At 40.7% G+C, this 142,634-nt stretch overlaps 4 protein-coding genes and 1 non-coding gene across 14 annotated transcripts; 4 read left to right on the forward strand and 1 right to left on the reverse strand.

Annotated features, from left to right (window-relative positions):
• The first annotated feature begins 839 nt into the window (after positions 1-839).
• Positions 840-4,618, forward strand: LOC131240607 (MDIS1-interacting receptor like kinase 2-like). Its single transcript, XM_058238915.1, has 2 exons — positions 840-3,518; positions 4,000-4,618. The coding sequence occupies exons 1-2, from the start codon at positions 869-871 to the stop codon at positions 4,353-4,355; spliced, it is 3,006 nt and encodes a 1,001-aa protein (XP_058094898.1). The 5' UTR covers positions 840-868; the 3' UTR covers positions 4,356-4,618.
• A 36,688-nt stretch (positions 4,619-41,306) lies between these two features.
• Positions 41,307-117,343, forward strand: LOC131240608 (probable leucine-rich repeat receptor-like protein kinase At1g35710). 9 transcript variants are annotated; one of them, XM_058238920.1, is made up of 3 exons: positions 41,307-44,248; positions 44,789-45,138; positions 116,728-117,343. In XM_058238920.1, exons 1-3 carry the CDS (start codon positions 41,383-41,385, stop codon positions 116,728-116,730), a joined length of 3,219 nt encoding a protein of 1,072 aa, XP_058094903.1. In that variant the 5' UTR covers positions 41,307-41,382; the 3' UTR covers positions 116,731-117,343. The 9 variants fall into 9 exon arrangements, 8 of the variants coding, with proteins under 8 accessions (XP_058094903.1, XP_058094899.1, XP_058094900.1 ...); XM_058238916.1 differs by having other exon boundaries at positions 116,738-117,343; XM_058238917.1 differs by having other exon boundaries at positions 116,741-117,343.
• LOC131240610 (uncharacterized) lies at positions 70,750-73,827 on the reverse strand. Of its 2 annotated transcripts, XM_058238925.1 has the most exons (5): positions 73,740-73,827; positions 72,255-72,338; positions 72,069-72,155; positions 71,362-71,421; positions 70,750-70,841 (listed from the first exon to the last, which is right to left on the reverse strand). In XM_058238925.1, the coding sequence occupies exons 2-5, from the start codon at positions 72,291-72,293 to the stop codon at positions 70,764-70,766; spliced, it is 264 nt and encodes an 87-aa protein (XP_058094908.1). In that variant the 5' UTR covers positions 72,294-72,338; positions 73,740-73,827; the 3' UTR covers positions 70,750-70,763. The 2 variants fall into 2 exon arrangements, with proteins under 2 accessions (XP_058094908.1, XP_058094907.1); XM_058238924.1 differs by lacking the exon at positions 73,740-73,827 and having other exon boundaries at positions 72,255-72,543.
• Positions 117,344-122,121: 4,778 nt separating the features above from the next.
• TRNAF-GAA (transfer RNA phenylalanine (anticodon GAA)) lies at positions 122,122-122,194 on the forward strand. Its single transcript has one exon. It is a non-coding gene; the product is annotated as a tRNA-Phe (tRNA).
• Positions 122,195-129,059: 6,865 nt separating this feature from the next.
• LOC131240611 (large ribosomal subunit protein eL20-like) lies at positions 129,060-138,216 on the forward strand. Its single transcript, XM_058238926.1, has 4 exons — positions 129,060-129,203; positions 129,305-129,420; positions 129,495-129,558; positions 137,673-138,216. The coding sequence occupies exons 1-4, from the start codon at positions 129,189-129,191 to the stop codon at positions 138,012-138,014; spliced, it is 537 nt and encodes a 178-aa protein (XP_058094909.1). The 5' UTR covers positions 129,060-129,188; the 3' UTR covers positions 138,015-138,216.
• The last annotated feature ends 4,418 nt before the right edge of the window (positions 138,217-142,634 follow it).

Raw genomic sequence — 142,634 nt, forward strand, 5'->3', positions numbered from 1 at the left:
TTCCAAGACAACATTGAATATTATTTTGCTGCGCAAATGAAGAGGCTGATTAATTTCTCTCCTGACTTGCTTGTTACAATTCCTGGCTGTTGTCTTAGATTGACTGATTCCTGATATGGCCCACCATCACGAAGCTTAACTCAGGTTAAACAGACTAAAAGGTTAAACCCACCGTTCCTAACTGATATATATGCCAAGGTTCATTGTGTCTACCGATATATGAGCCAACGTTCATTGTATCAACGATTTAAGACAGTAGCTAGCTAGTTTCAGATGGTAAAGCCGAGAATGGTAAAGCCCGGAATTGTGTAATTCATAGGCCTGCACAATCCCGAAAAGCACCTGTTGTAATAAAACACCTGAGCTTCGTAGGTTGTGTCGTGTGACAATTGCTCAGTCCATCAGGTTCAGCCTTTGAAATTAGATCTTGGGGCAAAATGATAGGAAACAATGGGCATGGGACATGGACTGTTTTTTTTTTTTTTTTTTTTGGGCTGGGGGGGGGTTATGATAGACTGTTCAAAAATCAAACCGATCCAAAACTAAGTCAGGAAACAATTTTTTTTCGCGTGATCTACACTGTTTCTGATGTTGTGACCAACCTGACCTTTGTATATTGTTAATTTTTTTATTATTTTTTTTTTATATGTTTTTTTTTTCTGAACATACCGTAAACAATAAAAGGCTCACATGATTGACGGTGTTTTAACCGCTGCCTACAAATGGGGGTATTCCGGTTCAAGAAAAAGCGCTTGACTCCAGTCGACGAGGTAAAACATAAGTTGGCGAGATTCATTCCACTATAAAATGGAAGCATCCTCTCCTAACCCAAACACAAACCCACAGCACTAGCAGCAGAAATACAAACATGGACTCAAAAAAATCCCTTCTCCCTCTCCTCTTCTTACTACTAATAGCTTCCTCCAATGAATCATCATCCCCAGCATCTGAGGCAGCAAAAGCTCTTTTGAAATGGAAAGCCAGTCTCTCTCAAAAAGAGGCTCTCGGTTCATGGTCCTTAATCCCCATTGCCAACGCTTCTGCCACCCAAGAGAGCTCTCCATGCAACTGGACCGGGATCTCATGCGATCATGCACGCAACGTAGTTGAAATAAACCTTTGGAATACAAGCTTGCAAGGTATGCTTGATAATTTTAACTTCTCCTCCTTTCCCAACCTCATCAACCTTAATCTCAGCCAAAACTCACTCCATGGAACCATTCCAACCCCAATCGGTTCTCTTTCAAAACTCGTCTTTCTTGATTTGTCCGCCAATCAACTGTCGGGTGCCTTTCCTCCTTCACTAGCTAATCTTACTCGCATTCTAGAGCTCAACCTTTCTGATAACATGATAACCGGTAAAATATACCCTCATTTCTTCGCCAATTGGACCAGACTCATCTCTCTTCAACTCTATACCAATAAACTCACAGGAGAAGTTCCATCAAGAATTAGCTTGCTGAAAAATCTTCGCAACTTGGACCTCTCCAAAAATCAGATAGTCGGTTCGATACCTCCAGAAATTGGAATGCTTAAAGATCTCCTCACCCTTAGATTGCACAGAAACTATCTCACAGGCGCCATCCCATCATATCTAGGTAATTTGAGCAGCCTAACTACACTCAGACTGAATGATAATAGGCTCACCGGTCCAATTCCTCCTTCCCTTGGAAATTTGAGAAGCCTAACCAAACTCTCCCTACCTAAAAATCAGCTCACTGGTCCAATCCCTCCAACTTTTGGCAATTTGAGCAACCTGACTTCACTCACTGTACGCTCTAATCAGTTATCTGGTTCAGTACCTCCAGAAATCTCAAATCTAACACGTTTGGAAAAACTCACTTTGGTTGGCAACAATTTTTCAGGCCACCTACCTGAAGTATGCCAAGGCAAATCACTTCGACGCTTCGCTGCGAAAGGAAACCATTTCACTGGTCCCATCCCTGAAAGTCTGAGAAACTGCAGCACCTTAATAAGAGTTCGGCTCCAACATAATCAGCTCACTGGAAATATATACCAAGTTTTTGGAGTATATCCTAGTTTAGAGTTCATTGACCTGAGTTACAATAGATTTCATGGCGAGCTGTCGCCTAATTGGGGAGAGTGTCGAAACCTAACACTCCTAAAAATCTCCAACAACAATATTACTGGTACAATTCCGCTGCAAATTGGGCAATTGAGTAGGCTACAAGAGCTCGATCTTTCATCGAACAACTTAGAAGGAAAGGTTCCTAGTACCCTTGGGAGGTTGTGTATGCTTTACAAGTTGAGTTTAAACAATAACCAACTATCCAGTCGGGTACCGGGTGAAATTGGAAAACTGTCTAATTTGGAGGTTCTTGAACTATCGAAGAACAAACTGAGCGGGCCAATACCTCAACAACTGGGGGACTGCTCCAAATTGTCGTATTTGAGCATGAGTGAGAATTATTTGAATGGAAGCATTCCATTTCAGATAGGAAATCTAGTAGGCCTACGGTATACATTAGACCTCAGCCATAACTTCCTTTCGGGAGAGATACCTGGACAACTTGGAAAACTGCACATGTTAGAAAAGCTAAATCTCTCCCACAATTTGCTCTCTGGTTCCGTCCCGTCATCTTTCAAAGAGATGATCAGTTTATATTCCATCAACTTTTCATATAATGAATTGGAGGGCCCTCTTCCCGACAGCAAAGCCTTTCGCCTGGCTCCGTTGGAGGCATTCGTTGAAAACAAAGGTCTATGTGGTGAAGTGAAAGGTATGTTACCATGTAATTCCTCTTCAATAAACCCTGTTGGCGCAAAGAAAGACAAGAAAGCTGTGTTCTTCATCGTTACTCCCACTGTAGCAGCATTATTTCTTCTATTTGTAATTGCCATCATTTGCTTTATTTTTCTCCGGAAAACAAGAAATTTAGAGAAAGGGGACATAGAAGTAAACAATGGAAATCTATTTTCAATATGGAATTTTGATGGAAAGACTGTGTATGAAGACATCATCAGAGCAACCAAGGATTTTGACAACAAATATTGCATTGGGGTGGGTGGGTACGGGACAGTTTATAAAGCAAATCTACAAACTACTCAGGTAGTAGCTATAAAAAAACTTCACCCATTAGATGGGGGTGAAGGAGTGGACCAGAGAAGCTTTAGAAATGAGATACAAGCACTAACAGAAATTCGACATCGCAACATCGTGAAGCTCTATGGGTTTTGTTCGCATGCTCAGTGCTCATTTCTAGTGTACAAGTACATGGAAAGGGGAAGCTTAGCTTGCATCCTCAGCAGTGAGGAAGGAGCCGTGGAATTGGATTGGGTGAAGAGGATGAACATCATTAAAGGCATAGCACATGCTTTATCATACATGCACCATGATCGCACCCCTCCTATAGTTCATCGGGACTTAACGAGCAATAACATTTTGTTGGATTTGGAATTTGAGGCCTGTGTCTCTGACTTCGGCACCGCTAGGCTCATAAAACCAGATTCATCAAACTGGTCCGAACTTGCAGGCACTTGCGGATATGTTGCTCCAGGTACGTCGGATGGTACTGGTATATTGAGCCTAATTTTCTCTGTTTCCATCTTTTTCCCTAATGTTGATTAAATCTTCTTATTATCTCGGATAATGTGTGTGTGTGCGTGAGAGATGATCATACTCAAAATGCTTATGTATCATCATTTGACTACTAGTCTATGGAGAATAATTTTTTAAGTCACATCTTATTTAAAATATTTAAATTCAGTTTCCTCTTTTTTATCTCATTTCATGCAAACATATGTCAACTTCAATTTTAATTTCATGAATGGTAAAAGGACTTCCTCTTAATAAATTTAATGACCTATATTAAATCAAAATTGGAAATTTTGTGAAACAATATAGCTTCATCTGTATTTGTATTATAGTTTCTATGTTTTCCTTAACAATTGTAGGATCATCTACTCAAAATAAACCTTATACATAGATGGGAACATGATCTTGTTTCTCAACCTGTTTTTTTTTTTATTGGGGTGCAGAGCTTGCATACACAATGAGGGTGACTGAGAAATGTGACGTATATAGCTTTGGGGTTATATCACTTGAACTCATAATGGGAAGGCATCCTGGATTTCTCTTCTCATCCTCGGCATCATCAGGTGGGCAAGATACATTGTTGATGGATGTGTTAGATCAACGTCTCCCGCTTCCCGTGCCTCAAGACAGAAAGGATGTGGTTTCTGCTGCGATGTTGGCACTTGCATGCTTGCGTGCCAATCCTCACTCTCGGCCCACCATGCGGCACGTGTCGCAGGAGCTATCTGCAGGCAAGGATCCTCTTCCTGAAGCTTTCCACAAGATTAAATTGTCTCAACTGTCGGATATCCTGGTGTGATTGAGTAATAGGAGGAGATGACAGGGAAGAAAAGGAAAAACCATGGAATATGGAGCAGAGTCATCTACCTAGTGAGCCTTTCATCAATGGTTTTTCTATTTTAAAATAGATAAATACACCTACTCAGGGGAAAGCATCAACCTAACCCACACATAGCACGGAGAAATATCAATTTGTGGATGTTGAAGTGTTTGTATATTTGTGTCCTTAGATGTTCCTCTTGTAGTTGTACGTTGATATTGAAGCATTTGTCTATTCTTTGATGCTTCCTGTTGCTTGTATGTTGATACTTAAGTGCATTATATGACATGGTAGAGCAACAAATGGCAAACACTACAAATTTCGTTCATGTCTCTAAAGGAATTATGAATCCATGAGCCGAGGATCACCATATTCTAGTTTAAGTTATATATACAACCATTGACCTCTTCTTGCTGTTTTTATTCCTGCCCTCCCACAATTCTTGTAGGCAGAAACCATGTGGATCCCTGTGAGAAATCCACTCCGTCCATCAGTTTTGCAAGCTAACATTGGTACGAATAAGCAAATATAGAGGCAGATCCAAAACTAAGGTGGTCCACACTGTATGAAACAATGAGAATAGAAATGCCCACTGGCAAAGCCTGGGCATGATAATTTTGCAATAGGCTAATATTTGTGTTTTCAATTCATCCCAGTGAGAATGACCTTATGAACTGTTTGGATGACATTAAAACATCATGATAGACAACAAGAAGGTTGCCGGGTTCCCCAAGCGTACCATAGTAGTTACAACATGCACAACTGGGTGAGATGTTTGTGTATTCGGCATTGAAAATCCTCCTTTCACTGAAATGTATGCACAATCGGATCCTCTGAGAGCAATGTAGCATTTCTCTTTTAAGTAATATAATTATTTTAATTATGGGGAATGGTACAATGGCGCCGCTACCACCTCAAGCTTACTGTGGCACCGGGCAGATGGGGACCCACATTGTGTATGAATCACATCCAAACTGTCTATCAGATGCGTCACCTCATATTATCTTAAGTTGCCAAAATATAAACTGATCGAATGCTCACGGGGGCCACCACACAGGAACCATGTAAGTTCACCAGAATTTCAAAACAGCCTGATTTATATAGCCTGGCCTTTCATCCGATCACATCAATGGTCTGAATTGACAGGATTATATATATATACATCATTGTGGGTCCTCCATCCAATTCAAGATTAGATGTTCTCTCTAACTTGTTCCCTGTGATGCGGCCCACCTGATTCATTGATCAGAATGATTTTAGGGGCATGCGGGTAACATAATCTGACTCACATTACAGATTCAATTCTATGCATTCGTCACGTGGGCCCGCATCTTCCTTGTGTGGACTCAGACTGCAGGTTGCTTTGAAGAGACCTTCAAAGAAATTGGATGCCCTTACGTACTAAATATTAGAAAATTGATCCTGTCCTATATGATAATAGGTTTACAAATATTTATACAGCCAAGGAAAAAAAATATAAAATGAAAATAATCAATTTATTAAAGAATTACGTTCTAATCCGGAAGGATTTCAAATCGAAAGTCCCTGGCGTAAAAGTCCGATCATAATATATTTTTATTAGGCAGGTCAGGTGACACGGTCAAAGTTTCCCCGGCTACGCTTACACAGGGGCCCACCAGAATTTAGAAACAGCTTAATTTTTAGCATGGCTTTTCATCAACATCACATCAGTGGTCTGAATGGACTGGATTTTATATATACAAAACTGTGGGCCGTCCAAGCAAATCAAGATTGGGAAGCGGATTGACTGGCGTGGTGTGCCACACACCACCCACCACCCTGGTGTGATCCAAAAATTCTGTTTTTTATTGGTAGGCATTCAATCCCCATTGTTATTTTTGTGGTATGGTCCACTTGAGCTTTGGATCTACGTCATTTTTTGACATGTGCCTTAGAATAATCTCGAAAAATGGATGGATGATATAGATATAACACATGCATCATCGTGGGACCAACAGAACTGGGTGAAATCAACACACCACAGAAGTCGGTGGTGTGTGGGACACCACGCAATCCGCTTACTAAAGATTGTACGTTCTCTCCAATTTGTTCCCTGTGGTGTAGCCCACCTGATTCAGTGATCAGACTGATTTTAGGGGTCTATGCATAACATGCTCTAACTCATATTAAGGACAAATTCGATTTTATCCATGCATCACGTGGGCCCCACATCTTCCCATGCCACCTTAGCTTATAGTGGTACCGGTAAAAGTGAAGCGCGCGTGCCCCCTTTAATTATAGTATCATAGCATCATGGTCGACCAAGTTGGATTTCAACCGCAGTTTGCAATATCTTTGAAGAGACCATCACCAAACTAGATGAGTTTCCGTGCCTAATTTTAGAAAATTGATCCTGGCCTGTGATTAGCGGTTTACAAGTAGACATATAATGAGAAAATCTAAGGGGCGAATAATCAAGTGATTCAAGAGTTACCATCTTCTAATCAGGAAGGATTTCGATTCAAAGTGGTCATAATGGCCCCGTCAGATCAAAGATTGGTCCACATTGTCAAAGTTCCCTGGCCAAAAATTCCACGGTAGATATATTATGCGGGCCACGCACTTATGAAGAAATGGGTGGTAAAAATAATGATAACCAACGTCTATGGTCAGACTGTCATGCTTTTCTCATTTGATGTGCGGTCGCATAAGGGGGAAAGAGAGATGAATGTCATAGTGATGCTGAGCGGGTCACGAATAGTTTCATGTCCAAGATGGACTAGAAAAGGTCCGTTCGGAGACGGAGGTGATTTGGACTGTCAGAAGTTAAAACAGATGTATCTCGCAAACCGGAATAAGCTATCGGATGTACCATATAAAATTTTAGGGTAGGACAAGCTACTTTAGCTACCCAACCCCGCTATGCGGGGTTGCACACACCAAATTTGCAAAATACCATCAGATTGGCTGCCGAATTCCTATTTTAATGTCGTTTTTACTATTTCCAGTAAGTTTTAGTTTGATTATAACTCTTCATCCGTTTGGCTTTAGGAGTTGTGCCTAACATGAAATGTGCTTAGAATAATTAGGGGAACAGTATGGTGAAGCCAAATAGGGCATTTACTATTTTTGGCCGCAAATCATGAACATTATCGGAAATCACGATCGTATATAAATAGTAAGTTTACTATTTATAATAAGTCACCATTTTTAGGAGTTTTAGTTGTAGTTTAATTCTGAAACTTCTTCCATGGCCTAATATCCCTATTTAAAGGCACTATAGGAAATTTCTCTTTTACCGACGAAAAAATTCATTGGTAAATGAAGTTTTTTGGTCGGTAACGAGTATTACCAACGAATTTTTTCGTCGGCAAATTCATCGGTAACAAACCATGGGTAAAGGCTTTTAATTGACGAAAAATCGTATTGGCGGCAATGGTAAGACTTTTACCGACAAATTTTTTCATAGGTAAAAAATGTTGACGACACTTTTCTTACCGAATTTGTTCGTAGGTAAAACTGTTGACGAAACTTTTCCCTACAAATCTTTTCATAGGTAAAACCTGTGTAGACAGACTTTTACCTACGAAATTTGACGTAGGTTAAAAATGTAGATGAAACTTATACCTACAAAAGTTTTCGTAGCTAAAAATGTGGTTGAATCTTTTACCTATAAAATGTTTCGTAGGTAAAAAATGTGGATGAAAGTTGTACGAAACTTTTACCTACGAAATTTTTCGTCGGTAAAAGTCTCTCTCTTTTTTTTCTTTTTCTTTTTTTTTCAAATTTCAGGCAAAAATTCCTAATATTCACTTATTACAATATATTTCATTATATTCACATTCACATCAATCCAAACACAAACTACATCCATACATACACAAATAATCTTATCCACATCACATTCATCCACGCACAAATACATATAAGTTTAACATTCGTATATAAAATAAATCATAAATAAAATACAAAAAATCACAAAGATGATGGCGGAGGTGGTGGGGCATCAGACGAAGACGGAGGTGGTGGGGTGTTGAGGGTCAAATATTGCATATTAGACTCCAATTACTACCTGAATTTACAAACATGACACTGCTTAACAGTTTATTTTAATTGTGTTTGTGATGCAAGGTGAATCTAAGAGCGTGAACTGGAAAGGATGCTAAAAGTATGAATTTAACGGTCAGGCATCACCAAGGCATTGGACAGGACTCCATGGGACCAATATCGAGGATTTACACATCGAAAATCAAAGAAATTCCAGCCACTCTGTAACGCCCCGAAAAATCGAGGGTCGTGCATAGACTCGACTCCCGAGTTCCCGAGTGTCACTTATCATGCATTTATGGTTTTTTTTATGATTAATCAAATTTAACTGCGCAATTTGGAATCGCCTGAAGCATGAAGCACAATTGCACCAGTCTATTGAAATGAAGGAAATCTCACAAATATACAGGTCCAAAACTAATAAAGGGTCGCCCAAGGCGTTGCCCAACAGGATAATAAAAGAAGGCTATGTCCAAAAAGAGTAAAGCTGAGCCCGCGGCTCAGCAAATCCAATTTCAGCCCGATCAAGCCATGGAGAGCCGCCCATCAGCTGCAAGTAGGAGAGTCCGTCCTCCTTGTCCAAACTCGCCTCGCCAGGCTCCTCATGCCCTGAGTCACCTGCATCTATGAATGGGTCTGGTTGGTGTTTTAAAACACCGTCCCAGAGTGGGAGTGAGTGATCAACTCAGTGGGTGCTATTAATCTCAGGTTATCATATGCATCAATTTAAATATGGTCTTAATGAAAAGCATATAATCACATAAATCTTATTAATGCGCATGTATGCAGCATGATATGATGCATGCCCTCACAACAACGCTCCCTCGTGCGACAACATCTAACGATCGCCAATGCCAACACTCTCTCACTCGACTGCCGAGTCGCTACCCTACCTAGTGCGATGCGATGCGATCGTGTTAGCCGAGTTATTAGTTAAGTCCATTCATCCAGCAGGTTTGGGAATCTGTCACACCCCACATATCACATGCCCTGAACTAGATGCGAGGCCAAGGCCCCCCAATGCGTGAGGCCGAGACCCCGCGGTCCTTGACCCCGTCGGGTTTTCCCCATCCCCGACTTCAAGCACATGGGGGTGCTGAATATGGGGTCGCTCGCGGTCACTACGGGGAGGCGCGTCACCCCAGCGTAGGCCGACAGCTCGAACACAGTGTCTCATTCCACCATGCCCGGCTCACGAGGCTGTGGACCATTTCTCGGTGGATTATGGATGGGCTACCTCGGTTGCAGGGTGTCACAGGTTCCATACAGATGTGAGCAAACAAGGTTAACAAATCATGGTTGGTCAACGGTAGGCTAGACCACACGAGTCCAGGCGAGTACACGGTGGTACGACATCGGGTGCATGCAACCCATGTAGTCCAACTACTGTCGCCCTCACGCACTCGCCCAAATCCGCGGGTTTAGCCTCAAGGCGGTCCTACCAATGGAGCCACCTTCGCTCTCCTCATGTTTCCTGACTAACCCAAGGGTTCGAGTAGCAATCCCTAGCATGCCGACTACCAATGCGTCATCTAGCATATACAACGTTCATGTTCTCATGCTTCTCAACATACAATTCAGATTCTCATACCAAGTAAGGTCAACAATATCATAATACAAGTGCAAGTGAGGTGTGTGTGTGTGTGGGAGGAAGTTAAGCACTTCCACCATTGCAAGAAATCATATGCACACGATCATCATACATTTTATGAAACAACAATGTAGGGAAAAAGCAACAAGGCATGAACACCTAATTATCCAAATACCCAATCATGTGAAAGGCAATAGCAACACCAATGAGAATCAACATGCATCCCATACGAATTTCAACAATCATGCAATTCCTAGGGTTTCTCTAGTTTCTCCAATCATAACATCCAAACAATCAAAATCATTAAACCCATAATAAAATTGGTGCTAGGCCACCTAAGAACAATAGTCCACACATTGGATTTGATGGAGGCTTGGAAACGACCTAGGAGACATGGATTTCGGGGTAGATCGGCCGGAATCCCTAAAACCAAACCTTGCATGTGAGAAATTTCATGTCAATCCCTTCTCAATGCATGGATTCCAAGAAGAAGAAGTGAAGGATCTTACCTAGACGGCCAACGGATGATTATGGAGGTTGTGGAGGAGAGATTCTCCCTTGAGGAGAAGTAGGAAGTTGAAATGGTTGATTTCCTTGGGCCCCACCTTGATCTAAGGTCCACCTAGCTCTTCTTCACCCACACTTTCTTCTCTCCTTTCACTCTTGCTCTCCCTTTTTCTCTCTTCTCTCTTTCCTTCTCTAGGGTAAAATCGTATGGGGAGAGGGGTGCCCAAAAGAGGCCTTTTTATAATGCCAGGTTTGGTGTAAATGGCCCCAAGGGCTAGGTTCTTACTATACTAGACTTATGGGAGGGTCTTTCTAGGATCTAGGGCCCTATCACCCCTCTGGCCACCAAATTTGGTGTGTAGGTGCCTTATGGCCTGACTAGGGTCCATGCAAAAATTTAGGGCGAACGGATGAACGGATATATGACCTGAGCAAGCGTTTCCAACCTTTAAGTGGTACTGTGGGGGCCATTTTGGTGATTGGAGCATTTCTGATGGCCCTCTGGCCATGAAATTTATAGGATAAGTGGTCCATGGCCCGATGAGGGGCCTTACAAAATTTGGGAACGAACGGATGCGGGGTTTGGTCGTACGGGTCCGATTCGCGATCAACGGTCATCGTGCCACGATCGGGGCCCAGATTTGGTGGGCAGGCGTTGAAAAATACATTAAACCTTCACCGTAAATTTGGAAGAAATCCGACGGCTGGAAGGCCCGGAGTCTCAGTTTCTTTTGTCAGTGCCAGATTTTTATCTGGCATTGGTGGGGCGCATTGGGCAAGCGCCAGATGGTACTTCTGGGTGTCCACTGAGTCCGCAGTCCGCGATGGACCACAAGTCCAGTGAGATCTATGATTTTCTAAATTTTTAGATTTTTCTGACCTTCCTCGGTCGCTGGGCGGCCCACACGAGCTGTTGTTAAATGTAAACAGCCATCGGGCTTGGCGGGCCACACCAGGTCCTATCATGACCAGACTGGTCCACCCCAGTATACACTAACATTGAGTGCTAATGGTCATTAAGTGATTTTATAAGTTAATTAAAAGAAATTTTTAAGGATTTTTTTTTTTTTGAAAATCCAAAACAGTGAAAGTCCAGGATGTTACAATCTACCCCCCTTAAAAACAATTTCGTCCCCGAAATTGCCTAAGGGTAATAAGTAAAGGTATTATCATTTCATTTGCTTAAGTTTTGTTAGTTTCGGGTTTATATACATTTTAGGGTATATATATTAAATACGTTGGCCTAGCTCATTATGATCTACCCCCCTTAAAAGTTTTCGCCTTTGAGGCTTGAAAACGATGTCAAATCCTTTTTTTTTTTTGTGCTAAGTTTTTGATGCTAAAGCTTACCTAAGGGTGGTATATTCTTCTCTTTATGATTGGGCTAATACGGAAAGACAGGTGTGGTAGGCTTTAATCCCATACGTCGATCCTCTGTCTGACCAGGGCAGAAAGATCGTTGTATCCCTTCTTAGTCCTGGTAGATCCTGGTCTTCTGCTCGGTCAAAGCAGTGAGTCCATTGGTATTTGCCCAGGAATGAGAATTGGGTTAAGCCGCGAGTACTTCGCAGATGTGTGGTTCCGCAATTTCGTAGTCCGATCAATCTAATTGTTTAGCCATCATTGAAAAGTTTACATCTCCTATTTATAATGTTGTCCCTTGGGTCTTTGTCTACGAGAGTCCTCGTTTTAATTTATATCCAATTTGGGGTTTAATAAGTCTCTCAACATGCCTACGAGAAATGATCATGCTAAAAAGTTTTTTTTTTTTTTTTTTTTTATATGAATTACCATTTCAATCTTATGGCTAGTGGGTTATGGGCAAATCACTCCTTGGTTTCATAAATTTTAACAGGGAAGGAAGAATCGAAAGTTTTAAGGTATTCTGGTAGTTTAGAGTGCTAATAACGCTAAGATGGACACAATAAGACCATTATTCATACAAGCATTCACAAGACGACAAGAAAATTCTAAAACAATCCATACATTCACATAAATTTCAAAATGCCATAGGTAATTTACATGTTACAACATGGATTTCAAGCATTACTAGATAGGCTAGACGCAACAAAAATACAAGTTAATTAAGCAAAGGTCCTAACCATCCTTCAATACATGCATTAAACCCAACTGCATTAACAAACTACTAGTCGTTAGTAAGGTCGTGGGGCTACTCGTCTGAGTCGGGCGAAAGTGGGGGCGCTTCCTCCCCATAAGGGAAAGAATCGTCGAAATGGTGAAAAAGGAGATGATGGTCGCTAGGAACAACATTTTCCTCGGTTAGGAAGGATTTGGGTGTGAGGAATGTGGGTAAATTGTTGGAGGAATGGTCTTAGGGATGACTTTTAGAATGAGAGTTGAGAAATGGAAATGAGTTTTGGGTGTGAATGGATTTGAGAAGGGTTTGGAAAATGAAATTTGGGAATGAGTTTGAGATGAGGTGGTGTAAGATGAAATGGAAGGTGAGTTGAGGATATGGGGTTTGAGTAGAGATTGGGATTTGAGATGGGTTTTGGAAAATAGGGATGGAATGGTTTTGGGAGTTTGTTTTAGGAATGGGCTTTGAAAGTGATATTGGAATGATGTTTAGGAAAATGAAGTTGAGGATGGTCTTGAGGTAGATTGTGGGAAGTGAACTTTGGAAATGGGGAGAAGAGAGTGAAAGGAGTGTGGTTTTGGTGAATGGGTCTAGAAGGAAATATGGGTGATGAGAGGGATTTGGGAAATGAGTTGAGAGTTTATATGTGGGAATAAACAAAAGAAATGGGTTTTGAAAAAAAAAAAAGAAAAAAGAGAAGAAGATGGTTTGGAGGATTGGATTTTTGGAGTAGAGTTTGGAGGTGGGGAATAGAGAGTGTGAGTTGGATATGGGTTGTAGAATGGGTTTTAGGGAGGGATGCTTGTAAATGGGTTTTGAAAGTGAGAATGTAGTGGTTCTTGGAAATGAGGATGGGAGGAATAAGAATGGGTTCTTGAGACAATGAGTTTGGGAATGAGGAAGAAGAGGTGAAGATGTGAAAGAGGCGATGATGGGTTGTAATGAAGGAGAGATGAGGGATTTGAGATTTTTGGGAAAGGGAGAGGCTTCACTAAATGTGTGGGAGTATTAGAGAGGGAGGAAATGAGAGGAAATAGGGCTATGGAGCCTTTACTTACAAGGAAAGTGGGCCCTACACGAGTACGAGGTGTACATAGAGAGAAGACATCTTATAACGTTTCTTGTACCTTTAACAACTGAATTATTTTTAAAATTTTTATGATGATTTATCATCAAGTTTTAAGTCATCTCACCAAATTTCATATCATTTAGAGTTGTAAATAAATTATTAAAATTCTAGGAAAAATAGTTGCCTGAATTTTAAAATTTTTGGACAGTTGGCAGAACATCTTAATTTTAACCATATTAAAATTTTTATTTTATTTTATTATTATTTTTATATAAAACTATACTCATCAAGCTTCAATATGGCTTTTGAATCACCTAAATCGGAGTTGTAATGAAGGAGATATGAATTTTTAAAGTTGACCCAACATTGCAGAAAATTTCAGCGGGGCAACTCGGGCCGGGCGGGGTCACGCGGGCCGGGCAGGGTGGCGCGCGCGCTGGACGGGGTGCAACGCCCGCTGGGCGGGGTCCCGCCGAGTCTCTGGAGCCCGGGCGGGGTGACAACGCGGGTCGGGCGGGGTGCAACACCCGCTGGGCGGGGTGGCCTTGCGAAGGGCATATCTCACAAACCGGAAAGAGTTATTCGACGTGCCATATATGAATTTGGGGTAGGAGAAGCCGATCTACGCAATGAGCCTAGTGGTTTCACGAGATTCTCCCTGGTTAGCAGTCAAAATCTTATTTTTCTACAGTTTCCTCCATTTTCGGTAAATTTTCATTCACCCTCAAGTCTTCATCCTAGAGTAGGTCAGAATCATCAAATTTATCCCAGTATCCACTCATTTGGTCTAGAACGATGTTTTTGACCGTCAAATCCTTCGATTTCCGACTCGTTCCTACCAATGTACTCGGGAAATTCAAGAATAGGGTGATGTCGGGTAAATATTTAAAGAGATATGTTGGAAAGAGAGATTTCGACTTATACTTATTTGGCTAAGGGCATTTAATTGTGCTAAATGGGGTTGCAATGCTACTCCCAACTCAAGATTTGGGAATGACATGTGGGGAATGGGTGTAGGACGAAATTTAAAGCTTATTTCATAGGCTTTGTAGAATGAATCTTGTGTTGGAAGGTGTGATATGAGATTTTCAAGTGTAATTTGAAAGGAAATCTCGTGATTTACCTTTAATTGCATGTATCCCAAACCTGGTATTGGAAATCATGAGATACAGACAATCTAGGGACAATACCCTACACATGGATGTATTGCTACTCTTACCATTCCATTCACCTTAATCCCACCTAACACAGTTGGCCAAACGGGCCCTGAGGGATTAGGTGGCATAAACTACCTAAATTTCCTAGTTAGTCGATCGGGTCTCGCCATTAAGTTCCCGACTTTTTGTCCAAGAATGGACTGAAGCGTGTCGTAAGGCTCCTAAGTTGAATTCTAATATTGTTATGCTCTCTCTCCTCAGCCTAAGCCCTTCATAAGGTTCTCTGACCTATTTCGTAGCGTCACTACTTATTCTCGCTACCCAACCCTAACACTTTGTGAGTCTTACCTTTCGTCTAAGAGTGTCAGCCCAGGGGCTGGGGTGGTACCTAGCATTCTAAGTCCCCGTTGCGTTTCCTAATACGTATCCTCTCAAGTCAGCGGACGCGTTAGTGAATTCATGACCCATGGCCCAAGGGATTCCAAACTATTGCTCTGATACCATCTGTAACGCCCCGAAAAATCGGGGGTCGTGCATAGACTCGACTCCCGAGTTCCCGAGTGTCACTTATCATGCATTTATGGTTTTTTTTATGATTAATCAAATTTAACTGCGCAATTTGGAATCGCCTGAAGCATGAAGCACAATTGCACCAGTCTATTGAAATGAAGGAAATCTCACAAATATACAGGTCCAAAACTAATAAAGGGTCGCCCAAGGCGTTGCCCAACAGGATAATAAAAGAAGGCTATGTCCAAAAAGAGTAAAGCTGAGCCCGCAGCTCAGCAAATCCAATTTCAGCCCGATCAAGCCATGGAGAGCCGCCCATCAGCTGCAAGTAGGAGAGTCCGTCCTCCTTGTCCAAACTCGCCTCGCCAGGCTCCTCATGCCCTGAGTCACCTGCATCTATGAATGGGTCTGGTTGGTGTTTTAAAACACCGTCCCAGAGTGGGAGTGAGTGATCAACTCAGTGGGTGCTATTAATCTCAGGTTATCATATGCATCAATTTAAATATGGTCTTAATGAAAAGCATATAATCACATAAATCTTATTAATGCGCATGTATGCAGCATGATATGATGCATGCCCTCACAACAACGCTCCCTCGTGCGACAACATCTAACGATCGCCAATGCCAACACTCTCTCAGTACGACCTCGACTGCCGAGTCGCTACCCTACCTAGTGCGATGCGATGCGATCGTGTTAGCCGAGTTATTAGTTAAGTCCATTCATCCAGCAGGTTTGGGAATCTGTCACACCCCACATATCACATGCCCTGAACTAGATGCGAGGCCAAGGCCCCCCAATGCGTGAGGCCGAGACCCCGCGGTCCTTGACCCCGTCGGGTTTTCCCCATCCCCGACTTCAAGCACATGGGGGTGCTGAATATGGGGTCGCTCGCGGTCACTACGGGGAGGCGCGTCACCCCAGCGTAGGCCGACAGCTAGGACACAGTGTCCCATTCCACCATGCCCGGCTCACGAGGCTGTGGACCATTTCTCGGTGGATTATGGATGGGCTACCTCGGTTGCAGGGTGTCACAGGTTCCATACAGATGTGAGCAAACAAGGTTAACAAATCATGGTTGGTCAACGGTAGGCTAGACCACACGAGTCCAGGCGAGTACACGGTGGTACGACATCGGGTGCATGCAACCCATGTAGTCCAACTACTGTCGCCCTCACGCACTCGCCCAAATCCGCGGGTTTAGCCTCAAGGCGGTCCTACCAATGGAGCCACCTTCGCTCTCCTCATGTTTCCTGACTAACCCAAGGGTTCGAGTAGCAATCCCTAGCATGCCGACTACCAATGCGTCATCTAGCATATACAACGTTCATGTTCTCATGCTTCTCAACATACAATTCAGATTCTCATACCAAGTAAGGTCAACAATATCATAATACAAGTGCAAGTGAGGTGTGTGTGTGTGTGGGAGGAAGTTAAGCACTTCCACCATTGCAAGAAATCATATGCACACGATCATCATACATTTTATGAAACAACAATGTAGGGAAAAAGCAACAAGGCATGAACACCTAATTATCCAAATACCCAATCATGTGAAAGGCAATAGCAACACCAATGAGAATCAACATGCATCCCATACGAATTTCAACAATCATGCAATTCCTAGGGTTTCTCTAGTTTCTCCAATCATAACATCCAAACAATCAAAATCATTAAACCCATAATAAAATTGGTGCTAGGCCACCTAAGAACAATAGTCCACACATTGGATTTGATGGAGGCTTGGAAACGACCTAGGAGACATGGATTTCGGGGTAGATCGGCCGGAATCCCTAAAACCAAACCTTGCATGTGAGAAATTTCATGTCAATCCCTTCTCAATGCATGGATTCCAAGAAGAAGAAGTGAAGGATCTTACCTAGACGGCCAACGGATGATTATGGAGGTTGTGGAGGAGAGATTCTCCCTTGAGGAGAAGTAGGAAGTTGAAATGGTTGATTTCCTTGGGCCCCACCTTGATCTAAGGTCCACCTAGCTCTTCTTCACCCACACTTTCTTCTCTCCTTTCACTCTTGCTCTCCCTTTTTCTCTCTTCTCTCTTTCCTTCTCTAGGGTAAAATCGTATGGGGAGAGGGGTGCCCAAAAGAAGCCCCTTTTTATAATGCCAGGTTTGGTGTAAATGGCCCCAAGGGCTAGGTTCTTACTATACTAGACTTATGGGAGGGTCTTTCTAGGATCTAGGGCCCTATCACCCCTCTGGCCACCAAATTTGGTGTGTAGGTGCCTTATGGCCTGACTAGGGTCCATGCAAAAATTTAGGGCGAACGGATGAACGGATATATGACCTGAGCAAGCGTTTCCAACCTTTAAGTGGTACTGTGGGGGCCATTTTGGTGATTGGAGCATTTCTGATGGCCCTCTGGCCATGAAATTTATAGGATAAGTGGTCCATGGCCCGATGAGGGGCCTTACAAAATTTGGGAACGAACGGATGCGGGGTTTGGTCGTACGGGTCCGATTCGCGATCAACGGTCATCGTGCCACGATCGGGGCCCAGATTTGGTGGGCAGGCGTTGAAAAATACATTAAACCTTCACCGTAAATTTGGAAGAAATCCGACGGCTGGAAGGCCCGGAGTCTCAGTTTCTTTTGTCAGTGCCAGATTTTTATCTGGCATTGGTGGGGCGCATTGGGCAAGCGCCAGATGGTACTTTTGGGTGTCCACTGGGTCCGCAGTCCGCGATGGACCACAAGTCCAGTGAGATCTATGATTTTCTAAATTTTTAGATTTTTCTGACCTTCCTCGGTCGCTGGGCGGCCCACACGAGCTGTTGTTAAATGTAAACAGCCATCGGGCTTGGCGGGCCACACCAGGTCCTATCATGACCAGACTGGTCCACCCCAGTATACACTAACATTGAGTGCTAATGGTCATTAAGTGATTTTATAAGTTAATTAAAAGAAATTTTTAAGGATTTTTTTTTTTTTGAAAATCCAAAACAGTGAAAGTCCAGGATGTTACACACTCACCTTAAACAGGCCCGAAAGACATCTAGAATGCAAGATCACAGGGTTCCCACCATCTGATCGGCTCAAAACTTTATACAGGGCCTGAGGACTCTAAAGTAACCGTACACATCGAATTTCAGCTAGTGGATCCCTCTGGAAGTGGCCTAACGGACAGATCAGTTCATAAACTAGTGATTTTGGGCCCATTTGATATCTGGATATGCTTTAAACTTAGGTTCAACCCATTAAATGAGGTGATAAAACGTATGGATGGAGTGGATCTCTCAGAAACATCACCGTAGACTCCACCTGAGTTAGGGTGTGCATGGTGCACAAGTGCACCAGATGTGCACGGCAACTGCATCTCCTTCCAAAATGGTTTGGTCCTATGATTGAGTCAAAAATGGCAACTGCTGTTTTGTTTCTTGCGCAAACAGTGGCGCGGAGGCCAATTGCGGAAGCCGGTGGGCCACCATCATCGCCCACATGATCGATCCACACCGTCCATCAGATAGACCAAACTGATTTAATCAAACCATGTTGACCGTGGGTGACCATGTACACGCACGTGCCTGCTGCAGAGGTCACAAGCAAGCTGCCCTGCACCATCCAGAATGATTACAACATGATTACTTCAATGGGCCGCGTCCACACAAAACCAAAACCATCTATCTTTGGTCTAAATTTCGAGGCAAAGACAATGGACGGAGTGGATTTCCTGGATAGCTCCGATCATGGGCCCCACTAATGCCGAAAGGATCCATTTTCGGATTCCTTATGCATTACGCACGTTCGGAGAAACCCGGACGATCCGGGTTGTTATATAACCATGGCAAGGATCAATCCGTCCATCTGGACTGTCCAAAATATTCCTAAGGTGGGATCGACCAGAGCCAAGATGACTGAACATCTTAGATCTTGCATGTGAAGCGTCCATTGGCCGAAAAGTTGATTTCAACACAAGACGGTTTTGCTGCGAAAGAAGAAGCTGCTACGTAAGCTATACACACGCAATTGAAAGCTTTCCGCCGACCCAACCACCGCCTCTTGTGCGTGAGAGCTCTCCACCGTCTTCCCTGCCTATAAAAAAGAGAGAGAGAACGTGGGATCGGGGTTGGAACATGAGAGAGAGAGAGAGAGAGAGAGAGATAGTAGAGTGTTTTTTTCTTTTCTTTTTCTTTTTATTTTGTTTTTGTTTAAGGGATCCAGCCCATTCATGTTGGGCTGAACCTGTTAGCTAGGGCTAAGAGGTGAAGCTTGTGGCATGATGGGATTGATCCTACGACTTGGATGCATATGATGAACTATATTTGATTCTAGTTAGATGAAAGAATGCTTCAGTTTTTAATGGTTTATTGTGACTTACATTATAGTAGATTTGCGATGGCTTGAGTATTTCATTTTCCTTTCTTATGATTATGAAGCTAGGATGCCCTATTGTTCACCATCGCCCCTTGGACATGGTGGAATGACGGAACTCTTCCTGACATTCATACATCACTCAGATTGGCTGTGAATTGGTTTAATTTTGTTGTTTGCTTTGTCTCATGGGCATGGTTTTGTGATGGAATCCATTCTAATTTGCACCCATCTGATCTCTTGAAAACTAGATTAAATGAAGTTCAGAATTGGTTTTCAGGTTATATCTTCCAACTGGATGAAGATGGGACTCGAAGTCCAATTGAGTTCATGAATCGACCGTAGATCTCCCTGATCTCTACAAGTGGATCCTTTGAATCCCTAGTTTCCTACCTCTGAATTCCTTAAGTTTTAGATTAGTATTTCATTATTATTCCTCAAAATCATTCGATTTAGATTTCATCTTAGTTGAGTTCTACTTCTGGTTGCTTTCAGATTACGTATAGGTTTTAGTCCCTGTAGATTCAACCTCGGTCTTACTGAGTTTATTACTACATCACAACCCTATACTTAGGGAGTGAACATGGGGCATCGGTGGGTAAGCGTGCAGCGAGAGTCTGTAATATCTCCTGCATACGTTACTCATGCTTCACCCGCATCTCCTCGATCCTCCTCTCTTGCTCCTCCTTCTGCCTCTCCTGCTCCTCCCTCTGCCTCTCCAGCTGGTCTTTGATCTTGTCGACGACGACCCATAGCTGCTGAACCCCCCCCCCCCCCCTCTCTCTCTCTGCGATATCAACTCGGCATAGGGCACTCTCGCCAACGACGGATCGGCTGGAGGCAGCTCTAACGGGTGCCATGAGCTTGGCACCATGGCCAAGCCCACGCACATATCTAGAATGGGTGCCAAGCACCTTACTCAAGATCTCTGACTCACTCCGATGAGTACCATCGAGAGTGGGTTGACTGCGTATGGCGTCCATTACCACCTGTAATGAAAACATATGAATTTTCATAACGAATGACATTATTATAATTCAATGCAATTAAATTTTATAATGTAAGGATTTTTACCCAATTCTTGCTGGCTCTAGGATGTACCCAAGATCCCGTCGCCTGCCGACAGTAAATCCCTCTGTAGAGGTCTACTAGTCCGGTGTCCTAGCCAGTGATGGAATCTCGCTGCGCAATCGAAAGAACAATAGAGTTAATATAAATGCATGGAAAGAATATATCAACTTAATAATCACCAGTAATTTTTAACCATCTCGTGACAAAGTTATACAAATGACTTTGAACTAGCTACGTGGTTCACTTCTAACTTTTCCTTGTTCATAGAATTTATTCTGCTCGTCTTCTGAACACATTATTCATAACACATTGCTATTAATTGTGAATTTAATTGTTACCTTAAGATATTGTAAATATGTAAATATTACCTAAAAAGACTCAGAGAAAAATCTCTCGTAGAGTATCCGCCAGTCGTCAATGGTTACGTACGTTAGTACGGACAGTACGGCCTCCTCGTGGCTCTTGCACCGCTTGTACTGCTGGTGTAACTCACCGTGGTACTCCTTAAACTGCTCCTTAACCATGTCGTCAACGACATGGGAAATGTACGGAACAGTCAAATCCAAGATAAATTTACCTAATAGTTTCGTAAATAATAAATTAAGGCAATAAATTTATTAAGAAAATAACTTAACCGTAAATGAACTTTTACAAAACAAAATCTAATTTACTAAAATTTACCGTAAGGCGCTGATGGATGAGCTGCTGCACATCATCTGTCACGTCTACCCAACGGGGGGTGGTGGTGGGGATCAGAGATCGGCATAAGACACCGACCTCCAACGTAAACAACCTAACATTGTCCCCAACAGGTCTAATGCAGTCTTGTGGGAACTCTATCATCACCCTACCCTCATGCATAAGTTGCTCTAAAACTACAGTTGTTTATGCATTCAGTTGCTTTATATTAATATTTAGAAAAGTTTTACTTGCTGTTTCCAGAATGAAACAGAAAAACACATCAATAACCACCATGTTTCTGTAATACAGGGCATATCCACCTGATAGAACGATTTTTTGGATATAAACACCACCTTTATTTGGCATTCCGGAAACGGAAGGCTGTGATGCACCCATCCTCTCCATATTACCAGTGTGTAGCTGAATCTTAATCCAAAACCGATATTAAGGTATGTCAGGAGACAATTGCCCCACCATCGTCCGTAAACACCAACGAGGTGGGTAATAGACTGTATATGGTCACAGTGTATACACCTGACCGTATAAAAGTAGAAGCCGATCACTGTAAAGAAGGTTGGATGAATCCATGGCCGATTTCGAGAGGAGTCATGTGCATACCTGAACAAAATGCTCTGCGCAATAGGTCTGAGAAGCATGGCCACCCGCTTTTGGAAGAGGAAGTTGGCAGCGTGGAACTGTACATGCTGAAGATGTAGTCTGTCTGGGAGAGGTGAAAATCAGAGTTCATATCGGACATGTAGAGTCACGGTGCTGCTATTCGAAGACGAAGGAGTAGACATTCATGTTCTCCGGACGGACTGTTTGAAATAGCTGCAAACCGACTTATTTCGGTCTTCAATACGCCCCAGCACGGAGACGTGCTTGATGCTGAAAAGCTGTCATTGCTGTATAATCCCAACGATGAAATAAAATGGCTCTCAGACGTATTCGTCCACGTGGTATGCATTGCACGTCCGTTCGTATCCAAATGCAGGACATGTCCCATCAACGCTCTTAAAACAATACAATCCGCTCACTCACGTGAATCCAAACACGCCCTAAAAGACTTTGCCTAGGGGTGTACATGGAGTCGAGCCAAGCTGGCTCGGTCACGGGCACACCCAGCTCAATTGCGGTTCGGCTCAGTGACTAAGCCAGCATCTCCAGCTCAGCTCGGCTCGGCTCGGTCAGCAATTGGACCAGTTCAAGCCGAGTTCGAGATGTCCGGAGGCCCACAGGGAACAGTAGGGATGGAGACACTCATGGACCATTTTTTTAACATTATTTCTCACATAAAGTAGGAGAACACTTTTGAGTTATTTATAAACGGTGGAAAGCATCGACAATGATAAAATAAATAAATAATAGCATGACAAGAAAATGCAAAATCTACAACACCAAAGACCAATGTTTTTGGATTCTGAATTGCATTCAAATCCAGAATGAACAAATCAAAACAAAGACAATCCAAGCAAAACATGAAACTTAATAATCTTACCAGGATGTTACTGGGCTCTGTTGGGGCTGCCTCCTTTTGAGTGTTGAAGATCGAAAAGACAATACACCCACCCAAGCTCTGTGGGGCCAGGTGTTGTAGGTGGCCCACTAGGATGTTACATGAGATCCAACCCATCCATAAGGATAATCTCACTGGGACGAATTGAAAACCAAATACCAGCTTGAAAATTTTGAATAGCCCTAAAAATCCTCAATGATAAGCACCCCCACTATCACTGTGAACAATTTCTAAGGCAGCACGGTGTTGTAGGCAGCCAAAGAGAGGAGGGAGAGACCAGAGAGAGAGAGAGAGAGAGAGAGAGAGAGAGAGAGAGAGAGAGAGAGAGAGGGAGGGAGGAAGATGAGTTAGGGTTTAGGGGCGCCGGGTAAGGGAAATGGCCAAATGGGTTAGGGTTCGTGCGGGCAGCCATGTGGGTAAGGGAAAATGAGTAAAGGATAACCGAGTAAGTAGGATTTTTTTTTTAAAGGGTATATATACCCTACACCGAGTCGAGTCGAGTGAAACCAAGTCGAGTTGAGTTCGAGCTGGATTCGATTCGAGTCAAGTCGAGCTGGGGCAAGCTTGAACTCGGCTCAAACTTGTTTTCGAGCTCCAAAAATCAGCTCGATTCGGTTCGAACTCAGCTTTAATTCGAGTTGAGTCGATCGAGCCAACCAAGCTAGCTCGGTTCATGTACACCCCTAACTTCACAACTCTCGCTTTTATTGCTAGCAATCGTCCAACCTCTAAACCTCACCAAAGGCTTAGAAAATTCTCTAAGGGCCTGTTTGTTAACACTTATTTTTTCCACTTAATGGGAAATTTGAAAGCAGTCGATATTTAGTGGTGTTTGTTAATGCGGAACAAGGAAACCACTCCGTCATTTTATGCCGAAAATTTTCTACGACTGGGGTCTAGCTTAATGGTGAATTAAGAATGCACTCCGTAAATTATTTTTTTTTAATGCAAAATTGCACTTTGTGACATAGATTTTCTCCTCTGCGTAATACACAATCCAACTTTTAATTTGTGACACTTCTCTGGGCCCACTATGATTTATGTGTTAGATCCACACTATCCATGAATTTTATATATCATTCAAAAGTATGATATGAAAAAAGATGCACATCCAAAGCTCAAGTTGACCACACCATAAAAAGTAGTGGGATTGGAACAACTACTGTTAAAACTTTTCTGATGTTCACCATGAAGCTTATTTGCCATCAAACCTCTTTATAAGGTCACACAGACCTAGATGAAGGAAAAACACAAAAATCAGTTTACTTATAGCCTTCTGTGATCTCAAAAAGTTTTCAATGATAGACACCCAATTCTTATAGTTTCTTGTAGTGTGGCCCACTTAAGCCTTAGATCTCTCTTGTTTTTTTGTCTCAATTTCTAAAATAGTATGGAAAAATGAATGGACGGTATGAATAAAACATATATATCATAGTAGGCCCCACAAAGCCCTTAACTATCCGTCCTAGCTAGATCTTGGTGGGGGTAGTCGGTAATCTCCAATTAGATTTGGGGTGTGGATTTTGTGCAAAATAGGAAGTTCCTGGGCTGGAAACTTAGGTGGGGCCCACCGTTATGTTTGTGTTAAATCTAACTTGCCCATCTATGTTTTGAGATCATTTTACAACTTGAGACAAAAAATGAGCAGGATACAAGACTCAAGTGGGTTGCAAAAGGAAAAGATGGGTACCATTGAAACCTTCTTAGGGTCGACGATGATGTTTACATGCCATCAATACGGCTCATAACCTCATTACCAATTAGATATACCCAAACCATAATTATTAGCCTGCTTGAAAACTTCTGTAGCCCCATGAATATTTCAATTATGAACATCCAATCTTCATGTTTTCAGCCCATCTGGGTATTGGCTCCGGCTCATTTTTGACCCATAACCTAAAATGATATCACAAAATGGATGGACGGGTAGATTTCACACAAACATCACAATGGGCCACACCTAGATTTCCAGGACTGGACTTCATGGGGAAGGCTTTCCCATGAAATCCGCCTACCATATGGGGACACGATTTGGCCAGTGACACTGCCATTAGCAAGGTGGCTAGTGGTCAGTGCTCTGTGTCCCACCATGATGTATGTGTTTCATCTACACCATTCATCCACTTTTTCTGATTATTTTATAACTAATACAAAAAATGAGGCATATATAAATTTCAGGTGGACCACACTATAGGAAAACAATAGTGATTAAGCGCCATCATAAAAAACCTCTTAGTGCCCACTGTAATGTTTATTTGACATTAAACCTGTTAATTAGGTCATAGATACCTGGATTGAAAGGAAAAACAAATATCAACATGATCCAAAACTTTTGTGGGCCCTAGTAAGTTTTTAATGGTGGGCGTTCAATCAACATTGTTTCCTTATGGTGTGATCCACTTGAGATTTGGATATACCTGATCATCATTTTTTGGATCATGCCATAAAATAACCCGGAAACATGGATGGATAGAGCGGATGAAACGAATACATCATGGTGAAGCCCATAGAACACTGACCAGTAGCCATTGGCTAGTTGCAAGATCACTAGCCCATCGGCCTCCGCCAGGGAGCCAATTTGGTGCGACCCCAGATCCATCGAGGTGGGCGGGTCCCCTGACTGTGGGGCCTACTGTGATGTATGTGACTACATCCACACTCTGTCCATCTGTATTGAAAGCTTATTTTAGGGCATGATCCAAAAAATAAAGCAGCTCCAGATCTCAGATGAACCATGGTATAGTAAACAATGGTGATTGACCTTTTAAAAATTCTTGTGAGCCACAAAAGCTTTGGATCCATATGATATTTGTGTCATCTCTTCATCTAGCTTTTTATGACCTTATTAATGGGTTGGATGACAAATATACATTTCAGTGAAATCCATGAATTTTTTTAACGGTAGTGATTCAATCACAATTATTTCATGTGGGTAAATGTATCAGATTAACATATCTCAAACATTTTTGACATTAGTTAATAAATCAGTTGTTCTAAATTCACTACTAGCCTTCGTACTTCATATTCAAACTTTAGATAACGATAACAAACACGCCCTAAAGGAGAGTTACTTTGATCCTCTGCTCTACCCATAAAACACCGGACGTGGATTTCACGTTAAAGCCTTTTGCAGGAGGTTGATGTGTTGTGATGTTACATGGGCCCACTGTAATGTTCGAGAGAAATCCACTCCGCCCATTCGTTTTTCCGCATCATTTTATGATGATAGACTGAAAATTAGGTGGATCCAAAACTAAAGGCGGCATACGGAGAGGAAACAATGGAGATTTAGTGACCACCGTTGAAATATTTGTATGGACACAAAAGTTTCTGTTTCAGTCTGAGTTTTTGGTGTTTTTACTTCATCCAGTGGTAATGACCTTATAAACATTTGGAGGTGGAGCCAAGAAGGTTTCAACGGTAGGCAACTCTTTACTTAGTTTTCCCTCTCGCATGGCCGCCTCAAGTTTTTGATCCACCTTATTTTTGGTCTAACGCGCTAAAATGATCCGACAAAACAGATGGACGGAGTGGATTTCTCTCAAACATCACAGTGGCCCCACTTAGCATCCCATCGCACGAACTTCCCGCGAAAAGCTTTCGCCGGAAATCGCGTCCTAAAACACTGGGTCCACCATGACGTATATGTCAAATTCAGTCCGTCAATCACATTCAATCATCGATTTTAGGCTCTTAGGCCAGATGTCATCTGATCTATATCTCAGATGGGCCAGACCACATGATACTTTGGGCCAACCATAGGTTTGTGGGTGGGGGCAACGATGGTGTATATCTCTCAGAAAACCCGTTAATTAGGCGTAACTCGCGAAGATAAGGAGAAGATGAGAAATATTCGGATAATAGCAGTTTTGCGGAAAATTTTAGGGAAATTTCCTACCGTACGGCCCATTTATGGCCCACCAGCCATTTTAAGCCCACCTCTTTTTAAGCTTCCAAGAATACTCTCCTGTGTACGGCCGACTTTTCAAGGGACCAAAATACCCCCGTCATTCATTCCTTCCGGAAGCCGATTGGCTGGTGTGCGAAGACGAGCGCTGACGCTCCTCGACATGGCCCACAGATGTCTTTATTACATCCACACCGTTCATCCATATTTCGAGATCATTTCAGAGCATTTTCGGAAAAAAGGATTCATATCCAAAGATTAACTGGACCACACCACAAATAGCAGCGAGCAACTTGATTTTCACTGTTAAAAATTTCGTAGGGCCCACCATAACATATATTTTCCATCCAATCTATTCATAAGGTCACAAAGACATGGATGAAGAGGAAAAACAAATTTCATATTGATCTAAAACTTCTGTGACCCCTAAAAGGGTTTCAATGGTAGAAATTCAATCCTCCACTGCCTTTTACAGTGTGATCCACTTAATGGCTAGGTCTGTCTTATTTTTCGTCTCAAGCCTTAACACAAGTTCGCCAAATAGATGGACGGTTTAGATATAACACATACATCGTAATGGGACCCATAAAAAGCAGTGGGATTACAACAGGAAAAAAAAAATAGCATGACTGGTCCACCGGGTCAACCCGACTCGTTGTCCCACCTGTGTAAATTTTTTTTAAATTATTTTTAGGAGAACTTTTTCTCTCCTACATTTTTCTCTAATACATTTTTATATAAATATGTATATATAAGCATATAAAAAAAAATTCCCTCTTTTTATTCATTTCTTTCTTTATTCATTAATAAACATCTATTAAACCGGAATGAGTTACTTGATATACCACACAGGATTTTGGGTTAGGAGATGATACTTTAGCTAACCAACCTACTTATTTTTCAAGATTTCATCAAGTCAATGGTCGAAAATCCATTTCATTCGCTTCACGGTCAATGTCAATCAGTTCGTGATCAATTTCATTCATTTCATTCACTTCGCGGTCAATTTCAATCAGTTCGCAATGAATTTCATTCATTTTATTTCACAGTCAATTCCATGCATTTCACGCTCAATTCCTTTCACTTTCACGGTCAATTCACTTCACTTCACGGTCAATTCCATGCATTTCATGGTCAATTCCCTTCACTTCACGGTCAATTCCGGTGATTCCCCTTCACTTCACGGTCAATTCCCTTTACTTCATGGTCAATTCCATGCATTTCACAGTCAATTCCCTTCACTTCAGGGTTAATTCCATGCATTTCACGGTAAATTCCGGTGATTCCCCTTCACTTTGCGGTCAATTCTATGCATTTCACGGTCAATTCCCTTCACTTCATGGTCAATTTCATGCATTTCACGGTCAATTCCCTTCACTTCACGGTCATTTCCATTCATTTCACGGTCAATTCTAACGATTCCCCTTCACTTCACAATCAATTCTATACATTTCACGGTCAATTCCCTTTACTTCACCGTTAATTCAATGTATTTCACGGTCAATTCCCTTTACTTCACGGTCAATTCAATGCATTTTACAGTCAATTCCCTTCACGTCACAGTCAATTCAATGCATTTCACGGTCAATTCTCTTTACTTTACGGTCAATTCCATGCATTTCATGGTCAATTCCCTTCACTACACGATCAATTCCATGCATTTCACGGTCAATTCCGGCGATTCCCCTTCACTTCACGACCAATTCTATGCTTTTCATGGTCAATTCCCTTTACTTCACGGTCAATTCAATGCATTTCACAGTCAATTCCCTTCACTTCATGGTCAATTCCATGCATTTCACGGTCAATTCCCTTCACTTCACGGTCATTTCCATTCATTTTGACGGTCAATTCCGGCGATTCCCCTTCACTTCACAGTCAATTCTATGCATTTCACGGTCAATTCCCTTTACTTCACGATCAATTCAATGCATTTCACAGTCAATTCCCTTTACTTCGCGGTCAATTCAGTGCATTTCACGGTTAATTCCTTTCACTTCACAGTCAATTCCATGCATTTCATGGTCAATTCCCTTCACTTCATGGTCAATTCTATGTATTTCACGGTCAATTCTCTTTACTTCACGGTCAATTCCATGCATTTCACAGGAATTGACCGTGAAGTGAAGGGAATTGACTGTGAAATGAATTGAATTGACCGTGAATTGAAAGGGAATCACCAGAATTGACCGTGAAATGAATTGAATTGATCGTGAAGTGAAGGGAATTGACCATGAAGTAAAGCGGAATCGCCAGAATTGACCATGAACTGCATGGAAATGAACGTGAAGTGAAGGGAATTGACCGTGAAGTGCATGGAAATGACCGTGAAGTGAAGGAAATTGACCATGAAGATTGACTGTGAAGTGAAGGGAATTGACCGTGAAATGAATGGAATTGACCGTGAAATGCATGGAATTGACCGTGAAGTGAAGGGAATTGACCGTGAAATGCATTGAATTGACCGTGAAGTAAAGGAATATGACCGTGAAATGCATGGAATTGACCGTGAAGGGGAATCGTCGGAATTGACCGTGAAATGCATGAAAATGACCGTGAAGTGAAGGGAATTGACCATGAAGTGCATAGAATTGACTGTGAAGTGAAGGGAATTGACCATGAAGTGAAGGAAATTGACCGTAAAATGCATTGAATCGACCGTGAAGTAAAGGAAATTGACCGTGAAATGCATGGAATTGACCATGAGGTGAAGGGGAATCGTTGGAATGGACTATGAAGTGAAGCAAATTGACTGTGAAATGCATGTAATTGACCGTGAAGTGAAGCGAATTGACCGTGAAGTGAAGCAAATTAACCGTGAAAGTGAAGGGAATTGACCGTGAAATGCATGGAATTGACCGTGAAATGAACTGATTGAAATTGACTGCGAAGTGAATGAAATGGATTTTCAACCATCGACCTAATGGAATCTTGGAAAATAAGTAGGTTGGTTAGCTAAAGTAGCATCTCCTACCCCAAAATCCTATATGGTACGTCAAGTAACTCATTCTGGTTTAAGAGATATGTTTATTAAATGAACGAAGAAAGAAATGAATAAAAAGAGAGAAAAATTTTATATGCTTATATATACATATTTATATAAATATGTATTAGAGAAAAATGTAAGAGAGAAAAAGTTCTCCTTGTAAAAAAAAAATATATACACAGGTTGGATAGCGAGTCGGGGTCGACCGGAGGGGTCGACCGGGTCCAAACCTAGTCGACCCTGACTCGCTGTCCACCCTCTTGCAATCGGCGGGTTATGGCTACGGTTATAGTTACGGTTATAATCTGTAGCCAAAGGAAGCCCAAGCTTTCACATATCAAAAAGCTGAAAAAGCATGGGCATTTTCAACCTGAGAAATGGGGCCATACAGCTGGGGCTTATTCTTGGGAGCTCAAAATAAGTGGGCTTATTTTTGAGAATGGGCCATAAATGGGTCGTTCAGTAGGAATCCCAAAATTTTATGTTGTTTTCATTAGTTTGGGCTATGTGAGTTGTTAATCAGACTTAGCTTAGGGTCCAAATAAGGATTCCCGCTTGATGGACAGAATGGATTTGACGTATACAACATGTGCACCCTATAATACTTAGGTGCTTCAAGCCTGGAGTAAAATGAGTGGCATAGAAAATTCCGGTCTATCTGAGATTGATGTGAGTCTCGCTTTCATTGTTGTGGTTAGAGCCGAGAACTAGTCTATGACCCAACAAGCACTCTCTCATGAGACTGACATGAGTCTCGCTTTCATTACTGCCGTCTCTACCGGTTAGAGACGAAAACTCGTCTACGACCTAGTGCGGACTGCGCCTGACCTGAAAAATCAGGCTGGTACACATGGGACACTTTTAAAAAATGAGGCTAGTCCGCTCATTATAGGAGGCTGGTCTACATGGGACACTTTTAGAAAATGAGGCCGGTCCACAGGGTCCTATTATCAGACGGGGCCCATTAGGGCCACCCCTATACATTTAGAATTCTGACCCCTAGGACGGCTGTTATCTGAGCCCGGCCAACAGGGCTTTATACTCTGCTTTATTGTTTGAGGCTCGAAATCCGAGCCTTATCGCGTACTGAACTGTTGTCGCATCAAATGCGAATAGAACGATCTGTGCTCCTCGCTTTGAGTTTGATGAATTGTCTACAAACAGCGTCCATTTATCCTCTGCCTTGGTCTCCCTGGCAAGCTGGGGGATAGGGAGGATCGCAAGGCTCTCTGTCCAGCACATGAGTGCACTTGAGCTAAACAACTCGGTCTCACTATTTTGATCGATGAACTACGCTATAAAATCGGCCACCGCCTGGCCTTTGATGGCTGTCTTCGGTCGATATTCGATGTTGAATTCGTCGAGCTCAACTACCCACTTAGTCAATCGTCCAGACACTTTAGGCTTCTGTAGTACCTATTGAAGGGGTTAATCTGTGAGGACAATTATAGAGTGAGCTAAGGCGAGCCTCTCCATATCTAGATATCTCATTTCTGTCAGGACCAACGCCTTGCTAACATAGTAGACAGGGTATTGTTTTCCTCCAGACTCTCTAACGAGTGTTGAGCTGACGGCCGAGGGGGAAATGGCTAAATAGAGGAGCAACAGTTCTCCTTTCTCTGGTTTAGACAACAATGGGGGTGATCCCAAATACTTCTTTAGTTGATGGAAAGCTTGTTTGCAATTAGGATCTATTCTACCTTCTTACTACCGTTCAACTACTGAAAGAATGGGAGGCACTTGACCGTAGCTTTGGAGATGAAGTGGTTGAGCATGGCTACTCTTCTAGTGAGGCATTGGATCTCTTTCATAGTCCCAGGTGAGCTCATGTCCAGGAGAGCTCTTATCTTCTCTAAATTGGCCTCGATTCCTCTCTGGCTGACTTAGAAACTGAGGAACTCGCCTAAACCCACACCAAACACACATTTAGTCGGGTTCAGTCTCATCTGGTACTTGTGAAGGATGGAGAAGGTCTCGGCCAGGTCCGAGGTGTGGTCAGTTGATCTAATGCTTTTCACCAGCATGTCATCGACATAAACTTCTATGGTCTTGCCAATTTGCTAGGCGAACATCTTGTTCACCAGTCATTGATAAGTTGCCCCTGCATTCTTTAACCCGAAGGGCATGACCCAATAACAATAGAGTCCTTTATCTATGACGAATGCTATCTTCTGTTTGTCCGAGGAGTGCATAGCTATCTGATTATAACCGGAGTATGCATCCATAAATGTTAGGAGCTCGTGCCCGGCTGTGTTGTCGACCAGTTGGTCAATCTTCGGGAGGGGGAAGCTATCCTTGAGGCAAGCCTTGTTGAGGTCGGAGTAATTTATGCAGACTCACCACTTTTCATTGGCCTTTTTTAATGAGCACAACATTGGCGATCCAGTCAGGGTAGTGGACCTCTTCTATGAAGCCAGTGTCGAGGAGTTTTGCAACCTCCTCGGCAATCGCCGCATATCTCTCAGGCTCGAAAACCCTTCTCTTTTACTTAACTGGCTTGTGTTTCAGATCCACATTCAGCCTATGGACCATAACTTTAAAAGTGATGCCCGGCATGTCTTGGTGGGACCATACGAAGACATCTTTGTGCTGTCGTAAAAAATTCAACATCTGATTCCGTTGATCGGCATTCAATGATAATCCGAGCTGGCCTATTCTGGTCAGATCAGCGTCATCGAGCGAAATGATCAAGAGGTCCTCCACACGGGGGAACTCTCCGTTGAGGTGTCTTCTCTGAGGTTAAGCATACCGATTGTGAGGGCATGCTTTATGAGCCCTTTTTTACTACTACGGAATAGCACCGTTGAGCTTCTCGCTAGTCGCCTCTAACATAGCCGATTCCCCCGACAGCAGGGAACTTCATCATCAAGTGGTACGTTGATACCACTGCCCTCATAGAGTTGAGCGATGGCCGCCCGAGGATGACGTTATATGCAGATGGAGTGTTTACCATCAGGAAATCCACCAAAAGGGTCACTTGATTCTGCCCCTCTCCTGCTGTGACTGAGAGAGAGATCACTCCTTCTGAAACAATTGTATCACCTGTGAAGCCATACAATGGGGTCCAAATAGGCCGGACGTGCGATCTGTCGATGCCCATCTTGTTGAACGCTTCGGAGTACAAGATGTCGGCTGAACTTCCAGTGTCGACCAATATGTAGTATACCTTCTAATTTGTTATGGTCATCGTTACTACCAGGGCATTGTCTTAGGGATGTTGGATTCCGTGTGTGTCATCTTCCTTGAATGTCAAGCTGCAAGGGCTTATCTGAGGCTCCTTACTTGGCCTATCTGACAAGTAGACATAATGTTTGGGGTTGATACTCTGAGCATGAGCTTTTCCGGCCTGATTGGAATCTCTGCCCCCTGACGGACCCCCGTATATGGTCCGGATCTCGACATTGCCCTTCGTCGTTTGACTTGGCTGCTCCTCTCTTCAAAGCTTATCATCCTTAACATATTCTCGCAGATGCTCTTTGTGAATGAGAGTCTCGATTTTCTCTTTTAGGTCCACACAATCGCTAGTGTTGTGATTGTGGTCACGATGAAAACGACAAAACTTGCATTTATGTAATGCCCTGAAAATCAAGGGTCAAGCAGGTACCCAACTCCCGAGTTCCAACGCATCACTTATGTAACATATTTAATGATGGTTGTATGTTGTCTGTATTAGTGCATAAAACATAAATGAGATTAAGCCAAAACAGCAAAACATAATCCAGGGACAATTATAGTACGCAAGCGGAAGACTGAAACGAATATGTATAACTTTATAAACCAATATAGGTCCCCAAAGTATGTATGCGTTGCCATCAATAATTACAAGTATTGTTTTAAAATATAAATTTCTAAAAAAATGTGATAGTCCACAAGTATGACCCTGAAGCCCTGTCGATCAGAGCGGTCTATATAAACCCGCCCGAATACTGCATATATGAGAAAGCATCCTCATCGTCTACAAAGTCCGTCTCTGCCTCATCAATTGGGTCTCCATCTACAACTAAGACAGAGTCTGGTTGGTGTCTAAAACACCATCCCGTAATGTGGGAGTGAGTGATCAACTCAGTGGAACAACAAAGCAAAGGTTAACATGTTCTCAATTCAGTCAACCAGTAATGATAAAATAATACCATCAAACATCTCTAAGTACTCTGATTAATGCAAGAATGGTATGTATAAATGATGTAAGCACTCGCCTGCACTCCCTTTGCGATCTTCATCTAACGGTCGCGCATGTCAGTCACTTCCTCGTGGTCTCTACTTAACGCCAAACGGCACATGCAGTGCGGTGCATGAGCGTGATTACCAAGTTCTTATTAGTCCTTTTCATACAGCAAGATTGGGAAGCTAAGGTACCTCCCTTATATCAATTTCCAAACAATGATCCATTCTAGGGTCGTCAGTTCTAGCAAATCTCATACGATGTTGCGGTTCTAGGTCGCTGTAAAGGGCTCGTCACCTTATCAGTGTAGGCCTAGTTTATACTCTAATTGTTACGAAAAGACTCATCGCCTCTACGCAGTCTTAGAGTATGCTCGAGGTCACTACGAATGGCTCGTCACCTAGACGTAGGCCGACAACTCGAATACAGTGTCCCATACCACCGTGTTCGGCTCACGAGTCTGGGTTGCTCACTAGTCACTACGGGGAGGCTCATCACCCCAGCATAGGCCGACAACTCAACTACGGTGTCCCATACCACTATGTTCGGCTCATGAGTCTTAGTGGATCGAGGTACCAAAGTTAAAGGAATTTTTCACTGGTGAGTTTGGTACCTTAGATTCAAGCAGTAGCGTCCATACATGGTGAACATACATCGGGTCAATCGGGTTACTTGACGAGCTCGACTAGTACGAGCGCACCTCAAGTTGATCGACATGAAGGGCGTAAGCACTCCGTGTGGCCTAACCACTGCCGACAACCAAAGTACGACTCGGGTTCATCAAACGCGTATTGTGTGGCGAAAACAACCTCAGCCACCTAATCGAGATCTGTTACCGATTACCTGGACTAAGTCATAGTCTCAATCACACTCAGTTGCAATTTATATATCACATATGATATGCATAGCTGCGTTACACAACAGTTTAACCATTTCAAGCATTTAACATTTCATGAAACACATGGTACACATATTATCTTACCTAAGCATTACTTCCATAAATCATATAGTAGGAAGATAGGTTACATAAAGGAAACTATAGTTATAGAGAAGGGGATTGAGAATCCTATCTCAACACCCTCATTTCAAACATTTAAACAAGCATTTCCTCATACAGGCATTTTAGTAAACACTAACACAATACATATCACATACATAGATTAATTTACTTAAAACGTATATTATAGCAAATCCTTTCACATAGAAGTTGCAACACATACAACGATCATGTATTACCAAATATCCATCATAATAGGTACTAATCATAATTTCATATTCATTCAGACATTTAAACAAACACTTAGTCTACACACTTCAACATACATGACGTATGTTGGTTATAACAGGTGTTAGGGCAAACCCTTTCACCACGGAGTTGTCACATATACAACAACCATATATCCACGACGGATAATCATGGCAAGCGCGAATCCAAATTCTATACTCATTCAATCATATCAACAAACACAAGAATACACTATATTCAACATAGTTCACATATATGTGTAAAGTGCGGGAAACATCGTGTCTAAGCATGTGATAGTAATTCAAGTTAGTCATAAATTATTAACTGACATTGAAAGCCTTGAAAACCATAACCCAAACATTTATAGTCCGCACCTTATACCGGTAAACGCGTAACGGATTCGTTTTAGACACTTAACCTTTGTCAACGGCGGATTGGTGACCTACAGTATGAAATAGGTTAGCTATTCCATTACTTACAATGTTTGAAACCCTATAATAGGTTAGGATTAGGTTTTCTTACCTAAGAACGGAATTGAAATCGCCTGTATAGCGATACAGATAGGGTGGCTAAGTGCATGTAGCAACGGGATCGAATCCCAGGATGAAATCTCCAACTCTCACTCTCACTTTCTCTCTTTTTCCTTTCCTTTTCCTTTTCTCTCTTCCTTAGGGTTTAAAAATTCGTATGGAATATTAGAGTGGGGGTTTAAGGCCCTTATATAGGCCCAGGACTGATGAAAATGGCCTCAGGGCCAAGGTATACTTAGGTTATATCCAAAGGGCGTCTATTTCAGCCTAACGGAGCACTTCTTATGGCTCCTTTTCTGTGTACGGTCGGACTTAAGCTCCCTGACATTGGATTTAGGTCAGGCCGAGTTTTCACTCCGATCGGGTTTACAGATCGACCGTGGCAGACCAGTTTCAGTTCAACGGTTACGAGCGCTCGATCAGGGCCACAAGTGCATTGCTATGTATGGGACATTTTCCTTGATCCGAGGGTGTATTTGGGTCAAATTTTGATGGTTTAAATCCTTATATTTGATCCGCCAGCGACACGACTTAGATTACTTAAATTCGAATTTTATTTCTAAAGATATTCACATTTCTCACATACTTTGCTCCGGGCTCAAGTTGTGCATTTCTAGACACAATTAAGACTTGATTTCCAAGGGAGTTGTCAAGTCCAGTAATGCGGTCATAACTGTATGGTTTCGGGGTAATCAAACTTTCGACGTGCGGTCCAAGTCCGATACGGAGTTTCGGTGTGCTCCCGAGAGCAACCGGGTTTAGGGATGGATTCTAGATTTCAGGATAATGTAGCGTCAATGATTCTGCATGGTTTGGGTCTTGCAGATCATATTTAAAGTGATTAGTGTTAATTTCATAAGTACTCTAGTTTAACACTTACTAATATTAACCTAATTTCTAAAGGTATCGGTCCTGGGTGATTTTTGTCTGACGTGGTACTCAGGTCCCTGTACGGATTTTTTCGAGACGTTACAATTTATCTCACTGATCCACGTCTGTCTTCATGCAGCTCAGCCACTTCAGTAGCTTCTTATCTTGAATCTCCATGATGACCTATTTTGGAGACGTGTTGAGAGGGGTGTATGAGCTGAACTTACTTTTAGGCCTTCTACTTGGCCTTTGACTTTGTGAGGAACCTTCATTAGATCTCCTTTTGCTTGGTTAGTGTGGGGTTTCCTCCTTTCGCTTCCTGTCTTTAGATGAATGTTCCGAGCCTTGGACATTTTTCCGCGAGCTAAAAAACTCATTGGCGTTAGTATACTTCTGAGCTCGATTTATGAGATCATTTAGAGTGGTCGGGGGGTTCTTCCCTATTGAGAAGAGGAACCTCCCGTCTTTAATTCCGCTGATCATTGCGGTTAAAGCCATCTTGTCAGAGTAATCGTCGACCTTCAAAGCCTCCTGGTTGAATCGAGAAATGTAGTCCTTTAATGACTATTCGCTTTTCTGTTTGAGGGTGAGTAAATGAGTTGACATCTTTCGACTCTTCTTCCCGACAATAAACTGTGTCAAGAAAGATCTACTGAGCTCAGCGAACGTGATAATTGACTTCGGCTTGAGTTGTCAGTACTAGCTTATCGCAGCCCCTGTGAGGGTTTTAGAGAATGCTCTGCACATCATTACCTCTGAGGCCAACTGGATCTGCATCCAAGAGCAATAAGACTCCATATGTTTTGTCGGGTCCCCGAAACCCGAATATTGAATAATGGGAGGCATCCTGAACCTTGAAGGCATTGCTATGTCCATGATTTCCTTAGTAAACGTGAGCTTGGTCTCCTCCATCATTGCTTCTACTATAGTTGGAGCTTGCGTCTGCTAATCCCGATGCATGCCCTTGATCTGGTTTCGAAGTTCTTCAAGCTGAGCTTCCCATGGGTCTCTGTTCTCATCAATAGTTCACAAGGTGCCTTGACCTCGGGCGTTCTGCCCCTTCTCCTCCTTTCCGACTCATGACGGAGGTCAGTTGGGGCTAACGCCGAGGTCCTGGATACATACGTCGGTGCCTGGGTTACTGCATTTTGTGTGTGAGTTGGGGCCCGAGTTAACATACCCCAGGATGCTCCTACTTGCGAACCCACGGGAATGGGTCGCTCTGCTGCCACTGGAGCGAGCTCCCCTAGATCAGGGGGTAGCTGCTGTCTTGCCATCTGCTGCCTCATTTGGCTGATCTCGTTGACAAATGTCTGCACTTGGCTCTACAGCGCATGGTACTTACCTCCTTGGCTCCGAGTTCGTTGAGACGGTCCTCTTGGAATTGATTCAGTATGGAGTACAGAAGATGAGTGTCGTTGTCCAGTGGGCTCGGGTTCTACCACTACTACTGGGAGCGCTTTCTTCTTTCCCTTAGTCATTTCTGGTAAAATTACAAAGACTTTTTATCTGTTTCCCACAAACAGCGCCAAAATGTTGATGCAAAAATCTAGCTCATCCTCGCCGAGTTCTGAGCACTAGCGCCGAGCCCTGTATGCCTGCACAAGGGAAGGACAAAGGAGACCCTAGCTAGTGCAGGGGACAATCCGACGCCTAAGTCAGGCAAGGAATCTGGGGTTTAAGTAGTGTAGAGGGGTTTCGAGTGATAGATTTTGCTTACCTGTTCTTGTGGTTTGATTCTTATTTATACCTTTCAATTGGAGTGAACGTGTCCATCATTCTCAGCACGATCTTGACCTCTAACCACGAACGATGTGCATGCTGATGTTGGTAGTTATTCTGAAATCGTGTGCCGACAGTTACTCATTGTGCGTTATTGGAGATGATTCCCTAGTATGATTGTAGGTCATGTCTCTATCCGAGCCTACCTTTTGGCTTTAACAATCATGCTCCTGCTACCCAAATTGATAAGTAGGTTTAACGTTGGCACTAAGAGCCGGGGCTGACTCTAAGCTCATTTTGGGCAGGCGGGTTAATGCCGAGCTAAGTATCGGTTCGATGAGCCCTACTACTCGATGAGATCGTTCACTCAACCGTACTACGACTTCTTCAGGTGGAATCGGCTTTAGATTTTACCATAACAGTTCCTATTTACTGTAGATAGTCTGAGTTGTTATTGAGGTTTAGCTTTTAAATGTTTGGTGCCTCATTAATGGAGGGGATTCTACGTATACAACATGCGAGTTCGACGTTGTGCATTAGACTATTCCAACCTAGGAGGATCACGGATTGCGGCCTTCACTGTCGGTATCCAGCTAAGAGCGTGCAGGGTCTCTGAGTGGTCACTGTGATGGATGGGTTTTATCTACACCGTCCATCTATTTTTTCATATCATTTCGGGAAATAGGCCCAAAACTGAGGCAGATCGATCCAAGACACAGTTGGACCACAAGATGGCGATTAATCTCTTATTGTTAAAAACTTCTCGGGGTCCTGTTCCATAAAATACCTCAGGCCAAATGGATATACGGTGTGGATAAAGCCCATACATCATGGTGGACACTCAGACACCCTAACCGCTCCTGCAGCTGGAACGGGCAGAGTAGCGTGCAATCCGCGTTCGTCCGGGAGACCTTCATGACTCTCGCTTTCATTGCCCGCGGTCGTCTAACGTCTAAACCTCGCAAAAGTCTCAGGAAATTCTCTAACCTTGACTCTCAATTCTCTTACACGGCTCAAAAGGAGAGTTGCTTTGATGCTATACTAAACACACGGACGCGGATTTCCCGCGAAAGGCTTTCGCAGGAAGTTTCTGCGCCGGTATAGTAGGCTCACGGTGATGTTTGAGAGAAATCCACTCGGTCTATCCATTTTTTTCATATCATTTTAGGACAGCATACCAAAAATCAGATAGATGTAACACTCAAAGCAGCCACTGTTTCATCGTACAAGAGGAAACAATGGAGATTCAGTGCCCGCTGTTGAAATATGTTGAAGTTTTATATGTTTTCACTTCACGACCTTATAAATGGTTTGAATGGCATATAAACATCATGGTGAAGCATAGTAAGGTTTTAGGCAACTCTGTTCCCAATTTTCCCTCATTTATGGCTGCCTTTAGCTTTTGCGGGAAATCTGCCTCCTAAAACAACTAAAGTATGTGGGCCCACCATGATGTATATGCCAAATTCAATCCGTCAATCACATTCAATCATCAATGTTAGGCTCTTAGGCCAAATGTCATCTGATCCATATCTCAGATGGGCCAGACCACATGATACATTAGGCCAAACATACGTTTGTGTGTGGGGAAGCATGGTGTGTATCTTTCAGATAACCCGTTAATCAGGCGTAACACATGAAGATGAAGAGAAGATAAGAAAATTTTAGATGGTAGAAGTTTTAAGAGAAATTTTACGTCTTTCCCATCAGTGTGGGCTATGTGAGTTGTTAATCAGACTTAGCTTCTGTACGTACGGTCCAAATAAGGATTCTTGCCTGATGGACAGAGTGGATTTGACGTATACAACACGCGAACTCTACATTGCTTGGGTGCTTCAAGCCTGGAGCTTAGACAAATCCGGTCTATGAGACTAACGTGTGTCCCGCTTTTGCAAGAACCTAACAAGCTTCTCATGACACTGACGTGAGTCTCGCTTTCATTGCTACCGGTCAGACACGAAAAGTCATCCGCGACCCAGCAAATACTCTCTAGCATCTGAATTCCCTCGAGTACCCCCTCAAAGGGGTACCAAGCTGTGAGATCCAAGCCTTCTATCAGATAGGCTCCATAGCTTAAATGTGCCTGACCTGAAAATTCAGGCTGGTCCACTTACCACATGGGACACTTTTTAGAAAATGAGGCTGGTCCGCTGACCAGCCGGGACAGTACTATTTATAAAATCAGGCTGGTCCACGTAAGGTCAGGTTTTAATTTTGTTAAAGTGCCGCCCGTGGTTGGGTGATCCAAACCATTGATGTGTTGATCGCTTGATCCCGTGCTAGATGGCGGATTGCCAAAATGAAAATCGTATGTGTAGAATAGTTGGCCTCTTTCAGGTGAATGTGAACATTTTTGGTGCTCTCTACAGCAGTGAGGCCCATCGTATCAACGGTTTAACTCAGTAGCAACTCTTCGTTGGTAGGCCCAGAACGGTATAATTCCTCGTTGGGCCAGCGATCAGGACAAAGGAATTGAAATCCTCTAACACACCTGCTGTACTAAAACACCCGAGCTTCACAGGGCCTCCGGGTTTTGCGTGTGAAATCCACTCTGTCCATCAGGTGCACCCTTGTATTTAGCTTTAAGGGCCAAAAATTATCTGAATCTACAACTCATGTGGGCCACACAAAAGGGAACAATGGGCAGGGGACACGGATCATAGGTTTTACTGTGGGGGTGTGTATTCCAATGCAACACGCTAATAGACTGTTCAAAAATCAAGAAGATCTACATCTCTCAGTCGGGACACACCTCTTGTACTTACAGGTTTTTTACACGTGATCTACACTGTTTCCGTTGTTGCGGCCATCATGATTTTTTGTATAATGATTGGCCTCAAAGAGCTTGGGTGTTTTACCCGCTGCCTACAATTCGGTGTTGCAGGGGATTCTGGTTCAAGACAGCTCGCCAATGTAAACGCGAGGTTCATCCCACTCCAGTCGCCAACGTAAAACGCAAGTTGGCGAGTTTCATTCCACTATAAAATGGAAGCATCCTCTCCTAACCCAAACACAAATCCACAGCACTAGCAACGGAGATCCAAACATGTTCCCAAAGAAATCCCTTCTCTCTTTCCTCTTCTTACTACTAATAGCTTCCTCCAATGAATCATCGTCCCCAGCATCTGAGGAAGCAAAAGCTCTACTCAAATGGAAAGCCAGTCTATCTCAAACAGAGGCTCTCCGTTCATGGTCCTTATTCCCCATTTCCAACGCTTCTGCCGCCCGACAGAGCTCTCCATGCAACTGGACCCGAATCACATGCGATCGCTTACGAAGTGTAGTAGGTATAAACCTGCGGAATACGAGCTTACAAGGTACTCTTGATAATTTGAGCTTCTCTTCATTTCCCAACCTCGTCCACCTCATTCTCAACCAAAACTTACTCCGTGGAACCATTCCAACCCAGATCGGTTCTCTTTCAAAGCTCATCCTCCTTGATTTGTCTGCAAATAAACTGTCAGGTGCCTTGCCTCTTTCACTAGCTAATCTTACTAGCATTCTAGAGCTCCACCTTTCTAATAACATGATAACTGGTGTAATATCCCCTCATTTCTTCACCAATTGGACCAGACTCACCTCCCTTGACATCCATAACAATCAACTCACCGGACAAGTTCCGTCAAGAATTAGCCTGCTGAGAAATCTCAGCTACTTAGACCTCTCCGATAATCTGATAGTTGGCTCGATACCTCCAGAAATAGGAACACTTAAGCATCTCCACACCCTAAGATTGCACAGAAACGATCTCACAGGTGTCATCCCTCCATCTCTGTGTAATATGAGCCAGCTGAAGTTTCTGTACCTCTTTGAAAACAGACTTTCGGGCCCTGTCCCTCAGGAAATAGGAAATTTGAGGAATCTGATATACATGCTCATGGGTGGTAACCTTCTAAACGGTCCAATCCCTCAAGAATTAGGAAAACTAAAGAATTTTGAGCATCTAGACTTGTCCTATAACCTTCTAACTGGTTCCTTACCCTACACTTTAGGAAATCTAACCGAACTTCGCTTCTTATACCTTTGTGGAAATCAGATTTCTGGACAGATCTCTCAAGAAATCAGCAATCTTAAGAATCTGTACCATCTACAAATATGTAGTAATCAGCTTAGTGGTCCAATTCCTCCGTCTATCAGCAATTTGAGTAGCCTAGAATCACTTGTTCTGTTTCATAATCAGTTATCTGGTTCAGTACCTCAAGAGATATCAAATCTAACACGTTTGCAGAGGTTCTTTTTGGGTGGCAACAGCTTCTCTGGCCACCTACCTCAAGTATGCCAAGGCGTATCACTCACACACTTCAATATGGAAAACAACCATTTCACCGGTCCCATCCCTGAAAGCCTGAGAAATTGCAACACCTTAACAAGAGTTCGGCTTGAACATAATCAGCTCACAGGAAATTTATCCCAAGTCTTCGGAGTATATCCTGATTTATGGTACATTGACCTGAGTTATAATAGATTGAATGGTGAGCTCTCTCCAAATTGGGGAGAATGTCGAAATCTACAACTGCTAAAAATCTCCAACAACAATATCACTGGTACAATTCCATGGCAGATTGGGCAGCTAAGTCAGCTGCGGGAACTCGACCTGTCCTCAAACAACCTACAAGGAACGATTCCTAGTAGCCTGGAGAGTTTGTCCATGCTTTACAAGTTGAGTTTACAAAATAACAGACTATCTGGTTGGGTACCGGGTGAAATTGGAAAACTATCCAATTTGGAGATTCTTGACCTATCAAAGAACAAGCTGAGTGGGCTGATACCACAGCAACTGGGGGACTGCTCCAAATTGCGGTATTTGAGCATGAGTGAGAATTATTTGAATGGAAGCATTCCGTTTCAGATTGGTAATCTAAGAGGCCTACAGATAACCTTGGATCTCAGCTGTAACTTACTTTCGGGAGAGATAACCCAACAACTTGGGAAACTGCAAATGTTGGAAAAGCTAAATCTCTCCCACAATTCACTCTCCGGTTCCATCCCATCGTCTTTCAAAGAGATGATTAGTTTAAATTTCTTCGACTTTTCTTACAATGATTTGGAGGGCCCTCTACCTGACGGCAAAGCCTTCCGTCTGGCTCCGTTAGAGGCATTCATTGAAAATAAAGGTCTATGCGGTGAAGTAAAAGGTATGCTACCATGTAATTCCTCTTCCATACACCCTGTTGGTGGCAGGAAAGATCCGAAGTTTGTGATCATTGTCGTTATTCCTATTGTGGCAGCATTATTTCTTCTATTTGTATTTGCCATCATTTGCTCCATTTTTCTTAAGAGAACAAGAAATGCAGGGATTGGGGGTGTAGAAGTGAACAATGGAAATCTATTTGCAATATGCAATTTTGACGGAAAGATTGCATATGAAGACATCATCAGGGCAACAGAGGATTTCAGCGATAAATATTGCATTGGGGTGGGAGGCCACGGGAAAGTTTATAAAGCAGATCTGTTCACAGGTCAGGTAGTAGCTGTAAAAAAACTTCATTCGTCCCAGGGTGGTGAGCAAGTTGATCAAAGAAGCTTTAGAAATGAGATACAAGCACTAACAGAAATTCGACATCGCAATATCGTGAAGTTCTATGGTTTCTGTTCGCATGCTCGGTGCTCATTTCTGGTGTACGAATACATGGAGAGGGGAAGCTTGGCTAGCATCCTCAGCAGCAGTGAAGGAGCTGTAGAATTGGATTGGGTGAAGAGAATCAAGGTTATTAGAGGAATAGCCCATGCATTATCATACATGCACCACGATCGCACCCCTTCTATAGTGCATCGGGACTTATCGAGCAACAACATTTTGTTGGATTTGGAATTTGAGGCCTGTATCTCTGACTTCGGCACTGCTAGACTCCTAAAACCCGATTCGTCCAACTGGTCTGCACTTGCGGGTACTTGCGGATATGTCGCTCCAGGTATGGTAGTTGATAGTAATAGTTGATGTTGCTGAAATTTTCTTATTATGTCAGACAATATTATGGAATGTGGAATGTCTAAAAGAATACTTATAAGTGTTAAAGATCACTGAAAACGTTGTTTTTATTTCAATTGTTACTTGCAATGCTTAATTATCATCATTTTCCTACTTGTCTATGGAGAAAATGTTTTTAAGTCACATTTTATTTAAAATATTTAAATTTCGTTTACTCTTTTATTCTCATTTCATGCAAGGATATGCCAACTTTAAAATTTAATTTCATAAATGGTAAAAGGACTTCCTCTTAATAAATTTAATGACCTATAGTAAATCAAATTTGGAAAATTTTTGAAACAAATTTGCTTCGTCTGTATTTGTATTGTAGTTTCTATGTTTTCCTTAACAATTATAATATCATCTATTCAAAACAAACTTTATGAATAGATATATTCATGAAGAGAAGAAGCTAGAGCATTGCATGCCAATGAATAAAGCGTGTAGAAGGAAACATGATCTTCCTTATTTTCTATTCTTACAGAGCTTGCATACACAATGAGGGTGACTGAGAAATGCGATGTATATAGCTTTGGAGTTGTATCACTTGAAGTCATTATGGGAAGGCATCCTGGGGATCTCTTATCATCCTGGGCATCATCAGGTGGCCAAGATACATTGTTGATGGATGTGTTAGACCAACGCCTCCCGCCTCCCACGCCTAAAGACATGAAGGATGTGATTTGTGCAGCAATGTTGGCACTTGCATGCTTACGTGCCAATCCTCAATCTCGGCCTACCATGCAACACGCTTCGCAGGAGCTATCTACAGGCAGGGCTTCTCTTCCTGAGGCTTTGCATACTGTTACATTGTCTCAACTGTCGGATATCCAGGTATGATTGATTAAATAGAAGGAGATTATAGATTAGAAATGGAAAAAACCAGAATATGGTAGAGTCATCTCTCCACAGTACACAAGAAGGGATATGTATGAATCATAAATTACTCATGTTTTAGAAAGCACACCAATTAGACAATCCTTTCCATCACATTTCTCCATTTTTCTTGGTCAGTTTTTTTTTCCATTAATTACTTTGATAAACTTTTGAACATTAACTCTCTTGTTTTTTTATTCCTAAGAGCCATTGAGATATATTGATTTAAAAATAGATAAAAACAGCTAGACAGGGGAAGGCATCAACCTACCCCTTAAAGGACAGATGTTCGGCCTTTAATGTCTTCATCTCACACCTTTTTTAAGGCATTCTTTTAGTTGGTTAGGAAATAGCATATTTGTATAATTAGAAAAACGATGCATACAAAAGTAGGGACAACTAGATGGACCGACCTAATTGATTTATTACCCTGAAACTCATAAGATGGTGAGTTGATTCTCCTATAGTAATTCCACAAGCACCACTGTATCATATTATCCGCCAACATCTAAATCAGTTCTCGACCACTCAATTTTTGTACATGCAGCAGATAGATAGGAAATCTGAATTGTTCATCTCTTAGGCCCTGTTGTGGATGGGCTATATACCAAAACAAACGCAAGCACAAGGAAGCTTCTGGTTGGATAAATTGTGCCTCATGAATATGATAATTTATTGGATCTTTTCTATGTAATCCTCAGAAATCTTTCAATCAGTAGCTGGAGAACTTACTTTAAGGTGCTATGCAGCCGTGGGTAGGCCTGAGAAATGAATAGATCAGATCTCATACATGTGCACCAAATAAAAGGAGAGTTTTTGATAAATTAATAACTCGTAAGTTCTTGTTTTCACCAGATGTTTTATCTGCGTGAGAAAATCAGCTTGCTTTTTGGCATGGTGTGAAGATTCATTCGCATGTACTAATTATATATAATTACCGTTTGTCTGAGGGGTATGGCCCTAATGATGTCTATGTGAAATCCAAACCATGCATCCTGTGCGCCTCCTCGTGATCACCATACATCAAAAAAAAATACACCCAGACCCAAAACTCATGTGGGGCACCGCAGGGAGCAATGTACCAATCATTCCTAACACATTTATATATTGACAAGGTTTAGCCCACCTTGGTTTTGTAATACTTCCAATTTTGGTTTGTTTCATACCGGTGAAAGCATACCCGGTGTGTGGGTTGGATGACATATATAACAAAGGATACTCACATTCTCTCTGGAAGTTTCTATGGTGTTAATTCATGATTCAAATTGGGTGACTACTTCAGATTGGTCATGAATCAATGAACATCTGACGGAACTTTAAAATGTATATTTTCTGACTGCATGCCTATTGAAACCGATGTAGAGCAGGTCTAAGATGCATCCTTAGCATGACTGGACCAAAAGAAGCTCAAACGATAATGGAAGTAGTCTATCAGAATTGGACCCCGTCCTATGCAGGTCATGACGTAACTGGATATTAAGCATGTTTATTTTGAAGAAATTCATACCAAATATGGAGAAATTGTCGTTCGAAGTTTTGATCGTAAAAGAGCACTTTTGATCTGGGCATCATCACAAAATACATCGATCTTTATGTAGCAGCGCATCCATGATCATTCAAACCATGCAATGGATCGTTGACGACTGTTTCGCAAGGAAATTCATGGCTTGAGGGTTAAAATCAAGACTAGGAATTTTTTATGATTTTTTATAATTTCCATTATCTTTGTATTTCCCTATTTTTAGAGTTTTAGAATATTTGTATTTTTAGAAGCCGCGTGCAATAATGCCAGGAATGTTCCAATAAGATTTTATAAACATTTCTATTTTTGACAAAATTAACCTTTTGGGAGATTTTGTTAGTTTAGGTGGGTCATTCATGTTAGTGATGTAATTGAGCAATCTTATGTTACCATTTAATAAAAATACTCAAATTTTCTCTCCTACTTCTTGTGGAATCAAGAACTCAGCCTTGTGGATTCAAGGTCTTGATTACTTTAGAAAGATTATGATCTTCTTTGTTGCTATTTCACGTTCTTCCCTACATCACTTGGTATCAACGTAAGACTTTTTCTCAACTCCATAGCATCTAATAATGGTTCGAGTAACAACCACATAAATGGTGCTCCATAAAATGATCCTAAGATGATTACGGCATTTGAAGCTTTCCTGTGAAAGAATCTACAACCATACGAAGACTACAAGCAATAATTGACCATTTGATGGAGGCCTTAGGGCAAACTCGTGTTAATAATGAGGAGCATCCTAAGATTGGTGATGGAGCTCATGATTGTTAAGTTTGAGGTGCAATACTGGTGATAAATTGTAGGTGTTGAGGGTCAAATATTGTATATCAGACTTCAGTTATTACCTGGATTTACGAACATGGTACTATTTAATGACCCAATTTAACCGTACGTATTTGTGCTGCAATGTATATTTACGAGCTTGGACTGAAACAGGGTGCTAAAAGCATGGATTTAACACTCAGAATTCACCAAGGGAAGGACCCCAGGGGACTGAGATCGATGGATTTACATGCCAAAAATCTGAGAAAATCGAGAAACTAAAGCTCAAGTGGCCTGAAAGACGTCAAGAATGCAAGATCACTTGGTTTCCACCATCCGTTCGGTTCAAAACTTCATACATGGCTTGAGGACCACAAATTAACCGTACACAAAGAATTTCAGCTCCCGGATCCCTGTGAAAGTGACCCATCTGACAGATCATCTACAAAGACAGTGATATGAGGCCCACCTGATATCTGGATATTCTTCAATTTTGGTCTCAACCACTAAATCTATAAGAGGAAAGGAATGAGCAGAGAGGATTGATCATATACATCAATATGGGACCCACAAGTTCATTGCACGTGTACAGCGTACGTTACTCCCGCATCGCACCAGACTGTCAAGACCTGTCAAATGCCTTGGACCCGTCTCCTTCTCCTTCTCCAGCGCGGACAACCAGTGTACGCACCTGCGCCCGGCGGTTTTGCCTTGTGGGCCACCATTCCACCTCAATGTTCTAATCAGAACCGTCCATTAGAGTCCCAAGGTCTCTATTATGACAACCTAGGTGACAAAATTCCATGAACATTGAAAATAGGTTCTCAAACCATGTAAACGCAGGTTAGACGGTCGAAAGATCCAGTAGGTGGACCACCACGGTTTTGATCTAAAACTGATCAGTACTGACCGGTTTCTCATGAGGAATATAATGGACGGATCTGATTTTATGTAATATTCCCATAGTTTCCCCACTGATCATCACACTTCCGTGTAATCCGAAGCAGAGAGGGGAAATCATAAACAGGGGCTTGCATTGGATTCTTGTGGCCCACAAACATCATCTAAATGAATGATCCGATCCGACCAGTGGGTCCAGGGAATTATTTCAACAAGAACCATGGTGTTCTTGTGTAACCATGCATAAGAACGAGATCGGAAGATGGGAGGAAAAGACGCCACATTGATTGATAATGCGGCCCACCTAAGATTTGGATTCATCCCAGATTTTGTCTCATGGTCTAAACCGATCCTAAAAATCCATTAAACAGCTCTGATCTTCAAAATAACCACTGTAAATGGGCCCCATCAACACCAGCGCCAAACGTGGAACCGGCCCTGTTTCGCAGCCGACAGGTGAGATGATCTTGCAGCCCATCACCTATGGTCGGATGAAAGATCTCATCCGTCTAGATGAAAGCTGAGGCAGATTCGACTGGCTGCAAGAAGACGGTTGGCCAAATGGACGGCCAACCAGCGACAAACACGGGACACGTGCAAAACTCTTGTGGAGTTAAAAACAGGGAACGGTGTTGTTTTTGGATTGGGATTGCGTAAGCTAGGTCGGTGGCCGACCTAGCTGCCTTCTTTTACTTATATAAAAGAAAGAGGGAATGTGAGATCATCATCCGGGATCCAGGGATCGAAGGAACTGGCAGCCGTGAAGGCCGAGAAAGAAAGAGAGATATATTAGAGTTTGTTTTTCTTTTAGTTTAAGATGTTTAGCCTTACCATGTCTATGCTCGGCTAAATCTCTTAGCTAGGGCTAAGAGGTGAAGCTTGTAGTGTAATTGTGGTGGCTTTGCTTTGATTCATGGCTATTGAACTCTTATGGATTCTAGTTTGATTATTAAAGAATATTTTTAGTTTTTAATGGTTGACTGTGACTCAAATTACAATAGATCTGCAATAGCTTCGAGCATGTTCTTTTCATTATGAGATTATGAACTTAGAAGGCCCTTTTGTTTGCCATCGTCTCATGAAACTCTTCCTAACCTTCACAATTCTCTTATGATTAGCTGTGAGATTGGTAAATTGTTGTTGTTTACATAGTCTCCTGGGCATGGTTAGGTGACGGAATCACTTCCAAATTTTCGTCATTCTTATCTATTGATGATTAGATCCATGAGATGTTCAGAGATCTGACAAATCTCTTCCTACCAATTGGATAGGATAGTACTCTAATTCCAGTTGTGTCCTTGAATCATTGCTAGATAGCTTCCCAATTGCCACAAGTGGATCCTTGGCACCCTAGTTTTTCACCTTTAAATTTACAAGTTTAAGATAAATATTTCATCATTATTCCCTCAATTACATTCGATTTAGATTTCATCTTAGTTTAGTTCTAGTTCTATTTAGTTTCAGATTAGTGCAGGTTTCAATCCCTTGGGATTCGACCCCGGTCTTACCGAGTTTATTACTACATCACAACCCTATACTTGGAGAATGAACAGCAAGTAACCACCTGATATTGGTGAATTTAGCAATGAGGAAATTGATGATATAATTCTTCAAGGAGAAGAACGAAAATGCACTAGACAAGAGTGAGATAGAGAATACAATATTAAGGTTGACCTCCTTAACTTTATGACCAACTTCACATCAAGGACTTCATCGATTGGCTTCTTAAAGTTGAACGATTTTTAAACTATATGGAGATTCTCGATGAGAAATAGGTCAAGCTCATGACCTATAAGTTGAGAAGTGGAGCCTTGGCTTGGTGGAAATAACTCAAATTTCCACAGACCAAGTAGATGAAAGCGTCCATTTGTACATGGCAGTAAATGAAACAGTTGATTTAGACATGATTCTTGTCAATCGACTATGACCATGTAATATTGTTCTAGTAATATCAAAATTGTCAGCAAGGTAGCCGATTCATAAGAAACTACATAGAGAAATTACATCGCATGTCCACGACAAAAGATTTAGATAAGACTGAGTCAGAATAAGTCAACAGATTCACCAGTGGATTAAATAAGATGATACAAGATTGGGTCTAAATGTAACCTAACTGGACAATTAATGAGGAAATCAAATTGACTACCCGAGTGAAAAAAAAAATGCAAAACAAAATGATTATTATTGAACATTCACACAATGCAATGCAATGCAATCTCATGGGAAGGATCCTTGGGAGGGGGGGTCCTCATCCTCCTCTAATCGTGAACCCAAACAACATTTTGGGTTTTATAAGAAATAACATTGTATGAAAACTTGCAATCTTCTTGCCCTACCAACCAGACTCATAAGATAAATGGGTCAGGTCTAGGGTCTATACACTGAGCCCCAAACATAAAATATATGGGTCCATTTTTATTTTTTTTAACTTAGACCTAACCAAACCTAAACCAATTTTAATAGATTGTGTGATTGGGTGTAGAGCCACATTTCTGCCCAGAAGGGGTCCAGGCCCCCTGGACCTGACCCATTTGCACCCTCAGTCCTAAGAGCACCGGTGCATTTGGTTTTAGTTTACCATTGTAATATTATAGTTAAAAATGTCAAAAGTATTTAAATTATTTAACAAAATACACTTTGTCGGTCATTGGATATGCTTGGGATTTGTTTTATTTTTGGTCCACATTCGACTGGCCCACTAGATCATGAGAACTGGTCTTTCTTTGGCTAGAGCTTCTAAGGTGGGGCCATTTTACTCCTTAGCCATTATAAATAGATGACGCCAAAGATTCAAAACTTCTGTGAACCCCGAAAGGGTTTCAATGGCAAACGCTAAATCCCCCACTACTTTTTTCAATGTGGTCCACTTGATCGGTAGATCTGTTTTATCTTTTGCCTTACGATAAGCTCAAAAAATAGATGGACAGTTTGGATATAACACATAACTCATGATAGGACCCACAGAACTTATTGATGTCAATACACTAGTTATATAGCTGGTGTGTGGTTAGAGCTGGGCAAACCTGACCAGATCTGACCAAGTCTGACCCGATTCGAGCCAAACCGACGGCCTGGATGGGTCAGGTTCGAGCAGGATCAGGTAGATCCAACTATTAATTCAGTCAAGGTCGGGTCAAAGTTAAATCGGACCACACCGAACCGAAATCCAATCCATTTGGAACTGACGATTCGGACCGAATCTATAATTACTATTTTTCCCTTAACTATATATATATATATATATATATATATATATATTCTCTTTCTTCTTTTTTAACCTTTTACCCTACCCTCCCTCTTTACGCGAACGCCCGCCGCCCCGAACCCTAAATCCTCAAAACCTCTCTACCCTACCCTCCCTCATGGTTTGTTTACATGATTTCCAAGAACACTGTCGTGCAAGAAAAGATCACCCGAGAGGTAAAAGAAGCAACACATGCACAAGATTCATCATCCATTGATCAATTCACCATAAGCATGAGGGAAGAAGCACTCAACAAGGTGCACTATCTCCATGCAACTCTAACTGAGACTCTCAGACTCTATCCTCTAGTTCCAGTGGTAGGTTTCACTATAATCTGCTAAGATACATGCCATAGCCTCTTGGGTCGTGCCAGATCTGGGACATCTGTCAAGCAAGTCCCACCAAGAATATCAATCTGCAGTCTGAAAATCAGCCTGGTTTAATTACCAATTGGTACGACGTGTATGAAAAGGATGATGATGGTTAAAAAAGACTAACCAAATGTTTCACATTGGAAGCAAACATGGCCCACCTAAGACAAGATTAGCCCGATTTTCAGGCCCAGATCAAACAAACACATCTTACATTTGCATGTGGGTAATCACAAGTAGCCATGGCAGAGTTAAATCGTTGCATCTTATCACATATAAAAATGGACCGATCCGAATCTGGCATAATCTGAATCGATTCAGGCCAGTATGGGTTAGGATCGGATCGAGTCAGATGACCCGGACTTGGTCCCAGATCGGACCGAGTTTGTGTCAGGCCATGCAGAACTCGGATCGAGACGAGTTAGACCCAATCCGATTCGACTCAGTCCGATGCCCAACTCTATGTGTGGTACACTAGCCAATCCACTTCCCATGTGGAAGTCTCGAGTTCAGAAGTTGATTGGCTGGTGTACCATACACCAACTATATAACTGGTGTAGGCACGTGTCGTTGGAAGACCAGTGCTGACGTTCCTCGAGCTCAAGTTGTACTAATGGTTCAAAGGGGATCAAAGTTACATGGCCCCACAGTGATGTATTTTTATATCCACACTGTTCATCCATTTTTTAAAATCATTTTAGAGCATTATCCAAAAAATAATCATATCCAAAGATCAACTGGATCACACCACAAATATCAGCGGGGTAATGATTTTCACCATTAAAAAATTTGTAGGGCCCACCGTAATGTTTATTTTCCATCCAATCTGTTCATAAGGTCACAAGGACCTGGATGAAGAGGAAAAACAAATTTCATATTGATCGAAAACTTCTATGACCCCTAAAAAGGTTTCAAGGTAGACGTTCAATCCCTCACTGATTTTTTCAATGTGGTCCACTTAAAAGTTAGATTTGTCTTATTTTTCATCTCAAGCCTTAAGATGAGCTCGACAAATGGATGGACGATTTGGATATAACACATACCTCATGATTAGACCCACAAAACTTGCTGACATCAATACACCCGTTATATAGCCGGTGTGTGGTACACTAGCTAATCCGCTTCCCTCGAGTTCCCACCAAAAAAGAGAGTTATTTTGATACTCCACTAGAGTGTGATAGTTCTTGTGCATGCAACACATGTCATGTATTTAAATTGAAGTTAACATTGAAAATCATAGGATACACCAGACGTAGGTAAGAACGCAGATTGACAATTGTTTGTTGAATTTAGACCGTTCAATATTTTTATTTTTATTTTTATTGTCCATTAAGTATCCATATGGTGTTCTCTCAGGGGTGGGTTTCTGTCTCCCTTCCCCTCTTTCTTCCTCTTTTCCTGAGGCTTTCTTTTGTAGGTGATGATGGCTGACATGGAATACCGCTGCTTTGTTGGAGGGCTCGCATGGACTACCGAGGAGCGCTCTCTCGAAAGGGCTTTTAGCTCATTCAGAGAAGTTATCGATGTAAGACTCCTCTCAGGTGGGCCACACATGATCATTAGTTCAGATCTGACCGTTGGATTATTCAGAATGATCGATTCAGTGGGCCCCATTACAGTTGTGATCATTGTATATAGGTTTGGGGCGGGACGCTTGAACCACTATCCCTATACTCGGTTATTAAGCCAAATATGGAAACCTACGGTGTGGAGACCTTAGAGGGAGAAGTGTGATGGGTAAACGTCTAGCCCCCTTTCCTATATATAGATGTCTTGGTTCCCTCACCAACATAATTGAGAAACCCTAGTCCCATTGAGAGATTCTCCTAAAGGGTGCAAGGTGCAGAAGATTAAGATTCTTGTCGGGCGAGGCATTGAGATGTCTTTTCAATCAGGTACGCCTTAAGACTATTATGTTGAATCTCCTTTATTGATGCATAGACGACTTGTAAATTCTGCAATACAAACGTATCATTTGATATCGAAACTTTTATGCATTGATAGCGGAGTTCTTTTATCTACGAGATTGGATCTCATCATAATTAGAGCACCGTCGTAACCCTTCAAGGGATTGGAATCTGGCAGTGAACTGATGTAATGAATGAGACTGAGAGGGCCATAGCTATTAGATCTTGCAGAGGCCACAGCCCTGTTTCTAGCCCTTACAGCCGTGGGATCGGAGGGTTAAAACCTTATGCTTTCAGCATCCATGGCCATCAGCTTCAGCAACTGCGATCATTGCTATGGATTCCACGGATTCCGGCAGCCCTGTTCATAAGTATGGACAGTCAAGGTGGAGGCCCGATCTCTGATCGTGAGCAGGCCTTAATTCATCAATACAGATTTATAATAATAATAATAATAACCATCGCAACTGCAGAAGACAGTAGCGTTCTGTCGGACGACTACTTGAAGAATCCATAGCTGCATTTCTTCAACAATGCCGGAAGTCCCAGTCATCGCCAACCGCCATTAATGGTGAAACCCAACAATCAGATGCTGGCGGTTTCAGCCAATTGCGGTGACTCCCTCATCGAATTTAGTGGCATCCAAGGTGGTCAGGTCCAGGCAGTGAAAGGGACAGGGGCAACATCTGGAGTTTTGCATCCATTGGTATGTTATGCGAGATGGGTTTTCGGTCGGACATTATAGGGGAGACGAAAAATCGCCGCTCGACCCTTATCTTGCAGGCGCAACCCTACACGTATGCCGATCAACCATGGCGATCACACCCTCCTCTTCTTCTTTGTTATGAGAGGGATTTTCGGCATTTGAATAGGTCTCAGTTGAATAAATCTTTGTAACATTACTGAACGTTACCATAACTACTGTTTGTTTATTTTCTCTTTTTTAGCTCTTTTTTTAAAGCATTTCTTGTATAAAAAGTTGTCTGGAGGGAATGAAAAGGTAAGACATTTGTTATTAACTCTTTACAGAGCTGTTTAGAGCAACGGTTCCCCTCAAAGAGAACCATTATCTCATCTATTCTTTTAATTAATGCAATCATAGGCTGACGAAGGAGAACCAGGCCTATCAATTTAGTATCAAAGCCTGATCAAATGGCTGATTCACGAGCTTCTTAAGCCCCGGAAAACATCAGTGTTCAACAGACACTCTCAGATATCATGCAACGGCTCGCTCTTCTTGATGGTCGCCATGAGGAGATTGCTAGTTCACTTAAAAGGGGGCAGGAAATAACCGTTGGTGGATCTGGTAACACTAATGGATCATCTCGTTCGGGGTCCATAGGGCTCATCCAATCCAGAACAGTGAAGCTTAATTTTCTGACATTCAGCGGAGGTGACCCATCTGGATGGATTTATCAAGCGGAACAATTCTTCGCCTATCATCACACGCCAACAGAGGAACGATTAACCATTGCTTCATTCCATTTACAAGTTGACACCTTGCAATGGTATCAATGGTATGAGAAATCATAAATTTACATCTTGGAGGGAGTTCTTATCAGCTTTAAATGATCGTTTCGGGCCGACCAAATATGAAGATCACTCTGGAGCACTCGCCAAGCTACATCAAACCTCTTCGCTACGGGAATACCAAACTGAATTTGAAAGATTAGCCAATCGGACAGACGGTCTAACTGAGGCTTTTCTCATCAGTTGCTTCATTTGTGGCCTGCGGGATGACATCCATTTGGATGTCCAAATGTTTCATTCTGCTACCTTAACGCAGGCCATTGCCTTGGCCCGACTTCAGGAGGAAAAAGTAGCCACGAGACGACGTTTGGGCCGACCAAATTCTAGTAGGACTCCTTCCGTGACTGCCAACGAAGGAGAGTCTAAGGTATTATTACCACCCATCAAACGGCTTAATCCTACTGAGGCAAAAGTACGTTGAGATTGGGGGCTTTGTTACAATTGTGATGAAAAATTTCACCCCGGGCATCGATGCAAAACCCAAAGGCTTTTTCTGATCGATGGGCCATGGGAACCAATGCTTGAAGATGACATTAAAGATGTGGATGAGGTAGAAATCGACCATGAATCAAGTACTCCACCCAAAATTTCACTTCAAGTGATAGCGGGCTCACCCACTCCTCAAACCATGTATGTTTGTAGCTACTTATACCAGAACCTGGTCACTGTGTTGATTGATTCTGGGAGCACCCACAATTTTGTGGACCCTATTACTCTCAAGAAGGCTGGAATTTCTGCTTCGGCCGGGGATGCATTTGAAGTGATGGTTGCCAATGGTGACCGGTTAATGAGCCAAGATAAGTGTACGAGTCTATCATTACAGTTGCAAGACTTCATTACCTCTACCGATTGCTATATACTTCCTTTAGGTGGGTGCGATGTGGTCCTAAGGGCACATTGGTTACAAACTCTTGGACCAATTTTGTGGGATTTCTCTCACATGTGGATGCGGTTCACTGTTGATAAACAAGAATATACTACCAAGGGTATGATGCAAACTGCACTCCAATTGGTGGATGGATCCACATTCAATAAGAAAGCTAAGAAAGTGGGGTGGGGAATGGTGCTACGTCTTTATAGCATGGAAGGTTTATGTGATCCTACCCTCCCGGCACCCAAGCTAAAGTCTATACTTAATACCTATCAAGATATCTTCAAAGAATCTCAGGGGCTACCACCTCCTAAGTCCCATGACCATCGAATACCGTTGGAAAATGGGGCACGACCTATCAGTGTGAGACCTTACCGCTACCCGCATTATCAAAAAAATGAAATCGAGCGAATGGTACGAGACATATTGGCAACCAGAATAATTTGGCCCAGTTCAAGCCCGTACTCCTCACCAGTACTCTTGGTAGGCAAGGCAGATGGTAGCTGGCAATTATGTATTGATTATCACGCCCTTAATCAAGTGACTATCTAGGATAAATATCTTATACCGGTCATTGATGAGCTGATTGATGAACTTTATGGCTCTTATTATTTTTCTAAGTTGGATTTGAGGTCAGGGTACCATAAAATCCAAGTGGTAGAGGGAGATGTCCCCAAAACAGTGTTCAAAACCCACGAAGGTCATTACGAATTTATGATGATGCCATTCGGCCTCACTAATGTGCCATCGACTTTCCAAAGTCTCATGAACGATGTTTTTCGTCCTTACCTGCGAAAGTTTATACTAGTGTTCTTCGACGATATTCTCATCTATAGTAAGACATGGCAAGAACACTTGGAGCATTTGGCCATTGTATTGGGCCTTCTCCAGTCTCATCAATTATATGTAAAAAAAGGTCCAAATGCAAGTTTGGTCAACGGGGAGCTGAATATTTGGGGCATGTCATATCTAGTGCTGGAGTAGCCGTGGAGCCAGAAAAAATTCAAGCCATGTTAGACTGGCCCAGGCCCAACTCGCTTAAAGCCTTACGAGGCTTCTTGTGCTTGACAGGTTATTACCATAAGTTTATCAGAGATTATGGCAAAATCGCTGGTCCACTCACAACCCTTCTCAAAAAAGATTCCTTTCATTGGAATGAGTAAGCTAGTTAGGCTTTCGTAAACCTCAAGAAGGCCATGACAAATCCTCCTGTGCTGGCTTTACCTGATTTCTCAAAGCCCTTTACAGTGGAGTGTGATGCATCAAGTGGTGGAATTGGTGCAGTCTTAATGCAAGATGGTCGTCCAATTACTTTCATTAGCCAAGCCTTGCAAGGGAAAAGTCTAGCATTGTCCACATATGAAAAGGAAATGTTAGCCTTGGTCCATGCAGTCCAGAAATGGAGGCCATACTTACTTGGTTGACGGTTCATCGTCCGTACTGACCACAAAAGTTTAAAATTTTTCTTAGAGTAGTAGGTTGCCATGTCAGCGCAATAAAAATGGCTTATCAAACTCATGGGTTATGATTACAAGGTAGAGTACAAAAATGGTGTAGAAAATGTTGCAGTCGACGCTTTATCTAGAAGGCATGAAGTGGGGGAGATCCTAGTTTTGTCCACACCTATCTCTGACTGGTTAAATGTAATTAAGGAAGATTACCATAGTGATCCAATAACTCATGACCTCATTGAGCTTTGGAATACAGGCCAGCTAGATACTAAAATATATGATATGCTTGATGAGCTCCTATTTTACAAAGGACGACTATTTATCGGTTCTGCTCAATCAAGAACCAAATTAATGACCGAGCCGCATGTTTCACCCACTGCTAGTCATGTGGGGTTTCACAAGACGTGGCAACGAATCAAGAAACAGTTTTATTGGCCAGGTATGAGAAGAGCAGTAAAAGAGTTCATCATGGAATGCGACGCGTGCCAGCGAAATAAATATGAGAATACCTCCCCAGCAGGTCTCCTCCAACCCTTGCCAATTCCCAAGCGTATTTGGACAGATATTGTTATGGACTTTATTGAGGGCCTTCCTCTTTCACAGGGGCGATCTGTGATCCTTGTGGTAATAGATCATCTATCCAAATACATCCGTTTTATAGCTCTTGGTCATCCTTACACGGCTAAGTCAGTTGCACAAGCTTTTGTGGACAACATACTTAAGCTACATGGGATGCTACAGTCATTAGTTAGTGATCGTGACCTAGTTTTCACCAGTGCATTTTGGTGAGAGTTGTTTCATTTGCAAGGAAGCCGGCTACACATGAGCTCGGCATACCACCCCCAGACCGATGGTCAATCAGAAGTTCTGAACCGATGCTTAGAGGGGTACTTACGTTGTTTCTATAGTCACAAACCCAAGGAATGGATTCGCTGGCTCCCTTGGGCTGAATGGTCATATAATACATCGATCTATTCGGCAACCAAGATGACTCCTTTTGAGGCCGTCTATGGGGTCCCTCCTCCTGCACTCTTGAGCTATGTACTAGGAACTACAAAAGCACAAGCTATGGATACTGAGTTACAGCAAAGGGATGTCATTCTTCAGCTTCTCAAAGATAACCTTATTAAGGCTCAGGATCATATGAAGAAATTTTTCGATACTCATCGAACTGATCGTGAGTTCAAGGAGGGAGACTGAGTTTATCTTAAGCTACAGCCCTATCGTCAAAGTACAGTCTCTCAACGTCGTTCTATGAAGCTATCGTCAAGGTACTATGGCCTTATTAAGTTCTGCAGCGGATTGGTCTAGTTGCTTACAAACTCGACCTACCTGAAGGGTCTAAAGTTCACCTAGTATTTCATGTATTTTAGCTTAAACGAAGAATAGGACCGGTTGTTCCTTTACAAGTGACCCCACCTACCTTGCTGCTTGAAGACTTCTTAACCAAGGAACCAGAATGGGTTTTAAATCGTCGCATGGTGAAAAGGAATAACAAAGCTGTTACTGAACTAATGATCCAATAGAAAAATTGTCCACCTGAAGAAGCGACATGGGAAACCTTAACTTCTGTCAAGGAATGATTCCCCACTTTTAACCTTGAGGACAAGGTTACCTTTAAGGGGGATGGATTGTTATGAGAGGGATTTTCGGCATTTGAATAGGTCTCAGATGAATAAATCTTTGTAATGTTACTGAACGTTACCATAACTACTGTTTGTTTATTTCCTCTTTTTTAGCTCTTCTACTATTTGCTTATTTCCTCTTTTTTAGCTCTTTTTTATTAAAGCATTTCCTATATAAAAAGTTGTCTGGAGGGAATGAAAAGGTAAAACATTTGTTATTAACTCTTTACAGAGCTGTTTGGAGGAACAGTTCCCCTCGAAGAGAACCATTATCTCATCTATTCTTTTAGTTCATGCAGCCATAGGCCAACGAAGGAGAACCAGGCCTATCATTCTTCTTAACAGCAATGACATCAGCGTTGTCTTCCTCTTCCAGCTTCCATTTAAACAGTTATTTTAAACAGTTATTGATGGTGGTTATGAATTTGGCCGCAAGATGCAAGGGGATGTGGACTTTCACTGTTCGAACACTACAAGAAAGAGGGCCTTAGCCGACCGATGGGCCGACCCTTTGCCGGCTGCCCGTTTTAACGGCTGCCGGTAAGGTCCCTATGTATAAAAGAAAAAAAAAACCTAACCTTACTCCCACTCTCACACGACTCTCTCCCTCTCTCTGCCACTCCCTCTGCACTCGCTCTTCCTCTCCCTCCCTCTCTGTGCTGCTCTCTCTCCCTCTCGCGCGCACTCCCTCTCTCTGCTGCTCCCTCTCTCTGCTTCTCCTTCTCCGTCTCCGGCCCTCTTCCTCCCTCTCCTTCTCCCTCTCCCTCTCCCTCTCTCTATCCTTATCTCTCTCTCTCTATCTCTATCTCCTCGGCCCTCTGCTGCAACATCATGTATCTCTCTCCGCTTGATTTACCGCACATCAAGGAGCATTCTACTGCAACATCTGGTACCTCTCTCTCTCTCTCTCTCTCTCTCTCTCTCTCTCTCTATTCATATCAATTTGGGCATTTTTTTGGCACTTTTTAATCCTTCAAGTAACATTATGCAATGATTTGTGTATTGGGAATTTTTGAGTTTCGAATCCCTAATTAGGGATTTGTAGTGTCGATTCCCTAATTGGGGATGTTATGATATTACAAATTAGGGATTTGGGGATTTTAGAATTTTGGGGATCTTGAGGATTTTTGAAATTGGGAATTTTAGGTGGTTTTGATAGCTGATTTGGTAGATTTCATGTTTATTTGTTCATATTTTGTTTATTTATAGGGTTTTGATGGCCGATTTGGAGGATTTGATGGTTATTTATTCATGTTTTCTTGATTTTTAGGTTTTGACTGCCGATTTGGAGGTTTTGGTGTTAAATACAATATTCCCTAGTGGCCCTTTGATGATGGACTAGCCAGTGTATCTAGTCCTCTCTTTTCACCAACAGTAATTTGGTGGCTAGCTTTCCATATACAGAAAAAGATCGGTGAGCTTGTGCATCCTTCTAATTTGCATTTTGTATTTTTGGGAATGCCAATTACTTTGCTAAGAAATGATATAAATACATGAATCTAAAATTTCATGCTTTTTTTTGTAGGGCTGTAGAATGCTTTACCCCTATTCTAGGAAAGCAAAGAGTGAGTACAAAGATCAAGAACTGTAGCTTTTGTCTGTCGAAATTATATAGCCATGTAAGTTTTACTCATGGTATCTGAAGAAATTTCTTTATGTTTTGACTCTACATGCAAATAAATTTGAATTCCATGCATTTGCAAACTATGAATAATTCATAAATTGTGGTAGTGAGGCACTATATTGATCAGATCAAACAATGCTAACCATCTGACTACAGATGCAACTAGTGTTTAAAAGTGAATGATAAAAAAAATTAAAATTAAAAATTAAAATTAAAAATTAAAATTAAAAAAAAAATAGAGAAATAGTAAGTTTTTCTACAATTTGATTTTCATTTATTGAAGCATGGCACAGAGTCTTACAATTTGTTTTATGCTGGTAAGTGGGTTTAATCATGCATCAGTTGCTTTTCATCTCTTCTAGAACACCCATCGTTAGAAACCTTAATAGGAACTGCTATCAATGGTAGAATTCATTTCCTTACAGGATCTTGAGATGGTTGAGTGATGAAGACGAGAAACTGAAAGCAACCAATAAGCAAAATACACATATTTTAACATTTCATTATTGAAGCTGAAAGGAGATTACCTTTCTGGCAGTTGCCATGCAACCTTGGTAATATTTTCTAGAGAAATTCCCTTTTTTTTTCTTCTTATTATGCAGATCTAGTTTGATTTGGGAATGGATTGGGAAAATATATACCATCATAGAAGGAAAAAAAAAGAAAAAAAGACGGGTTCTGTTATGTGCACACTCAATTTAGCATTTCAAACTCTTTCTATTTGATTTGGAACTTGTTGTCAAAGGAGAGATCCATTTTCCTTTTGTCACATTTTGTTGCTTCATTTGGATGTAGAAATTGTTTGGAAGGAAAATGGCATTTGTAAGTATTGGGCATTACAGCTGTTGCTGTTTGATTTGGGTAATGGTTTCTGGAGAAGAAAATAGCACTACATCCGCCACTGATATGTAGTGATTTGGGCATTACAGTTGATTTATTGTTAAATGTTGGCCATTGGTTGAGACTTTTTTAACCATCTGTTTGTAATTATTGAAAGTCTTCTAGTGGCTAGGATCAAACGTTGTGGTTTTCTGAGGTACGGCTAGAAAAATGGTCCACATCTCATGCTTGGCATCACATGTTTGGAGAAGTATTGCTGGACAACTAACTATGATGCAAGTGTCGAAACTGGTTCCTTTCCCAACTCGTTCAATGGAAAAGCTTATTAAGTTTGAAACGAGCCTTGTTTTTTTTTGTAGTGTTTGGTGTGCTTCAGTATAGTCATTTGCATTAGTCTTTAATTTCTGTATGATCTATTTGGTATAGTCATATGCCTTTAATTTATTTTTTTCAATGGACATTGCTCTTGTCATGTGGCATGTTATTAACATATACTCACAGAGATAGGAATTTCCTAAATAATCGGCCATTCAATATACATTGTGATATGTAGTCATATGATTTGCTGACTTCCAATTGTAGGGAAAAAAAAAAAACCTACCTGAATTGACTGAATTAGTTATCTTGTTCATCTTATTATCCACGTTTTTATTATAACCTGATGTTATAGATGTGTGTGTGTATGATTGTAAGTGCCATTGATTTGACAGGGATTTTGGTCTTTCTTTGCAACCATTATTTATTAATGTTTTGACATACTAATACCTATTTGATTTGTGATTAGTGTATTTGTGTTTGGATGTATTATGCTTAATTAAAGCGAAACCAATAGTCACTAGGCCAAAATAGTGAAAAAAGGACGGTCCAAAACCATCTCAAATGACCAAAAAGGACGGTCATGGACCGTCGCATGGGCTGTCAAATTTTGACGTGTCATATTACTTAAAAGACGGTCGAAAACCGTCATTCTTATTGACGAAAAAAGGATGGTCGTGGACCGTCTTTAAAAAGGATGTTCATGGACCGTCTCTTATGAGCCTTCAAAGGACGGCCATCGACCGTCCTTTAAAAGGATGGTCATGGACCGTCCTTAAAAAGGATTGTCATTGACTGTCTCTTATGAGCCTTCAAAGGACGGCCATTAACCATCCTTTAAAGGACGGTCATGGACCGTCCTTAAAAAGGACTGTCATGGACCATCTCTTATGAGCCTTCAAAGGACGGCTATGGACCGTCCTTAACAAGGACTGTCATGGACCGTCTCTTATGAGCCTTCAAAGGACGGCCACAGACCGTCCTTAAAAAGGACTATCATGGACCATCTCTTATGAGCCTTCAAAGCACATTTTCAAATTTGAGAGGATCAATATACACCTGTTACAATATATTTCATCGTATTCTTCCTGATATACATCTGTTATATAATATATTTCATCATATTCACATTCATATCCATTTAAACCCAAACTACGTAAATCCAACATAAACTACATTCATGCAAACATAAACTACATCCATCCAAACACAAACAATCTTATCCACATTACATTCATCCACTCATAAATACATATAAGTTTAATATCATAAATATAAAAAAAATAAAGGAAAAAAATCAGCAACAATTTTCTTTGTCTTTCATCTAAAATATATATATATATATATATATATATATATATATATATATATATATATATATATATATATATATATATATATTAAACCAATAAAACATTATAATTCAGAATCATAAAGAATTGCATAAACTTCTTCCAAAAAAGTAGGCACTTTTTAAAAATAAAACTGATCATTAAAATAAAACTAATGTAAGCAAATAATGCAAAAAAAGTGTTTCAATTCAAGTTAATAGAAACAACAACAAAAATTAAAGCTTTGTAAAAACGGGCATGTGTTAAAAGAGATACATTCATGTTTGTTGCCATGTGATTGGGCTACAATTCAAGTTAATAGAAACAACAACAAAAATTAAAGCTTTGTAAAAAGGGGCATGTGTTAAAGGGATACATTCTTGTTTCTTACCATGTGATTGGGCTACATTATTACAGCAATTGGGTTCGGGTTCGGGATCGGGTTTAGGTTTTAGTTTTCAAGTTTAGGTTTAGGTTTAGGTTAGGGAGTTGAGATTAGGATTAGGTGTAGGTCTAGGTTTAGGGATTTGAGAATACATTTAGGTTTTAGGTTTAGGTTTAGGTTTTAGGTTTTAGGTTTTAGGTTTAGGTTTAGGTTTAGGTTTAGATTTAAGTTTTAAGTTATAGGTTATAAGTTTAGGTTATAGGTTATAGGTTATAGGTTAAGGTTTAGGTTATAGGTTTTGATTTAGGTTTAGGTTATAGGTTTAGGTTAAGGTTTAGGTTTTAGTTATAGGTTATATAGTATATAGGTTATAGCTTTAGGGAATTGAGAATAGGTTAAGGTTTAGGTTTAGGAAATCGGGTCAGAGTTCGAGATCGGGTTTAGGTTTGGGTTTTCAAGTTTAGGTTTAAGTATAGGTTAGGAAGTTGAGATTAGGATTAGGTGTAGGTTTAGGTTTAACGATTTGAGAATACATTTTGATTTTAGGTTTAGGTTTAGGTTTTAGGCTTAGGTTTAGATTATAGGTTTAGGTTATAAGTGCAGGTAATAGGTTTAGGTTTAGGTTAGCTTATAGGTTAAGGTTTAGGGAATTGAAAATAGGTTAAGGTTTAGGTTTAGGAAATCGGGTTCGGGATCGGGTTTAGGTTTGGGTTTTCAAGTTTAGGTTTAGGTTTAGGTTAGGGAGTTGAGATTAGGATTAGGTGAAGGTTTAGGTTTAGGAATTTGAGAATACATTTAGGTTTTAGGTTTAGATTCAGGTTATAGGTTATAGGTTTATGTTTAGGTTTAGGTTAAGATTTAGGTTTAGATTTAGGTTTAGGTTTAGATTTAGGTTTAGATTATAAGCTATAGGTTTAGGGAATTGAAAATAGGTTAATGTTTAGGTTTAGAAAATTGGGTTTAGGTTCGAGATCGAGTTTAGGTTTGGGTTTTCAAGTTTAGGTTTAGGTTTAGGTTAGGGAGTTGAGATTAGGATTAGGTGTAGGTTTAGGTTTAGGGATTTGAGAATACATTTAGGTTTTATGTTTAGGTTTAGGTTATAGGTTTAGGTTTAGGTTAAGGTTAAGGTTTAAGTTTAGGTTTAGGTTTAAGAAATCGGGTTCGGGTTCGGGAGCGGGTTTAGGTTTGGGTTTTCAAGTTTAGGTTTAGGTTTAGGTTAGGGAGTTGAGATTAGGATTAGGTGTACGTTTAGGTTTAGGGATTTGAGAATACATTAGGTTTTAGGTTTAGGTTTAGGTTTAGGTTATAGGTTATAGGTTTAGGTTTAGGTTATAGGTTATAGGTTTAGGTTTAAGTTATAAGCTATAGATTTAGGGAATTAAGAATAGGTTAAGGTTTAGTTTATGAAATCGGGTTCGGGTTCGAGATCGGGTTTAGGTTTGGGTTCTCAAGTTTAGGTTTAGGTTAGGGAGTTGAGATTAGGATTAGGTATAGGTTTAGGTTTAGGGATTTGAGAATACATTTAGGTTTTAGGTTTAAGTTTAGGTTTAGGTTATAAGTTATAGGTTTAGGTTTACGTTTAGGTTAAGGTATAGGTTTAGGTTTCGGTTTAAGTTATAAGCTATAGGTTTAGGGAATTGAGAATAGGTTAAGGTTTAGGTTTAGGAAATCAGGTTCGGGTTCGGGATCGGGTTTAGGTTTGGGTTTTCAAGTTTAGGTTTAGGTTTAGGTTTAGGTTAAGGAGTTGAGATTAGGATTAAGTGTAGGTTTAGGTTTAGGGATTTGAGAATACATTAGGGTTTAGGTTTAGGTTTAAGTTATAGGTTATACGTTTAGGTTTAGGTTTAGGTTTAGGTTATAAGCTTATTGGTTTAAGGAATTGAGAATAGGTTAAGGTTTATGTTTAGGAAATCGGGTTTGGATTCGGGATCGGGTTTAAGTTTGGGTTTTCAAGTTTAGGTTTAAGTTTAGGTTACGGAGTTGAGATTAGGATTAGGTGTAGGTTTAGGTTTAGGGATTTAAGAATACATTAGGTTTTAGGTTTAGATTTAGGTTATAGGTTATAGGTTTAGGCTTAGGTTTAGGTTAGGGTTTAGGTTTAGGTTATAAGCTATAGGTTTAGGGAATTGAGAATAGGTTAAGGTTTAGGTTTAGGAAATCGGGTTGGGGTTCGAGATCGGGTTTAGGTTTGGGTTTTCAAGTTTAGGTTTAGGTTTAGGTTAGGGAGTTGAGATTAGGATTAGGTGAAGGTTTAGGTTTAAGGATTTAAGAATACATTTAGGTTTTAGGTTTAGGTTATCGGTTATAGGTTATAGGTTTAGGTTTAGGTTTAGGGTTAGGTTTAGGTTATAAGCTATAGGTTTAGGGAATTGAGAATAGATTAAGGTTTAGGTTTAGGAAATCGGGTTCGAGTTCGGGTTCGGGATCGGGTCTAGGTTTGGGTTTTCAAGTTTAGGTTTATGTTTAGGTTAGGGAGTTGAGATTAGGATTAGGTGTAGGTTTAAGTTTAGGGATTTGAGAATACATTTAGGTTTTAGGTTTAGGTTTAGGTAATAGTTATAAGTTTAGGTTTAGGTTTAGGTTAAGGTTTAGGTTTAGGTTATAAGCTATAGGTTTAGGGAATTGAGAATATGTTAAGGTTTAGGTTTAGGAAATCGAGTTCAGGTTCGAGAACGGGTTTAGGTTTGGGTTTTCAAGTTTAAGTTTAGGTTTAGGTTAGGGAGTTGAGATTAGGATTAGGTGTAGGTTTAGGTTTAGGGATTTGAGAATACATTAGGTTTTAGGTTTAGGTTTAGGTTATAGGGTCTAGGTTTAGGTTTAGGTTTAGGTTTAGGTTATAAGCTATAGGTTTAGGGAATTGAGAATAGGTTAAGGTTTAGGTTTAGGAAATCGGGTTCACGTTCGAGATCGGGTTTAGATTTGGGTTTTCAAGTTTAGGTTTAAGTTTAGGTTAGGGAGTTGAGATTAGGATTAGGTGTAGGTTTAGGTTTAAGGATTTGATAATACATTTCGATTTTAAGTTTAGGTTTAGGTTTTAGGCTTAGGTTTAGGTTATAGGTTTAGGTTATAAATGCAGGTTATAGATTTAGGTTTAAGTTAGGTTATAGGTTAAGGTTTAGGGAATTGAGAAGAGGCTAAGGTTTAGGTTTAGGAAATCGGGTTTGGGTTCGGAATCGGGTTTAGGTTTAGGTTTTCAAGTTTAGGTTTAGGTTTAGGTTAAGGAATTGAGATTAGGATTAGGTGTAGATTTAGGTTTAGGAATTTTAGAATACATTAGGTTATAGGTTTAGGTTTAGGTTTAGGTCTAGGTCTAGGTTTAGGTTACAAGCTATAGGTTTAGGGAATTGACGATAGGTTAATGTTTAGGTTTAGGAAATCGGGTTCGGATTCGGGATCGGGTTTAGGTATGGGTTTTCAAATTTAAGTTTAGGTTTAGGATAGGGAGTTGAGATTAGGATTACGTATAGGTTTAGGTTTAAGGATTTGAGAATACATTTAGGTTTTAGGTTTAGGTTTAGGTTTAGGTTAAGGTTTAGGTTTAGGCTTAGGTTTAGGTTTAGGTTAAGGTTTAGGTTTAGGCTTAGGTTTAGGTTATAGGCTATAAGTTTAGGGAATTGAGAATAGGTTAAGGTTTAGGTTTAGGAAATCAGGTTCGGGTTCAGGATCAGGTTTAGGTTTGGGTTTTCAAGTTTAGCTTTAAGTTCAAGTTAGGGAGTTGAGATTAGGATTCGGTGTAGGTTTAGGTTTAAGGATTTGAAAATATATTTAGGTTTTAGGTTTAGGTTTAGGTTATAGGTTACAGGTTTAGGTTTAGGTTTAGGCTTAGGTTTAGGTTATAAGCTATAGGTTTAGGGAATTGAGAATAGGTTAAGGTTTAGGTTTAGAAAATCGGGTTCGGGTTCGGGATCGGGTTTAGGTTTGGGTTTTCAAGTTTAGGTTTAGGTTTAGGTTAGGGAGTTGAGATTAGGATTAGGTGTAGGTTTAGGTTTAGGGATTTGAGAATACATTAGGTTTTAGGTTTAGGTTTAGGTTATAGGTTATAAGTTTAGGTTTAGGTTTTGATTAAGATTTAGGTTATAAGCTATAAGTTTAGGGAATTGAGAATACATTAAGGTTTAGGTTTAGGAAATCGGGTTCAGGTTTGAGATCGGGTTTAGGTTTGGGTTTTCATGTTTAGGTTTAGGTTTAGGTTAGGGAGTTGAGATTAGGATTAGGGGTAGGTTTAGGTTTAGGGATTTGAGAATACATTTAGGTTTTAGGTTTAGGCTTAGGTTATAGGTTATAGGTTTAGGTTTCGAAAATCGAGTTCGGGTTTGGGATCGGGTTTAGGTTTGGGTTTTCAAGTTTAGGTTTAGGCTTAGGTTAGGGAGTTAAGATTAGGATTAGGTGTAGGTTTAGGTTTAGGGATTTGAGAATACATTAGGTTTTAGGTTTAGGTTTAGGTTATAGGTTATAGGTTTAGGTTTAGGTTTAGGTTATAAGCTATAGGTTTAGGGAATTGAGAATAGGTTAAGGTTTAAGTTTAGGAAATCGGGTTCGGGTTCGAGATCGGGTTTAGGTTTGGGTTTTCAAGTTTAGGTTTAGGTTTAGGTTATGGAGTTTTGATTAGGATTAGGTGTAGGTTTAGGAAATCAGGTTCGGGTTCGAGATTGGGTTTAGGTTTGGGTTTTCAAGTTTAGGTTTAGGTTTAGGTTTAGGTTAAGGAGTTGAGATTAGGATTAGATGTAGGTTTAGGTTTACGGATTTGAGAATACATTTAGGTTTTAGGTTTAGGTTCAGGTTATAGGTTATAGGTTTAGGTTTAGGTTTAGGTTAAGGTTTAGGTTTAGATTTAGGTTTAGGTTATAAGCTATAGGTTTAGGGAATTGAGAATAGGTTAATGTTTAGGTTTAGGAAATCGGGTTCGGGTTCGAGATCGGATTTAGGTTTGGGTTTTCAAGTTTAGGTTTAGGTTTAGGTTAGGGAGTTGAGATTAGGATTAGGTATAGGTTTAGGTTTAGGGATTTGAGAATACATTTAGGTTTTAGGTTTAGGTTTAGGTTATAGGTTTAGGTTTAGGTTTAGGTTAAGGTTTAAGTTTAGGTTTAGGTTTAGGAAATCGGGTTCGGGTTCGGGAGCGGGTTTAAGTTTGAGTTTTCAAGTTTAGGTTTAGGTTTAGGTTAGGGAGTTGAGATTAGGATTAGGTGTAGATTTAGGTTTAGGGATTTGAGAATACATTTAGGTTTTAGGTTTAGGTTTAGGTTATAGATTACAGGTTTAGGTTTAGGTTTAGATTAAGGTTTAGGTTTAGGCTTAGGTTTAGGTTATAAGCTATAGGTTTAGGGAATTGAGAATAGGTTAAGTTTTAGGTTTAGGAAATCAGGTTCAGGTTCGGGATCGGGTTTAGGTTTGGGTTTTCAAGTTTAGGTTTAGGTTTAGGTTAGGGAGTTGAGATTAGGATTAGGTGTAGGTTTAGGTTTAGGGATTTGAGAATACATTAAGGTTTAAGTTTAGAAAATTAGGTTCGAGTTCAAGATCGGGTTTACATCTGGGTTTTAGGTTTTAGGTTTAGGTTATAGGTTATAAGTGTAGATTTAGGTTTAGATTTTAGGTTTAGGTTTTAGGTTTAGTTTTAGGTTATAGGTTATAGGTTTAGGTTATAGGTTAAAGGTTTTGGGATTGGAGAATAGGTTTAGGTTATAGGTTTAGGTTTAGGTTTAGGTTTAGGTTAAGGTTATATGTTAAGGTTAAGGTTATAGGTTTAGGTTTAGGTTTAGGTTATAAGTTTAGGTTTAGGTTAGGTTATAGGTTAGGTTATAGGTTTTTGGTTAAGGTTTAGGTTATAGTTATAAGTTTTGGGATTTGAGAATAGGTTTAGGTTATAAGTATAGGTTTAGTTTAGGTTATAGGTTAAAGTTTAGGGAATTGAGTTTAGGTTATAGGTTCAGGTTATAGGTTATAGGTTATAAGTTATAGGTTTAGGTTAAGGTTTAGGTTATAGGTTTTGGGATTTGAGAATAGGTTTAGGTTATAAGTATAGGTTTAGGTTAGGTTATAGGTTAAGGTTTACGGAATTAAGTTTAGGTTATAGGTTCAGGTTATAGGTTTAGGTTATGGTTTAGGTTATAAGTTTTGGGATTTAAGAATAGGTTTAGGTTATAAGTATAGGTTTAGGTTAGGTTGTAGGTTAAAGTTTAGGGAATTGAGTTTAGGTTATAGGTTTAGGTTATAGTTTATAGGTTTAGGTTATAGGTTTAGGTTGTAGTTATAGGTTTTGGGATTTGAGAATAGGTTTAGGTTATAGGTTAAGGGTGTGGTCCTTGCAAATACAGATATAAACACGGCCTGCTCCAATTGGTCAGGCCCTTCCAATGTTGTCCATAGGAAATGGACAGCTTCATGATAGTCATAACAGCGGTTCCCATCTTCCAAGGACCCCCGCTCAACATCTAGATAGCTCCGACGCACATCCGGGTCTGCTCCATCAATTTTGAGTAAATACATAAACATGGCCTGTCCAAATAGCCAGGCCACTCCAATGTTGTCCATAGGAAATGGACAGCTTCATCGAGGTCATAACAGCAGTTCCCACCTTCTAGGGACCCCCACTCAACATCCGGATAGCTTCGACGCACATCCGGGTCTGCTCCATCAATTTCGAGCTAATACATTTAAAAATAATATAAATATATCTAAAAGCATCTGGATATCTAGGGAAGGCCTCCCATATTCGTATTGTTGGTTACTCATCCCTTTATCTACAAGCCACAATCAACCAACAATTTCTATCGCTACCTGTACTCTGAAACCAACACAAATATAACTAGGAAACAATATAAGAAATAAGATTATGTATGTAATAAAATTATATGTAATAGGCATAGCCTTTAAACCCTATTTTAGAAAAATGGTTGGGGTAAGGTCTAGAAAAAGAACTGACCTGCACTCTCATCCTGAACTGAAGATAGACCGTCTTTCAATAACCCGGCTTGTATGAAAGTCTGAGAAGTAAAAAAAATAAAATAAAATAAAATGTTGAACTCATTAGCAAACTTGATAAAACAATTGAAGCAAAAAGCGGTCAATAACAATCACGAAGACTTATGATCAGCTGTTTGAAGAATGTTGCATTTCATTCTTAATAAAAGCTATTAGCGTAACATGAGGAATTGCGAACTCAAATTCCCTTCACTAGGAAAGCCACAATTCCTTTTCTAATAGACACTAAGTAAAGAATAACTGACTCAAACAACAATGGAAACATTGATGGCAAGGGGCTAATGGTTTTTGGACATGTATCAAAGTGCAAACAGCCCTATGATCTGAGTAAGCTGAAATTGTACCACATTGCCCCCAGTCCCATGCATTAACCATGTACTTGGTATTCTTTGTGATGAAGATCAATTTAGTTTGAATTGAATAACCAACCAGACCCTTAAACGGACAAAATATTAAGTCCTATGAAAAGGAAATAGGTAATAGCAATACCCTTTTTGTTGTGTTATAGATTTTAACACACACCTGCATGCCGGTTTTGATGCGGACAAAATCATCCATATGCAAGGATGGTTCGTGAGGAACCTGAAGTTCAAGAAAATCATTATTAATGATAAAACAAGGCAGAAATATCAAGCACAGTAAAACATTGTTGGGGCGAGGAAACATGCTCTTTCTTGTTCATTTAGAAAAAGAAAAAGTGCATCCACACCAGTTGTAAACTTGATTAAAACTTGGGAATCAGATTGGCATCCGAAATCCATCATGTATTAAATCCAGGCGCTGATTAAGTTGGCAAGGTGTCATTTGACAATGTCACTTTCAGGCAGTGTGTGAGGTGTATGTCCTATATTCTCAGCACATCTGTCGCATGTGGGCTAGAGTTTGACCACCAAATTATTGCTAGTTTTGCCCACTGAACATGTACGTACAGTCGCTTTTTTTAGGTTAATTGTCCGCTTCAGACCATTAAGCAGATGCTTGGCTAGAACAGTAAGATACCATTGCTTTTCAGGTCCACAAAATCGATGAGTTGATCACCATGCACAGGCACCACATGTAAATTGGACATATTTCGATGTACACTTCACAGAACTCAATGAAGCATGCTACCATGGTAGAATTCCTCAATAATAAATATTAGCAAATGAAAATGTGAAAACCCTTCTTCCTGAACTAAAATTTATAGAAAAAAATAATAATAATAGGGGAAGGTGCAATGACAAACATACCACCGGATGTGAATAAATAGTTGCCAGAGAGCGTGCTTTTGCACGTTCATCACCCACCAGTTTAGGTAGTGAAAGTGAGTTTTTTCCCTGAATCAATATATACGAAAGGGCTAAGGCATTCAAATGAACCTGGTTTCTAGTGACTCCTTAATTTGAGTATAGTGAATGTTATAGAAAATGACAAACCTTCAGTAAAAGTAGCTTCCACAGAATTCCGTTCACCATGTTACCCGCACCAGGCCTAAGTGCTACCTTTGCAAGCCTTACATTCTGGAGTTGAAGAGAAGATACCATCAATTACATGGCCATCATCTTCTTTGGACTGAAAATATATTAATTGTGACCATGAAAGGGCGCATCAAGAAACCACTTTTGGGTCCACATATACCAAACACAGAAAACATGACATGAAAAACAGTTCATAAGTCTAACCCACATGAGTAATGCCAGGCACTAAATAAGCTTCAAGTTGTGAGGACCACTTGTTGGGCTACTGATATGAACACTTACATTGCAACTTGCAAGCCATATCATATGCACTGGATAAGTATTTGTTCTAGGTACACCAAAAAATATGGTGCCAGAAGTATTCATCAAAGAGAATGTTCAAAGGATGCTAATATTGTTACTTTCAAGTACCTACTTTTTTCTCATGTGCAAGGGACACAGTTTCATGGTTGTATTTCCAACCAGCACAGGCTAAAGCCTTTCAATAGAAAATGGAGAGGCACATGCTAGCATATAGAGAGCTGATGGAGCATATGCATACAATTGGGATCAAGGTATTCAAAAACTGTAATGGAATGGTCATAAAGGCCGTTACATAATGGTAACAGTGGGAAGAGTTGTGCATTACAGGGCTGTAATGCCCGTTCTAGGGGAAAAAAAGGCCTGTAACAGTGCGTCCAATGGGAAGGCTATTAACAGAGAGGAGAAGACGCACAATCAATATTGCTTCAAGGGAACGAATCCAATGGGAATTTACATATCCACAATGACCAGATAATGAAGCATTTTATCAAATACAAAATGGACAACGCCACCCCATGTAGTATATAACATGGAAGTTAACCTAAGTTTTAAGGCACCCACCATTAAGCAATAAAAACCATCCATCAGATGGACCTACATCATATATCCATATTCCCTCCACATTGGGACCCAATAGATTGACAAGAAGAGACATTAACTACAGAAGCATCCACATTTAAATTACTAAATCGGTATCCATGACAGAGTCCACTAGATCCTGTTTCTGGTGGAAGTGAAGATCCCAATTCATATCAACAGCGTTTGGATTTTTATGGACGATTACAAGGCTTGTTTGAGCCTGATCTTCAACCTCAGTAGCCTACTTACCACAACAAATCGATGAAGTTTTTCAAATAAAAAAACTCACCAATCCGAAATCAAATTGAAGTTTCTAGAAGGATGAGTGAGAAATCCCCAATTCCAAAATTCCTCAATATCCCTAAAATTCTAAAATCCCCAAATCCCTAATTTATAATATCAGAAAATCCCCGAATCGGGGTCCACATTCAAATCTGTAAGCCCTAAAATCCCCAAATCCCTAAATGGGGGTCCACATCGAATCGGGAATCCACAAATTACTAAATCCCCCAAATTCATAAATCAACATAGAGATTGGGAGAGATTGAAAGAGATAGATACCTCTTTGGATCTTGAGGAGGGCGTGCGCAGGTAGGGAGGGCATCGTTTCGGCTCCCTTCCTTCTTTGGATCAAACACCCAGAGAGAGAGATGGAAATGAAGACGCACGACTCGTCGGCATGCTCGCAAGGTGGGTGACGGCCGCGGGGATGGCGCTACCAGCGCTGCAGCTCCTCGATCGCCTCCCGAAGTCGGTCCTCCGCCTCCCGGATCTGGCGCTCCACTGCGTCGTCGGTGCTATCTTGCACATGGGGTGGTGAGGGGGGGGTTGGAAGTGGAGGGGATGTGGCCCCGGTGGAAAAAGGGGAGGGTTTGGAAAGATCTGGCATATCGGACAGAGAGAGCGGACGATGCTTTCGGCATCTGCAGATGGAGGAAAAAATGGGGCCGGAAAAATGGAGGAAATGAAGGAAAAAGGGCAGGGGCAGGTGTGTGTGTGTGTGTGTGTGTGTGTGTGTGTGTGTGTGTGAGAGAGAGAGAGAGAGAGAGAGAGAGGGCAGAGGGATTGGGCGCCCAATTTTGGGCGAGACCATGGACGGTGCTCCGTAGGCACTACAATGATGTATGTGTTTCATCCATTTCGTTCATCCATTTTTAAAGATCATTTTAGAGCTCTATGCCAAAAATTAGAGGGATATAAATCTCAGGTGGTCCACACCACATGAGAACAATAGTGATCAGATATCCACCGTTAAAATCCTCCTAAGGCCCATTATACTATTTATTTGACATCCAATCTGTTGATTTGGTCATACAGGACCAGATGAAGGGAAAAAACAAAAATCAGCTTGATCCAAAACTTTTATGGCTACCAAAATGTTTTTAATGGTCGACGCTCATTCAACACTGTTTCCTGTAATGTGGTCCACTTGAGATTTGGATATATCACATTTTTGGTCTCATATTGTAAAATTATCTGTAAAAATATATGGACGGCATGGATGAAACACATACATCATGGTGGGGGCCACAGAGCACCGACCACCAGCCATTGGCTGGTGTAGGGGGAGTACCCAATCCGTTCCCAAGCGTACCGAGTCAATCCTGTGGGGCCTACCATGATTTATTCATTTTATACACTCCATCCATCCATTTTAACATATAATTTTATTACATAAGCTCAAAAATGAAGCCTATAAAAATCTGAAGTGGGGCCCACCATAATTTTCTTTTTCAAAATATCAATTTTTTAATCTCACTTTTGTTATATAACTTTTCAAATTTTCTTGTCAAAATGTAAAAACTAGTTTTCTTTTTTAAAAAATATATTTTTTTACAATTTGTCAATTTTTTCACAATTTGTAAAGGTAAAGAGTAACTCACTTAAATGTAGTGGAGAAAGGTTTCCTTAAAACATTCATAATCATATATTGGGCCTGCCTAAATATGATTCACATATCCAACCCACTCATTATGTGTGTCCCACTTGGATGAGGGGTCAGATCAAGTTTCAACCGCATCCAAAACTCATGTGGGCCCCACCAAGTGCTTTTATATTTTTTAGGATGTCTTCACATAGTTTTAAATGGTATGGCCCACTTGAGTTTCGTTTACTGATGATTTTTGAGATATCTCGTAACTTAAAGGGGACACATCAAATCCACGGTGTTGATGTTCGACACACATCATGATGGGGACCACAAAACTTACTAACATCAATTCTTAGGTTCTCACAAGGTCAGTAAGTTGGGTCACAATTTTAACCAGAATATTTGGCCCATTTTACATGTCTGGTCCATTCACTCTATTTTACTAATCAATACTCTCAATTTGACTAGTTACTCGCCTCAATCAGGCTACATATGAGAAAGATATTGGGCATACAAGATTGATCAACAATTTTAGTGAAATTTGATTTAAACATCTGAAGTTATTTACTCTTCAATTTGAACTGATTAGATTGTCCAAAAATGATTAAAGGTTCAATTAGTGGATGTGCCTGATAATTTAGTAATTTTATTTTTCACAAATAAATTTAACATTTTTTTTTCAAAATGTATATTTTTTTTCTCTTTTAACTAAATATCATTTTTATTATAGTAAGTTTACTATTTATAATAAGTCACGGATTCTAAGAGTTTGAGTTGTAGTTTGATTCTGATTTCTTTCTCATTGCTTGGTACCCCTATTTAAAGGGTTGTAACCTCATTTTTATTCATCAATTTATCAATTTCGAATTTATTAGAATTTATTTCTATTTTCTGCTTTCTTTCCTCGTGGATTCGAGAAGTCTCTGTAAGGAGTCCAGAGAAGCTCTATGGATTCGGAGTAGTTATCCTCATCACGTTCATCCCTGCGTCAACAGCCTTTTCACTGGTCCCATTCCTGAAATCCTGAGAAACTGCACCAGCTTAACAAGAGTTCGGCTTGAACATAATCAGCTCACTGGAAATATATCCCAAGTTTTCAGAGTATATCCTGTTTTAGAGTACATTGACCTGATTTACATTAGATTCCATGGTGAGTTATCGCCTAATTAGGGAGAAACCCGAAATCTAACACTGCTAAAAATCTCCGACAACAATATTACTGGTAGAATTCCGCTGGAAATTGAGCAATTAAGTCAGCTACATCAGCTCGACCTTTAATCCAACAACCTTGAAGGAAAGATTCCTAGCAGCCTGGGGAGTTTGTCTATGCTTTACAGCTTGAGTTTTTTTATTTTTCAAAAAGTGGGGACTAGCCCCCTGTATCTTTCTTAATTTGAAACAAGGATGTACAGATTGAACTTTCGGGTGGGCTCCACAATTACATTGGGTTTGGAAGGCAACCAACTGTCTAGTTGGGTACCACCTGAAATTGGAAAACTATCCAATTTGAAGATTCTGGACCTATCAAAGATTCTGGAAAACAATACCTCAATGACTGGGAGACTGCTCCAAACTACAGTACTTGAAAATGAGCGAGAATTATTTGAATGGAAGCATTCCATTTCAGATTGGTAACCGAGGAAACCTACGGGATATATTGGATCTCAGTCATAACTTGCTCACGGGAGATGCATCCCAGCAGGTTAGGAGATTAAACATGTTGGAAAAGCTAAATCTCTCCCACAATTTGCTCTCAGGATCCATCCCGTCATCTTTCAAAGAGATGATCACTTTATCTTCCATCGATATTTCACACAATGATTTGGAGGGCCCTCTCCCTGAGGGCAAAGCCTTTCGACAGGCTCCATTAAAGGCATTGATTTAAAACAGAGGTTTATGCGGTGAAGTAAAAGACATGCTGCCATGTAATTCCTCTTCAATAGACCCTGTTGGCAAAAAGAAAGAGCTCAAAATTGCGTTCTTCATCATTACTCCCATTGTGGCAGCATTATTTCTTCTATTTCTATTTGTTGTTGTCATTTATTTCATTTTTCTCTGGAGAAGGAATGTAGAGAAAGGGGACCTAGAAATGAACAATGGCAATCTATTTGAAAGATATTCTGTAGGCTCGACGGATTAAAAAAACTTCTCTAGTTCTCAGAATCCTCAGGAAATATTCCTTGATTTCTCAATATGGAATTTTGATGGAAAGACCGTGTATGAAGACATCATCGTAGCAACAGAGGATTTCAACAACAAATATTGCGTTGGGGGTAGGAGGGTGCGGGAGAGTTTATAAAGCAAATCTACAAACTGGTCAAGTGGTAGCTGTGAAAAAACTTAACCCGTCAGAAGGGGGTGAGGGAGCGGAACAAAGAAGCTTTAGAAATGAGATACAAGAATCAACAAAAATCCGACATTGCAACATTGTGAAGCTTTATGGGTTCAGTTCGCATGCTTGGTGCACGTTTCTAGTATACGAGTACGTGTAAAGAGGAAGCTTGGCTAGCATCCTCAGCAGCTGTATTGGAGCTGTAGAATTGGATTGGGTGAAGAGGATGATGGTTAACAGAGGAGTAGCATATGCATTATAATATATGCACCACGATTGCACCCCTCCTATAGTTCATCGGGACTTATCGAGCAACAACATTTTATTGAATTTGGAATTTGAGGCTGTCTCCGACTTCAACATTTCTAGACTCCTAAAACCCGATTCATCGAACTGGTCTGCTCTTGCAGGCACTTACGGATATGTCGCTCCAGATATGGTGAATAATTGGTTGTAATAGCCTAATTTTCTTTCTTTCCATCTTTTTCCCTAATGTTGCTTAAATCTTCTTATTATGTCAGACAATATTATGGAATGTGGAATGTCTAAAATCATACTTACAAGTGTTAAAGATCACCGAAAAAGTTGCTTTTATTTCAATTATTACTTAAAATGCTTGATTATCATCATTTTCCTAAGTTCTTGTTTAAACCGAATGCTTTACCTACATGAGAAAACCTTCATGCTTTTTGACAAGGTATGAAGATTCATTCGCATGCACTCTATATACATACACATACAACTAAAATGCACGTTCACACAGAGCCATGCACATTTCTTTTATAATAACCATGCCTGTGTCTAAGGGGTGTGGCCCCCCCGTGATGTGTATGTGAAATCCAAACCATGCATCTTGTGCAGCTTCTCAGGTTCACCATACATCCATAAAACATGTGGACCCAAAATTCAGGTTGGACGCCACAGGGAGCAATGTATCAATCCTAACTAACACATTTATATTCACAAGGTTTAACCCACATTAGTTTTGTAACACTTCCAGTTTTGGTTTGTTTCATCCTGGTGAAAGTGAAACGTACCCGGTGAGTGGGTTGGATGGCATATTCAACAGAGGAGACCCACATTCTATCTGGAAGTTTCTATGTTGTTAATCCATGGTTCAAATTGTCGGACCACATCAGATTGATAATGAATTGATGAACATCCAATGGATCTTTAAAATGTACATTTTCTCACTGCCTGCCTATTGAAAGTCGCACTGCCAAAGTAATGAATTGATAACCCTTTTGCATTGGGTCCCTTTTGATTTGGGTCCTAGGAAGTTCAATCATGGCCTTAGATGCTATGTTACTTGCATTTGTGATGTTTCATGTAAGTATATTGAAGTGTGTATATTAATGTTTCTAGCAGCCAGTTTTCTGCAAGGGGGACTCACGTTAACCAACAGATCAGACAGCAGTTTTAAAAGTGCATTCTGATCAATTCGGAAATGATGCAGTAGAGCTAGTAGAACTGAATTATGGAAGAGAGCCCACTCTTTTGTATACACATGTCAGTAATAAGTATCAATTTGGGCCATTCATCAAGTGCAGCCTATCATGGACAAGTCACCATTAAAATTAAGCTTTCACTTGTTTGTTGATGTTAGTGTGTGTGTATTCCTAGATGTTCATCTTGTAGTGTTTACCATTCAGCAGAGTCCCTTTTGCCGAATTATATAACATCAGAGAGCAACAAATGGCAAGCAATACAAATTCTGTTCTGTTCTCTCGAGGAATTATGAATCCATGAGCCAAGGATAAGGCACAATAATCTGTGTGATCCAAACCACTGATCTATTGTGCCCCACATTGGATGCGTACAATTTCGGAAAAAGGGGGAAGAATAAAGACAAAATGCACCCTTGGTTTGGTTTCCAGTCCAATTGCCTTTTCCTGCTTTTTTTATTCCTGCCTGCACCTAATTTGGACTTGAGTTGCCTGAAGGCAGAAGCTATGTGGAGCCCCTGTGACTGCTCCTTCCATCAGTTTTGCAAGTCCAAATAGGACAGAAAGCAAAAAATGAGACAGATCTAAAACTCAGGTGGTCCACATGACATGGAAAAGTGGGAATGAAACGGCCACCATTGAAACTTTTGGAGGCCACAAAAGTATTGGATAAGGCTAATATTTTGTTTCTATATCATCCCAATAAGAATAACCCTATGATCGGGTTCCATTGAGAGTATATAGTCTGGAACGTGCAATTAAGAAGTACTGATATTTGGGATTGAAAATTCTTTTTTTTTTTTTTAAATTGAAATACATATATACACAATCAGATGAACCACGCGAATTCTCCTTTTACTGAAATACATACACAAGCAAATGAACCATGTTAGATGATAAATAAAGTTCACTCTGAGCCCTAGGAAGGTTTTCACGATGGAAATCATTATTCCCACTGTTTCTTGTGGTGTGGTCCACTTGAGCTTTGGATATGCTTCAATTTCGGGATCAACCCTAAAATGAGCTGGAAAATGGATGGACAGCATGGATAAACCACTTACATGAACAGTATACCCAACACAGATTACTAAGTATGATAAAAGCCTACTGATCAGTTACTCAGCACCCAATCTGATTTCGGTGCAGCCGGCTCTCTACCATAGATATGACCATCCTACATCTTTGGCAACAATATCATGGAAGGCTAATACCTGTTTATTGGGTACATCCTACAGCTTGGCCTATCATATCGTTCTCCACCAATGGGTCATATCGCCCTGTTTCAGGCCCATGCTGGTCCATACAGCCCTGTTGTTCATGGACAATATCATGGAATTGGAATTGAAGATCGACGGTCTGTCTTGTACAGACTCGAAGTTGAACGGTCTGATTGCTCTGATTTGCAGATAACAATCTGATTAACCCAATATTTCACTAACCTCATATCCACGTACTAGGCCCACTGCGATGTTTTCATGACATCTAGTTCTCATTGGGCCAGACCACATGGAACATTGGGCCGACCATAGGTTTGTGGGTGCAGCCACCATGGTGTGCATCTTTCATCAAACCCGTCAATCCGGTGTACTCACAAGTATGAAGAGAAGATCAAAAATAAAAGAAGAAAGATTTTTTTTTTATTTTTTATTTTTTTAACATCATAATACTATTAACGTAGATCGTCTGAGTTGTTATTGAGATTTAGCTTTGGAATGTTTGGTACAAATAAGGATTTTTGGCCTCATCAACGGAGGGCATTTTACATGGAAGCGGATTGGCTGGTGTACCGCACACCAGCTATATACCTGCTGTAGGTACGTGTCGTGCGAAAACCAGCACTGACGCTCCTCGAGCTCCGAGTTGTACGAACGGTTCAATGGAGATCAAAGTTACATGGCTCCAAAGTGATGTATTTATTATATCTACACCGTTCACCTATTTTTAGAGATCATTTTAGAGTATTATCCAACAAATGAATTATATCCAAAGATCATCTAGACCACACCACAAATAGCAGCGGTTATAATGATTTTCACCTTTAAACAATTCGTAGGTCCCACCATAACGTTTATTTTCCATCTAATCTGTTCATAAGGTCACAAAGGCCTGAATGAAGAGGAAAAACAAATTTCATATTGATCCAAAACTTATGTGATCAGGATTTCAATGGTAGAGGTTTAATCCCTAACTGCTTGTTGCAGTGTTGTCCAGTTGATGGTTAGATATGTCTTATTTTTCATCTCAAGCATTAAGACGAGCTTTCAAAATGGATGGACCGTTTGGACATAACGCATATGATCAGACCTGCTGAAGTCAATACAGCATTTATATAGGCGGTGTGAGGTACGCCAGCCAATCCGCTTCCAACTTACATACGCGTGTTTGACGCTGTGCATTAGACAATTCCGGTCTAAGAGGAACGCGGACTGCGGCCTACCCTCGTCCGTACCGAGGTGGGAACGTGCAGGGGATCTGAGTGGTCACCATAATGGATGATTTTTATCCACACCGTCCATCTATTTTTTCATATCATTTTCCAAAATAGACCCAAACCTGAGGCAGATCCAAGACACAGGTGGACCACACAATGGGGATTAAACTCTTACCGTTGAAAACTTCTGGTAAATAAACATCATCGGTGGGCCCTAGGAAAGTTTCAATGGTGAACATCATTATCAGCACTGATTCCGGTGTTGTGGTCCACTTCAGCCTTAGATCTAGCTAGTTTTAGGTCCTATTCTATAAAATACCATGGGCCAAATGGATAGACGGTGTGCATAAAACCCATACGTCATGATGGACACTCAGACCTTCTTACCGTTCAAGCAGCTGGAAGGAGTGGGGTAGCACGCAATCCGCGTTCGTCCAGGAGACCTTCGTGACTCTCGCTTTCATTGCTGGCAGTCGTCCAACGTCTAAAACTCGCCAAAGGCTCAGAAAATTCTAACCTTGACTCTAAATACCCTTTCCCGGCTCAAAAGGAGAGTTGCTTTGATGCTCTACTACTCAAGGCGTAAAACACTGGACACGGATTTCCTGCTGAAGGCTTTCATGGAAAGTTCCTATGGTAGTATGTTACGTGACGCTCACGGTGATATTTGAGGGAAATCCACTCTGCCCATCTGTTTTGTCAGATCATTTTAGGACAAAATACCAAAAATCAGATGGATTTAAAACTCTAAGTGGCCATATATATATACAAGAGGAAATAATGGAGATTCAATGACCACCATTGAAACATTTGTATGGCCACAAAAGTTCCATACCATGTTTTGTATGTTTTCATTTCATGACCTTAAAAACGGTTTGGATGGCATGTGAACATCAGTGTGGAGCCCAAGAAGGCTTCAATGGTCGGCAACACTTTCCCCTGTTTTTCCCTCTCTTATGGCTGCCTAGTGTTTTGGATCCACCTTATTTTGGTCTCACAATGGACAATGTAGATTTCTCTCAACAATTTACGGTGGGCCCCACGTAACATCCTAGCACATGGACTTTTCATGAAAAGGCTTTTGCTGAAAATCAGAATCCTAAAACACCTAAGTATATGGCGCACCATGATGTATATGTAAAATTCAATCCATCAAACCCATTTAATCATTGATGTTAGGCTCTTAATTAGACCAAATGTCATCTGATCCATATCTCAGATGGACCAGAGCACATGGAACAATGGGCCAGACCCCATGATACATTGGGCCAACCATAGGTTTGTAGGTGGGGCAACCATGGTGCGTATCTTTCAGTCAACCCGTTAATCACGCGTAACATATGAAGAAGAAGAGAAGATGGGAAATTTTCGGATCATAAGAGTTTTAAGAGAAATTTTCTGCTGTTACCATTAGTGTGGACTATGTGAGTTGTTAATCAGACTTAGCTTTTGTTTGTACGGTCCAAATAAGGATTCTCCCCTGATGGACAGAGTGGATTTGATGTATACAACATGTGAACTCTACCGTGCTTGGGTGCTTCAAGCCTGGAGTAAAACAAGTGGCGTAGACAATTCCGGTCTATGAGATTGACGTGAGTCTCGTTTTCATTGCTGCTGGTCAGAGACGAGAACTCGTCTACGACCCAACGAGAAGTTTCTATGAGACTGACTGAGTATCGCTTTCATTGATGCCGGTCGGGGATGAAAACTCATCCACGATCCAGCAAGGAATCTGGCCTCTGAATTCTCTCAGGTATCCACTCAAAGGGAAGGTATTCCATTTGGTACCAACCTGTGAGATCCAAGCAGTCTATCAGATAGGATCCACAGTCTAGATGCGCCTGACCTGAAAAATCATACTGGTCAATTTACCACATGGGACAGTTTTTAGAAACTGAGGGTAGGGTAAAGTGACTTAGGGATGGATAGTCTTATTGGGCCCACTGTGATGTTTCATCCATGCTGTTATGGGAAGATCCGAGCCACTTTAATTCCGAGGAGCGACACCACCTTAATCCGGTTGGATACATAAGAGTTAATCTGGAATGGTAAATGCAACTGATAAGAAGGAAGATTCCCGGCTCGATCACAGTTGCGCTCCTGCTCCAACGGAGGTTGTCGGCTCAGATTAATCCAAGACCAAGGTAGTCGGTATGAAGATCATGCCGGGATTTACTTGCGAGACCTTGGGTCGTCCCACTTGCTCGGCCGGAGACGAATCGTTCAATCACTTACATCTGTGTTACTCGTAGCTGAGAAACTCAACTCGTCATCCAATATTCTAGGTCTGGTGACCCATCCAAGCATGTGGAGGTTTATCGCTCATGAATGCAGATCCAGACAGCGACGGATGCAATGATTTGCAAAGGGTTTTCAATCACACTCACGGGATCCGCTCGGAGTTGGTACCGTCAGCTCAAACCCAACTCCATTGGTTCTTTCACAGAGCTTAGCCGATCATTCCTTACCCAATTCATAAGTGGTAAGAATAGTCAGAAACTAAATACTCATCTGTTCACCATCAAGCAAGAGCCCAAGGAGTTATTGAAGGACTACATCGCTCGTTTCAATGAGGAAGCGTTGTAGGTGGAAGACTACGACTACAAGATGGCGCTCTCTGTAGTGTTCAATGGTCTGAAAGAGGGGAAGTTCGCCTTCTCAATTGGAAAGAATCCACTGAAGACGTTAGTTGAGCTCATCACCAGGGCTCAAAAGTACACTAACGCCGAGGAATTCTCCAATGCCTACAAAAATGTCCAAGTAGCCGAGCCGACTGGCAAAGGGGAGAGACCAAGGAACGAGGAAACTCAGACACCCAGCAAAGGGCTAGATGACCGCGCTCCCCGCGATCGCCGTCCGAGCAGAAAACCAGAGGGTAAATTCCGTTCCTACACCCCCCTCAACACGTCCACCGAACAGATTCTACTGGACATCCGAGGGCAGAAGCTTCTGAACTAGCCTGTTTGTATGAAGGCCGACCTAGATCATAGGGACAAACGCAAGTATTGTTGTTTCCACCGAGATCACGGCTACAATACCACCGACTGCGTAAACCTCAAGGATGAGATTGAGACCCTCATCCACAAGGGTCATCTGCGTCGATATACCAAGGAAGAAAGAAAGACTCGAAAAGAAGAGCGAGAGCAGCCGAACAACACTCCTGAAGAGCTAGCCGAAATCCACACCATCTTCGGTGGCTCGTCTAGTGGAGGAGACTCAAACCGGGCTCGAAAAGCCCACTCTCGGAAGTTTGATCCGGAACATTACATCCACATGACCGAGCGCCCTAGCAAGGAACTCCGAGTCAGCCCATGTAGTCTGACCTTCACGGAAGACGATGCACGCAGAATCCAGCATCCACACGACGATGCCCTAGTGGTTATTATGACCATAGCCAACCACAAAGTGTGCCGCATCCTGGTTGACACCAAAAGTTCAGCCGATGTGATCTACTTCGAAGCTTTGAAAGAATGGGGATTCCAAGGTCACGCCTCAGACCTGTGAAGACCCCCCTACACGGCTTTACCGGAGAAAGGGTAATCTCCTAATGAGCTATCTCCCTCCCCGTGACCACGGGAGCAAGACAACATCAAGCCACCCTCATGGTGGACTTCATCGTCGTCAATATGCCATCAGTGCACAACGTCATTCTGAGCAGACTTTTTCTCAATGCAATGAGGGCAATCATCTCCACTTATCATCTAATGATGAAGTTTCCCACCGAGGGCGGAACAGGTTACCTCCGAGGCGATCAGCGCGAAGCTCGGAGATGTTACGCTATAGCAATAAAGAAAGGGTTCGTGAAGCAAGCACTCACTGTCAACGTCCTAGATCCTAAAGGACCTACAGAAGATTCATCTGTGGAAGACCTGGAGAAAGTACTACTCGATGAAACAGACCCAAGCAAGACTGTTCAGCTCGGAACGTCATTAAGTTCCGAACAGCGGTCCAAAATGCTGACTTTCCTACAGTGACATAGGGAACATGGTCACATGGGAACATGCTCGAGATCTCCCCGGATGTCATAGTTCACAGGCTGAATGTGGACCCGAATCACAAACTCGTGAAACAGAATAGGAGACCGTTAGATGCCGAGCGGTACAAAGCCATAACCGACGAAGTCTCCATTCTATTCGACGTTGGCTTCATAAAGGAGGTACACTATCCCGATTGGATCGCAAACGTGGTCCTCTTTAAAAAAGCCAACGGGAAGTGGCGGGTCTGTGTAGATTACTTGGATCTAAATAAGGCATGTCCGAAGGATAACTTTCCATTACCTCAGATTAATCAGCTGGTGGACAGCACCGCAGGGCACGAACTACTCTCCTCCTGGACGCTTACTCCGGGTATAACAAATCGCTATGCATCCCCCAGACAGGCAGAAGACTACCTTCATCACTGACAAGGGACTCTACTATTACCGGGTCATGCTGTTTGGTCTGAAAAATGCTCGGGCCATATATCAAAGGCTAGTGAATCAAATGTTCGCCAAACAAATTGGTCACACTATGGAGGTTTACGTCGACGACATGCTTGTCAAGAGCATCAAGGCATCTGACGACTTAATAGACCTCAGAGGAACCTTCGTCATCTTCCGAGAATACCAAATGAAGCTGAATCCCACGAAGTGCACCTTCGGAGTTAGCTCCGGCAAATTCCTCGAGTTTCAAGTCAGCTAAAGAGGCATTGAAGCAAACCCTGACAAAATCAAAGCACTCCTCGATATGAGTTCACCTCAGCCCGTCAAGCAGATACAATGCCTCATTGGATGAGTAGCAGTACTCAGACGGTTCATATCCAGAGCCACGGATAAATGCCTCCCCTTCTTTCAGCAGTTGAAGGGTCATAAGAAGGCAGAATGGATGTCAAAGTGCAAACAGGCTTTCCAGCAGCTAAAACAATATTTAGGTTCGCCACCCCTACTGTCTAAACCCGAAAAAGGCGAGCCCCTGTTCTTGTATCTAACGGTCTCAGCCTCAGCTGTCTGCTCTGCCTTGGTTAGAGAAGTAGGGGGCAAGCAGCATCCCGTTTATTATGTGAGTAAGGCCATAGTACCCGCCGAAACAAGATATCCGGCTCTGGAGAAGTTAGCATTGTGTTTTATTGTCTCAGCTCGGAGGTTACGTCCGTACTTCCAGGCTCATTCCATTGTCGTCTTGACCGACTCTCCCCTTAAACAGGTCCTCCAGAGGCCCAAAGTATCAGGCCAGCTAACCAAGTGGGCCATCGAACTCGAGGAGTTCGACATCCAGTTCTGACCAAAGACAGCCATTAAGGGTCAAGCTGTAGCCGACTTCATTACAGAATTCACCACCCCGAACGAAGAAGAGATCAGTGCCGAAGTCGAGAGGACTCCTTCGCCTGTTCCTCTAAGTGATCAAAAGGCGGTATCAGAACCAGGGTGGATTCTCTATGTAGACGGGTCATCCAATGTCAAACGTGCCGGAGAAGGAATTGTCCTAGTCGCACCTGATTCCACACCCATCCAGTATGTGATCAAACTCGGTTTCAAGGCCTCTAACAATGAGGTGGAGTACGAGGCTCTGCTAGCTGGACTCAGACTGGCTGTAAGTCTGGGGGTCCAGTCCCTCCAGTAAGATGCGATTCCCAGCTGGTAGTGAATCATATCTCCACCGAATACGAGGCTAAGGAGACTAGAATGATTGCTTACCTAGACGAGGCAAGAAAATTGATTGAAAGATTTTGGAGCTGCACTATCCATCAGATCCCCAGAGCAGAAAATTCATGGATAGACGCCCTAGCAAAGCTAGCCTCGGCCACGGAAGGGAAGATCTTGCGAATCATTCTCGTGGAGTTCATAGAACATCCGAGCATCGACCAAACAGAGAAGAAAATGGTCAATCCAGTAAATGATACTCCGAGTTGGATGGACCCGATTTATAGCTACCTCACATCTGGTAAGATCCCCTCGGATAAGCTGGAAGCTAGGCGCCTAAGAATCAGAGCGGCGCGGTACGTAGTCCTGGACGGGATCCTATATAAGAAAGGGCATTCCCAGCCTTATCTCAGGTGTCTCCGACCTGACGAGGCAAATTACATGATTTGGGAGATTCACGAAGGAATCTGCAGAAACCACTCCGGCGGTCGAGCCCTTGCTCTGAAAATACTCGAACAAGGAAATTTTTAGTCGACCATCAGGGAGGACTCGAAGAACTATGTTCAAAGGTGCGACAAATGCCAACGATATGCGGCTGTGATGAGGCAACCTGCAGAGGAAATGACTCCCATGAGCGGTCCGTGACTGTTTGCTCAGTGGGGGATTGATATCATCGAACCTCTTCCCACAGAGAAATGGCAAGCAAATTTGTCATTGTCACAGTCGACTACTTCACCAAGTGGGCCCAGGCTGAGCCCGTGGCAAAGATCACAGAACAGAAAGTGATCGATTTTGTTTGGAAAAACATCATCTGCGGGTTCAAGATTCCACACACCATCGTATCTGATAATGGTAAGCAATTTGATAACGATAAGTTCCGAGGCATGTGTCAGGGACTAGGTATCACAAACGCATATTCTTCGCCTCGACACCCGCAATCCAATGGACAGGTAGAATCTATTAACAAGGTGTAACACCCTGTACTTTCCAGTACTCGAGTGTTACCATAAAAATCTAAATAAGTTTATACGTGTGTGGGAACACACGTAGCTTTCCTTACACATCAGCACTTGGTGATCCTCAAATCATCCATCTCAACCATCTAGTACAATATTCATTTGTATAACAAGTCATCCATCCGATTGATTTTCAAATTAGTCCATCATAGCTTTAGAGACATCTATTTTAGGATCAAAATCACTTTAATGGACCGATTGAACCGATCACCATCTATTGGTGGACCTAAATCTAAAGATCCACCGCACATCAAGCCTACATGGCTCCATTAGGGTAAAATTTCAATGTAGACCATATGCTTGTGAAATTTACCGATAAGTTTCAATCAGGTAGCCATAAGGGACTTTAAGACCAATAAGGCTTAGAATTAGAAAGGAATTAGTCATTAGAGCAAAGGATACTCACAATTTATGTTGGAATTCGGTAGTGTGGCCACTTGGTGATCGGCCACACTTCAAATCCCCTGCCCAAACTAACCCGGCTAAATGAATGAACGGTTCATATTTGCTGAAATACCTCCATAGGACCCACAATTCACTAATCAAATACGAAATCAGTAAGCATGGCCCACCCAAGCCTGCTATTTGCCTCATTTTCGGTCAGATGACCTAGATGGACCCACAGAGAATCATGGACGGTGTGGATTGCATAGAGCTACATGGTGGACCCCACATTTAAGTGGTGAGTACACTGCCTATGTACTCCTCTGTCCCATCAGAACGGCCAGACCCAGTCAAACCGCCTCTGACCGTGGAATGCCCAAAGAGGTAGGGATTTCCCTCCCTGCCTTCATTTGAAAATCAGCAAGCGGACGGACAGAGTCCGTTTTCGATCAACCATGGCCCACCCTTTGGACGATCTGAACCGTCCATCTGATTTGGACGGTGGGCTTGACCAAACCCCACCAAATCCTACGCCTGAGATCCCCCACGCAGGCACACAATCCGTGGTGCAAACAGGCCATACAAACCCATCGGTTTCCAAAAAACGGAAACTGTCTCGTGCTGTTGCCACGAGGGCGATCCGTGTGAGGGGAAAACGTCTCATCTAAGCCCTCCACTCAATAGAAATCCTAACCGTCCACTCCAAACCACCTTAAGGTTCTCCCATTCGCGGTAACGAGAAACCGGCTGCCGGTTTTGGGTTTTGTCAGGGACGTTTGAACGGTGGATGTAAAGCCAGTGAATCCCAGCCATCCATCCATAGTTCCAGAGGGAAAACCACAGCCGCAACCATTCTTCCTGGTTTTTCCAAAATCAAGTCGGAAACTTCTACCCTCGAACCCAACAAGAAAACTGTTATGAAGCTTCAATCCATCCATCCCTGAAGCTCCATACAGTCCATACGGACTGTCCTGAAGAAATAAAATGAAGAAATAAGCCTCTGTGAGGAAAATGCCATTGACGACCGTTTTTCTTCTTCGTTGCATCTGCCGAGTTCAGGACGGGCTGTGGGTTGAGTCTGCTCGAGTCCAGTCTTCATGAAGGTCTGAGAAGAAAGGGAAGATGGGAGGGAAAGAAAAAAAGAGAAGAAAGAATGGGAAGAAAGAGAAGAGAGAAAGAAAGACAGATAGGACGGAGAGAGGGAGCGAGTTTGAGTGGTGCGACTGCACCAGGCTGGGCCGCCGCTGCTGTCCAGAGAGTTGGGCTGGTTCTGTCCAGCAACGCTGCTGGACGTGTGAGACCTAGTGGGGAGAAAAGAGAGGGGGAAGAAGAAGGAGAAGAGAGAGAGAGATGGGTGACTTGTGTCATGCAACTCAGCTCAGCGAGTTGGGGTGTTGAGTCGGGTCAGGTTTTACTGAGTCCAGCAACTTGCTGGATGACTTATTTTGAAAAAAAGAAAGAAATGGAAGAAGAAGGAAAGGAAGTTGAGGAGAAATGAGAGGAGAAGAAGAAACGAGGGAGATCGAGTCAACTCGGTTTCAAACCGAGTCAACTCACTGAGTTGGGGCTGACCGAATCCCATGCCATTCGGGGACCGTGCTCAGTCAGCGGATCAACTAGGTTGGGGCTCCCAAACCCGAGCATAGTGCTAGGCATCGTCGTTAGGTAACCCTTCCAACTGAGTCCAAATCGACTGAGTCAACTCGATGAGTCAATGCTTTCTTTCTAAACTAGACATGTCTCATTGTATTAGTATAATTGTTACCACTCTTATTTATTGGGATTTTTAATATTAAATATGATTAGATGTTGGTGGAGCATTTATGCTAGGACTAATTATTATACACAAGTTTCAATTATTAAATAATAGTATTTTATTTACCATTCTTAAATATTTGATATTGATAGTGGATTGTGCCAATTAGTATTATCATAATGATTATTAACTAATATTAACTATAATACTAATATTAATAAGTATTCTATAATTATTAAGCTAGCACTAAAATTAACTACACAACATCTAGCCTAGACCTAGACTCTAAGATAAAATTTTAAACCTAAGTAGCTGAAACCCTAGGCCTATACTTAAGACATAAATGGTGAGTTATGGTATGAATCTAATTGTAGGAATTCATAACTCATGGTAGGTCATAGTACATATTATCATGGCTAGATTCATTATTGAAAGTTATAGCTATTATTATTAGAAAATATTACTTGTATTATCTAAGAGATTATTAGTCACTATAAAGATGTTAGATAATGTCAATACATTCAAACGTGAACTTATGAACCACTATTATTCATATCAATGGATTAATACTCCCATTAGGAATATTATTTGACCCAATGCATAATAATAATAATAATAATAGGAATACTAATCTAGAATTCAAGTCCTAGAATCTAAAGCCTATAACTAAACTCTAGCATGAAGCTCTAATTCTATACTAAAACCCTAAAAGTAATCCGAACCCTACGTTATGATCTTGAACCCTAAGTAGTATGTAGAACTTCGATCTAATTGTGCATCCTGATTTATGGTAGGATTTGATTGTAAGGGAACGCACATTCTTTAATAATGCTGGTAGGCGATGCAAAGTATAAGGTGATGATTCTTCCCCTTGAGCTTTCCATCTTCTCATTAGCTTAAGTTATAGTTTTTATTTAAATTCATAATCGATATCTCTCTTTATAATCACATGTGTTAGCTGATGGAAATTGAATTGTTGTATTACATGTTTTATGATTATCCTGTATAATTGTTCATGCTTATAGATTTTCTTTTGTGGATTGCTTATGGAACTTAAACTTGTACATTAGTGGGAAACTCCCACATATGAATGTACACCCATACTTGGGATGTAACTTAACTAGTTGTAATTGTAATGGACCTTCGACTTGGTGGTTATTGAGTGGTGGTTTAAATGGATCACTGATGTGGGCCTACCATCCAGGGTTGTTTTGCCCAATGGTTTTTAAGGATGGTCTTTATTGTATGGTTTTGATATCGGCCTTATATGGCATATTTTGATACTTACCCTATGTGGTTTTGTTTTAGTATTTGCCCTAGATGGGTTCGATATTTTATATAGTGCAACCATGCGTGGTAAGCCCCATTTATTGTAATATGATTGGTCACTAGTCGATAGGGTACCATTAAACATCCTAAGGTGGTAGTGTCATGAGCCAGGGATGGTGGTATGAGACCTATGTGTTGAGGGTCAAATATTGCATATTAGACCCAGTTATTGCCTACATTTATGAACATGATACTATTTAACAAACTATTTTAATTATATTTGTGTTGCAAAGTGACTTTAAGAGCTTGGGCTGAAAAAGGATGCTAAAAGCATGGAATTGACGCTCAGAATACACCAAGGTAAGGGATGAACCCCAGGGGACTAAGATCAACGGATTTACATGCCAGAGATCCGAGAAAACTAAGAAACTGAAGCTCAAGTAGCCTAAAAATCAGCCAGAATGCAAGATCACAGGGTTCTAACCATCTTCTCGGCTCGAAACTTCACACATGGCCTGAAGAACATAAAGTAACCGTACATGTCGAATTTTGGTCGTTGGATCCTTGTAAGAGTATCCCAACGGACAGATCAGCCACTAAAATCATGATTTGGGGCCCACCAGATCTTTGGATATGTCTCAATTTTAGTCTCAACCTCTTAAATGAGGTTCTAAAGAGGATGGACGAAGCAGATTTGTCACAAACATCTCCGTGGGACCTACATGTATAGTGCGTGTGCATGTACTTAAGTGCACCGGACGTACACTAATTCACCTTAAGTCGGTCAGCATGCGCTAACCGACTCATCTTCTCAAATCAAGAATAAGCTTCCAGCAGACACTCCAGCGTCCACCGGTTCCTCTCAGTGGGGCCCACTCCTCTTCCAAATTATCAATCGGGACCGTCTATTGTGTGCATAGGTGGGGTATTTACCTCACCAAGGTGGCCTCTTGAGACCATGTAAGATGTTGCAGAATCCTAACCGTTAAATGCATGATGAATGACGGAGTAGAAGATATTGTGGGCCACACAGAATTCAATCCAAAAACCATCATACCCGAATGGTTTTTCGAGTAGATTTCAATGGACGGCTTGTATTTCTCAAGAAACAGGGAGTGTGGGCCCCACAGGTTACGCACTCATGAATTTCCGCCGCAAGCACAAGAACAGGGGCTGCGGATGGGTTGTAGTGGGCCATCAAGATCGCTTCGAACAGATGATCCGGTCCGTTCATTGGGTTCATGTGATAAAACTGATCAAACCCATGTCAAGCATGTGGACCTGTAAAGACATTCGAGAACGCAGCAGTGAGGAAAAGCCACCACGTCGATTAGTGGTGTGGTCCACCCAGAGCTCGAATCCACTTCAATCTTGGATAGGTAGCCTACATCGACACCAGAAATCCAGTGGACAGATCTGATTCTTCAACAATCATAGAATATGGGCCCCACCAGGTATCAATGCAGGAAGGGTCCTCTTCTTACGCATGGTGTGACTTTCACGCTGCTCGGCCACGTAAACAGAGTCCGAAGCAGTGTATAACTCGACTCCAGCCGACCTCCTTATGCACTGATCGACCCTGGCAGCTATAAAGGGAAGAGAGAAAGAGAAGGGAAGGGATCGGTTTTTGGGCTTCAACGTGGATACCAAAGAGTGAGAGAAGTAGTTTTTCTTTTTCTTTTTGTTTATTTCTTTTCTTTCATGTTTTTCCTTGGAATTAGCCTAATCATGTGGCTAGGCTAAACCTCTTAGCTAGGGCTAAGAGGTGAAGCTTGTAGCGAGATGGGAGACTCCATTTTATGCTGGTAATTTAATTTAAATTTATAAACTGACTTTGATTTTAGTTTGATAATTAAAGGAATGTTTTTAGTTTTTAATGGTCTGTTGTGATTGAAATTACAATAGGTCTGCGATGGCTTTAAGTATTTCTTTTTCCTTATTTTGATTGTGACGTCAGGAAGTCCTGTTGTTCGCCATCGTCTCCTGAGCATGGTTGATGACGGTACCCTTCATAACCTTCATAGCATGTTGATTGGTTGGTAATTAGTTTAATTCTGTTGTTTGCTTTGTCTCCTGGGCATAGTTTGGTAATGGAATCCATTCTAATTCATATACTTTTCATCTCTTTAAAATTATATCAAAGGAAGTTCAGTTTAATTTTCATGATTTTTGAAGCAGGCATAAGATCTCCCTGATCTCTACAAGTGGATCCTCTGAATCCCTAGTTTCTTATCTCTGATTTCTCTTAAGTTTTACATTAATCTTTCACCATTATTCATCAATTTATATTTGATTTAGATTTCATCTTAGGCTAGTTCTATTTCTACCTAGTTTTAGAGTACGTACAGGTTTCAGTCCCTTGGGATTCGACCTTGGTCTCACTGAGTTTATTACTACATCACAACCCTATACTTGGGGAATAAACACTATGCCCGAGTTGTCGGCTATGCTTGGCTATACGCTCCCCGTAGTGACCTTTGAACTTATTTAAATTGGCTAGTTGTAAATGGACTAATAATAACTTGGCTAATCATGCATACATGGCATATTTATGATGACTTGGATCATTATGCCCCGCGATTACGCTGAATGTTGCGCTAATGACTAGTCATTTGATTTATGATGATGACTCGAATCATCATGTCTCGCGATTACGCTGAATGTTGCCCTGATGACCAGTCATATGCCCGTCCGGATGTTTTACCCGGGGCACAAACTGTCTGGATATTTTACCCGGGTCGATGATTGTGTAGGTGACTCGACTGGATGATGTTTCCCAGGTTCGATGATTGCATAGGTGACCCGACTGTATGATATTTCTCAGGTTCGATGATTGCATTCACACATCCATGCATCTAATAAGACTGTATTTACTTTGTTTTGGTTGTCTGGATGTTTTATATTATTTCTTACATAATGCGGCGGTGTATAATCTTGAGGGGAGTTCACACTAAGTTGGCCACTCATCCATCAAATAAATATAACCGTACAGGCAGCACAGGTGGCTTAAGTGATTTTTAGGTTCGGGCTGATGAGGAGTCAAGTTCAAGTGCCAGAATTGCATGACTGTATTTACCTTGAGAAGCTGAGGGGTCTTGCGGATCAAATTTACATGCATTCTACTATTTCTCATGTATTGTATCACGTAATTCTTGTATTTGTTAATTTTGGAGACATTGGTTTGTATAAGTCATTATGGGCACTCACTTGTATATTTTTAATGAAATTTGAAATTTTCCTTTATACTTGCTTGTCCATTCTACGCTCATCTGCTTACTCTAATGAAAGATAAAAGAAAAATATATACTCAACTTTGACCATCTGTTAAGGTTAACACTCGGGTTTTTGGAAAACGAGTCGTGTACTCGGGTCCTGAAAACTCGGAGCGTTACACAAGGTCATCAAGCATCATCTCAAGACAAAATTGGAAAAAGTAAAAGGCAATTGGGCCAAGGAGCTCTCATTCGTCCTCTGGGCCTACAGGACCACATCTCAGTGGTCTACTGGGGAGACCCCATTTTCACTTTCTTACGACTCAGAGGCAATGGTACCTGTTGAAATTAGCCTCCCTACCGCTCGAGTCAGAAATTATCAAAAGAACCAAAACGCTAAGCAGATAGCAGCCAACCTGGATCTACTCGAAAAAACCAGAGATATCTCGTAACTCCGGGTCCCCGCTCGACATCAACAGGTGGCGTGATTTTACAATTCTAAGGTCAAGACCAGGCGGTTCCGTCCAAGGGACTTAGTCCTTCGCTGAGTTTTCTAGAACACCACTGAGTTGGGAGCTGGGGTGCTTGGGCCTAACTGGGAAGGGTCTTACCGTGTGGTCCAATCAATCAAACTTGGCTCCTACCACTTAGAAGATCTCGAGGGCCGTCAGCTCCCCCACCCCTAAAACGCCGAGCACTTAAAAATGCTACCCTTGATGTAATGGCCGTTGAGGGCCCCCAATAAGTGTATGCCTCTAAGCAACTAGCCTTTAAGGCTCTCAATAAAATTCACATCTCTTCATATCTACATGAGCGGATTATCTACTAATGAAGAGTCGCCTCTCATAAGTAGAGGCAGACTTAACGAACTGATCCCTTAAAGAAGGGATTAAAACGTTATCCCACAAAAAGTTTTACAGGGCATCCCCTCTTAGTCAGGGGAAAAGCCAATGGATGACCCAACTCTCCAACAGAAGAGTTAGTTTATCGTCCGATCGACAAATGTATTAAAAGTTGCTCGCCAATCGTGGGAGGAGTCGATCCCTTAGGGGTCCGGACTTAACAATGAGAATACTACAAAATTCAAAGTCCTACGAGACGGCATTGAAATAAGTTGACTCGTCAAGGAGTAAGCTCGGCAATGCCCCGAAATGAACCAACCTGTCAACAAATCAGTTCGACAACCAAAAATCATCATCTAAGAACCAGCTACTGATTAACATATAAAAAAAAATCATCATCCACACGCCCTCTCCAAAGGGTCAAAAAATATCATCCACAAAATCATTCATCAAAAAGACTAAGTTTAGAAAAGCCATGAGAAAAGAAGAATTGAAAGCTAGTCAGTCGGAGCTGGAGAAGGAGGAGCTTGGGAGCCAGGGGCCTGATCCAGGCGAGCATCTTCAGAAGGCTTCTCTCCTGCGTCTTCGGGCAACAGAGGCTCAAGGTTGAGGTCTGGATATAAGTCCTGGATCGCATCAATGCAAGCGTCAAAGCCACTGTTGTAAAACTTAGTAACTTCGGCGGCCCTCTCTTCTGAAGCCTTAAAGGCATACACTGCAATAGCCACCGCCAAGGCCAGGGAGGCCTCATCCTCAGCCCACTGAGCTTCCTTCGCCTGGGAGATGGCTCGGATCTGTTCTTCTGCTGCCTCAACGCTCATCCGCTCTAGCACTACCCCCAATCGGGCGTTCTCCTTGGCAAGCGAGTCTGCGTGGCCCCTGACTCGGGACAGCTCAGCCGCAATGGCACCGCATCGGGCTTTGAGATCACTCACGACCCCCTGTAGCTGGAGGTCTCGAGCCCTCCCATCGTCAAGCTGCCGACGTAGTTCTGCCTGCTTCATCCAGAGGAAGACGGCCTCATCTCGTAGGATCCTCGCCTCGCTCCTAAGGGCTTTCACCTCAGCTCCTTCTTCTCGAACTCCCGCAATCTCTCCTGAGTCAGGAGGAGCCTCAGAACAAACTGAACAAAAATAAAAGAATAAGCGTTCGAAATCGGTAAAAACTGAAGGCAAGGAAAGTCAATAAAAGTACCCGGTAGAAGACGGAAGCAATGTCGTTGACAAAAGACTCATCCGACTTGGTGAGAAGGCTGGCAATCTCCTCCTCCGAGGCGTGCTTGGCAGCCCAGCGGACCAAACAGGACATGATAACCACGTTAGAACCTCTCTCCGCTCATCCCCACTTGAGCCGAGTCTACCGTTTCCCCGGCCCCAGTCCTTCTACCTGCTGAGGCCTGATCCTCAGCCCTAAGATCATTCCCGACCTTAGGAGGGGAAAGCATGGCGTCAGCCATCCGAACTGCCTCCTCCTATTCGAATGAAGACGGGACAGCTATACAAGGCTCGGGGGCTGCGAAAGGTGCTACTGCAACCTGAGGGGCAATGGCGGGAGGAAGAGTGGGAGCCAGAATATTATCAGCAGCGACCTCAGCCGCGACAGGCGCTGTAGCCAGAGCTACAGCAACAGAAATTGAAGTTGCAGTTGGAGCTGGAGCAACAGAAATTGGGGCCGAGGGGGCCTCGCCGCGAGGGGCCGCCTGCCTCCTCCGAACGGTCGTCTTTGTTCGGAGCTCAACCCTCAACATCTCGTCGACGGTCGGGGTAGCTTTCCTCCTCCGGGACCCAACTACCTCGGACATGCCTGCATACGAAGTAATGAATCAGTAACCAAGTTAAGAGATTCAATCTTTCCAAAAGTAAGGAGCTAAAGAAAAACTTACTAAATGAAGTGGGGAGCGGTTTGGACTTGCAGAGCCTGGACCAGTGAAGGTTGTTGGTTGTGATCAGATCCGACCAGGAGCAAAGGTCTCCTGAGCGTGCTCTGGCCTTAGCAACCCAATTCTTCTGGTCCGAGGTAAGGAGAGGCGAACCTCTCGAAAAATCTACAGAAATAAAAGAAAAACTTTAGTCTAACTATGACAGAAGGGAGGAGGATATAAAAAGAAATATGTACAAGGTCCGACCTGGTGTAATGAATCGAGTGGGGACCCGAGTCGTCAAGCTTCCAAGCTCCGCCACCGACGCCTCCCATTCACTCGAAGCCCAGAACCATTTGTTCTTCTAGTCCTTGTTAGAGGACAGAAGATTCATGACCAGCCTCGACCCTTTACTGCCTCGAGTCATGTAGTACCACAGCTGTGGCTGTCATTATTGACCAAATACAGGCTTACTAACTCATCTGGTGTCAAATCTGGATTCCCAACTTGACGCCAGATGATGACGGCAGAGATTAAAACCCTCCAGGTGTTAGGAGTAAGTTGGCCGAGAGCTAATCCGAGGTAAGCAGTCAGGGCTCGGACGAAATGGTGCATGGGGAGTCAGAGCTCACATTGCAACGCGTAAAGAAAAATGGCGACTTCCCCTTTAGCAGGCGCACTGACAGTGTCGAGGGGCTCTAACGCCCTTATCTGCACAGAGTTTGGGATCTCAAACTCCGAATGGATCCACCCCATTTGGGAATCAATCAATACGGAGCCTCTCAGGACAACCTCTAAAGCCCGCCCGCTCGCAGGCATCTCGGCGATGCCTGTAGTCAAGTCTCGGGGGGCTCGGGTGGCTTTCTTCTTGTCGGCCCGACGGGTCCTAGCCCCCGCCTCTGTTTCTTCGGGGCTAAGGGAAGATAGGTACTGCTTCCAAGGGGCCTTCAGATGCCCCTCCCCTCTCCTGTCGTCCGAGCTTGCCGACTCGGAATCATCATAGTCTTCTCGGACTATATCTATATCGGATGACATCTCGTAGGAGCGAAGGAAAAAGAAGCGATGCTAAAGGAAGGGAGGAAAAGCTCATCGGACGTCCACTGGGAATCGCCTCCGTTAGAAACCTCTAATCGATAGGAATCACCTCACCGAAAAATTTAAGTCGGTCGGAATCGCCTTCGCCGAAAATCACCTCCTTAAGGAATCAAGAACCACGCGAATTCAGAATGCAGAAATGATGGGCGCTTCCGAAACGCTGGGGATTATATAGCCTAAGAAGGATCTTCGCATTAATTGCGAGGCATGATGGCTGCAACCAAATTGTCGCGAGCCGACTTCAGAACACACGTGGCTGCAGGTTACTGGCTCGAGCTCTACCAGGTCACACACTTTTGACATTGGGTGATGAGCTCCGGATATCGGAAGCGATGCCCGAGTAGGGGAAGCATCGTTCAAACGCCTCCCAGGGCATACGTGGTGATCAGCCATAGGCCTAACAATTATTCAAAATCTTAACCATTGTCACGCGTTTGCTGGAGCTTAACCCGTGGACGAGAACAACGAGGACATGTCTCTTCAACACAAGAATAATAATTGTAACCGCACGCGTAGAATGTACGACAAGGGTAACCATTGATCTTCCATATATAATTACCCTCCGAGTCCGTGTCTGAACTTGGAGAGTAGGGGGCTTCTGTTATGGGAAGATCCGAGCCACTTCAATTTCGAGGAGCGACACCACCTTAATCCGGTTGGATACATAAGAGTTAATCTAGAATGGTAAATGCTACTGATATGAAGGAAGATTCTCAGCTCGATCATAGTCGCGGTCCTGCTCCGAGGGAGGTTGTTGGCTCGGATTAATCCAAGACCAAGGCAGTTGGTATGAAGATCATGCCGGGATTTACTTCTGAGACCTTGGGCCATCCCACTTGCTTGGCCGGAGACGAATCGTTCGATCACTTACATTTGTGTTACTCGTAGCTGAGAAACTCAACTCGACAGGTCAAGTCCGTCGCCCACCTCGAAGCCCGGAGGGGAGATCTTCGGAATACCTGACAGACATGTAAGGCCGAGTCCGCCATAGGGCGAAGCCGGAGCTCAGCTTGGACTCAGGACGCGGTCCCCTCTTAATAACCTGACGGTGAAAGCCCATGTGCATGCTAGTCTAGGGCCGAAGCTTGGAGTCAGGCCTCTTTGGCCAAAAGTCTCGAGCCGAGGCCGGGGCAGGACGTGGACGTTCCATGCGCTAAACTAAGAAACTACCTTAAGTAGACACGACCGATTATTTCACCTGCAGATACGCACGATACGCTAAACGATCCTCGGATTACGGATAATATCTCCACGATCACAGTATCCCACTGATTGAGTGAATCGTGCCGAGATTAACAGACCCAGACCGTCCGATAGTCAGGTATAAATACAATGAGACTCCATTGCTATAGGTATGCAACATCTTGCACTCTTTTACTACACCCGAACTTAGACCCAGATTTCATTGACCTGACTTAGGCATCGGAGGGTCCCTTGCTTAGACCAGGGTCTCATTTGCTCATTACGAGTGTGCAGGTTCAAAATGCTGAAGTGGTTCGAAGTTCGCGAGTCGGAGTGGAGAGTCGTCCAGATTTAGTCATCAATGCACGCCATCCATTCATTTTGAAAGATCATTTTAAGGAATGAGCTAAAAAAAATGAGGCATATCAAAGGCTCATGTTGACCACACCATAGAAAGCAGTGAAATTGTAAACTTACCATTGAAAACCTTTTGAAGGTTTTTTTCCCACGACATTAGATTAAATTCTAAATTCAGTGGACGGATTGAAGTCAACACATAAATCACGACAGGACCCACGACCCTTATAACATGACCAACTCGACCCTTATTATGTTCAACCATGACTTCCAGACATTACATGACAACCTCAACCCATATAATATGATAAATAACATGAAAACCATGACTCATATAATATGACAACCTTAATCCATAACAGTCACAACCCATATAACATGACGAACACGAACCATATAACATTACAACCACGACCCTTAGCACATTATAACCCATACCCGTATAATATGACAACCACGACCCATACCTATATAACATGGTAAGCGTCGTGGTGGTAATGTGATAAGGGTCGTGGTTGTCAGGTTGATGTAATTAATAACTTAATTATTTTTAAATAATAGGAGTCGAGGCCCACGATAAAGTGATCCGTTCCGTCCACCTTGTCGGCTAGCTTACCATGAGTCCAAAAAGTATTAACTTGGGTAATGTCCACTTCTAACAAACATCACAATGAGCCTGGAAAGTTTCAACAGTGGATGCCATTATCACCATTATTTTTTATTATGTGGCCCAAACGAGCTCTGGATTAGGCCGATATTTGGGCTTAAGCCCTAAGATGACATGGCGAAAAGGATAGGCAGCATGGATTATACACATATATCAATGCGGCCCCATAAGTTGAGTTGAGCCTTACGCCAAAAAAGGCTTTCGTAGACTTTCTCATCGTTAAATAACGACCTAACTTTGTTCACTGTATAACTAGTAGAGGTGGGCATTTTGGACCCAATCCGGTGGATCCGACCTAATCTGACCCAACTCGGTGCCGTTCCGAACAAAACTGACGGTTTAGATTGACCTGATCGAGTCTGTCCACCCAAATCCAATCGTATTTCGGGTCGGGTCTAGATAGAGGTCGATTCGGACCGATCCGACTCGGATACCCGAATCGAGAGGATCCGGCCCGAACCAACAAGACCTGACCGGAGCCTTAGGAGGATTTTCACAGAGGATATCCAATCATTATTGTTTTCCTGTGGTGTGGTCCACATGAGATTTTTATCCCTCTAATATTTTATATCAAGCCTTAAAATGATTTGTAAAAATGGATGAATGGCATTAATTAAATACATACATCATGGTGGGGCCCACAGATCATCGAACAGGGAGTAGCCAATCCATTTCCATCAAGCTCAAGCATCACTAATACAACACATGCAAGAAGCTTCAGGTTCCTACACTGGGATGCTATGTGGGGCCCACAGTAATGTTTGTGAGAAATCCACACCGTCCATCCATTGTGGGAGGTCATTTTAGTATATACTACTAAAAATGAGGTGGATCCCACACTCAAGTGGGCCGGACAAGAGGGAAAACCGAAGAAAGAGTTTTCTACTGTTGAAACCTTCTTGGGATCTACCTAAATATTTCTATGCCATCTAAACTGTTTATAAGGTCATTACCACTCGGATGAAGTGAAAAAACCAAAAATTTCACCTGATATGAAACTTTGTAGCCATATGAATGTTTCAAATGGTGGCCACTGAATTTACACTGTTTCGTCTCGTCGATACACTTCATTTTTGGCCACATGTCCTAAAATGATCTCCCAAAACGTATGGATGGTGTGGATTTATCATAAACATCACGGTGGGAACCACCTAGCATCCCGATGCAGAAACCTCCTACGAAAGGCTTTCGCAGGAAATCCGCGTCCTACTGCTGTAGCCTCAGGCTAGCTGGTGCGAAGACGAGACTGACGCTCCTCGAGCTTCGAGTTGTACGAACGGTTCGAAGGAGATTAAAGTTATATGGGCCCCACAGTGATGTATTTATTATATCTACACCGTTCATATATTTTTAAAGATCATTGTAAAGTATTATTTAAAAAATGAATAATATCCAAAGATCATCTAGACCACACCACAAGTAGCAGCAGCGAATGATTTTCACGGTTAAATATTTCGTTTGGTCCATTTGATAGTTAGATCTGTCTTATTTTTCGTCTCAAGCCTAAAAACGAGCTCGCTGAATGGATGGACGGTTTGGATATAACACATAACTAATGATCAGGCCCACAGAACTTGCTAACATTACACCATGCACAACACGTAATAGCGGCTAGCGTGCTGTGCACGTCAATACAACTATATTGTACGAACGACTCAAATGAGATCCACATTACATGAGCCCCACAATGATGTATTTATTATATCCATACCATTTATCCATTTTTTGTGATCATTTTAAAGCATTTAGAAAAAAAATGAATCATATCTAAAGCTCAAATGGACTACACCGAAAATAGCAGGGAGGATAATGATTTTCATCGTTAAAAATTTTGATCCCTACCCAATCCGATCCGACTTGGTTTCCCTAACCGAGTCAGACTTGGTTTGGGTCAAGCCAAGCATGTAACGGATCGATTCGGGTCAAGTGTCCCGGAGTCGGTCCTGGATCGGATCGGGCTCGGATTAGCCCAGGCAACTTTCGGACTAAACCGAGTTGGACCAAATCCGATCCGACTCGGTCCGATGCCCAGCTCTAATAACTACTATATAGAACCGGCAATTTAGTCTTAAAAAAAAACTTCTCTGGATGTGTTAGAAAGCTACCCCTCCAGTACGACCAAAATTCTGTAAGATAATTCATGGAAGCGGGTCGGCTAGTGTACCACCCACAGCTATATAGCTGGTGTAAATACTTGTCGTGTGAAGCACCGACACGCCTCGAGCTCCGAGTTGTATCCCAGTTGTATGAATGGTTCAAATGAGATCAAAGTTACACAGGCCCCACAATGATGTATTTATTATATCTAATCCATTCAACCATTTTTCAAGATCATTTTAAAGCATTAGAAAAGAAGAATGAATTGTATGGAAATCTCAAATGGACCACACCAAAAATAGCAGCGAGGATAATGATTTCCAAAGTTAAAAAATTCGTAGGACCCACCATAATGTTTATTTTACATCCAATCTGTTAAAATAAATTTCATAGCGATCCGAAACTTCTGTGACCCCCAAAAGGGTTTCAATGGCAGACATTCAATCTCCCACTGTTTTTTACAGTGTGGTCCAATTGATCTTTAGATTTGTCTTATTTTTTAGGTTAAGCCTTAATAGTAGCTGCCAAATGGATGAACGGTTTAGATATTACACATACCTTATGATTTGACCCACAGAACTTGTTAAAGTCAATACATCAGCTACATATCCGGTGTGTGATACACCCGCCAATCCGCTTCCACAGGTCACTGAGACTGATGTGAGTCTCGCTTTCATTGCTGCCGGTCAGATACGATGACTCGCCTAAGACCCAAAAAGCACTCTCTCATGAAACTGACGCGAGTCTCGCTTTCATTTCTGCCTGCCGAGAGGAAGACTCATCCGCGGACGCGGACCGCGTCCTGCGCATCTTCAACTGGGAACGGTAAGGAGCTTTGAGTGGCCACCGTGTTGTATAGGTCTTATCCACACCGTCCATCCTTTTTTTTCATTTCACTTTAGGTTATAAACCCAAAACTAAGGCAGATCCAAGGCTCAATTGGACCACACCACAGGAAGCACGGTGATAATGATTCTCGCCATTGAAAATTTTCTAGCGCCAACCATGATGTTCATTTTCCATCCAACATATTCATAAAGTTAGATATAACCAGATGAAGAGAAAACACAAATATCAGCCACATTCAAAATTTCTATGGCCCCAAGAAAATTTCAACGGTAAGAGTTTAATCCCCATTGTGTAGTCCACATTTATCTTGGATCTACTTCAATTTTGGGGTTATATCCTCAAATAATATAAATAAAAAATAAAAAATAAAAAATGGACGGTATGAACAAGACCCATACATCACAGTGGCCACTCAAAGCTCCTACCCGTTCCCAGTTGGAGACGGCCGGTCGGAGGTAGGACGCAATCCGCGTTCCGCGTCTACGACTCAGCAATTGTACTCTCTAGCTCATTTGGTACCAAGCTGGGAAGCGGATTGCGTACCGAGTAATTCAGTATTGGGTAAACTCTGTGAGGTCCACTATAATTTATGTATTTTATCCGCCATGTCCAACCATTTTATCAGATGATTTTAGGCATGAGCCAAAAAAATGAGGTATATCCAATGTTCAAATGAACCACACCACAAGAAACAGTTGAACTGAACGCTTACGGTTGAAAAATTCTTGGGGCCACAAAAGTTTTGGATCAACCTTATATTTATTATTTTTTTTCCTTCATCCACGTCCGTGTGATCTTATGAACAGGTTGGATGACAAATAAACATCACTGTGGGGCCTAGAAAGGTTTCAATGGTGGAAATCATTATCCCCACTGCTTCCAGTGGTATGATCCACTTGATCTTTTGATATGCTTCAATTTTGAGCTCGACCCCTTAATTTAGATGAAAAAAGGATGGACGGCGTGGATAAACCACATACATTCAGGGTGGGCCCAACTGAGTTTACTCTGTATAATAAAAGCATACTGAGTGACTCAGAACGCAATCCGATTTCACCAAGCTTGTGAGATCCAAGCCATCTATCGGGTAGGCTCCATAGTCTAGATGCGCCTGACTTGAAAATTCAGGCTGGTCCACTTGCCACATGGGACACTTTTTAGAAAATGAGGCTGGTTGACGCTGGTCCACTTACAAGATGGTACACCATATTTACAAAATCAGGCTGGCCCACTTAAGGTTAGGTTTTAATTTTGTTGAAGTGCCGCCCATACCTTAGTGATCTAAACCGTTGATTTGATGAGCCCCGCCTAGATGGCCTATTGCCAAAATGAAAATTCTAGGTGTAGAATAGTTAGCCTCTTGTGGGTGAATGTGAACATTTCTTATTATTAAAAGTAAACTTGTTCAGCCACTTGAGAGGTTTTGGTGCACGTGTTGCGTTGCCTACAATAGCAAGGTGTTGGGGTACCGCGCAAGTACACGGAGATGAGTGTAGGTTAAAAATCCAATAGTGCCTAGCAAACACAGAGAACACAACATTTTTACCTAGAAAAAATTCTTTTGAAAAAAATAACATGATACGAAGTGATAAATGATCACTATGAAAACAGAAATTTTAAAGTAAAGAGTTTATCCAATTCGAACAACTTCAAATCTCATCCTTACTCTACCCTTTAAAACCCTTAAATGATTTAGAAACCCTAAATCTCCTTAATACACTCTCAATTCCAATTGCACTCCAATATATAACCTTTGGAGGAAGTACAATCAAAATGGAAAGCAAATCCCGCAAATTCGCAGTTATGTAAAAATATGCGCGGAATCTGTCGATGGCATCGAACACTCATCGATGGCATCGAAACTAATCCTTCAATGGTATCGAAAGCATGTCGATGGCATCGAACTAACACATCAACTGTCCAAAAGACAAAACATGATTTTTCAGAAATTCTTGATGAAATTTAACACTCATCGATGACATTGAAAAGGTGCTCCGTTAATCCAGCGACCAACTAAAGGAATTCTGAAAAATATTAATGAGATCGAGAATTGTTCGATGCCATTGATGGTGATATCGAACAGACTGTCAATAGCATTGATAGACCTAATAACAAACTCGATTTAAGACATTTATTACAACATGAGGCCTATCATATCAAGAGTTTTAACTCAGCAGCTATTCTCGGATGATAAGCCTGGAATTTGATGATTCCTCAAATGGCTGGCAATGAGGACAAATGAACCAAAATCCGGTACCACACATGTTGTACTAAAACATCCAAACTTCATTGGGGCCTCCCGGTTTTGCGTGTCAAATCCACTTTGTCCATCAGGTGCAGCACAAGAATTAAAAATATTCCAATCTACAATTCCAGTGGGCCACACCAAAGGGAGCAACGGGGAGGGGACACGGACCATAAATATTATAGTGGGGGTGCGTATTACACGCAACACGATCACCATAATTAATGGACTGTTCGAAAATCAAGAAGATCCAAATGTCAGTCGGGACGCCCCTCTTGGACTTTCAAGTTTTTTTACACGTGATCTACACAGTTTCCATTGTTGTCGCCATCGTGACTTTTGTATATGGTTTTATTTATTTATTTAGAGATGTACAGTGAAAAATTACAAGCTTCACAATATTAACGGAGTGGATTGCATACGTATACTTGGGTGCTGCAGGGGATTCCGGTTCAAGACAAAGCGCTTGACTCCAGTCGCCGACGTAAAACACAAGTTGTCGAGGTTCATCCCACTATAAAATGAAAGCATCCTCTCCTAACCCAAACACAAACCCACAGCACTAGCAACATAAATCCAAACATGTACTCAAAGAAATCCCTTCTCTCTCTCCTCTTCTTACTACTAATAGCTTCCTCCAATGAATCATCATCCCCAGCATCTGCATCTGAGGAAGCAACAGTTCTCCTCAAATGGAAAGCCAGTCTCTCTCAAACAGAGGCTCTCCGTTCATGGTCCTTATTCCCCATTGCCAACGCTTCTGCCACCCGACATAGCTCTCCATGCAACTGGACTGGAATCTCATGCGATCATGCAGAAAGCGTAGTTGAAATAACCCTGTGGAATACGAGCTTGCAAGGTACGCTTGATCATTTGAGCTTCTCTTCATTTCCCAACCTCGTCCACCTCAATCTCAGCCAAAACTCACTCCATGGAATTATTCCAACCCAGATTGGTTCTCTTTCAAAACTCGTCTACCTTGATTTGTCTGCCAATCAACTGTCGGGTACGTAGCCTCCTTCACTATCTAATCTCACTCGCATTCTACAGCTCCACCTTTCTAATAACATGATAACTGGTGAAATATCCCCTCATTTCTTTGCTAATTGGACCAGACTCATTTCCCTTCAACTCTATACCAATCGACTCACCGGAGCAGTTCCATCGAGAATTAGTCTGCTGAGAAATCTCCACCACTTGGACCTCTCCCAAAATCAGATAGTTGGTTCGATACCTTCGGAAATAGGAACGCTTAAAGATCTCCTGTACCTAAGATTGAGCACAAACAATCTCACGGGTACCATCCCTCCATCTCTGGGTAATTTGAGCCAGCTGACGTATATTGGCCTCCATGAAAACCGAGTTTCGGGTCCTATCCCACGAGAAATAGGAAATATGAGGAATCTGATACAAGTGCACATGTTCCGGAACCTTCTAAACGGTTCCATTCCTTCCACTTTAGGAAACTTGACCCAGTTGAATACCCTTCATCTCTATGAGAACGAATTATCGGGTCCTATCCCAGAGGAAATAGGAAATTTGAGGAATCTGACTCAATTGCTCATGGGCCGTAACAATCTGAACGGTTCCATTCCTTCCACCATAGGAAACTTGACCCAGTTGGTTTACTTGCACCTCCTTATGAATAGTATTTCAGGGCCAATCCCTCAAGAAATAGGAAAACTTGGGAATTTGTATCAGCTAGACCTGTCCACTAACCTTTTAACTGGTTCCTTGCCCTTTACTTTAGCAAATCTAACTGAGCTTCCCTACTTATACCTTTGTGGAAATCAGATTTCCGGACAGATCTATCCAGAAATGGGCAATCTTAAGGGTCTGTACGAGCTGCAGATATGTCGTAACAGTCTAACAGGTTCCATTCCTTCCACTCTGGAAAACATGACTTGGCTCACCAGCTTGGTGCTCTTTGAAAATCAGCTCAGTGGTCCAATCCCTCCATCTCTCGGAAATTTGAGAAGCCTAAATCGACTCGCCCTATTTAGAAATAATCTCACTGGTCCAATCCCTCCGTCTCTTGGAAATTTGAGAAGCCTAATTGAACTCGCCCTATCTGAAAATAATCTCACTGGTCCAATCCCTCCATCTCTGGGAAATTTGAGAAGCCTAATTCGACTCTCTCTATTTTATAATCAGTTATCTGGTTCAGTACCTCCAGAAATCTCAAATCCAACACGTTTGGAGATTCTCTCTTTGTCTGGCAACAATTTCTCTGGCCACCTACCTCAAGTATGCCAAGGCGGATCACTCAGATACTTCACTGCAGTAAGCAACCATTTCAGTGGTCCCCTCCCTGAAAGCCTGAGAAACTGCACCACTTTAACAAGAGTTCGGCTCGAATATAATCAGCTCACAGGAAATATATCCCAAGTTTTTGGTGTATATCCTGATTTGGAGTTCATTGACCTGAGTTACAATAGATTGTATGGTGAGCTGTCGCCCAATTGGGGAGAATGTCGAAACCTAACACTACTAAAAATCTCCAACAACAATATTACTGGTACAATTCCGTTGCAAATTGGGCAATTGAGTAGGCTTCGAGAGCTCGAACTTTCATCGAACAACTTAGAAGGAGATATTCCTAGTACCTTTGGGATGTTGTCTCTGCTTTATGAATTGAGTTTAAAAAATAACCAACTATCCGGTTGGGTACCAGTTGAAATTGGAAAACTATCCAATTTGGAGATTCTTGACCTATCGAAGAACAAACTGGGCGGGCCGATACCTCAACAACTGGGGGACTGCTCCAAATTGCGGTATTTGAGCATGAGTGAGAATTATTTGAATGGGAGCATTCCATTTCAGATAGGTAATCTAGTTGGACTACAGTCTGAATTGGCTTTCAGCCATAACTTCCTTTCGGGAGAGATACCCCAACAACTCGGGAAGCTGCACATGCTGGAAAAGCTAAATTTCTCCCACAACTCGCTCTCAGGTTCCATTCCATTGTCTTTCAAAGAGATGTTCAGTTTATCTTCCATCGACTTATCATACAATGATTTGGAGGGCCCTCTCCCTGACAGCAAAGCATTTCGTTTGGCTCCATTAGAGGCATTCATTGAAAACGAAGGTCTATGCGGTGAAGTAAAAGGCATGCTACCATGTAATTCCTCTTCAATAAACCCTGTTGGCAGAAAGAAAGACCTCAAAACTGTGTTCTTCATCATTACTCCCATTGTGGCAGCATTGTTTCTTCTATTTGCATTTGTTGTCATTTATTTCATTTTTCTCCGGAGATCACCAAGAAACGCAGAGAAAGGGGACATCGAAATGAACAATGGAAATCTATTTGCAATATGGAATTTTGATGGAAAGACCGTGTATGAAGACATCATCATAGCAACAGAGGATTTCAATGACAAACATTGCATTGGGGTGGGAGGGTGTGGGAGAGTTTATAAAGCAAATCTACAAACCGGTCAGGTAGTAGCTGTGAAAAAACTTAACCCATTAGAAGGGGGTGAGGGAGTGGACCAAAGAAGCTTTAGAAATGAGATACAAGCATTAATAGAAATCCGACATCGCAACATTGTGAAGCTTTATGGGTTCTGTTCGCATGCTCGGTGCTCGTTTCTAGTGTACGAGTACATGGAAAGGGGAAGCTTGGCTAGCATCCTCAGCAGCTGTACAGAACGAGCTGTAGAATTGGATTGGGTGAAGAGGATGAAGGTAATCAGAGGAGTATCCTATGCATTATCATATATGCACCACGATTGCACCCCCCCTATAGTTCACCGGGATTTATCGAGCAGCAATATTTTATTGGATTTGGAATTTGAGGCCCGTGTCTCTGACTTCGGCACTGCTAGACTTCTAAAACCCGATTCATTGACCTGGTCTGCACTTGTGGGAACTTGTGGATATGTCGCTCCAGGTATGGTGAATAGTTGGTAGTAGTACTTTGAGCTTAATTTTTTATTTCTATCTTTTTCCCTGATGTTGCTTAAATCTTCTTATTATGTCCGACAATATCATGGAATGCGGAATTAATGTCTAAAATCATACTTGTAAGTGTTAAAGATCACTAAAAACTTGCTTTTATTTATATTGTTACTTAAAATGCTTAATCATGATCATTTTTCTAGTTGTCTGTGGAAAAAATGTGTTTAAGTCGCATATTATTTAAAATATTTAAATTCCATTTCCTCTTAATAAATTTAATGGCCGATATTAAATCAAATTTGGAAATTTTGAGAAAAAAACTTTAAAAATTAGCTTCATCTTTATTTGTATTACAGTTTTTATGTTTTCCTTAACAATTATACAATCATCTATTCCAAACAAACTTTATACATAGATGGATGCATGAAGAGAAGTAGCTAGAGCATTGCATGCCAATGAATGTTGAGTACAGAAGGAAACATGACCTTGCTTCTCAACCTTGTTTTCTATTCTTACAGAGCTTGCATACACAATGAGGGTGACTGAGAAATGCGATGTATATAGCTTTGGAGTTGTATCACTTGAACTAATAATGGGAAGGCATCCTGGGGATCTCTTGTCATCCTTGGCATCATCAGGTGGCCAAGATACATTGTTGATGGATGTGTTAGACCAACGCCTCCCGCCCCCTACGCCTCAAGACTTGAAGGATGTGGTTTGTGCAGCGATGTTGGCACTTGCATGCTTACGTGCCAGTCCTCAAACTCGGCCCACCATGCAACACGTGTCCCAGGAGCTATCTGCAGGCAGGACTCCTCTTATCAAGGCTTTGCACACAGTTACATTGTCTCAACTGGCAGATATCCAGGTATGATTGATTAAATAGGTTGAAATTATAGAGTAGAAATGAAAAGCCAGAAATGACATATGTCACGCCCCAAAATCCGGGTACAGAGTGTGCACCCTCAGACCTGAATTTTGGTTCGTAACTTATACACAAATATACCAACTTAATTCTTTAATTAGTTTAATCGCATGTGATATTTACATTCAATATAAAGTCTACCATAATCTCAATCACACATACATAATACATAACACCAATCAACTAAGCATTTGTAAATCTTGATAATCCTTAAAAATAAAATAAACCTTAAAATTATTCATTTGTTATACCATTATACTATAATGATATCTATTCCATGTTAATATTGGTCTAAAGAAATAAAGTTAAATAATTCATTAAAGTCTCAAAATGATTACCAGTATGCATTATTCGTTAATTAAGCTGTGTTAACAAAAAAAAACATATAATTAAAAATTTTCTAATGCAGCCACTTCATCCTCAGATAAGTATGGCCATGATTCAGGTGGGTCGTGTTCAGGTACAGTAGATCCTTCTGGTTCTTGCGCCACGTCATCTGCTAATGGCTCCTCTGTATGGTTTTTCCATCAATAAAAAAAAAATATAAGCTGGCCAGGCTTAGTGATATAACCCAGCATGGTTCATAATCATAATAATTAAAATAATGCAAAAATACATGTACAAAGATATGAATGTAAAATGGGGTATAAATGCATCAGATGGGGTGATCGTCCATCTGCCTGGGTTGGAGGTCGTCAACCCGCATCCACCCGTTGGGTAGGCTTCCACCTTTCGGTAGGCTTGGGCATAGCCCGCATCTGGTAACGCTCTACCAGGATCGACATTTCTTCCAGGGAGGGCCCCTAGGATCGACCATGCATTATGCAATGCAATGAATAAGGGATGATAAGCAAATGCGTATTTTCATATTTGGCATAGTTGTCTCAATTAAAATATTCACATATAAATTTATCGTACAATTATCATAGCAAAATATTCAAACCAGTAAATAAATCAAACAATCACAATGATTTATTTTAATTTTAATGAATTATGAGACAAGTTGGGTCACTCACCTGAGTTTGGTAGTGTTGACTCTGCAATGTAATTAGGTTGATTTGAATGTCGGGGTCCTATCAATTATATCAACGGTATTATTATTCATTTATTTGTATTACATGGTGGGGCCCACCTTTGATTAACATCCTAGTGGCCAGATCCAAAATAATTAAATAATTCAAATTTATATTCTATTTTTTTTCTCCCTCACAAGATTTTAAAATTGAATGATAATTACTTGATCAGGGTGGTCCATCGAATGGTCAGATCATTCAGATTCTTGAGGTCTTGTCATGTTTTACCTCTATGCATTTGAGGAGTGGTGTGGATCTAAGCACACATTCACCAATGGCCCATCTTGACCTTCTACGCCAAGTGATAGCAACACTTGCGCAAAATATCCAAGATTCCTTTATCAAACACTTCTAGGTCTAACTAATGTGGCCCATCTGATGGTTAGATTGATCTGAATATTAGGGCCTTTGTATATTTTGACCTTAGGGATCATATGATCCGTACAGACCAATTTTAATTTGATCAGATGCGCACCAACTACAATTACATAATTTTAGGTTCACCTCACCTTTAAAGGGCCTCCACCCATAATCCAATACAATGAACGTGTGACCAATCCACACCATTCATTGCATTCACCGAATCAATTTATATTAGATATATAAAAATACTAGAATGAGGACGATATACATACCCGATGTAAGCACTCCAAAGTTTTCTTTCTCCCTTTCTCTGTTGTCGCAAATAGCCTCTTTGTTAATATTTTAGGCCGTGTTTGTTAACGCTGAATTTTTGCACTTAACACGGAATGGAAAAAATTTTCCGTGTTTAGTGGTATTTGTTAACGCATGATTAACGCGGAAGACGGAAAGCGTTAAGTGGTTTCTCACTGAATTCTTTCGGTGATAGGAGTTTAGCTTAATGGTGAACGCGGAATACGCTCCGTGATTTTTCATTAAACAAAAATTTTTTTATTCCAAAAGTATCCCTTCTCAAGTTACTACGGCAACCTTTAACCTGTGAAACTTCTTTATGCCCCACCATGATTTATGTGTTTGATCTACACTGTCTATCAACTTTTTCAGATAATTTAAGGTGTGATCCAATAAAAGAAGTAGGTCCAATGATTTATTGGACCATAAGGAGGGGATTGAACGTCCACCGTTAAAAATTTCTTAAGTGCTGGAGAAGTTTCAGATCAAGCCAATATTTGTGTTTTCACTTCATCCATGTATACATGACCTAATGAATAGGTTGGATGGTAAAAAATACATCTCAGTGGCCCTTAGAAAGGTTTCAACAATGGATGTATACAAGAATTTTTTAACAGTGAAACTCATTATCCCGCTGCTATTTTTGGTGTGGTCCACTTGAGCATTCGATCCGTATCATTTTTGTGTTCATGCTTTAAAATAATATGAGAAAATGGATTGATGGTTTGGATGTACAGATACATCACGGTGGGCCCACCCACAGAACTGCCCGTTCGGAGCTAGGGACGGGTGGGGGCAGTACGCAATCCGCGTCCTGGACAGAAGACGGGAACAGATTGGTTACTCCCACTGCCACCGGCCAATGGTTGCTGATCGGTGCTATGTGGGCCCCACCATGATGTATGTGTTTCATCCATGTCATCCATCTATTTTTATATATCATGTTATAGTATTAAAGAAAAAATGAACTATATATCAATTTCAGGTGGACCACATTACAAGAAAATAGTGTTGAATGAACACTGACCATTAAAAACGTTTTAGGGGCCATAAAAGTTTTGGATAAGATTGATATTTATTATTTCCCTTCATCTGGGTCTTTATGAACTAATCAACAGATTGGATGTCAAATAAACAGTACAGCAGGCCTTAGAAGGATTTTAATGGTGGATATTCATTCATTTTTTTTTCCTGTGGTGTAGCCCACCTAAGATTTATATCCCTATCAGTTTTTGTAACAAGCCCTAAAATTATCTATAAAAATGGATGAGCGGAATGGATGAAACACGTATATCATAGTGGGGCCCACAGAGCACCACCCACCAGCCGGCTGGTGTAGCGTGGAGTAGCCAATCTGTCTCCAAGTCAGGGACGGGATTGGAAGTGGATTGGCTGGTGTATTGACGTCAGCAAGTTACTTGGGTCGCATCATGATGTATTTGTTATATCCAAACCGTCCATTCATCTTGCAGCTTGTAGCAAGACTTGAGCCAAAAAATAAAATAGATCTAAAGATAAATTGGACCACAGTACTGCAAAAAGCGGTAGGGGATTGAATGTCTACCATTGAAACCCTTTTAGGGTCACAAAAGTTTTGGATCAATATAAAATTTGTTTTTCCTCTTTATTCAGATAGTTTTGACCTTATGAATAGATTAGGTGCAAAATAAACGTTACAGTGGGCCTGCAAAATTTTTAACGGTGAAAATCATTACCCGCTGCTATTTTTGGTGTGGCCCATTTGAGTTTTGGATATGATTCATTTTTTTGGAAAATGCTCTAAAATAATCTCGAAAAATTTATAAACAGTGTAGATATTATAAATACATTATTATGGGCCCATGTAACTTTGATCTCCTTTGATTCTTAAAACTGAGACCTCAAGGAGCGTCTTGCGCACAACACGTATCGGCACCAGCGATATAGCTGGTGTGTGATACGAAAATGGATTGGCTACTCCCCAGCCTGGTGGGTGATGGTCAATGCTATGTGCCCCGTGATGGATGTATTTCATCCATTTTTACATATCATTTTTTTTTTCTCTATCCAAAAAATAAGATGGGTATAAATCTCAGGTGGACCCCACCACAGGAAAATAATAGTCATTGGATATCCACCATTAAAATCCTCCTAAGGCCCACCGTACTGTTTATTTGACATCCAATATGTAGATTAGTTCATACATGTGTCCAGATGAAGTGAAAAAACAAAAATCAACTTCATTCAAAACTTTTATGTCCCCCAAAATGTTTTCAATGGACAAAGCTCATTCAACATTATTTTCTACATGTATCCCGACAGATAAACAAATACCTTATAGAGGAAGAGGAAGGGGTGACACATAATTCAAGGGTCCTTATGGATGCTAAGTTTGATCCAACAAAGAAATTTCTGTTGCCTCCTCCTATATATATATATATAGCTTGGTAAAATTATAACTTGAAATTTTGCTAAAATGTCATTTGTTTTTATGTAGATAAATATTATCTGGTTGATGCTGCTTACACTCACAATATTTCCAAACAAGAAATAGGGGCAATTGTGTCAAATTAACATATTTTAGACATTTCAGATATTTGTTAACAAACAGATTGTTTCAAATTCAGTACTTAATTTTCAGACTTCAACTATAATTACCAAACAAGTTTTTTTACTTCAGATTTCAGATTCAGGTTTCGGATTTCAGATTCAACTTCAGATTTCAGATTTAGGCTTTAGACTTCAGATTTAACAAACGGGGCCTTAGTTTGACTAGAACTCTTTTTATCTCGAGAGATGCGAGGAGTGTTTAGAGGTATATTTAAACTAAACGAGTTAAAGATTTAGATAGGATAGGAGATAAGGTAGATTTAAAATAAATAAATAATAATAAATATAAGATTAAATATATATATATATATTTATTAATATTATTAAATTATTCACGGCCCTTACAACATAGCCATCTCTCCACAGTACACAGGTAGGGATATTTATTGATCAGAGCTGTCCATCTAGTTGGCACTGTCATGTTTTAGAAAGCACGCCAAATATTAGACAATCCTTTCCATCACATTTCTCCATTTTGTTTGGTGAGTTTTTTTTTTTTTTTTTCCATTAATTACTTTGATAAATTTTTGAACATTAAGTCTCTTGTTTTTTTATTCCTAAGAGCTATTGAAATGTATTGATTTAAAAATAAATAAAAACAGCTAAACAGGGGAAGGCATCAAACTACCCCTTAAAGGACAGATGTTCGGCCTTTAATGTCTTCATCTCACACCTTTTTTAAGGCATTCTTTTAGTTGGTTTGGAAATAGCATATTTGTATAATTATAAAAACTATGCATACAAAAGTAGGGACAACTAGATGGACCGACCTGATTGATTACCCTGAAACTCATAAGATGGTGAGTTGATTCTCCTATATTATTTCCACGGGCACCACTGTATCATATTCTCCCATGAGGGAACGGATATGACGCTAACCACCAACATCTAAATTAGTTTTCAACCACTCAATATTTGTACATGCAGCAGATGGATAGGAAATCTGAATTGTTCATCTCTTATAGGCCCTGTTGTGGATGGGCTATATACCAAAACAAACACAAGCACAAAGAAGCTTCTGGTTGGATAAATTGTGCCTCATGAAATATGATAATTTATTGGACCTTTTCTATGTAATCCTCATAAATCTTTCAATCAGTAGCTGGAGAACTTTTTTTTCTTTTTCTTACACATGCACACACATGCCACCACACACTCACGCCGTAGTGGAATTTCACCACCTATGGGTACTCGAACACTCAACCAGGCGTTGAAACTTCGGAGAGCTTACCACCGGAGTAAGAGCAAGAACCCTAGCTGGAGAACTTACTTTAAGGTGCTATGCATCCATGGCTAGGCCTAAGAAATGAATATATCAGATCTCATACATGGAGATTGAGTTTTTTATAAATTAATATATCCCAAGTTCTTGTTTTCACCAGATGTTTTATCTGCGCAAGAAAATCAGCTTGCTTTCTGGCATGGTGGGAAGATTTATTCGTGTACTAATTATATATAATTACAGTACTTTGTCTGAGGGGTATGGCCCTAATGATGTCTATGTGAAATCCAAACCATGCATCTTGTGCACTTCCTCGTGATCACCATACATCCAAAAAAAAAAAAACATCCGGACCCAAAACTTATGTGGGGCACCACAGGGAGCAATATACCAATCATACCTAACACATTTATATATTGACAAGGTTTAGCCCTCCTTAGTTTTGTAATACTTCCAAATTTGGTTTGTTTCTTCCTGGTGAAGCATACCCGGTGTGTGGGTTGGATGGCATATACAACAAAGGCGACTCACATTTTATCTGGAAGTTTCTATGGTGTTAATTCATGGTTCAAATTGTGTGACCACTTCGGATTGGTCATGAATCGATGAACATCTGATGGAACTTTAAAATGTATATTTTCTGACTGCATGCCTATTAAAAGTGATGTGAAGCAGGTCGAAGATGCATTCTTAGCATAGCTGGATCAAAAGAAGACTGAACGAAAGTGGAACCAGTCCATTAGAATTGGACCCCATCCTATGTATGTCATGACGTAATTGGGTCCCAAGCATGTCTATTTTGAAGAAATTCATTTCGGATATGGAGAAATTGTCGTTCAAAGTTTTGATCGTAAAAGAGAACTTTTGATCTAGGCATCATCACAAAATACATTGATCTTTATGTAGCAATGCATCCATGATCATTCAAACCATGCAACGGATCGTTGACAATTGTTTCACAAGAAAATTCATGGCGTGAGGGTTAAAATTAAGATTTTAGGATTTTTTTTTATTTTATTTGTTATAACTTCTATTATCATTGTATTTCCCTATTTTTAGAGTTTTATAATATTTGTATTTTTAGAAGCTACATGTAATAATGTCAGGAATGTTCCAATAAGATCTTACATTTCTATTTTTGACAAAATTAACCTTTCGGGAGATTTTGTTATTTTAGTTAATTTTCAATCAAATAAAGTTTTTGGGTCATTATGTTAGTGATGTAATTGAGCAATCTTATATTACTATTCAATAAAAATACTCAAATTTTCTCTCTTACTTCATGTGAAATTAAGAACTCGCCTTGTGGATTCAAGGTCTTCTTTGTTGTTATTTCACGTTATTCCCTTCATCACTAGGTATCAAAGTAAGACATTTCCTCAACTCGATGGCATCTAATAATGGTTTAAGTAACAATCACATGAACAATTGTAATGACCCGAAAAATTTCGTGCTAAGACCCAAATACTAACTCTATTTTTCTTAGAAGTTATTTGTGGGTTAATTAGCGTTAAACTTGATTGCTTGTGAAATTAGCATCAATCACTTTAAATTTGATCTGCAGGACTCAAAACCTGTAGAATCGTTAGCACTATGTTACACTGAAATCTGAGATTCAACGTTAAATCCAGTTGCTCTTCGAAATTTTTAGAAGCTTTGGATCGGACCTGGACCGCACGTCGAAAGTCCGATAGCGATGATCTTAGACAATTATGGTGACCATGTTGGACTTGACCATCACCTCAAAAATCAAGTCCAGATGATGTCCTGGGTCGATTTGATTGAGTCCGGAGTAAAGAGTGTGAGAACGGTGAGAAATTAAATATGATTTTATGAAATCTGAGTCGTGTCGCTTGCGCGATGATTTTAAGCAATCTGACCATTGGATTCTGACCCAATTTCACCCTCAGATCAGGGAAGATGGCCCAGGCATGTCATGATGCTTGTGGACCTGATCGAGTTTCGATAACCGTTGAATTGAGTGTGGTCCGCCACAGCTGATCTGTAAATCCGATCGGTACGAAAACTCAGCTTGACCTAGATCCATGGTCAATGAGCTTAAGTCCGACCGCACGTGGAAAAAGGACCACCGGAAGTGCTCCGTTGGATCGAGAGAGGCCTGATTTGGTTATAACCTAAGTATTCCTTGGCCCTGGGGCTATTTTCATCAATGTTAGGCCTATATATAGACCTTAAAACCCTCACTCTCTTTTCCATACGAATTTCCTAACCCTAGCTAAGAAAGAGAGAGAAAGTGAGAGAGAAGTTGGTGAATCATCTTAAGATTCTTTCCTGTTACTCTACATCCTTAAACCATCACTTTTGAATCGTTATTCCGGCGATTCTAAGTTCCTTCTTGGGTAAGTTAATCTAACTCTAATCTGTTTTAGAGCTTAGAAGAGTCTATGTGTTGATGTAGCTCATTTTTATTCTTGCCTTAGGTTATCTAGTCGCCGTTAACGAAGACATATCGTCTGAATCAGTTCAGTGTACTTTTTCTGGTTTAAGGTGCGGACTATATTCGTATAGGTTATGGTTTTCAAGGCTTTCAATATTAGTTAATGGTTTATTCTTGTTGTGGGTGCTATTTCACATGCCAAATGCTATGTTCGTTTTGCGTTCCTGATATGTATGTGTTATATTGAGATTTGTGTATTCTATATATATGTAGGAAGTATCGTATGCGTATAAAATATGAACACGTGCTTGCCATGATTAACTGTCGTGTATTTGTGCTAGTTGTATGTGTGTCAACTCCTTGGCAAAAGGAATTGTCCAAATGTGTGTATTCCAACATACGTCATGTATGTTGAACTATGTAGTCTAAGTGTTTGTAGAAATGTCTGAATGGTCTAAAGTGCAATATATTATCCTATTTGCGGGCGTTGAGAAGCGATTCTCAACACTCCTATTAGTGTGTATGATTTCCTATATGCAAGTCACATTCTTTGTTGTTAACTTCAAGTATTACTTATGTTGAAATCCATGTTAAGTTGATATGTTTCAAATGCCCACATACTGTATGATTTGAATTGTTGTTCCATTACTGTTTTAAGTATTGATATGAATATTTGTCGTAATAGAATGTGTTTGGGACTATGAAATAGTTAAGGAAATCGGTAATCGGTCTTGAGTTTGTGGCTGAGGTTGCTTTCGCCACGAAGGACGTGATTTGACGAACCCGAGTCGTATTAGAGTTGTCGGCAGTGGTTTGGCCACACGGAGTGTTTGCGCACTCTATGTCGTTTAACCCAACGTGCGCTCGTGCTAGTCGAGTTCGTCAAGTAACCCGATTGTCCGAAGTATGTTAACCATGTATGGACGCTATTGCTTGAATCTGGAGTACCAAACTTACCGATGAAATTTCGTTAACCGTTATACCTTGATCCGCTAAGACTCATGAGCTGGGCATGGTGGTATGGGACACCGTAGTCGAGCTGTCGGCTTACGCTGGGGTGACGAGCCTCCCCGTAGTGACCAGTGAGCATACTAGACTCGTGAGCCGATTATGGTGGTATGGGACACTATATTCGTGTTGTCGGCCTAAATTGATTGGTGACGAGCCCTTTGTAGTGACCTCGAGCATACCTTGACACTATAGTAAGGCGACGAGCCTTAGAGTAGTAATGAAGGTATGATAGGTGTGCATTGATTGGTGACGAGCCCTTTGCAACGACCTAAAACCATATGATCGTATGAGATGGCCTAGGACTGACGACCCTAGAATGGATCACTGTGTGGAATTTGATATGAGGAAGGTACCTTAGCTTCCCAATCCTGCTGTATGAAAAGGACTAATAACAATCTGGTAATCATGTTCATGCACCGCATTTGCATGTGCGTGGAAGTCGTTGGGACTGCGGGAGGATGTCATGCGTAACGTAAGATGAAGACGCTGAGGGAGGAAGGCGAGGGCATGCATCATCTATACATACATCCTTGCACTAATAAGAGTAATTAGGACATGTTTGATTGTTTTGCTTTATCATTACTGTTTGATTGAATTGATAACATGTTAACATTTGCTTTATTGTTCCACTGAGTTGATCACTCACTCCCACGTTCTGGGACGGTGTTTAAACACCAACCAGGCCCTGTTGTAGGTTCAGATGATGGCATAGCCTGCGAGGCGGAGCCAGAATGATGAGGCCGCATTTTCTTTTATACAGTTCTTAGGTGGGTTCTTGTGAGCCATGTCTTGATGTGCGGAGAATTCTGGGTTATTGTAATAGATGATGTCATTTAATACTTGTACTTTTAATAGTAACACTTGTAAGTATGACCTGGCATGTATACGTATTTCAGAGACTTGCACATGTACACATATGTTTCTATAAGTCTTCCGCTTGCGTTTCTCACTTATCCCTGAATTATGTTCGCAGTTTGGCTTAATCTATCCCATGTTTTATGTACTCTTACAGACAACATACATTCATCATTAAATATGTTGCATAAGTGATGTTTTGAAACTCGGGAGCTGAGTTATGCTCGACCCCCGAACTTCAGGGCGTGACAACAATGCTCCATAAAATGATCAAATGACGATGACGGCATTTGAAGCTTTCCTGCGAAAGAATCTACGAGCCATACGAAGACTACAAGCAATAATCGACCATTTGACAGAGGGCTTGGGGTAGACTCGTGTTCATAATGAGGAGCATCCTACGATTGGTGATGGAGCTTGTGATTGTTAAGTTTGTGGTGTGATACCAGTGATAAATCACAAACCACCACCTGATATTGGTGAATTTAGCGATAAGGAATTTGATGATATAATTCTCCATAGAGAAGAATGAAAAGTAACAAGACAAGGATGAGATAGAGAATACAAGATGAAGGTTGACCTTCTTAACTTTATAGCCAACTTCACATCAAGAACTTCATCGATTGGCTTCTTAAAGTTGAACAATTCTTAAACTATATGGAGATTCTCGAGGAGAAACGGGTCAAGCTCATGACCTATAAATTGAGAAGTAGAGCCTCTGCTTAGTGGAAATAACTTTAACTTCTACAGCCCAAGCAGATGAAAGCACCCATCTGCACATGGTAGTAAATGAAATAGTTGATTTAGACACGTTTCTTATCAATCGACTATGACCATGTAATATTGTTCTAATAATATCAAAATTATCTGCAAGGTAGCCAATTCATGAGAGACTACACAGAGAAATTCCATCACATGTCCACGACAAATGATTTAGACAAGACTAAGCCACAGTGAGTCAACGGATTCACCGGTAGGTAACATAAGACGATACAAGATCGGATCTAGATGTAACCTAAATGAACGATTAATGAGACAGTCAAATCTACTACCCTAGTAAAGATGCAAAATAAAATGATTATTATTGAACATTCACGCAATGCAATGCAATGTAGTCTCGTGGAAGGATCCTTGGGAGGGGGTCCCCAACCTCCTCTAATCATGAACCCAAATAACATTTTGGGTTTTATAAGAAATAACATTGTATGAAAACCTGCAATCTTCGTACCCTACCAAACCATACTCACAAGATAAATGGGTCAGGTCTTGGTTCTATACATTAAGCCCCAAACATAAAACAAAAAGATCCTTTTTTTAAAACTTAGACCCAACCAAACCCGACCCAATTTTAATAGATTGGGTGATTGGGTGTAGAGCCACATTTCTGCCCAGATCAGGTCAAGGCCCCATGGACCTGACCCATTTGCATCAGTCCTAAGAGCACCAGTGCATTTGGTTTGAGTTTACCATTGTAATATTATAATTAAAAATGTCAAAAGTATTTAAATAATTTAACAAAAATACACTTTGTCAGTCATTGGATATACGTGCTAGTATTGATTAGCTTATTGTTCCAAAGAAATGGATTTGTTTTATTTTTGGTCCACATTCAACTGGCCCACTAGATCATGAGAACTGATCTTTCTTTGGCTAGAGCATCTAAGGTGGGGCCATTTTACTCCTTGGCCATTATAAATAGATGACGCCAATGATCATCAACCGTCCATAGTCCTTCATTATTGTGGTTGATGACCGTATTAAATAAGTAAATAAAATATAATTTGCCATCAATGCGGGGATAGCTCAGTTGGGAGAGCGTCAGACTGAAGATCTGAAGGTCGCGTGTTCGATCCACGCTCACCGCAATTATTTATTAAATTTTGTTTTCTGACACGTGGTCGGGATTGATGAATCCTACACATAGGTTCCTTTTTTATTTTGTCCTTATTTCCATCCAGAATCAATTTTATACATTACTTTTTTATTTTCATTTATAAGATGATCCTAACCATCCAATTTAGTTTTTATTTTCTATTGTTTTTTCTTCTATGAAACAAACAATCCTAACTATATATTCCTTTATCATTTAGATTTTTTATTTACAGCCTAGACTAATCCTGGCCACAAGTTCTTTTATCATCTAGTTTTTATTTACAACTCTCAATTGATCCTAACCATCCAATTTAGTTTTATTTATACCTCACAAACGGTCAATCTTAACCATATGATATTTTTTTAAATCCTATTTTTGTTTGGTATTTATTTACAAGTATCAAACAATTCTAACCAGCTAATCATTTTTTATTTAGTTTTGAGTTATAGCTATACAACCACCTAAACCATCCAATCAATTTTTATTTAGTTTTTAGTTATAGCTATATAACAATCCAAACCACACAATCCTTTTTCATTTTTTATTTTTTTTATGGCTATCCCGATTCCAACCATCCAATCCTTTGTATGTAACCCAATTGAACAAACATGTAATAGTTTTATTTAAACCGATTGATCAATCGATAGCCTTTTTATAGCTTTTTTTTTTTTTAAAACATTATCAAATGGTCCTAACAATCTAATTTGGTTTTTATTTAAATCTATCAAACAACCGATCCTAACCATCCAACCCTTTTCATTTAATTGAACTGATCATTCATCTGACACTTTTTTTAAAAAAAACCAGTCTATCAACCATTCGATATATCCGGTTTAGCTAAAGCAATTGATCATTTGATAGCTATCCATCAAATCAACAATCCAATCCCTTGGTTTTTATTTATATATCAAGCAGTCCAACCTTCCAATCCTTCTTTCAAATTTCAATCATTCCATAAAATATAATTTTATTTGGTTTTATTTATAGCGATGAAATGACCCCATCCTTTCAAATTGTTAAACTACAGACTACACCACAAAAATCATATCATGTTTTTTTCACTACAATGACATGAATATGCAAAATTAATGAGATGAGACATCTAATAGAGATATCTAAAGATCTTAATAGATTACACAAATCTATCTAAATTACTTTCTATGGTAGATATAATCTAACATTATTTAATCCAATTCATCAACCATCCAGTGGTTTTTAATTTATGCCAATTGATCAATTGGTAGTTAACCATCTAATCAATCATCAAATCCTTTTTATTTAATCTAATTGATCAATTAATGGTTAAGCATCCAATTCCTTTTGTTTAATCCAACTGATTAATATTTAAGACTATTAAACTTGATTTTATGTAGTTTTATTTACATCTAATCAAATGATCCTAACCTTCAATCCCTTTTATCTAACTCGATTAATTGATAGTTAACCACTAAATCAACTTACCTTTATTTAGTTTTTATTTACATATATCAAACGACCCAAACCATCCAATCATTTTTTATTTAATACAATTGATTAACTGATAGTTAACCATCCATTTAATCCAATTGATCGATTTATAGTTAACCATCTAATCAAATCAATTAATGATTAAAAGTCCATGCCATCCTAACCATCCAATCCTTTTTTTTATTTAATTCAGTTGATCAATTAATGGTTAACCATCCAATTGATAATATGGTTAAAAGTAAAACTGTAAGTGGTCCATGTTTCAAGGAAATATCATTTTTCTTAAATTCTATTTAGTTTTTAATTATAGCTACCAAACCATCCAACTAATCAATTGAGGATTAAAAGTAAAATAGTAAATGATTGAAGTGAAAATTTAATGGTTGTTATTATTGTCTACTTGTGTAAATTTTTGGCTATGCTCCACCCCAACTAATTTTGGTTTTGCTCTGTCCACAACAGATCCAACGATTTAGATAGGCAATCCAAATCATCCTCGCATGCGGTTCTAAGGGTACGTTTGATTTTCTAATTACAGAGGTAATTCAAGGTAAGTGGGTAATAATTATTTACCCTTATATTCCCAGTTGGATTTCCAAGGTGATGTTGGCCGCCACCTTTCATTTATAGCACTTCTCACATCCCAGAGGATAAAAATATTAAATCTTGGGGCTCACCATGATGCTTGTGTCTTATCCATACCGTCCATCCCTTTAGCCAACTCATTTTATGGCATGAGCCAAAAAATGAGACAAATCCAAAGATCAAGTGGACCACACCACAAGAAACAATGGGAATTGAACTCCTACCATTGAAAGCTTCTTGAGGACCCCATAAGTTTTAAATCAAATTGATATTTTAGTTTCCACTTTATCCATGACTGTGTGATCTTATGAACAGGTTGGATGACAAATAAACATCAATGTGGGCCCAGGGGAGAAAACAACTTTCAAACATTAACGTCTTAATGATCATTGTTTCCTAAGGTGTGGTCCACTTGAGCCTTTTATTTTCCTCATTTTTGGGCCCATGCCTTAAAATGTATTTTTTAAAAGGATGAATGGTGTGGATAACGCACATATATCATGATGGGGCCCACATATTTAAATCAGTAATAACACGGTTTGTATGGACCGATTTTCAAAATGTAATTCCCAGCTAATTTCAAACAGGTGGAGTAAGTAATAATTACTTATTTCCATGTATCTACCGGGGGAAATTAAAAATCAAACAGCCCCTAATGTGCAGTGATCTTGACCACCCAATTAGTGGGTCACATAGTGAACAGAGCGTATCTCCATTTCATAACTATTAAGCAATCCAATCATATTCTTTTTTACATGCTCTATAATTCACCACCATTTTGGAAACAGAGGTGACATTGTGAACAGAGAATCTTTAAACTAATGTTGTTCGAGTAATTCAAATCATCATCATCACCATCTAACCTTAACCCCCAATTAACTGGGTTCACTGCATGAATCTTCTTCCGCCACTCTACTCTATCAAGGGTTATAATTACAGTTAGGCTATGATACATCAAAGTCTTTTCTTACTACCTTTAGTCATGTCCATTTGGGTCTTCACCTTACCTCCCTGGAGCCATTGATTTCAATCAACTCATTCCTTCTAACCACTCCAGTTTTTAATCCATGTTGTACATGATCAAACCATCTCAATCTACTTTCCCTTGCCTTGATACGCACTAGTGTTACTCTTAAGTTTTCTCTAATGCATTCATTTCTAATTCTATCATTTCTTTTTTTGCTGCTCACTCATCTCATCGTCTCCATTTCAACTACACTTATCCTATGAATATGTTATTCCTTGCTCACACAACATTTTTAATAAAGTATGATTAGTCTTATAGCTATTTTATAAATTCTGCCTTTCAATTTCAGTGGTACATAATGGTCACTTCAAAAGCAAATACAGTTTCTTCTACATCACTTGAATTCCATCTGCAACATCTTTATTAATCTATTAACTCTCATAACTTATTGATCCAACATATTAGAAGTGGTTATTCAAGCAATCCTTATAATCTATGTAAATTTTAATGGATGGTTAAAAGTAAAATAGTGAATAGTTTAAATTCAAAGGAGAAAATCAGATAGTTACTGTTGTTGTCTTACTGTAATTTTTAGGTTGTACTTTGTCAATAGTTATATTAACAATTTGGACTTGACTAGATTTCTGTACAACTGCACCATGCTTGAGGTTGGAAAGCCACCACCATTTCTTAGAAGATGCAAAACTAACTAGCTTAGAAGCCTAGCTCTATATTTCATAACCATGACAGTTTTCCTAAGAAGGATAGAACATTACAAATTGCACATTGGAACAACGCCATTCTACAATATGTGACTGGGCTAAATACTAATCTAGACCCTTAAACTGTGGCTCCATTGTCAATGAAGCGTGGAACGAAAATGGCATCAATCAATAGATCTTAAACAACTGAGTCTGCTTGTTTACCATTTTTCAAACTGTTCGCTTGATGGTTCCCAATGGGATGTAGAGGTTTATCTGATTGGCCTGATATTAGCCCCCTATTTTATCAACGATGGAACCGATGACTTTGGATGGTCAGGATTGGCATACTGATGCGTTGGTAGCATTAACTTATAAGTGAACTCCTATGCTATTATCACAAGGATTTTTGTTTTAGATAAAGACTTAACATTCTCTTAGGGCGTGATAGATAATGTATTCACTCCCAAATTTCATACATGCAATAAAGTATTTCAAATTAAACCTTCCAAATTAGGATTGGAAGTTTATTAGGATTGGAAGTTTAGATATATCATAAACAGAGAATTAAAGCTATTTGATCATCTAATTATCGGATTAGTAGACATTTATTGGACAGAAAATAGAAAAAATATTTTCAACAAACAGGTGTCCATGAATGAAAGGTTATGATTGCGTAACCCCTCAAGTTTTGGGACTGCTATGAACTATGACTTAGTAATAGCAAGTTCCATAATTTAGTAGTTCTAATTGAGTAACATCTATAAGCACCTACGTGCAAAGAGTAAATTTCTTCCACACCATGCATTATCTCAACTTTATTTTGAAAGGTAAGCAGCAAATTTTTAATACCAAGACATAAGTCCAAAAAGTTGTTAAGGATACAGAGAAAAGTGAAAGAAAAAGGAAAGAAGAGAAGGGGTGTACGTACGTACACATCAGGTGAGAAAGTAGAAAGAACTTACACTCTCAAGTTAAGAAGAGAACCACATCATGAATTAAATAATAATAATAATAAATAAAAAATAAAAACTCGCACCCCAAATAAAATAAAATAGGAGAGACGTAATGTGTACATCTTGAGCTAAGGAAATAAAGAAACCCACATCTAAGGTAAGGAAAAGGAAATGAGCTACGAACCAACCAGCTAAGGGAGAATAAATAAGCTAAAGCAAGTGGTCTAATTTTAGTGATAATAGAAATATAATTGATGAACTAATAGACTGAATTTGACTGTACCTAATTTGGGGCCCACTTGTATAAATGGGGACCATAAGAGGTGAGACAGATCTTTGGGTCACACTCACACCCCACGCACACCCAAACACTCACACTATAGTGGAATTTTACCACAATGGGTACTTGAACCCATGACTTGGAATTGAAACTCTTGTGGGTAGGCATGAGTAAGGACCCATCTAGGTGTTATCCTAACCATGTGGGGCCCACTTCGTATTTGTTAAATACCTATGTTGTCCATTTATTTTTCCAAGCCCAAACCTTAAGAAGGCCCAAAATTAAAGACTATACCACTAAAAATAGTAATGAATGATTATTAAAAACTTTTGTAGGCCATAAAAGTTTTTAAGCCATAAAAGTTTTGGATCGAGCGTAAATTCATTTATTTTTTTCCCTTCATCCAGATCTTCATCATCAACAAGTTGGATGACAAATAAACATTAAGAAAACCTTAAGATGGGCCTTTCGAATTTTTAACGGTGCGTCACTCAATCACCACTATTTCCAATAGTGTGGTCTACTTGAGATTTGGATCTGCATAACTTTGGGAGCCGTCCTAAAATGGGTTGGAGAAATTGAGGGACGATGTAGATATACAACGCATTATCAAGGTGGGCCCATGGTAAGGGCAAAGTGTCACTGGGGTGCAGTAGCATTCAATGAAACGAAAACCTTGGTAATCTCATACGGATGTGGATTGCATCCAACCGGCTAGACTTTAGCAAGGAATGGGCAAATCTCTGTGGGACACGAATTTCCTTTGATAGAAAGTTCCTGTATTGGGATGCTAGGTGGGGCCAACGTTATATTTATAATAAATCCATTATGTAAATCCGTTTTGTGAGCTCAAATTAGGAGATTTGATCAAAATGAGGTGGATAAAAAATCAAGCGGTTATAAGACATGGAAAATTGGGAAATGAGTTTCCTACATATACCCGTGAGCTCTACCTTGATGTTTATATGCAATCTAAATTGTTTATAAAGTCATTTCCATTGGGATGAAGTGAAAATAAATACCCAAAACTTAGCCAAATAAGAAACTTGTGGCCTTAAAAATGTTTCAACTGTTGGGACTAAAGCCCTGCTATTTTCTCTCGTGCAGCTCACACTTAAGTTCTGAATCCACTTCAATTTCAGACACGTCTTATAATATTTTCGAAAACGTATATACACGGTGAATTTCTAGCAAACATCAAGGTTTAAGGAAGACCATGCATAAAATTTTAACATCGCAGCGCAGAACTCTATGCGAAAGGCTTTGTGCAGGGAATCCGCGTCCAATATGCGTTAGTAGCTGACCACACAACAACGTTCAAGGAAAACCCTACAGTAAATGACCCTTGCATTTAATGCAACCTGAGCTTTTGGATCTGCTTCAATTTTGGACTCATATAATGACGAGGGCGTCGATAAACAGATACAGCCCATACACAGATCTGCCCGTTCCTTGCCAGAGAGGGGAGACCGGACTCCATCAGCTTCCATCTGGCAGAGTGTGGTAGTTCCTATGCATGCACTCATAACTACATGCTGCATGATCAGATAGAAATAGGCCGTAACTTTTACATGTGGCATAATTAGATAGACATAAGCCGTCTAAATAGTATTCCCCAGTTTAGACGGGCCAAAAACCGAAAATTACACTGCAAATGCGTCCGAAATTGGATTGGTCAGCATCTTTGGACGGATAAAATTGAAACTCAGTTAGTGGTTCATATTCAATAAGAAAATAGTCATTAATAAATAAATTTTTTGTATTATTACATATATGATATGGTTGAAACGAATAAACGGTTTATTTTAACTTAAATATGTGCCACGTGTACATGTTTCCTGTGCATGCGTATGAACTACTGCACTACCGGTGCATTAAAAAAAAATCTCGGAGGATATTTTCGCAATAAACTGAAGGAACAGGGGTAAAGAAGATGTATAACATGAAGGCCGTGCTTAACTAGGGTTTTGCTTCATCTATTCTTGCCTCTTCAGAGAGAGAGAGAGAGAGGAAGAGTCTCTCTGCAGTCAATGGGAAATTTCAGGGTAAAATCTTTAAATCCTCCAAAAACCCATCTGCATAGAAATCCTATTTCTTATCATGCATTTATATTTTATTTTTAATATTTTGAAAATTTCGTGGGCAGTTTCATCAATACCAGGTGGTGGGTCGATCTCTTCCCACCCCATCCGACGAACACCCCAAGATCTACCGCATGAAGCTATGGGCCACCAACGAAGTCAGAGCAAAATCCAAGTTCTGGTAGTTATTCACCACTTTGCCCTTTTCCCTATTTTTTCTTTCATTATTTATTATTTCTACAAACTCATTGTCAGGTATTTCTTGAGAAAGCTGAAGAAGGTGAAGAAGAGCAACGGACAAGTGCTTGCCATTAACGAGGTCTCTCTCTCTCTCTCTCTCTCTCTCTCTCTCTCTCTCTCTCTCTCTCTCTCTCTCTCTCTCTCTCTTCTTTTAACCACTGAGTTTAACTGCTCAGTTGTCTGACACAGTGAGTTGACTCTGTCGAGTCTTGGGTCCTTTTTAGTATTTTTCTTCTTCTTGCTGGAAATCTAATGCTCACTGATTTGATTTGATCGGATTCTAAATTGGAGCCATACATTTCGAGCCGCTGGATCAAATATGTATCTTCTGTTTCTCGATGCATGCTACCTGATTTTGCTGTGCCATGATATGTATAGATATGTAGCTGATGCATCCAGGACCACACACATTGATCAGAGGATGCATCCAAACAGGTGGCTAGCAACGATCTGATTGATCTAACCGTCTAGGCTATCTTGTTCGAGGATCTGGATCAGATCTGTTTTCTGATGGCAGATCTGGATCAAGTCACAGTCAAATTTGATTGTGGGCCCACGGGATCAATAAAACGTTCTTCAAGTTCATAAGATGTGTTATCTAATTAGTTGTTAGAGAGTTAAGAGTTAGTCTATAACGTTCAACAGATTTTCCGTTATTATTTATGTCATTTACTTTTGTGCGGCATTCTTCGGCATAAAACAATGTCCAAATTACATAAAATTGGTCATGTTGGAAAGTCTAGTCAGTTATTTGTCAAATGAGCCCGAGATTACGTTATTCCATTATCGATTCAGTTATGGTTGATTTTTGGAAAGCAAGTATGGTTTTGAACTTGTGATAGGATTAAAGGATATTTTGGTCTTTTTGATGTTTTAGTGAAAAGATGAATGAAATTAAATTACAAGCAATGGATGGTTAGGATTTCTTTCGCTTGGAAACATGTAAAGATTTATGAATATTATGATGGAAAAAGTTACTTTTGTGTTATAACATGTATTGATTCCCATTTGGTATGTGTTGCCTATGGTAAAAGTAGTGTTTTAAATAGCGGTAGCGTGTTGCGTAGCGTTCAACCCTCCGTAGCGTGTAGCGTAAGCTATACAATACTTCTATTTTTTAATTTTAAAAAAAATATATATATATATATATATTTATATATGATAAATATTAAATAGTAAGAAAAAAGCAAAATATATAAATGCCACATTCTTCAAAAAAACATACATCACAGTGGACCCTACGCATGTAGGCCATGCCATACACACACAACAGAGGACCCCACGCGTGTGGGCCATGCCATAAACACACAACAGTGGACCCCACGCATGTGGGCCATGCCATACGCACACCACAATGGACCCCACGCATGTGGGCCATGCCATACACACACCACAGTGGACCCCACGCATGTGGGCCATGGCATAAAACACCATAGAGGACCCCCACACGTGGGCTGTGGCATAGAACACCACAGTGGACCCCACGCATGTGTCCCACGTGATGGTTGGATGGGTCAAATCCATGCCATACACACCACAGCTCCCATAAAAAGAAAAAAATTGAAAAAAATGAAAAAATAACACAACATTTCAGCATAAATAAAAATAAAACTCATTAAAAATAATTAAAGGGCCAAAACATACCTTAAATAGAGATTTAATCAACTTAAAATTGATTTTTGAGAGCTACGCGTCCGCGCGGCTGTGAAAAGAGGGATACGCGATTTCTCCCTTGTTTGGGCTTCAATGCTCCTGAAATTCCAGCAAGATGATGCTCTTGTAATTCCGATTGAACTCCAAAAATCGGATTTGAGAAATGGCTCTTCGAAATCTTGGAATCAAAGCTTAAAAAATGGGGAACCTGCGGCTGCTGCGGCATTGCAATAGGGCTGTTCAAAAGCCCTATTGCGATTGTTTTAAGTTTTATATATATATATATATATATATATATATATATATATAAAGACTTATAATATGAGTCCCCCACCACCTACTCAAAAGAAAAGATGCCCAGCCACCACCATTTAAAAACAAGTTTTTAACTAAAATGACTTTTATTTTAAAATTCTTACGGTAGTCCTGAGGCGTATGCGATATACGCTACATGCTACGTATGTGTAGCGTACGCTACAGGCCTTTAGCATACGCTACTGCGTATTTACGCTATTTTATACGCTACGTAGCGTTTTTTGTACACTACGCTACGTAGTGTACGCTACGCTACCACGCTATTTAATACACTGGGTAAAAGAAGAGTGGGGAAATGTTGTCAGTGATCAATCAGCGGTCCTTTATTTTATTTTCCATTGTATCGTTGAAGAAATTGTGGTTTGATCTTCAAGAAAAAGTTAAATACTTGAATTGAGATTCCTCCTTCAATGTTGTTGCATCTATTTCAATATCAGAGCAAGCTGCAGGGTTTGCATGTTTCTTTCTTTTCTTTTCTTTATTTATTTATTTATTTATTTATTTTTATATAAATCTTTCCGTAGTTGTTACCAATTCGGAACCCCAAAACCCCAATTGCTTCCCAAATTTGTAATATTCCCCAATTTCCTAACCCCATATTTGCAAATTTCCCCAATCTCTTTCATCCAAACCTTAATTTTTTTCATTTTTCTGAATGCTTTTGCAAATGATCAGAATCTCCAAAATTTTAGAACCCTAAAAACCCAACTGTGCAAAGTTACTAATGTTTCCACAACCTTAACACAATTTGTCGAAGCTAAATTACCTAAGATAAATTCCCAACCTCCCAAAATTTTCCCAAATAAAAAACCCACTTTTGAAGGATTGAAGAAAATTCACAATGAACCTGATGTTTGACAAGCACTAATCATACTCTAAATCTTCAAAAGAGAAAAATGAATCACCAGCGCAAGAGTAGAAGGTACGAGACCAAATTGTGGAAACTAAGGAGCAATGCACAAAACTCTCAAGGAAGTGGTTTCTAACAAAAAGTCCTGATCCAAGATGGTGAATGTAAAGAATTCACCATTGAATTGTTTGATAAATACTGGATAGATCAATTGAGAACATATTGATGGATCAACCAGCATGTTTCTAGGATATTCAAGCGATAAATCAATGGAAATGAAAGAAATGATGAGTGATTATTCATGGATTATATTGGTGAATTTTGAGATTATTGAAGTTGAAATGGATGCACTAGCATCATTCCAAAGTCACGATTAGGGTGCCTTTGATGCAATTGCAGTGGGAAGTCAATTAAGAGTAAGAGAAGAGGTCATGATCGATAATTTGATATTCAAAGCTGACAAATCTATTACAGAAAGGGGGGGCCTAATGCCCATTGTGCAGAGAATGACAAAGAAGCAATAGAAAAGGTGGCATGATATGCAACACCATCGTTTCCAAGCATTGCCAAGTTGATGCTTAGGCCTTCATAACCAAATGCTGCCACATCCAAGGAGAACATGTTGTAAATGGGAAACATGGACGTTGATCAATCATGGCTATCAACTTAAGGATGTTCTTTTTAAAGCCTAGGGGATTAATGTATCCAAAACCAAATACACTGATTAAAGGATGGATTTAGGTAAAACAAGATGGGCATTCAATAATCTGACCAATCAAATCAACTAGGTTGTCTCAATCAAGGATTTGGATTAGATCCATGGCCTAATGATAGATTTAGGCAAATCACAATCAAATTAGATTGTGTATACAATCAAATGTATGAAATTTTATTTATTTATTTTTGTGTAGCTCTTCAATAAATAATCAGAGGCAGTTTTGTCTTTTCAAGACTTCCATGTGAGTAGCCCGCTAGTGCTTCTCTTCTTTCCATAACCTGCACCAACATGAATTATTAAGGAGCTCATGCAACAAAAGAATATGTGGGGTCCATCGTAATGACGGTGTGATATTCACTCCATACATCTGTTGCGCCGGCTCATGTTAGGATGTCAATCCAAAAACGAGGCAGATCAAAGACTCAAGTAGGCCACAACACAAGAAAGAGTGGGAATGGGGTCCCCACCATTGAAATCATTAGGGGGGCCTTCACTCTTTCTATCTCTGCGTGTAGCTCACACCTTTCTCTCCAACTAGTCTCTTTATTTCTCTCTTCTTCCTACTCTCTCCACGTGCGTTGCACATGCCATACCACTAGTTAGAGGTAAGAGCTAACTAATGACTTGTTCAACAAGTTCCCTTTAGAGGCTCTTCGAATTGGTGGGGAATAAAAAATTAACTAAGGAAATGAAATCGATTTCCTCAAATGTGAGGATTTCCCTTGTTTACAAAAGCCAAGAAGATTGAGGAAATCAATTTCCTTTTCCTCATATTTCGTTAGAGTTCTTTGATAAATAGCCATCTTCTTTTCCACTCTCGGACCTAAATAAAAGGAAATCTTTTTTCCTTTTACACAATTGTCCTTTGATGCAACCTTTTCCTTTCCTCATCGACCTTTTGGTTTCCACCAATTCAAACATGCCCATAGCTTTTTTGTCATTTTGTGAGGAATTTTCAGGTGTCAAACAATTTTCAAATGACAAGAAATTGATCATGTTTGAAAGGCTACCAAATTATCTTTCAATGAGCCCAAGATTATGCAATTCCAATTGCATTTGAATTATTATCCATTTTTGGAAGGCGTGTAGTTGTGACAATATCAAGGGATATGTTTGTCATTATAATGTTTTAGTGAAATAGATTATTAGGGTTAGAAGCAATGGATGGTTAGGATTATTTTATGGCTTCCTTTGCTTTGAGAATAGGTATATGCACATGTAGAGATTCTTTTATGAATAGTTATGATCATAAAAAGTAATTTTTTTCCAAGTTATAGCATTTATTGCTTCCCGCTTGACATGTGTTGCTTATGGAAGAAGAATAAGAGAATTTTGTGATACTAGCATTACGACAGTAGGTTGTTGGATTTCAACAAGCAATCCTTTATTTTTTCGAGTGGATATGGCATGTGGAGAGAAGAGGGAAGAGAAAAGGAGAGAGAAATTGGAGGGAAAGGTGTGGGCTACACACAGAGAGAGAAAGAGAGAAGGCGCCCTAAATGATTTCAATGGTGGGCATCACGTCTCCACTCTTTCCTGTGTTGCGACCTACTTGAGTTTCCGATCTGCCTTGTTTTAGGCTAACGTCCTAACATGAGCCGGCGCAATAGATGTATAGAGTGGATGTCACATTGTCATCATAGTAGGCCCCTCAAAGCCTTTTGTTATATGAGCTCCTTAAATTCCGTTGGTGTGGGCTGTATACAAAGAAGAGACGTGGTAGCGGGCTACTTGCGTGGAAGTCTTGAAAGGACAATCGCCCTCATTTCTTTTGAAAGGTTATAGATTTTAAAAAATAAAATAAATTTTTTTTTTTTTTTAAAGGAGTTCAATATGTCTCTAATAGTGATTAATTGTGAAGGTAAAAATGTCCAAAGCTACTCACATTTTATATAGTTGAGATTTTCTGATGCTTTGTGAAGATTTTCTGTTTGATATTCAAGAAAAGAACTTATACCAGTTGAGCTTCTCCCTTTTCGATTTGGTTGTGTTAGCAATGGCAAGAGTGCAAAAGATCTACAGCTCATGATAGCAATATACTTGAGGGAAATCTAACATGGATGAGTAGCTTTCGTCAATTGCCACCAAATATTAGCCAAATGAACCATGACAGCTTGGAATATCAAAATTTGTTCTTTGGAAATCTACATGCCTTAGTTGTACTAAATTCAAAGTAGAAATGTGATACAGGATGTTGGATTGATCAACATTTTTTGTCATTCTTGATCCTCTGTCAACAAGATATCAACCCCCACCATAAAGCTCAATGGTAGACCGGGCCAGCTGCAGTTTCAACATTTTGAACTCTTTGGTTTGAGCCAGCTTACTCAAAAAAAAAAAAAAAAACCCCAAATCAGAAGTCAGAACTAGTGTAAATGCTTTAACGAAAACTCTGTACTTTTCGAAACAAGAGCAAAAAACACTGGTTTTCGTTGTGGTAGACTGAACCTAGCTCCCTTTTTTTTTCAGAAAAAATTCAGAAGACTTTTGATGATTTAATGACAGATGTTAGCTTTCATCATCCAATAATAGAATTGAGTGAAGGGTGGGAAATTTTAACGCGGAGTCAGTTGATTTATATAGGGATTACTTCAGAACAAAGAATTTGAGAGAATAATATTTTCTTACAATTTGACCCATGTGAATTATTAGTAATATACAAAGAAGTTCTAATTGTTCTGATTGAAGTTTTGTACTTTGATTTTGTTTTTATACCATATGTGGATTGCGGACACATCTATGTGCATATATAGCTGATTCTTTCGCTCTGACTCTTTTGAGTCCTATCCTTGTTAAACCTGAACTTCAATTCTTCAATTTTTGGTTTGTTTCTTTAACCAAATCGTGACCCTTATAAGATCAAAATCAAATAAAGCGTGAATATTTCCTGTGCCGTCTTTTGCTGTATGGATTTTTTGTCTATGGTCCTTGCCTGTGTAACTCTGCCAATCACATGATTGGCATCCCATAAATGCAACTCTGGAAATTCATTGTTTTGGCTACCGATTTTTGGTTGCCCCAAATTGCCACTAGCTTGTCTGGCACGGGTAAACTCAGGTGAGTCAGGGTAATTCTGACCTCTTGCCTCCATGCAACTCATGTTTAGATATATATAAAGAGGAAAATTGGCAGGATGTTTGGCCTCCTGCTTTGCGTTTTTGCCATCCAAACTCTACATCAGTGTGACCCAAGATGAATGTGGAATTCCTGAAAAATCAGGCCTATCCAAAATTCAGGTGGGCCATGCCAAAAGAAAATGTGTAAAATCACATTAAAAAAATAATCCCAATTCAAGTGATTAGACCCGCTTGATGATTGTATTAGCCTGAACTATGGTGTCTCAGTTTCAGGGTGAGGCACACAATTTGGGTGGGTTAGAAAATATCACAGTGCTCCCCACACATTTTGGAGCTTTCTGGTGGCTGTCCATTTTTCTCTATGGTTTGGCCCACATGGTGATTTGGTTGGCCAGAATTTTGGGGAATCACCTGATGTTTGGATCTTCCTTTTGAATGGGTTGGATGGAATACACATCACAGTGGATGCCAAAATTGATTTTTAAAACATGCGTATGTATGCCATCCAAACCATGCATCAGGTGCGACCACTGTGATCTTTGTATGCGTTCCAAACCGTGCATCATGTGTGCCCCACCATAATTATGGAATGTCCCAAAATTCAGGATAATCTAGAGGTCAGGTGGGCCACACCATTCAAAACAATATAAAATTGCACCAATATCCTCTAAATTCAAATGATGGGGTCCACTCCATGATTGTATTGGTCTGATTTTTGAGGCATCCCATTTTTATGTTAGGGTTCACCATTTGGATGGATTGGATTCCATAAACACAATGACGTTGGGCCCCATGTGCAAGTTGGACCTTTCGGGTAGCTTTCTTTTGTTCTCTATGGTCTGGCCCATGTGATGATTGGATCGGTCTGATTTCTGGGTCATCCTGACCTGATGATTGGATCCTGCTGGATACCCGGATAGGTTGGACTTGGAGGGAGTGCAAATATCATGGTGTGCCCCAAACATTTTTTTTCCAAATGCGCTTATGGTTCCAAAACAGCCAGACAGCTGATATGTACATAATGTGCTGGCTTTGGCATCGACCAATACAGTATGCCAAAAGTAGTTATTATATCTTTGGTTAGCGTTCAGTTTATTTGGTTCAATGCTGCAGCTTCATAATTCTAGCCATCAGATACTTCAGGTGTGTTAGGCATCTCATCAACATTGCACTCTTGTCCAACTCCTTTTCTTGCCTCCAAAATCACTTTCAAGAGAGTTCAATTTACACCCAATGTTATTATAGCATGATTAGCATCCTTCTCCTTGTCTTCTTCTTCTTCTTCTTCTTTTATTATTTATTTATTGCCTGGGCTAATGCTGATTAGCCTCAAATTAGCAGTACCCTTTCAGAAATTCAACCCGGAGCTTATTTGGCCTACTGAATACTTCTTGCTCACACTAACCGAACCATTATCTTTCATATTCATTTTGATCAACTCACAGCCTCACTGCATAAGCCAAATCTCTGGCTTTTTTTACCATTCTGAGTCCCCTCCAGGCCCCAGCTTTTCTCTCTCATCTTTCTTTTATTCACTCTCTCTGATAATTGATCTCATGGTTGCTTTTTTATGTGGGTAGATATTTGAGGAGTATCCAACAACGATTGATAACTATGGTATCTGGCTGAGGTACCAGAGCAGGACTGGCTACCACAACATGTACAAGGAGTACAGGGACACCACGTTGAACGGTGCCGTCGAGCAGATGTACAATGAGATGGCATCCCGCCACCGTGTCAGGTCTCCCTGTATTCAGATAATCAAGACGGCCACCGTCTCTGATTCTGACTGTAAGCGCGAGAGCACCAAGCAGTTCCATGGCTTAAAGATCAAATTCCCCCTTGTCTTCAGGAAAGTGAGGCCCCCAACTCGTAAGCTCAAGACCACTTTCAAGGCTTCTCGCCCGAATCTCTTCATGTAGAAGAGAATTATAGTATTTGTGCTTTTTCCCCTTACATTTTTGTTTTGCTTTTACTTTGTGGGTTGGGGAACCTTGGACTAGTCTACTTAAGCACCAACAGCAGAGTGGCACTGGATTTTATTTTTTTCCCTTGCGAGAAGTAGCATTTATGACGGGGACCTTTGAACTAGTTCTTAATTGAATCCTAGAGTATTTGGTGGTAGTTGTATTTTCTAATAAGGTTTGTTAGCAGTTCTCCCCCCAATCTGCTCGCCTCTTCTACCCCAACGTGTGATGATCAGAACTGTTCATAGTGATCTCATCATCTGTACAATGTGGCTTGGAAACAATGGTTAAAAGCAGTTTCTAACTCATGATCTCCCTTCACTGAGATTATTTCCATGTGGACCAGGTGCTAGAGGAGCCTGTAGGTGAAGATTGAGCAATCTGGATTGTCGTCGCCACTTTGGGGCAGGAGGGGATTAAGCAGATTGGACGAGCCTTTGGGAAAAACTTTCTAGCAACCCTCTTCGGTCTTGTAAAGTATGATGATTCATGCCATGGCAAGCTATTCCGATTTTTCAACAAGTCGTCAGTCATCATAAATAGTTAAGGAAGGACCCATTGAAACAAAATAGATAGTGGATGTTGCTAAACGAACTGGCAAAGAGATTATAAATTTCAAACCATTGCACAAATGATTTACAGAGAGGTTGTCAGGTTTCCAGAGAAACAAGACCATGTGAAATTTCCCTTTCTTGACAGTTCTTGAAGTTGGATTTAGTAGTTAGCACTTAGCCCATTTCATATACCAGATCTCTTCTTGTGTTACCTGGCCTTTTCTCAGTAACATTAGGTTTCTTTTGAATGGAGTGTTTGGCCTTAGTTGCTTCCTTCAACCATAAGCATTTAGTGAGCTATCGAGCATGGGTTAGCATTACCAAAAATGCAATATCAGTGTTTTTGAATTGCTCATGGTAGCAGGCTTGTTATTGTTATGCTATTTCAGAGGCAGGATGTTGTATTCTGCCTGCAGAATTTGGAGATGCAATGCAATGTCATTGTGCATGAGTCTACAAAAGCTAATGTACTTATGTTGGTATTTGGGAGATGGGGAAGCATATCTCCAATTCATCCTAGCAGACAGCTAGTTTGAAGGATGTCCTCACAAATGTAGGGGATTTTCATGGATGGAATTGTCATGACTGCTGCCTCTTACAAGAGGCTGTGAACCCTGCCAAGGTTACCCCCCTTGAACGGTAGTAGAATCCGAATTTTGGGGGATGTCCCAACATGGTATTGTTCACCTGTTCGAGATCTGGATCCACTTGGATGGTTTCTGCAAAAGGTTTTTTCTTTTTTCTTTTTACTTTTTTACTTTTTATACCAAAACTGACATTTTCGTCTACACATTTGAAGCCAATCTGATTGATGTCGGGGGAGTGGGCTTTTAAGTGTGTATTTTGTTGGGTGACTTTGAAAGTGGCATTTCACGTGGATTTCTAGATGGGCCATCATTTCGTTTCAAAATGAGGGTTTCATCTACAAACGGCTAAGTTGCACTTTGCCCCGATGGATCGTTTTTTCAAATTCCATAACACCATCTGAACAGGAGTATGGTTATAATCCTACCCATGTGAATTAATTCCCTTGTGCAAGTGCAATCATTACAAATTACGAGATACCTTTCCTTAAAACAAGTAATTTGACTGGTAATTATTGTGTTTGGATAGGCATAATAAAATTATAATGAAGATACTTTTATATTATTTCGATGTGAATTATAAGGAAAAAAATACACTGATGTATGTGTTCTTTTACTTATTCTCTATTACATATGTATTTTGACCATTGATCTACCTGCTTAAACAAACATCTAATGCAACCTGCCAAGTAAATCAGGCAAGTCCAAGGGCTAACTCAATATGTACTCTGAACGTGGGCAGCTGTATTTTGCTCCAGTGAAAATAGATTGCAAATTGGGAACTGTTTTAGGCTGTTCGGTTGCACCAAATGTTATGAAATTTCATTATTTTTAGTGCAATCTATGATATATCAGAAGATTTCATGGTATTCAGTGCAATCAAATGCACCCTTCAACCACCATGGTATTCAGAAGATTTTCGGCTTGAGCAAGCAGGCGACCATTGCTCTCATAGACCCTGCCACCTAAAAATTTCTTTGCCAGGGCAGTCCAGAGTCGTAACCCTTGGAATAGTGGAACATTACTCTCATGGACCCTGCCGCTTAAAAATTTCTTTGTCAGGACAGTCCAGAGTCATAACCCTTGGAATAGTGGCCTGCAAATAGTATAAGAAAATAAATGCAACAATGGTTCATATTCAACTGCAAAGGAATCGATGGTTGGATGGCCGGGGTCTCAGGATCCCAAGACTTTCCTGCATGGTTCTTTTCTGGTGGTGGGCCATCGAATCAACATTTTAGATAGATCGCGGGTCTCCCCAGGCCATTCATTGGTCAAACGATTAAGAAGAGAAGTATAGCAATGGCTCATTTAACTGGGAACAAAAAAAAGTTCCAAGAATGGCGGCTACAAGTCTCCAAGGTTTATAAGCCAAGGTCCTTCCGACAATATACAGACATGGTTTGGATTCATGAACCATGGGGCTCAGTTTTTTTCTTTTCTTCGTTTTTACACACACCCCACACACATACACCCACGCGCACACACCCTGCACTTAGGCTGTAGTGGGATTTCACCACCCATGGGAACTTGAACCCAAGACCCTGTTAGAACTGAAAAGTATATTGTGAAAAGCTAATTGGGGAGTGATGGTCCACACTCCATGGCATGTACTTACAGGTTGTACCTAAAATCAAAATATATAAATATTGGGATGCACTATAGGTGTAATCCAGATGTAAGATTTATAGAAGGACCTGTTTGGATATCACCAAATAGTTTTTAACTTATGTTAAATTATTAAGTCACTTTTTCACTTAAGTTAGCTTGGTAACTTGGTAAGTATCATTGGAAAGTAATTCATCTACTGAAAGTTACTTAGCAAAATAATAATAATAATAAATAAATAAATTTCTTATAACCTTTTGAGTTACTACTTTCTACTTGCCCCTTAAGGAGGCTCTCTTGCGGTCCATATTAAAGGAGGCTCCACATGATGGGTCGTCCGCATCGAAGGTGGGGCTCACACATTGGACAATCCATGTCAAGGTAAACCCTACCTGATGAATGGCCCCCTATTAATGTGGAGGCACACAATAGATGGTCCACATCAAAGGTCAACCCATACTAATAAATAGCATACATCCAAAGCGGGATAGTATGATGGACAACCCACTTCAAAGGTGGGGCCTGCATGATGGATGGTCCACATCAAAGGTGGGCTCCATTTGATGGGCAGCAAAGATTGAAACTGGGCCCCACATGATGATGGCCCATATTGAGATGGCCCCACATGATGGACGATCCACATCAAAGGTCAGCCCCTAATGATGAATGGCCCACATCTAAGGTAAGCCTCATACGATGGGCAACCCACATTGAAGGTGAGGCCCACATGAAGGATAATTCACATCAAAGGTGGGCCCCACATGATGGACGGTCCACATCAAAGGTTGACCAAACGATGAGTGGCCCAAATCCAAGGCAGGCCCCGCATGATGGGCAACCCACATAGGAGGTGGTCCCACATGATGGACGGCTCACATAAAAGGTGAGGCCCACACAATGAATGGCCACATCAAAGGTTGGCCTCACATGATGGATGGTGGATGTGAGAGGGATCAAACATGCTTGAGGGATAATTACTTATGATGTTGGAAACCAAACATGCTTTTCCACTTGATGATAAGTATGTTGTTTCCAAATGTACTTATATTTTGATTAAGTGGAAATCAAGATAAGCTACTTATGACATTAGTACATTATCTAAAGTAACTTAGGATCTAAAAGCCCCCTAAATAACCCTAACCTTCTATCGTATGAAAATGAAAACCATCACCCATCAACTGTGGCAGTGGGTGGAAGCTATTTTTTTTTTAAATCAGTACTTCAGTAGTGTTTGTTGATGGCCATTGTCTGTGTTTAAAGATAGTGATCAATGTTAGAAGTTGTTTGGGAGCGTGGATTCCAGTGTATTCAAAATTCAAAAGTATTTAAAATTTGAGGCATTGGAATAATACAATTTTGTTTTTGTTTTAAAATGCAAAAAAAAAAAAAAAAAAAAAAAAAAAAAGTTAAAATAGTCACACATGTAACAAAAGCTATCACTAGGCTATTAATCCATTATATATATATATATATAGAGAGAGAGAGAGAGAGAGAGAGAGAGAGAGAGAGAGAGAGAGAGAGAGAGAGAGCACTAATAATACTCCAAAACAATCAAATTGCCAAATGCATCACTAAAATTATATCAATAGAATGATTCAAACAATCCAAATACTGGCCATGTAAATCGACACTTAAAATTTGTTGGCAAGTCGCTCATTTGTGATCCTACATTTGTTCCCCAACTGAGACTCAGAATTTTATTTTATTTTTTCCAAAGTATACATTTAAATGAGTTTATCACAATGATGTCAACTATCACGTATGTATATTAATTTGGAATATTAAAATTGATTTAATAATCAAATTAAAATTCTTGCACATGTAGTGCA

This window comes from Magnolia sinica, chromosome 3 (genome assembly GCF_029962835.1).
Source record: "Magnolia sinica isolate HGM2019 chromosome 3, MsV1, whole genome shotgun sequence".
NCBI lineage: Eukaryota > Viridiplantae > Streptophyta > Magnoliopsida > Magnoliales > Magnoliaceae > Magnolia > Magnolia sinica.

Excerpts from the sequence above, each read along its gene's own strand:
- LOC131240607 (XM_058238915.1), top strand. The coding sequence starts at position 869 with ATGGACTCAAAAAAATCCCTTCTCCCTCTCCTCTTCTTACTACTAATA. Across the intron at positions 3,519-3,999 it reads TTGCGGATATGTTGCTCCAG|AGCTTGCATACACAATGAGG; the intron begins GTACGTCGGATG and ends ATTGGGGTGCAG.
- LOC131240608 (XM_058238916.1), top strand. The coding sequence starts at position 41,383 with ATGTTCCCAAAGAAATCCCTTCTCTCTTTCCTCTTCTTACTACTAATA. Across the intron at positions 44,249-44,788 it reads TTGCGGATATGTCGCTCCAG|AGCTTGCATACACAATGAGG; the intron begins GTATGGTAGTTG and ends CTATTCTTACAG. Across the intron at positions 45,139-116,737 it reads CTCAACTGTCGGATATCCAG|CAGGTCGAAGATGCATTCTT; the intron begins GTATGATTGATT and ends AGTGATGTGAAG.
- LOC131240610 (XM_058238924.1), bottom strand. The coding sequence starts at position 72,362 with ATGGTATCTTCTCTTCAACTCCAGAATGTAAGGCTTGCAAAGGTAGCA. Across the intron at positions 72,156-72,254 it reads GGAAGCTACTTTTACTGAAG|GGAAAAAACTCACTTTCACT; the intron begins GTTTGTCATTTT and ends ATATTGATTCAG. Across the intron at positions 71,422-72,068 it reads CTATTTATTCACATCCGGTG|GTTCCTCACGAACCATCCTT; the intron begins GTATGTTTGTCA and ends CTTGAACTTCAG.
- LOC131240611 (XM_058238926.1), top strand. Across the intron at positions 129,421-129,494 it reads AGAGCAAAATCCAAGTTCTG|GTATTTCTTGAGAAAGCTGA; the intron begins GTAGTTATTCAC and ends ACTCATTGTCAG. Across the intron at positions 129,559-137,672 it reads AAGTGCTTGCCATTAACGAG|ATATTTGAGGAGTATCCAAC; the intron begins GTCTCTCTCTCT and ends TTATGTGGGTAG.